General features: G+C 52.6%; 3 protein-coding genes across 6 annotated transcripts; all 3 read left to right on the top strand.

The window, feature by feature from the left end:
• The first annotated feature begins 4,786 nt into the window (after positions 1-4,786).
• Positions 4,787-18,835, top strand: RNF135 (ring finger protein 135). The gene is made up of 6 exons (XM_040330213.1): positions 4,787-5,349; positions 8,121-8,216; positions 8,381-8,611; positions 15,049-15,214; positions 16,305-16,400; positions 17,632-18,835. Exons 1-6 carry the CDS (start codon positions 4,813-4,815, stop codon positions 18,168-18,170), a joined length of 1,665 nt encoding a protein of 554 aa, XP_040186147.1. The 5' UTR covers positions 4,787-4,812; the 3' UTR covers positions 18,171-18,835.
• A 13,195-nt stretch (positions 18,836-32,030) lies between these two features.
• On the top strand, positions 32,031-94,322 carry RHOT1 (ras homolog family member T1). 3 transcript variants are annotated; one of them, XM_040331375.1, is made up of 21 exons: positions 32,031-32,235; positions 37,434-37,492; positions 38,815-38,896; positions 43,796-43,839; positions 43,922-43,975; positions 44,153-44,205; positions 44,910-45,018; positions 45,089-45,190; positions 45,294-45,392; positions 49,316-49,424; positions 55,120-55,240; positions 57,410-57,494; positions 60,595-60,740; positions 63,395-63,495; positions 63,580-63,710; positions 65,291-65,374; positions 65,538-65,657; positions 65,753-65,955; positions 76,542-76,664; positions 89,671-89,814; positions 93,081-94,322. In XM_040331375.1, the coding sequence occupies exons 1-21, from the start codon at positions 32,037-32,039 to the stop codon at positions 93,196-93,198; spliced, it is 2,286 nt and encodes a 761-aa protein (XP_040187309.1). In that variant the 5' UTR covers positions 32,031-32,036; the 3' UTR covers positions 93,199-94,322. The 3 variants fall into 3 exon arrangements, with proteins under 3 accessions (XP_040187309.1, XP_040187310.1, XP_040187311.1); XM_040331376.1 differs by lacking the exon at positions 89,671-89,814 and having other exon boundaries at positions 32,035-32,235; XM_040331377.1 differs by lacking the exons at positions 76,542-76,664; positions 89,671-89,814 and having other exon boundaries at positions 32,040-32,235.
• A 9,482-nt stretch (positions 94,323-103,804) lies between these two features.
• LOC120918436 (acidic repeat-containing protein-like) lies at positions 103,805-129,079 on the top strand. Of its 2 annotated transcripts, XM_040330002.1 has the most exons (10): positions 103,805-104,061; positions 110,795-110,872; positions 113,085-113,117; positions 116,201-116,284; positions 116,375-116,472; positions 118,713-119,013; positions 119,104-119,179; positions 121,109-121,183; positions 121,302-121,385; positions 127,202-129,079. In XM_040330002.1, the coding sequence occupies exons 1-10, from the start codon at positions 103,957-103,959 to the stop codon at positions 127,291-127,293; spliced, it is 1,026 nt and encodes a 341-aa protein (XP_040185936.1). In that variant the 5' UTR covers positions 103,805-103,956; the 3' UTR covers positions 127,294-129,079. The 2 variants fall into 2 exon arrangements, with proteins under 2 accessions (XP_040185936.1, XP_040185935.1); XM_040330001.1 differs by having other exon boundaries at positions 103,807-104,061; positions 118,713-119,179.
• Positions 129,080-142,856: the final 13,777 nt, after the last annotated feature.

Genomic DNA, 142,856 nt, shown 5'->3' with positions numbered 1-142,856 from the left:
GACACAAAATCTACACCATCCTCTGATGAAGACCCCCCAGTCACACCGGAGCGTTTTGTCGCTTGAAGCGCGACGCAAAAAAACGCTGGAGGGGAAAAAATCCATTATTCTCTATGGAGACGGGTCACATCTCCACGCCAAAACACCCGACGCCGAACGCCTGGAGCTCAAACAATTTCTGGGACTTTTTTTTAGCCAGATTTGGCCGTTTTTCTGTTTTTAACATTGATGACCCTAGACCTGTCCAAATTCGCGCCAAAACGTGGTAAAAAAACGCTGCAAATATTGTGACAAAATGCGGTAAAAAAAACGCCGCAAAACGCCTAAGGCTGCCTTCACACCTCAGCGTTTTGTCGCCTGAAGCGTGAAAAAATCCATTATTCTCTATGGAGGCGGTTCACGCCAAACACCTGACGCTAAACGCCCGACGCCAAACGCCTGACGGCGAACGCCTAAAGCTCGAACAAGTTCCGGACCCTTTTTTGTCGCGCGAATCGGCCGGTTTGGTCGTTTTTGAGCGTTTGTATTTCCCATAGAAAGTAATGGAAACGCTCGATTCAAGCGACTAGCGCGACAACGAGCGTTTGCTACGGCGTTTCGTCGCTTTAATCAATAGAACTTTTCACCCGGGCAGAAGATAAAAAAAATCTACCAACATACATGGGCATCCGCTGAAATGTTTTCAGGGGGGGGGGGGGCGCTTCTGCAGCGCTGATACACAGTCACATTTAACCCTTTCTTCAAACGCTAACGGGGGGTTAAATGCGCCCCTCTAACGGCCGAATTGCGCAACTAAAACGATGGTAAAAGCCCTGCTTTTTAGCGCCGCTTTACCGATAACTCTGCCACCTGGCAGTGTGAAAAAGCTCTTGAGATAATTGAGCTTCACTCCATGCCCATATAAATATAGCCTAGAGAATGTACAGACCCCCCCTTCAGCACAGACCCCCCCATTCTGCACAGACCCCCCCTTCAGCACAGACCCCCCCCCTTCAGCACAGACCCCCCCATTCTGCACAGACCCCCCTTCAGCACAGACCCCTCCATTCAGCACAGATGGACCCCCCCCTTCAGCACAGACCCCTCCATTCAGCACAGATGGACCCCCCCCTTCAGTACAGACCCCCCCATTCTGCACAGACCCCCCCTTCAGCACAGACCCCTCCATTCAGCACAGATGGACCCCCCCTTCAGCACAGACCCCTCCATTCAGCACAGATGGACCCCCCCCTTCAGCACAGACCCCTCCATTCAGCACAGATGGACCCCCCATTCAGCACAGATGGACCCCCCCCCTTCAGCACAGACCCCTCCATTCAGCACAGATGGACCCCCCCTTCATTCAGCACAGATGGACCCCCCCTTCAGCACAGACCCCTCCATTCAGCACAGATGGACCCCCCTTCAGTACAGACCCCCTTCAGCAGATGGACCCCCTATTCAGCACAAACCCCTTCTTCAGCACAGAAGGACCCCCCCCCCCCATTTCCATTCAGTACCTCAGATCCGACATCAGCGCGGCACAGGCAGAGCAGGTTCCCTCCCCCTGTGTACACATAAACACTGAAGGGGAGGCGGCTTCACTCTGCTCGCTGTGCCTGTGTGACATCCGGCCTGGGGGGGGTCAATTGCCCCCCTTTGCCCTGTGGAGCGGACGCCCATGCCAACATAGCAACAAGTGATGAAAAGATGATCATTTATCCTATATTGGCTAAAATAAAAAACGTCGGACGACGCTGTATGCAAACGCGCAAATACGCGCGACAAAACGACCGACGCTCAGGTGTGAATGCAGCCGAGTCCATGTGTGACGAAACGAGGAGCAGGTCCGCCGTCACTGCTCCCTTCCTTTATTATGATAGCCCCCCCTCATTAGTATGATAGCCCCCCCTCATTAGTATGATAGCCCCCCCTTTAGTATGATAGCCCCCCCTTTAGTATGATAGCCCCCCCTTTAGTATGATAGCCCCCCTCTTTATTATGATAGCCCCCCCCTCATTAGTATGATAGCCCCCTCATTAGTATGATAGCCCCCCTCTTTATTATGATAGCCCCCCCTCATTAGTATGATAGCCCCCCCTCATTAGTATGATAGCCCCCCCTCATTAGTATGATAGCCCCCCTCTTTATTATGATAGCCCCCCTCTTTATTATGATAGCCCCCCTCATTAGTATGATAGCCCCCCTCTTTATTATGATAGCCCCCCTCATTAGTATGATAGCCCCCCTCTTTAATATGATAGCCCCCCTCTTTAGTATGATAGCCCCCCCTCATTAGTATGATAGCCCCCCCTCATTAGTATGATAGCCCCCCCTCATTAGTATGATAGCCCCCCTCTTTAATATGATAGCCCCTCCTTTAGTATGATAGCCCCCCCTCATTAGTATGATAGCCCCCCTCATTAGTATGATAGCCCCCCCTCATTAGTATGATAGCCCCCCCTCATTAGTATGATAGCCCCCCCTCATTAGTATGATAGCCCCCCTCTTTAATATGATAGCCCCTCCTTTAGTATGATAGCCCCCCCTCATTAGTATGATAGCCCCCCCCTCATTAGTATGATAGCCCCCCTCATTAGTATGATAGCCCCCCCCTCATTAGTATGATAGCCTCTCCCTCATTAGTATGATAGCCCCCCCCTCATTAGTATGATAGCCTCTCCCTCATTAGTATGATAGCCCCTCCCTCTTTAGTATGATAGCCCCCCCTCATTAGTATGATAGCCCCCCCTCATTAGTATGATAGCCCCCCCTCATTAGTATGATAGCCCCTCCTTTAGTATGATAGCCCCCCCTCATTAGTATGATAGCCCCCCCCCCTCATTAGTATGATAGCCCCTCCCCTCATTAGTATGATAGCCCCCCCTCATTAGTATGATAGCCCCCCCTCATTAGTATGATAGCCCCCCCCTCATTAGTATGATAGCCCCCCCCCTCATTAGTATGATAGCCCCCCCTCATTAGTATGATAGCCCCCCCTCATTAGTATGATAGCCCCCCCCTCATTAGTATGATAGCCCCCCCCTCATTAGTATGATAGCCCCCCTCATTAGTATGATAGCCCCCCCCTCTTTAGTATGATAGCCCCTCCTCATTATTATGATAGCCCCCCCTCATTAGTATGATAGCCCCCCCTCATTAGTATGATAGCCCCCCCTCATTAGTATGATAGCCCCCCCTCATTAGTATGATAGCCCCCCCCTCATTAGTATGATAGCCCCCCCTCATTAGTATGATAGCCCCCCTCATTAGTATGATAGCCCCCCATCATTAGTATTATAGCCCCCCCTCATTAGTATGATAGTCCCCCCCTCATTAGTATGATAGCCCCCCTCTTTATTATGATAGCCCCCCTCATTAGTATGATAGTCCCCCCCTCATTAGTATGATAGCCCCCCCTTTAGTATGATAGCTCCCCCCCTCTTTATTATCATAGCCCCCCCTCATTAGTATGATAGCCCCCCCTCATTAGTATGATAGCCCCACTCATTAGTATGATAGCCCCCCTCATTAGTATGATAGCCCCCCATCATTAGTATTATAACCCCCCCTCATTAGTATGATAGCCCCCCATCATTAGTATGATAGCCCCCCCTCATTAGTATGATAGCCCCCCATCATTAGTATGATAGCCCCCCCCTCATTAGTATGATAGTCCCCCCCTCATTAGTATGATAGCCCCCTCATTAGTATGATAGTCCCCCCCTCATTAGTATGATAGCCCCTCCTTTAGTATGATAGCCCCCCCTCATTAGTATGATAGCCCCCCCCTCATTAGTATGATAGCCCCCCCTCATTAGTATGATAGCCCCCCCTCATTAGTATGATAGCCCCCCTCATTAGTATGATAGCCCCCCTCATTAGTATGATAGCCCCCCCTCATTAGTATGATAGCCCCCCTCATTAGTATGATAGCCCCCCCTCATTAGTATGATAGCCTCTCCCTCATTAGTATGATAGCCCCCCTCATTAGTATGATAGCCCCCCCTCATTAGTATGATAGCCCCCCCCTCATTAGTATGATAGCCCCCCCTTTAGTATGATAGCTCCCCCCCTCATTAGTATGATAGCCCCAGCCCCCCCTCTTTATTATGATAGCCCCTCCCCCTGTATGAAAGCTCCGCCTCCTCCCCGGGGTTGGAGTTTCGGTTTCGTTTCCCGGTGATAATGGAGGAGGGGTGGTGTCGGGGGAGGGGCTCTGGTCGGGGGAAGTTTCGGTTCCCGGTGGTGTTGGTCCGGGTGTCGGTGGGGGAGGACTCGGTGATCGGAGGGGAGGAGTTTCGGTTCCCGGTGGGTGAGGAGTCGGTGATCGGAGGGGGAGGAGTTTCGGTTCCCGGTGGGTGAGGAGTCGGTGTTTGGAGGGGGAGGAGTTTCGGTTCCCGGTGGTGTCGGGGGCGGGGCGGAGATCGGAGGGGGAGGAGTCGGTGGTAGTTTAGGTTCCCGGTGGGGGAGGACTCGGTTCCCGGAGGGGGAGGAGTCGGTGATCGGTGGGGGAGGAGTCGGTGTTTGGAGGGGGAGGAGTTTCGGTTCCCGGTGGGGGAGGAGTCGGTTCCCGGTGGGGGAGGAGTCGGTGTTTGGAGGGTGAGGAGTTTCTGTTCCCGGTGAGGGAGGAGTCGGTGGTAGTTTAGGTTCCCGGAGGGGGAGGAGTTTCTGTTCCCGGTGAGGGAGGAGTCGGTGGTAGTTTAGGTTCCCGGAGGGGGAGGAGTTTCTGTTCCCGGTGAGGGAGGAGTCGGTGGTAGTTTAGGTTCCCGGAGGGGGAGGAGTTTCGGTTCCCGGTGGTGTCGGTTCCCGGAGGGGGAGGAGTCGACGGCGATGGAGGAGTCGGCGGTGTCGGTGCGGGTGTCGGTGGGGGAGGTGCAGTGTACGGTGTGTATGGGCGTGTTCCGGGTCCCTTGTACCCTCCCCTGCGGACACACGTGCTGCCTCTCCTGTATAGAGCGCTGGTGGGGCACGAAGCCCAATAATTGCCCCCTCTGTCAGACGACCTTCCCCTCCCCCCCCCAACTCAGCAAGAACATCGTCCTGTCCGGCCTGCTGGAGGCGCTACAAGCCCAGGACCCCCGGGGGCCACACGACACCTGCCCCCAATGTACCGGCCCCGGGGCCACCGCCCTCTGCCTGCCCTGCATGGTGCCCCTGTGTGGGGAGCACCGAATATTACACCCCGCCTCCTCCTCACAGCGACACCTCCTGGTCACCCCGAGTACCGCCCCCTGGGCGTGCCGAGGACACCCGCGAGGACTGCAGTACTTCTGTGTGGAGCACGGCGCCGCCCTGTGTCCGGAGTGTGAACTACAACACCCAGCCTGCCGGAGGGAGAGCCTGCTGGAGCGCTACAGGAGGAACCGGGTGAGACACGCCCCCTAACACCATTCATATCCCCGCCCACATACTACCCCGCCCCCTGCTGGAGCGCTACAGGAGGAACCGGGTGAGACACGCCCCTAGCACAGCCCCGCCCACATACAGCCCTGCCCCCTGCTGGAGCGCTACAGGAGGAACCGGGTGAGACACGCCCCCTAATACCACCATAGCCCCGCCCCCAGACTATCACAGCCCCGCCCCCTGCTGGAGCGCTACAGGAGGAAACGGGTGAGACACGCCCCCTAACACAGCCCCGCCCACATACTACCCCGCCCCCTACTGGAGCGCTACAGGAGGAACCGGGTGAGACACGCCCCCTAATACTGCCACAGCCCCTACTGGAGCGCTACAGGAGGAACCGGGTGAGACACGCCCCCTCACACAGCCCCGCCCACATACTGCCCCGTCCCCTACTGGAGCGCTACAGGAGGAACCGGGTGAGACACGCCCCCTAACACAGCCACAGCCCCGCCCACATACAGCTCCACCCCCTGCTGGAGCGCTACAGGAGGAACCGGGTGAGACACGCCCCCTAACACAGCCCTGCCCACATACCATCACAGCCCCACCCACATACCACCACAGCCCCGCCCACATACTACCCCGCCCCCCTGCTGGAGCGCTACAGGAGGAACCGGGTGAGACACGCCCCCTAACACCACCACAGCCCCGCCCACATACCATCACAGCCCCACCCACATACCACCACAGCCCCGCCCACATACTACCCCGCCCCCCTGCTGGAGCGCTACAGGAGGAATCGGGTGAGACACGCCCCCTAACACCACCACAGTCCCGCCCACATACCATCACAGCCCTGCCCCCAGCTGGAGCGCTACAGGAGGAACCGGGTGAGACACGCCCCCTAACACCACCACAGCCCCGCCCACATACCATCACAGCCCTGCCCCCTGCTGGAGCGCTACAGGAGGAACCAGGTGAGACACGCCCCCTAACACAGCCCCGCCCACATACAGCCCCGCCCCCTGCTGGAGCGCTACAGGAGGAACCGGGTGAGACACGCCCCCTAATACCAACACAGCCCCGCCCACATACCATCACAGCCCCGCCCACATACTACCCCGCCCCCTACTGGAGCGCTACAGGAGGAACCGGGTGAGACACGCCCCCTAACACCACCACAGCCCCGCCCACATACCATCACAGCCCTGCCCCCAGCTGGAGCGCTACAGGAGGAACCGGGTGAGACACGCCCCCTCATACACCACAGCCCCGTCCACATACAGCCCCGCCCCCTGCTGGAGCGCTACAGGAGGAGCCAGGTGAGACACGCCCCCTAACACAGCCCCGCCCACATACAGCCCCGCCCCCTGCTGGAGCGCTACAGGAGGAACCGGGTGAGACACGCCCCCTAATACCAACACAGCCCCGCCCACATACCATCACAGCCCCGCCCACATACTACCCCGCCCCCTACTGGAGCGCTACAGGAGGAACCGGGTGAGACATGCCCCCTAACACCACCACAGCCCCGCCCCCATACTATCACATCCTCACTCTCATACTATCACAGCCCCGCCCTCATACTATCACAAAGAAAGAATTTTTTCGACCACTAGTGGTAGAGAAAAAAACACTGCGCTAACATATAAATTATTGTGAAACACGTGATTGTGAATAGCCGCCAGTACTAAATACCTAGAACCAAAGTAAAAAAACACAAAAAATACAAAAAAAGTACAGCGCTAAAAATATATGTGATCACCAAAAAAATATTAAAAAAATTAGTGAAAAAATAAATGAATAGTGAAAAGAGAAGAATAGTTCAATAAAAGTCCAAAAAAGATCATGTATTGAATATCCTATATATAGAAATCCTCCACCATACAGGACCCCCGGTATATAAAGATGTCGTCTCCTCACCAGATGATAAGACCGCTATTGCAGCGCTCTTTATAGGGCCCGGGGATATTTCAATGTCCTCCCAAAGGACTAATTCAGATGCTGGAATGAGTCTCATAAGAGCGTGCCTCCAAGCATAGTCCCTTCAAGCTCCCATGTAATGAAAGACAATAAAGAGCCACATAGTGTAAATCCGTAAACTATGCAGGGTTTAATGAAATGAAAAAGGCGCACTTACAGTGAGTAGAACACAAATACAGCGTGTAGACTGAATGGTTTTCAGAGTGGCGTCTCCTCTGTATTTTCCTCCGTCTGCTCACACTCTGTCACCGTGTGTCTCCGGGTAGTGCGTGATGACGTCACAAGCTAGGCCATGCCTACGCGTTTCGTCACATACAGGACGTCGTCGGGGATTGGCTGCTTATTCCTCATACTATCACAGCCCTGCCCCATACTATCACATCCCCACTCTCATACTATCACAGCCCCGCCCCCATACTATCACAGCCCCGCCCTCATACTATCACAGCCCCGCCCCCATACTATCACAGCCCCGCCCTCATACTATCACAGCCCCGCCTTCATACTATCACAGCCCCGCCCCCATACTATCACAGCCCCGCCCTCATACTATCACAGCCCCGCCCTCATACTATCACAGCCCCGCCCCCATACTATCACAGCCCCACCCCCATACTATCACAGCCCCGCCCTCATACTATCACAGCCCCGCCCCCATACTATCACAGCCCCACCCCCATACTATCACAGCCCCGCCCTAATACTATCACAGCCCCGCCCTCATACTATCACAGCCCCGCCCTCATACTATCACAGCCCTGCCCCCATACTATCACATGATGTTATAGATTGTATTTTGTTGATGATTGAAGGAACGGCTGGAGAAGCGGATTTCTGATCTGGAGGAGAAGATCGGCAGTAAGGAGGCGATGATCACCAATCAGAAGGACGGATACCGCGAGGCCCAGGTAATCCTCCAATCATATGTGGGCGTGTCCTGCGAGGGGCGGTGCTTCTAGGGGGTCAGATGGGACCTTTATTGTACAGGGTGGGGGAGGGGAATCAGGCTCTCTGGGGGGCGGGGCTCCCTCTTCTCCCCTCCCCTGAGCTGTGACACTCTCTTCCCCCGCAGATCCTGATCTGTGATATAAAGGACAGTCTGACGCGGGACTTCCGGGAGATGCGGGACTATCTGGAGAAGCAGGAGCGCGCCTCCTTCTGGAGGATGCAGGAGGAGAAGGACGCCGCGCAGAGGGCCACGTCCCAGGAGGTGCAAATCTTCATGGCGGAGATCGATCGGATGAGGAAGGAGAAGGCGGAGCTTCAGGAGTGTATAGAAAATGATTGGATGGGAGTTCTGAAGGTGAGTCTGCCGGACCCAGAGCACTGCGGAACGTTCATGTCCGTCTATCCGGAACGTTCCCGCCCCATCTATCCGGAACGTTCCCGCCCCATCCATCCGGAACGCTCCCGCCCCACCTATCCGGAACGTTCCCGCCCCATCTATCTGGAACGTTCCCGCCCCATCTATCCGGAACATTCCCGCCCCATCTATCCGGAACGTTCCCGCCCCATCTATCTGGAACGTTCCCTCCCCATCTATCTGGAACGTTCCCGCCCCATCCATCCGGAACGTTCCCGCCCCATCTATCCGGAACGTTCCCGCCCCATCTATCCGGAACGTTCCCGCCCCATCTATCTGGAACGTTCCCTCCCCATCTATCTGGAACGTTCCCGCCCCATCCATCCGGAACGTTCCCGCCCCATCTATCCGGAACGTTCCCGCCCCATCTATCCGGAACGTTCCCGCCCCATCTATCCGGAACGTTCCCGCCCCATCTATCTGGAACGTTCCCTCCCCATCTATCTGGAACGTTCCCGCCCCATCCATCCGGAACGTTCCCGCCCCATCTATCCGGAACGTTCCCGCCCCATCTATCCGGAACGTTCCCGCCCCATCTATCCTGAACATTCCCGCCCCTTCTGTAATGGTCAGGGGTTAACGCCGTTATGATATTTCATTCCACCAACCCACAACAGCTTCCGACACTCCACAATCCAGCAGACACGACCCATTGGATTTCACAGAATAACGAGACACAAGCTCTGTTCTCTGGTTCCAGACAGAATGACTTTAATGGTAAAACTCAGGCTTGTTATATACAGTTAGAAGCCCCAAGAAACAATGGCTTAACTCCACCCACAACATGACACAACGGGTGCTCAATACACATTCCTATAGATAATGACATTCAGATAATCTACATGAACTAATTACTAATCATTTACTCAGACGTTCTGACTCCGCGATAAGCTATTCTCACCTGATACACAATACACATTCCTTTAGATAATGACATTCAGATAATCTAAAATGTATCAGGAAGAACCGGGACGGCCGCACTCCAAAAATAAAAATCTGTTCCTTTTTAATAAAAACTGGTCACAACATGGATGTCACAGCAAAAAATCAGGAAAAATCCCAACGCGTTTCACACCCTCATACAGGGCTTATTCATAGCTATCCATGTTGTGACCAGTCTTTATTAAAAGGAACACATTTTTATTTTTGGAGTGCGGCCGTCCCGGTTCTTTCTGATACATTTTTGCATACTATTGCAGCGCCTGCACCCAAGTGTTTGGACTCCACCTTGCAGTTCTCTGGGACCTCTGAGCGGTAAACTTTCATTCAGATAATCTACATGAACTAATTACTAATCATTTACTCAGACGTTCTGACTCCGCGATGAGCTATTCTCACCCGATACACAATACACATTCCTATCGATAATGACATTCAGATAATCTACATGAACTAATTACTAATCATTACTCAGACGTTCTGACTCCGCGATGAGCTATTCTCACCTGATACACATTCCTATCGATAATGACATTCAGATAATCTACATGAACTAATTACTAATCATTTACTCAGACGTTCTGACTCCGCGATAAGCTATTCTCACCTGATACACAATACACATTACTATCGATAATGACATTCAGATAATCTACATGAACTAATTACTAATCATTTACCCAGACGTTCTGACTCCGCGATAAGCTATTCTCACCGGATACACAATACACATTCCTATCGATAATGACATTCAGATAATCTACATGAACGAATTACTAATCATTTACTCAGACGTTCTGACTCCGCGATGAGCTATTCTCACCTGATACACAATACACATTCCTATCGATAATGACATTCAGATAATCTACATGAACGAATTACTAATCATTTACTCAGACGTTCTGACTCCGCGATGAGCTATTCTCACCTGATACACAATACACATTCCTATCGATAATGACATTCAGATAATCTACATGAACTAGTTACTAGTCATTACTCAGACGTTCCGACTCCGCGATGATCTATTCTCACCTGATACACATTCCTTTGTAGACGTAATTGACATGCTAATTCACTACAGCTGAAAAGTCAGACATCTGACCTTTCCGACTGCCAACCCCCAACACATCTATCATCCATAGACTTTCACACCATGAAATCTCTTAGGAGCCAGACTCGATTAACACCTCAACAGTCTGTGTGTCCCCACATGAATGAGTCACTCTCCTATTGACCTGTTGGGGCCAGAATTAACCACCTGTAATATTCCAAGATATCCTGCAATACATGAATGAGTCAGGCCCCGTACACATGACCGGATCTGTCCGCTGGGATTTATCCGCGGATCAGTTCCAGCGGACAAATCCGGTCGTGTGTAGGCCCGAGCGGACATTTGTCCAGCCGACGGTTTTCCAGCGGATAAAAATTTCTTAGCATGCTACAAAATCTATCCGCTGGAATCCTGTCCTTCGGACTTATCCGGTCGTCTGTACAGACTCACCGGATAAGTCCGTCCGATCCCCATCCCTCGCGTGCGTCGAAATGATTCGACGCATGCGTGGAAGGGTTTACCTTCCAGGGTCGCGCACGTTGCTGCGTCATCGTCGCGGCGAAGGCGCGGCCACGTCACCGCGGATGTTTTCCGCGGGGATTTTGATCCGATGGTGTGTACAGCCATCAGATCAAAATCCGCCAGCGGACATATCCGATGGAAACGGTCTGGCGGACCGTTTTCATGGGATATCCGCCTGTGTGTACAAGGCCTTATTCTCCTATTGACCTGTTGGGGTCAGAATTATCCACCTGTAATATTCCAAGATCTCCTGCAATACATGAATTATCATTACTGTCCCATCTCATGTAATCCGAGATATCAGTTCTCAGTCACCCTATGCCCCTATCGGACATAGGACGACCCTAGACCCAAGAGTCATTGGTGAGGCTGGCACAGGAGTACCCCCCATCCTTCAAGGGCCTCTGGGTCCCACGGGCCATTCCGTTACACCATCTATCCGGAACGTTCCCGCCCATCTATCCTGAACGTTCCCGCCCCATCTATCCTGAACGTTCCCGCCCCATCTATCCTGAACGTTCCCGCCCCATCTATCGGGAACGTTCCCGCCCCATCTATCCGGAACGTTCCCACCCCATCTATCCGGAACGTTCCCGCCCCATCTATCCTGAACGTTCCCGCCCCATCTATCCTGAACGTTCCCGCCCCATCTATCCGGAACGTTCCCGCCCCATCTATCCGGAACGTTCCCACCCCATCTCTCCGGAACGTTCCCGCCCCATCTATCCGGAACGTTCTCTCCCCATCTATCCGGAACGTTCCCACCCCATCTCTCCGGAACGTTCCCGCCCCATCTATCCGGAACGTTCTCTCCCCATCTATCCGGAACGTTCCCACCCCATCTCTCCGGAACGTTCCCGCCCATCTATCCTGAACGTTCCCGCCCCATCTATCCTGAACGTTCCCGCCCATCTATCCTGAACGTTCCCGCCCCATCTATCCAGGAACGTTCCCGCCCCATCTATCCTGAACGTTCCCGCCCATCTATCCGGAACGTTCCCGCCCCATCTATCCGGAACGTTCCCTCCCCATCTATCCGGAACGTTCTCTCCCCATCTATCCGGAACGTTCCCGCCCCATCTATCCGGAACGTTCCCTCCTCATCTATCCGGAACGTTCCCGCCCTATCTATCCGGAACGTTCCCGCCCCATCTATCCGGAACGTTCCCTCCTCATCTATCCGGAACGTTCCCGCCCTATCTATCCGGAACGTTCCCGCCCCATCTATCCGGAACGTTCTCTCTCCATCTATCCGGAACGTTCTCTCCCCATCTATCCGGAACGTTCTCTCCCCATCTATCCGGAACGTTCCCGCCCATCTATCCTGAACGTTCCCGCCCCATCTATCCTGAACGTTCCCGCCCCATCTATCCGGAACGTTCCCGCCCCATCTACCGGAACGTTCCCGCCCCATCTATCCGGAACGTTCCCGCCCCATCTATCCAGGAACGTTCCCGCCCCATCTATCCGGAACGTTCTCTCTCCATCTATCCGGAACGTTCTCTCCCCATCTATCCGGAACGTTCCCGCCCCATCTATCCGGAACGTTCCCGCCCCATCTATCCGGAACGTTCCCGCCCCACCTATCCGGAACGTTCCCGCCCCATCTATCCGGAACGTTCTCTCTCCATCTATCCGGAACGTTCTCTCCCCATCTATCCGGAACGTTCCCGCCCCATCTATCCGGAACGTTCCCTCCTCATCTATCCGGAACGTTCCCGCCCTATCTATCCGGAACGTTCCCGCCCCATCTATCCGGAACGTTCCCTCCTCATCTATCCGGAACGTTCCCACCCCATCTATCCGGAACGTTCCCGCCCTATCTATCCGGAACGTTCCCGCCCCATCTATCCGGAACGTTCCCGCCCCATCTATCCAGGAACGTTACCGCCCCATCTATGCGGAACGTTCTCTCCCCATCTATCCAGGAACGTTCCCGCCCCATCTATCCAGGAACGTTCCCGCCCCAACTATCCGGAACGTTCCCGTCCCATCTATCCGGAACGTTCCCTCCCCATCTATCCGGAACGTTCCCGCCCATCTATCCAGGAACGTTCCCGCCCCATCTATCCAGAACGTTCCCGCCCCATCTATCCGCCCTATCTATCCGGAACGTTCCCGCCCCATCTATCCGGAACGTTCCCGCCCCATCTATCCAGGAACGTTACCGCCCCATCTATGCGGAACGTTCTCTCCTCATCTATCCGGAACGTTCCCGCCCCATCTATCCTGAACGTTCCCGCCCCATCTATCCGCCCCATCTATCCGGAACGTTCCCGCCCCATCTATCCGCCCCATCTATCCGGAACGTTCCCGCCCCATCTATCCGGAACGTTCCCTCCCCATCTATCTGGAACGTTCCCGCCCCATCTATCCGGAACGTTCTCTCCCCATCTATCCGGAACGTTCCCACCCCATCTCTCCGGAACGTTCCCGCCCATCTATCCGGAACGTTCCCGCCCCATCTATCCTGAACGTTCCCGCCCATCTATCCTGAACGTTCCCGCCCCATCTATCCGGAACGTTCCCTCCTCATCTATCCGGAACGTTCCCACCCCATCTATCCGGAACGTTCCCGCCCATCTATCCGGAACGTTCCCGCCCCATCTATCCGGAACGTTCCCGCCCCATCTACCGGAACGTTCCCGCCCCATCTATCCGGAACGTTCCCGCCCCATCTATCCAGGAACGTTCCCGCCCCATCTATCCGGAACGTTCCCTCCTCATCTATCCGGAACGTTCCCGCCCCATCTATCCGGAACGTTCCCTCCTCATCTATCCGGAACGTTCCCACCCCATCTATCCGGAACGTTCCCGCCCTATCTATCCGGAACGTTCCCACCCCATCTATCCGGAACGTTCCCGCCCTATCTATCCGGAACGTTCCCGCCCCATCTATCCGGAACGTTCCCGCCCCATCTATCCAGGAACGTTCCCGCCCCATCTATCCAGGAACGTTCCCGCCCCAACTATCCGGAACGTTCCCGTCCCATCTATCCGGAACGTTCCCTCCCCATCTATCCGGAACGTTCCCGCCCATCTATCCAGGAACGTTCCCGCCCCATCTATCCGGAACGTTCCCGCCCCATCTATCCGGAACGTTCCCGCCCCATCTATCCGCCCCATCTATCCGGAACGTTCCCGCCCCATCTATCCGGAACGTTCCCGCCCCATCTATCCGCCCCATCTATCCGGAACGTTCCCGCCCCATCTATCCGCCCCATCTATCCGGAACGTTCCCGCCCCATCTATCCGGAACGTTCCCGCCCCATCTATCCTGAACGTTCCCGCCCCATCTATCCGCCCCATCTATCCGGAACGTTCCCGCCCCATCTATCCGGAACATTCCCGCCCCATCTATCCGGAACGTTCCCGCCCCATCTATCCGGAACGTTCCCGCCCCATCTATCCGGAACGTTCCCTCCCCATCTATCTGGAACGTTCCCGCCCCATCTATCTGGAACGTTCCCTCCCCATCTATCCGGAACGTTCCCGCCCTATCTATCCGGAACGTTCCCTCCCCATCTATCCTGAACGTTCCAGCCCCATCTATCCTGAACGTTCTCTCCATCTATCCGGAACGTTCCCGCCCCATCTATCCGGATCGTTCTCTCCCCATCTATCCGGAACGTTCCCGCCCATCTATCCAGAACGTTCCCGCCCCATCTATCCGGAACATTCCCGCCCCATCTATCCGGAACGTTCCCGCCCCATCTATCCGGAACATTCCCGCCCCATCTATCCGGAATGTTCCCGCCCCATCTATCCGGAACGTTCCCGCCCCATCTATCCGGAACGTTCCCGCCCCATCTATCCGGAACGTTCTCTGCTGACTGGTTCCGGTTTCTTCCTCTTCCAGCATTCCGGATGGGAAGGGAGCGGCACGCCCTCCTCCTCCTCGCCCAAGAAGCGATACGCCTTCGATGAGAACCGCCTCGTAGACACAACAGACGCCATTTCCAGGATGAAGAAGTCCCTGATGTCTCACCCGCTTCTGGAGCAGGTTCCGTGTCCCCCCAAACAAGGTGAGCTAGCGATCTACCCCCCAGCTTCGTGATTGGTCGTGATTGGTCAGCTTCCAGATAATGCAATTCACAGCCCCAAGGATGTCAGAGGTCGCTGTTCCCGATCACTGGGGACATGACAGAGATCGCTGTTCCCGATCACTGGGGACATGACAGAGATCGCTGTTCCCGATCACTGGGGACATGACAGAGATCGCTGTTCCCGATCACTGGGGACATGACAGAGATCGCTGTTCCCGATCACTGGGGACATGACAGAGATCGCTGTTCCCGATCACTGGGGACATGACAGAGATCGCTGTTCCCGATCACTGGGGACATGACAGAGATCGCTGTTCCTGATCACCGGGGACATGACAGAGATCGCTGTTCCTGATCACTGGGGACATGACAGAGATCGCTGTTCCCGATCACTGGGGACATGACAGAGATCGCTGTTCCCGATCACCGGGGACATGACAGAGATCGCTGTTCCCGATCACTGGGGACATGACAGAGATCGCTGTTCCTGATCACCGGGGACATGACAGAGATCGCTGTTCCTGATCACTGGGGACATGACAGAGATCGCTGTTCCCGATCACTGGGGACATGACAGAGATCGCTGTTCCCGATCACCGGGGACATGACAGAGATCGCTGTTCCTGATCACTGGGGACATGACAGAGATCGCTGTTCCCGATCACCAGGGACATGACAGAGATCGCTGTTCCCGATCACCGGGGACATGACAGAGATCGCTGTTCCCGATCACCGGGGACATGACAGAGATCGCTGTTCCCGATCACCAGGGACATGACAGAGATCGCTGTTCCTGATCACTGGGGACATGACAGAGATCGCTGTTCCCGATCACCGGGGACATGACAGAGATCGCTGTTCCTGATCACTGGGGACATGACAGAGATCGCTGTTCCCGATCACTGGGCACATGACAGAGATCGCTGTTCCTGATCACTGGGGAGATGACAGAGATCGCTGTTCCTGTGGTTAATGAATTGGAGACGGGGAATGTCCCAGAATCCCTCCCTGCAGTGCTCTGGGTGACGCGTTTCGTGCCGTCACGTGACTTTTTTCCCGTATTTTCCAGTGTTTGAGGAGTCGCCGATCTCTCAGACTTCCCCCGGAGGAGTCCAGACGCCGATCACAGAACTTCCAGAGAAAAGTCCGAACAACCTCCTGCAGTGTAAGTACCTACCTCTGTGTCCGCCATTTCTAGGGGTAGGTGATCGGGGCAACTCCCTTCCCATGCAGAGGAATGAAAAGGAAGCGCTCTGTACATAGACTTCCTGTTCATCTATGAATGAACACAGCGAGCGATCGGTACTGATCACTCACTCTGTTCATTCAGAAATGAAAGGGGCCAGTAAATGCCACAACCCTACTCCCCACCCCGTGTACCCCACAGCAGCCACCAGAGGGCATTCCTACGGGGGGGGGGGGGGGCGGGGGAGAAAGATAGTGGGCGGGGGAGATTACTGGAACCACGCCCCCTTTGTGCCTCTCCCTGCAGCAGATAAAAGCTGGCATCTCCTCTTCTCCCTTTGCTGCAGGGAGAGGCACACGGCACGGTTGGATCCAGTAATTGCCCCCCGCCCCTTACCATACCGATCACCCCCTGCTTGTCAGCTGCCAAGGTCCCCCCATTAAACTGATTGGGCCCAGGCCCCCGCCATTGAACTGATTGAGCCCAGCCCCCCAATGAACTGATTGGGCCTATGCCCTCCTATTAAACTGATTGGACCCATGCCCCCGAATGAGCTGATTGGGCCCCCCCCCCCCCCCCATTAAACTGATTGGGCCCTGCCCCCCCTTCCCCATTGAACTGATTGGGCCCATGCCCCCCCACTGAAATTATTGGGCCCAGACCCCCCCCATTGGACTGTTTGAGCCCACGTCCCCCATTGAACTGAGCGGGCCCAGCCCCCCCCATTGAAATGATTGGGCTCATGCCCCCCCATTGAACTGATTGGGCCCAGCCCCCCCCCCATTGGACTGATTGGGCCCAGCCTCCCCCCTCTCCTTGAACTGATTGGGCCCAGCCCCCCCTCTCCTTGAACTGATTGGGCCCAGCCTCCCCCCTCCATTGAACTGATTGGGCCCAGCCCCCCCCCTTTGGACTGATTGGGCTAGGCCCTATAAAGGAGCGCGGTGGTCTCCCCTTATCTTTGGCTCCTCCTACATGTATCTGAAGGTAGGCAGCCTGTCAGGAGAGCGTACCTACCTTCCCTTCCCACAGGGGGCTACAATGTGCGGCACTGATAACATCCTAGGTTGTGGCGGAGTGCCCCTTTGGGGTGGGTGTGGGTACGGTTTGGGGACCGATCCCTATATAGAGGTAGAATAGGACCGGTGATTGCACCCCCCCCCCATATCTCCCTCCTCTGGTTCCTCATGGTTGCTCCGTGTCATTTCAGGGGCCACGCGCCTTTCATTCGATCCGCAGACAGTGAACAGTCGCCTCGCCCTCTCGGAGGACCTGAAAACGGTGAAGGTGACAACCAAGAACGTTGTGTATGAGAAGAGCGATCGGCGCTTTGTCACCAGCCAGGTGCTGTGCTCCCCGGGATTCTCCAGCGGCTGCCATTACTGGGAGCTCAGCATGAAGGACAGCGGGGGCTGGGGGGTGGGGGCCGCCGCCGCCGGGATGGGAAGAGACGGGAAGCTTGGACGGAACCATCTGTCCTGGTGTGTGGAGTGGAGCAAAGACCAGCTGAGCGTCTGGCACAACAACCAGGACCTCCCCGTCGCCCTCCCCCGGCCAATCAACGTCGGCGTTCTCCTCGACTGCCAAGAAAAGGAGCTGAAATTTTACTCCGTCTCCGAGGAGAAGCAGATCCTGATCCACTGCTACCGGATCCAGATCCAGAGCCGCATCTTCCCCGCCGTCTGGCTCTACGGCCTGAAGGCCGGGAACTCCCTGACAATACGAGACTTACAGAGCACCGGCATGTGAGACCAAGGGCCCCAAATACACATGTGAGACCGAGGGGCCCCCCCAAATCCACAGCGTGTGAGACCGAGGAGAAGCAGATCCTGATCCACTGCTACCGGATCCAAATCCAGAGCCGCATCTTCCCCGCCGTCTGGCTCTACGGACTGAAGGCCGGGAACTCCCTGACAATACGAGACTTACAGAGCACCGGCATGTGAGACCGAGGGGCCCCCAACAAATACACATGTGAGACCGAGGGGCCCCAAATCCACATGTGAGACCGAGGGGCCCCAAATCCACATGTGAGACCGAGGAGCCCCCCAAATCCACAGCGTGTGAGACCGAGGGCCCCAAATCCACATGTGAGACCGAGGGGCCCCCCAAATCCACAGCGTGTGAGACCGAGGGCCCCAAATACACATGTGAGACCGAGGGGTCCCCCAAATCCACAGCGTGTGAGACCGAGGAGAAGCAGATCCTGATCCACTGCTACCGGATCCAGATCCAGAGCCGCATCTTCCCCGCCGTCTGGCTCTACGGCCTGAAAGCCGGGAACTCCCTGACAATACGAGACTTACAGAGCACCGGCATGTGAGACCGAGGGGCCCCCCCCCCAAATACACAGAATGTGAGACCGAGGGGCCCCCCCCAAATACACAGAATGTGAGACCGAGGGGCCCCCCCCAAATACACAGAATGTGAGACCGAGGGGTCCCCCCCAAATACACAGAATGTGAGACCGAGGGGTCCCCCCCCCAAATACACAGAATGTGAGACCGAGGGGCCCCCCAAATCCACAGCATGTGAGACCGAGGGGCCACCCAAATCCACAGCATGTGAGACCGAGGGGCCCCCCAAATCCACAGAATGTGAGACCGAGGAGAAGCAGATCCTGATCCACTGCTACCGGATCCAGATCCAGAGCCGCATCTTCCCCGCCGCCTGGCTCTACGGTCTGAGGGCCGGGAACTCCCTGACAATACGAGACTTACAGAGCACCGGCATGTGAGACCGAGGGGCCCCAAATCCACATGTGGGATCAAAGGGCCCCCCAAATCCACATGTGGGATCAAAGGGCCCACCAAATACACATGTGGGATCAAAGGGCCCCCCAAATACACAGCGTGTGAGACCGAGGGCCCCCAAATCCACATGTGGGATCAAAGGGCCCCCCAAATACACAGAATGTGAGATAGAGGGGACCCCCCCAAATACACAGAATGTGAGACCGAGGGCCCCCAAATCCACATGTGACACCGAGGGCCCCCCCAAATACACATGTGGGATCAAAGGGCCCCCCAAATCCACAGCATGTGAGACCAAGGGGCCCCCCAAATACACAGAATGTGAGACCGAGGGCCCCCCCCAAATACACAGCATGTGAGACCGAGGGCCCCCCCCCCCCCAAATACACAGCATGTGAGACCGAGGGCCCCCCCCCCAAATACACAGCATGTGAGACCGAGGGCCCCCAAATCCACATGTGAGACCGAGGGCCCCCCCCAAATACACATGTGGGATCAAAGGGCCCCCCAAATCCACAGCATGTGAGACCAAGGGGCCCCCCAAATACACAGAATGTGAGACCGAGGGGCCCCCCAAATCCACAGCGTGTGAGACCGAGGGCCCCCCCCAAATACACAGCATGTGAGACCGAGGGGTCCCCCCCCCCAAATCCACAGAATGTGAGACCGAGGGGCCCCCCAAATCCACAGCATGTGAGACCGAGGGGCCCCCCAAATCCACAGCATGTGAGACCACGGGCCCCCCCCCCCAAATACACATGTGGGATCAAAGAGCCCCCCAAATCCACAGCATGTGAGACCGAAGGGCCCCCCAAATCCACAAATTGTGAGACCGAGGGGCCCCCAAATACACAGAATGTGGGATCAAGGGGTCCCCCAAATACACAAAATGTGAGATCGAGGGGCCCCCCCAAATCTACAGCATGTGGGACAGAGGGGTGCACTTTGCAGACACCCCCCAAATGCACTTCCTTTGATGTCATTCCCTTCCTTTCTGTTACGTCACTGCCTTCCTTCCTGTGATGTCACTCCCTTCCTTCCTGTGATGTCACTCCCTTCCTTCCTGTTACGTCACTCCCTTCCTTCCTGTTACGTCACTCCCTTCCTTCCTTCCTGTGATGTCTCTTCCTTCCTTCCTGTTACGTCACTCCCTTCCTTCCTGTTACGTCACTCCCTTCCTTCCTGTTACGTCACTCCCTTCCTTCCTTCCTTCCTGTGATGTCTCTTCCTTCCTTCCTGTGATGTCACTCCCTTCCTTCCTGTTACGTCACTCCCTTCCTTCCTTCCTGTGATGTCTCTTCCTTCCTTCCTGTGATGTCTCTTCCTTCCTTCCTGTGATGTCACTCCCTTCCTTCCTTCCTTCCTGTGATGTCTCTTCCTTCCTTCCTGTTACGTCACTCCCTTCCTTCCTTCCTTCCTGTGATGTCTCTTCCTTCCTTCCTGTTACGTCTCTCCCTTCCTTCCTTCCTTCCTGTGATGTCTCTTCCTTCCTTCCTGTTACGTCACTCCCTTCCTTCCTTCCTTCCTGTGATGTCTCTTCCTTCCTTCCTGTTACGTCACTCCCTTCCTTCCTTCCTTCCTGTGATGTCTCTTCCTTCCTTCCTGTTACGTCACTCCCTTCCTTCCTTCCTTCCTGTGATGTCTCTTCCTTCCTTCCTGTTACGTCACTCCCTTCCTTCCTTCCTTCCTTCCTGTGATGTCTCTTCCTTCCTTCCTGTTACGTCACTCCCTTCCTTCCTGTTACATCACTCCCTTCCTTCCTGTTACGTCACTCCCTTCCTTCCTGTGATGTCTCTTCCTTCCTTCCTGTGATGTCACTCCCTTCCTTCCTGTTACGTCACTCCCTTCCTTCCTTCCTTCCTGTGATGTCTCTTCCTTCCTTCCTGTTACGTCACTCCCTTCCTTCCTTCCTTCCTGTGATGTCTCTTCCTTCCTTCCTGTTACGTCACTCCCTTCCTTCCTTCCTTCCTGTGATGTCTCTTCCTTCCTTCCTGTTACGTCACTCCCTTCCTTCCTTCCTTCCTTCCTTCCTGTGATGTCTCTTCCTTCCTTCCTGTTACGTCACTCCCTTCCTTCCTTCCTTCCTGTGATGTCTCTTCCTTCCTTCCTGTTACGTCACTCCCTTCCTTCCTTCCTTCCTTCCTTCCTGTGATGTCTCTTCCTTCCTTCCTGTTACGTCACTCCCTTCCTTCCTGTTACATCACTCCCTTCCTTCCTGTTACGTCACTCCCTTCCTTCCTGTTACGTCACTCCCTTCCTTCCTGTGATGTCTCTTCCTTCCTTCCTGTGATGTCACTCCCTTCCTTCCTGTTACGTCACTCCCTTCCTTCCTGTTACGTCACTCCCTTCCTTCCTTCCTGTGATGTCTCTTCCTTCCTTCCTGTGATGTCTCTTCCTTCCTTCCTGTGACGTCACTCCCTTCCTTCCTGTTACGTCACTCCCTTCCTTCCTGTTACGTCACTCCCTTCCTTCCTGTTACGTCACTCCCTTCCTTCCTGTGACGTCACTCCCTTCCTTCCTGTTACGTCACTCCCTTCCTTCCTTCCTGTGATGTCTCTTCCTTCCTTCCTGTGATGTCACTCCCTTCTTCCTTCCTGTGATTTCTCTTACTTCCTTCCAGTGATGTCACTCCCTTCCTGTGATGTCACTCCCTTCCAGTGATGTCACTCCCTTCCAGTGATGTCACTCCCTTCCTTCCTTCCTTCCTTTGATGTCACTCTCTTCCAGTGATGTCACTCCCTTCCTTCCTTCCTGTTACGTCACTTCCTTCCTTCCTGTTACGTCACTCCCTTCCTTCCTGTGATGTCACTCCCTTCCTTCCTGTGATGTCACTCCCTTCTTTCCTGTGACGTCACTCCCTTCCTTCCTGTAATGTCACTCTCTTCTTTCCTGTGACGTCACTCCGTTCCTTCCTGTGACGTCACTCCCTTCCTTCCTGTGACGTCACTCCCTTCTTTCCTGTGACGTCACTCCCTTCTTTCCTGTGACGTCACTCCCTTCCTTCCTGTGACGTCACTCCGTTCCTTCCTGTGACGTCACTCCCTTCCTTCCTGTGACGTCACTCCCTTCCTTCCTGTGACGTCACTCCGTTCCTTCCGGTGACGTCACTCCCTTCCTTCCTTCCTTCCTGTGACGTCACTCCCTTCCTTCCTGTGACGTCACTCCCTTCCTTCCTGTGACGTCACTCCCTTCCTTCCTTCCTGTGACGTCACTCCCTTCCTTCCTGTGACGTCACTCCCTTCCTTCCTGTGACGTCACTCCCTTCCTTCCTGTGACGTCACTTCCTTTCCTTTTTTGTGAAATCATTGGAATGTACTTAATATCTTGGTGACGCGGTGTCACAAGTAAAGGAAGTTGTAGTATTTCTTTGTGGTGGGGACAGGGAACTTATTTCTATATACAGTATATATAGCAGAGTTGGGGGAGGGGAATCTGTTAGTTTTGGTGTCTTCCTGTTCTTGGGACACCGGCACCCTCTAATTTTTTTTGTCCTTGTGTCACCAGAACAGGAAATGAGGGGAAATCTATCCAATGGGGACACTTACAGTGCCAAGTTCTGTAAATGATTTCTGGAACCCGGCTGATTTGTTTCTGATTAATAAACTTTGGAATGTTTTTGTTCGTTTTAGAAAAATTCAATAAAATGATTGACTCCGCCTTTATTTCCTGTGTAATGACTCCGCCTTTATTTCCTGTGTAATGACTCCGCCTTTATTTCCTGTGTAATGACTCCGCCTTTAATTCCCGTGTAATGACTCCGCCTTTATTTCCTGTGTAACGACTCCGCCTTTATTTCCTGTGTAACGACTCCGCCTTTATTTCCTGTGTAACGACTCCGCCTTTATTTCCTGTGTAACGACTCCGCCTTTATTTCCTGTGTAACGACTCCGCCTTTATTTCCTGTGTAACGACTCCGCCTTTATTTCCTGTGTAAGGACTCCGCCTTTAATTCCTGTGTAATGACTCCGCCTTTATTTCCTGTGTAAGGACTCCGCCTTTATTTTCTGTGTAATGACTCCGCCTTTATTTCCTGTGTAATGACTCCGCCTTTATTTCCTGTGTAACGACTCCGTCTTTATTTCCTGTGTAACGACTCCGTCTTTATTTCCTGTGTAATGACTCCGCCTTTATTTCCTGTGTAACGACTCCGCCTTTATTTCCTGTGTAACGACTCCGCCTTTATTTCCCGTGTAATGACTCCGCCTTTATTTCCCGTGTAATGACTCCGCCTTTATTTCCCGTGTAATGACTCCGCCTTTATTTCCCGTGTAATGACTCCGCCTTTATTTCCTGTGTAATGACTCCGCCTTTATCTCCCGTGTAATGACTCCGCCTTTAATTCCTGTGTAATGACTCCGCCTTTAATTCCTGTGTAATGACTCCGCCTTTATTTCCAGTGTAATGACTCTGCCTTTAATTCCTGTGTAATGACTCCGCCTTTAATTCCCGTGTAATGACTCCGCCTTTATTTCCCGTGTAATGACTCCGCCTTTATTTCCCGTGTAACGACTCCGCCTTTATTTCCTGTGTAATGACTCCGCCTTTATCTCCCGTGTAATGACTCCGCCTTCATTTCCCGTGTAATGACTCCGCCTTTATTTCCCGTGTAATGACTCCGCCTTTATTTCCCGTGTAATGACTCCGCCTTTATTTCCTGTGTAATGACTCCGCCTTTATTTCCTGTGTAACGACTCCGCCTTTATTTCCTGTGTAACGACTCCGCCTTTATTTCCTGTGTAACGACTCCGCCTTTATTTCCTGTGTAACGACTCCGCCTTTATTTCCTGTGTAACGACTCCGCCTTTATTTCCTGTGTAACGACTCCGCCTTTATTTCCTGTGTAACGACTCCGCCTTTATTTCCTGTGTAACGACTCCGTCTTTATTTCCTGTGTAACGACTCCGCCTTTATTTCCTGTGTAACGACTCCGCCTTTATTTCCTGTGTAACGACTCCGCCTTTATTTCCTGTGTAACGACTCCGCCTTTATTTCCTGTGTAACGACTCCGCCTTTATTTCCTGTGTAATGACTCCGCCTTTATTTCCTGTGTAATGACTCTGCCTTTATTTCCTGTGTAATGACTCCGCCTTTATTTCCTGTGTAACGACTCCGTCTTTATTTCCTGTGTAATGACTCCGCCTTTATTTCCTGTGTAATGACTTTGTCCCGGATTCACAAAGCACTTAAGCCGACGTATCTCAAGATACGCCACGTAAGTGCAAATATGCGCCGTCGTATCTGTGCGCCGGACCCACAAACTAAGATACGCCTAAAAACAGGCTTCATCCCGCTGACGTAACTTGCCTACGCCGGCGTAGAGTGGGCGCACATTTACGCCGGACGCATGGTGGCGCTTCCATTGATTAGCCATTCAAATATGCAAATGAGGAAAATACGGCGATTCACGAACCTGCGTGCGACCGACACAGGCTACGACTGGTGCGCGTAAGTTGTACGTCCGGCGTAAAGTTAAGCCCCATAAAGGAGGTGTAACCCAGCAGGAGACATGCTCAGGTCTGCACCAGGGAACTCAAGCCGGTGTATTTTACGTAATTTACGTTGGACGAGTGTCTGGCTGGGCGTAGGTTACGTTCATGGCGCAGGCAGTGATCCGGCGTATCTTAGGCAGTTGTTCCGACGTGGTTGTGAGCATGCGCACGGGGATGCGCCAACGACACGACGCATGCGCACTTCGTTAAACGTACTTGTCTGGCTCTCCAACCATCATTTGCATGGGGCAAGCCCACTTCCACCTACGCCGGCCTGCGCCTTTGAAACCTACGCCACGCCGTGTGTGTACATCTAGGAGGGGGAAGGGCTGTGTGTAGATCTAGGAGGGGGAGGGGCTGTGTGTACATCTAGGAGGGGAGGGGCTGTGTGTACATCTAGGAGGGGAGGGGCTGTGTGTACATCTAGGAGGGGGAGGGGCTGTGTGTACATCTAGGAGGGGGAGGGGCTGTGTGTACATCTAGGAGGGGGAGGGGCTGTGTGTACATCTAGGAGGGGGGAAGGGCTGTGTGTACATCTAGGAGGGGGAGGGGCTGTGTTTACATCTAGGAGGGGGAGGGGCTGTGTGTACATCTAGGAGGGGAGGGGCTGTGTGTACATCTAGGAGGGGAGGGGCTGTGTGTACATCTAGGAGGGGGAGGGGCTGTGTGTACATCTAGGAGGGGGAAGGGCTGTGTGTAGATCTAGGAGGGGGAGGGGCTGTGTGTAGATCTAGGAGGGGGAGGGGCTGTGTGTACATCTAGGAGGGGAGGGGCTGTGTGTACATCTAGGAGGGGGAGGGGCTGTGTGTACATCTAGGAGGGGGAAGGGCTGTGTGTACATCTAGGAGGGGGAGGGGCTGTGTGTACATCTAGGAGGGGGGAAGGGCTGTGTGTACATCTAGGAGGGGGAGGGGCTGTGTTTACATCTAGGAGGGGGAGGGGCTGTGTGTACATCTAGGAGGGGGAGGGGGCTGTGTGTACATCTAGGAGGGGAGGGGCTGTGTGTACATCTAGGAGGGGGAGGGGGCTGTGTGTACATCTAGGAGGGGAGGGGCTGTGTGTACATCTAGGAGGGGGAGGGGCTGTGTGTACATCTAGGAGGGGGGGGGGGCTGTGTGTACATCTAGGAGGGGGAGGGGCTGTGTGTACATCTAGGAGGGGAGGGGCTGTGTGTACATCTAGGAGGGGAGGGGCTGTGTGTACATCTAGGAGGGGGAGGGGCTGTGTGTACATCTAGGAGGGGGAGGGGCTGTGTGTACTTCTAGGAGGGGGAGGGGCTGTGTGTACATCTAGGAGGGGAGGGGCTGTGTGTACTTCTAGGAGGGGGAGGGGCTGTGTGTACATCTAGGAGGGGGAGGGGCTGTGTGTACATCTAGGAGGGGGAGGGGCTGTGTGTACATCTAGGAGGGGAGGGGCTGTGTGTACTTCTAGGAGGGGGAGGGGCTGTGTGTACATCTAGGAGGGGGAGGGGCTGTGTGTACATCTAGGAGGGGAGGGGCTGTGTGTACATCTAGGAGGGGGAGGGGCTGTGTGTACATCTAGGAGGGGGAGGGGCTGTGTGTACATCTAGGAGGGGAGGGGCTGTGTGTACATCTATGAGGGGGAGGGGCTGTGTGTACTTCTAGGAGGGGGAGGGGCTGTGTGTACATCTAGGAGGGGAGGGGCTGTGTGTACATCTAGGAGGGGAGGGGCTGTGTGTACATCTAGGAGGGGGAGGGGCTGTGTGTACTTCTAGGAGGGGGAGGGGCTGTGTGTACATCTGAGGGGGAGGGGCTGTGTGTACATCTAGGAGGGGGAGGGGCTGTGTGTACATCTAGGAGGGGGAGGGGCTGTGTGTACATCTAGGAGGGGAGGGGCTGTGTGTACATCTAGGAGGGGGAGGGGGCTGTGTGTACATCTAGGAGGGGGAGGGGCTGTGTGTACATCTAGGAGGGGAGGGGCTGTGTGTACATCTAGGAGGGGGAGGGGCTCTGTTTACATCTGAGGGGGAGGGGCTGTGTGTACATCTGAGGGGGAGGGGCTGTGTGTACATCTAGGAGGGGAGGGGCTGTGTGTACATCTAGGAGGGGGAGGGGCTGTGTGTACATCTAGGAGGGGAGGGGCTGTGTGTACATCTAGGAGGGGAGGGGCTGTGTGTACATCTAGGAGGGGGAGGGGCTGTGTGTACATCTAGGAGGGGAGGGGCTGTGTGTACATCTAGGAGGGGGAGGGGCTGTGTGTACATCTAGGAGGGGAGGGGCTGTGTGTACATCTAGGAGGGGGAGGGGCTCTGTTTACATTTAGGAGGGGGAGGGGCTGTGTGTACATCTAGGAGGGGGAGGGGCTGTGTTGACATCTAGGAGGGGGAGGGGCTCTGTTTACATTTAGGAGGGGGAGGGGCTGTGTGTACATCTAGGAGGGGAGGGGCTGTGTGTAAATCTAGGAGGGGGAGGGGCTGTGTTGACATCTAGGAGGGGGAGGGGCTGTGTGTACATCTAGGAGGGGGAGGGGCTGTGTTCACATCTAGGAGGGGGAGGGGCTGTGTTTACATCTAGGAGGGGAGGGGCTGTGTGTACATCTAGGAGGGGGAGGGGCTGTGTGTAGATCTAGGAGGGGGAGGGGCTCTGTTTACATCTAGGAGGGGGAGGGGCTGTGTGTACATCTAGGAGGGGGAGGGGCTGTGTGTACATCTAGGAGGGGGAGGGGCTGTGTGTACATCTAGGAGGGGGAAGGGCTGTGTGTACATCTAGGAGGGGGAGGGGCTGTGTTTACATCTAGGAGGGGGAGGGGCTGTGTGTACATCTAGGAGGGGGAGGGGGCTGTGTGTACATCTAGGAGGGGAGGGGCTGTGTGTACATCTAGGAGGGGGAGGGGCTGTGTGTACATCTAGGAGGGGAGGGGCTGTGTGTACATCTAGGAGGGGGAGGGGCTGTGTGTACTTCTAGGAGGGGGAGGGGCTGTGTGTACATCTGAGGGGGAGGGGCTGTGTGTACTTCTAGGAGGGGGAGGGGCTGTGTGTACATCTAGGAGGGGGAGGGGCTGTGTGTACATCTAGGAGGGGAGGGGCTGTGTGTACTTCTAGGAGGGGGAGGGGCTGTGTGTACATCTAGGAGGGGAGGGGCTGTGTGTACATCTAGGAGGGGGAGGGGCTGTGTGTACATCTAGGAGGGGAGGGGCTGTGTGTACATCTAGGAGGGGAGGGGCTGTGTGTACATCTAGGAGGGGGAGGGGCTGTGTGTACTTCTAGGAGGGGGAGGGGCTGTGTGTACATCTAGGAGGGGAGGGGCTGTGTGTACTTCTAGGAGGGGGAGGGGCTGTGTGTACATCTAGGAGGGGAGGGGCTGTGTGTACATCTAGGAGGGGGAGGGGCTGTGTGTACATCTAGGAGGGGAGGGGCTGTGTGTACATCTAGGAGGGGAGGGGCTGTGTGTACATCTAGGAGGGGGAGGGGCTGTGTGTACTTCTAGGAGGGGGAGGGGCTGTGTGTACATCTGAGGGGGAGGGGCTGTGTGTACATCTAGGAGGGGGAGGGGCTGTGTGTACATCTAGGAGGGGAGGGGCTGTGTGTACATCTAGGAGGGGGAGGGGGCTGTGTGTACATCTAGGAGGGGGAGGGGCTGTGTGTACATCTAGGAGGGGGAGGGGCTGTGTGTACATCTAGGAGGGGAGGGGCTGTGTTTACATCTGAGGGGGAGGGGCTGTGTGTACATCTGAGGGGGAGGGGCTGTGTGTACATCTAGGAGGGGAGGGGCTGTGTGTACATCTAGGAGGGGGAGGGGCTGTGTGTACATCTAGGAGGGGGAGGGGGGCTGTGTGTACATCTAGGAGGGGGAGGGGCTGTGTGTACTTCTAGGAGGGGGAGGGGCTGTGTGTACATCTAGGAGGGGAGGGGCTGTGTGTACTTCTAGGAGGGGGAGGGGCTGTGTGTACATCTAGGAGGGGAGGGGCTGTGTGTACATCTAGGAGGGGGAGGGGCTGTGTGTACATCTAGGAGGGGAGGGGCTCTGTTTACATTTAGGAGGGGGAGGGGCTGTGTGTACATCTAGGAGGGGGAGGGGCTGTGTGTAAATCTAGGAGGGGGAGGGGCTGTGTTGACATCTAGGAGGGGGAGGGGGGCTGTGTGTAGATCTAGGAGGGGGAGGGGCTGTGTTTACATCTAGGAGGGGGAGGGGCTCTGTTTACATTTAGGAGGGGGAGGGGCTGTGTGTACATCTAGGAGGGGAGGGGCTGTGTGTACATCTAGGAGGGGGAGGGGCTGTGTTTACATCTAGGAGGGGGAGGGGCTCTGTTTACATTTAGGAGGGGGAGGGGCTGTGTGTACATCTAGGAGGGGGAGGGGCTGTGTGTAGATCTAGGAGGGGGAGGGGCTGTGTGTAAATCTAGGAGGGGGAGGGGCTGTGTTGACATCTAGGAGGGGGAGGGGCTGTGTGTACATCTAGGAGGGGGAGGGGCTGTGTGTACATCTAGGAGGGGGAGGGGCTGTGTGTAAATCTAGGAGGGGGAGGGGCTGTGTTGACATCTAGGAGGGGGAGGGGCTGTGTGTACATCTAGGAGGGGGAGGGGCTGTGTTTACATCTAGGAGGGGGAGGGGATGTGTGTACATCTAGGAGGGGAAGGGCTGTGTGTACATCTAGGAGGGGGAGGGGCTGTGTGTACATCTAGGAGGGGGAGGGGCTGTGTTCACATCTAGGAGGGGGAGGGGCTGTGTTTACATCTAGGAGGGGAGGGGCTGTGTGTACATCTAGGAGGGGGAGGGGCTGTGTGTAGATCTAGGAGGGGGAGGGGCTCTGTTTACATCTAGGAGGGGGAGGGGCTGTGTGTACATCTAGGAGGGGGAGGGGCTGTGTGTACATCTAGGAGGGGGAGGGGCTGTGTGTACATCTAGGAGGGGGAGGGGCTGTGTGTACATCTAGGAGGGGGAGGGGCTGTGTGTACATCTAGGAGGGGAGGGGCTGTGTGTAGATCTAGGAGGGGGAGGGGCTGTGTGTACATCTAGGAGGGGAGGGGCTGTGTGTACATCTAGGAGGGGAGGGGCTGTGTGTACATCTAGGAGGGGAGGGGCTGTGTGTACATCTAGGAGGGGGAGGGGCTGTGTGTAGATCTAGGAGGGGGAGGGGCTGTGTGTACATCTAGGAGGGGAGGGGCTGTGTGTACATCTAGGAGGGGAGGGGCTGTGTGTACATCTATGAGGGGGAGGGGCTGTGTGTACATCTAGGAGGGGGAGGGGCTGTGTGTACATCTAGGAGGGGGAGGGGCTGTGTTTACATCTAGGAGGGGAGGGGCTGTGTGTACTTCTAGGAGGGGGAGGGGCTGTGTGTACATCTAGGAGGGGGAGGGGCTGTGTTTACATCTAGGAGGGGGAGGGGCTCTGTTTACATTTAGGAGGGGGAGGGGCTGTGTGTACATCTAGGAGGGGCTCTGTTTACATTTAGGAGGGGGAGGGGCTGTGTGTACATCTAGGAGGGGGAGGGGCTGTGTGTACATCTAGGAGGGGGAGGGGCTGTGTGTAAATCTAGGAGGGGGAGGGGCTGTGTTGACATCTAGGAGGGGGAGGGGCTCTGTTTACATTTAGGAGGGGGAGGGGCTGTGTGTACATCTAGGAGGGGCTCTGTTTACATTTAGGAGGGGGAGGGGCTGTGTGTACATCTAGGAGGGGAGGGGCTGTGTGTACATCTAGGAGGGGGGCTGTGTTTACATCTAGGAGGGGGAGGGGCTCTGTTTACATTTAGGAGGGGCTGTGTGTACATCTAGGAGGGGGAGGGGCTGTGTGTAAATCTAGGAGGGGGAGGGGCTGTGTTGACATCTAGGAGGGGGAGGGGCTGTGTGTACATCTAGGAGGGGGAGGGGCTGTGTTTACATCTAGGAGGGGGAGGGGCTGTGTGTACATCTAGGAGGGGAGGGGCTGTGTTTACATCTAGGAGGGGGAGGGGCTCTGTTTACATTTAGGAGGGGGGGGGGGCTGTGTTTACATCTAGGAGGGGGAGGGGCTCTGTTTACATTTAGGAGGGGGAGGGGCTGTGTTTACATCTAGGAGGGGGAGGGGCTGTGTGTACATCTAGGAGGGGGAGGGGCTGTGTGTACATCTAGGAGGGGGAGGGGCTGTGTTTACATCTAGGATGGGGAGGGGCTGTGTGTACATCTAGGAGGGGGAGGGGCTGTGTGTACATCTAGGAGGGGGAAGGGCTGTGTGTACTTCTAGGAGGGGGAGGGGCTGTGTGTACATCTAGGAGGGGGAGGGGCTGTGTTTACATCTAGGAGGGGGAGGGGCTCTGTTTACATTTAGGAGGGGGAGGGGCTGTGTGTACATCTAGGAGGGGCTCTGTTTACATTTAGGAGGGGGAGGGGCTGTGTGTACATCTAGGAGGGGGAGGGGCTGTGTGTACATCTAGGAGGGGGAGGGGCTGTGTGTACATCTAGGAGGGGGAGGGGCTGTGTTTACATCTAGGAGGGGGAGGGGCTCTGTTTACATTTAGGAGGGGGAGGGGCTGTGTGTACATCTAGGAGGGGCTCTGTTTACATTTAGGAGGGGGAGGGGCTGTGTGTACATCTAGGAGGGGGAGGGGCTGTGTGTAAATCTAGGAGGGGGAGGGGCTGTGTTGACATCTAGGAGGGGGAGGGGCTCTGTTTACATTTAGGAGGGGGAGGGGCTGTGTGTACATCTAGGAGGGGCTCTGTTTACATTTAGGAGGGGGAGGGGCTGTGTGTACATCTAGGAGGGGAGGGGCTGTGTGTACATCTAGGAGGGGGAGGGGCTGTGTTTACATCTAGGAGGGGGAGGGGCTCTGTTTACATTTAGGAGGGGGAGGGGCTGTGTGAGGGGCTGTGTGTACATCTAGGAGGGGAGGGGCTGTGTGTAAATCTAGGAGGGGGAGGGGCTGTGTTGACATCTAGGAGGGGGAGGGGCTGTGTGTACATCTAGGAGGGGGAGGGGCTGTGTTTACATCTAGGAGGGGGAGGGGCTGTGTGTACATCTAGGAGGGGAGGGGCTGTGTTTACATCTAGGAGGGGGAGGGGCTCTGTTTACATTTAGGAGGGGGAGGGGCTGTGTTTACATCTAGGAGGGGGAGGGGCTCTGTTTACATTTAGGAGGGGGAGGGGCTGTGTTTACATCTAGGAGGGGGAGGGGCTGTGTGTACATCTAGGAGGGGGAGGGGCTGTGTGTACATCTAGGAGGGGGAGGGGCTGTGTGTACATCTAGGAGGGGGAGGGGCTGTGTGTACATCCGACAATTAGAATAAGTGGGGGGCGGGGCCTGTACAATTGGCGCGGAACATTATAGAAACAAACTGCCCCGTTGCCATGGGAACGTGTACACTTCCGGTAGGAGTGAGACACATGTATGAGTTTGCGCAGCTTTCTTTCCTGACGTCACTTCCGCCCTCAGGGATCCGCACATGCTCAGTTTTCAGGTATGGATTCCGCGCACGCGCAGTGGGAGCTGTCAGGTCAGGCCCCGCCCCCGGGGACGTCAGTGGTCGCGCTGTGCGGAGTGTGTCCCTCTACGGCTGCCGTACTGCAGAGCCGCTGAGAGAGAAGATCCGGGGACTGAGGAGACCATGAAGAAGGACGTCCGAATCCTGCTGGTGGGAGAACGTGAGTGTCCCCTGCATATCCTTCCCCCGGAGTGTCCCCCCTTCATATCATTCCCCCGGAGTGTCCCCCCTTCATATCCTTCCCCCCCGGAGTGTCACCTTCATATCCTTCCCCCGGAGTGTACCCTTAATATCCTTCCCCCGGAGTGTCCCCCCTGCATATCCTTCCCCCCGGAGTGTCCCCTGCATATCCTTCCCCCGGAGTCACAGGAGTGTCCCCTTCATATCCTTCCCCCGGAGTCACAGGAGTGTCCCCTTCATATCCTTCCCCCGGAGTCACAGGAGTGTCCCCCCTGCATATCCTTCCCCCCGGAGTGTCCCCTGCATATCATTCCCCCGGAGTCACAGGAGTGTCCCCTTCATATCCTTCCCCCGGAGTCACAGGAGTGTCACCTTCATATCCTTCCCCCGGAGTGTCCCCCTTCATATCCTTCCCCCGGAGTCACAGGAGTGTCCCCTGCATATCCTTCCCCCGGAGTGTCCCCCCTTCATATCCTTCCCCCCCGGAGTCAGAGGAGCGTCCCCCCTTCATATCCTTCCCCCCGGAGTCAGAGGAGCGTCCCTCCTTCATATCCTTCCCCCCGGAGTCAGAGGAGCGTCCCCCCTTCATATCCTTCCCCCCCAGAGTCAGAGGAGCGTCCCCCCTTCATATCCTTCCCCCCGGAGTCAGAGGAGCGTCCCCCCTTCATATCCTTCCCCCCGGAGTCAGAGGAGCGTCCCCCCTTCATATCCTTCCCCCCGGAGTCAAAGGAGCGTCCCTCCTTTATATCCTTCCCCCCGGAGTCAGAGGAGCGTCCCCCCTTCATATCCTTCCCCCCGGAGTCAGAGGAGCGTCCCCCCTTCATATCCTCCCCCCCGGAGTCAGAGGAGCGTCCCCCCTTCATATCCTTCCCCCCGGAGTCAGAGGAGCGTCCCCCCTTCATATCCTTCCCCCCGGAGTCAAAGGAGCGTCCCCCCTTCATATCCTTCCCCCCGGAGTCAGAGGAGCGTCCCCCCTTCATATCCTTCCCCCCGGAGTCAAAGGAGCGTCCCTCCTTCATATCCTTCCCCCGGAGTCACAGGAGTGTCCCCCCTGCATATCCTTCCCCCCGGAGTGTCCCCTGCATATCATTCCCCCGGAGTCACAGGAGTGTCCCCTTCATATCCTTCCCCCGGAGTCACAGGAGTGTCACCTTCATATCCTTCCCCCGGAGTGTCCCCCTTCATATCCTTCCCCCGGAGTCACAGGAGTGTCCCCTGCATATCCTTCCCCCGGAGTGTCCCCCCTTCATATCCTTCCCCCCGGAGCGTCCCCCCTTCATATCCTTCCCCCCGGAGTCAGAGGAGCGTCCCCCCTTCATATCCTTCCCCCCCAGAGTCAGAGGAGCGTCCCCCCTTCATATCCTTCCCCCCGGAGTCAGAGGAGCATCCCCCCTTCATATCCTTCCCCCCGGAGTCACAGGAGTGTCCCCCCTGCATATCCTTCCCCCCGGAGTGTCCCCCCTTCATATCCTTCCCCCCGGAGTCAGAGGAGCATCCCCCCTTCATATCCTTCCCCCCGGAGTCAGAGGAGCGTCCCCCCTTCATATCCTTCCCCCCCAGAGTCAGAGGAGCATCCCCCCTTCATATCCTTCCCCCCCAGAGTCAGAGGAGCGTCCCCCCTTAATATCCTTCCCCCCCAGAGTCAGAGGAGCGTCCCCCCTTCATATCCTTCCCCCCCAGAGTCAGAGGAGCGTCCCCCCTTCATATCCTTCCCCCCGGAGTCAGAGGAGCGTCCCCCCTTCATATCCTTCCCCCCCCCAGAGTCAGAGGAGCGTCCCCCCTTCATATCCTTCCCCCCCAGAGTCAGAGGACCGTCCCCCCTTCATATCCTTCCCCCCGGAGTCAGAGGAGCGTCCCCCCTTCATATCCTTCCCCCCCAGAGTCAGAGGAGCGTCCCCCCTTCATATCCTTCCCCCATAGTCAGAGGAGCGTCCCCCCTTCATATCCTTCCCCCCGGAGTCAGAGGAGCGTCCCCCCTTCATATCCTTCCCCCCGGAGTCAGAGGAGCGTCCCCCCTTCATATCCTTCCCCCCCAGAGTCAGAGGAGCGTCCCCCCTTCATATCCTTCCCCCCGGAGTCAGAGGAGTCCCCCCTTCATATCCTTCCCCCCGGAGTCAGAGGAGCGTCCCCCCTTCATATCCTTCCCCCATAGTCAGAGGAGCGTCCCCCCTTCATATCCTTCCCCCCGGAGTCAGAGGAGCGTCCCCCCTTCATATCCTTCCCCCCGGAGTCAGAGGAGCGTCCCCCCTTCATATCCTTCCCCCCCAGAGTCAGAGGAGCGTCCCCCCTTCACATCCTTCCCCCCGGAGTCAGAGGAGTCCCCCCTTCATATCCTTCCCCCCGGAGTCAGAGGAGCGTCCCCCCTTCATATCCTTCCCCCCCAGAGTCAGAGGAGCGTCCCCCCTTCATATCCTTCCCCCCGGAGTCAGAGGAGTCCCCCCTTCATATCCTTCCCCCCATAGTCAGAGGAGCGTCCCCCCTTCATATCCTTCCCCCCCGGAGTCAGAGGAGCGTCCCCCCTTCATATCCTTCCCCCCGGAGTCAGAGGAGCGTCCCCCCTTCATATCCTTCCCCCCCGGAGTCAGAGGAGCGTCCCCCCTTCATATCCTTCCCCCGGAGTCAGAGGAGCGTCCCCCCTTCATATCCTTCCCCCGGAGTCAGAGGAGCGTCCCCCCTTCATATCCTTCCCCCGGAGTCAGAGGAGCGTCCCCCCTTTATATCCTTCCCCCGGAGTCAGAGGAGCGTCCCCCCTTCATATCCTTCCCCCCGGAGTCAGAGGAGCGTCCCCCCTTCATATCCTTCCCCCCGGAGTCAGAGGAGCGTCCCCCCTTCATATCCTTCCCCCCCAGAGTCAGAGGAGCGTCCCCCCTTCATATCCTTCCCCCCCAGAGTCAGAGGAGCGTCCCCCCTTCATATCCTTCCCCCCGGAGTCAGAGGAGCGTCCCCCCTTCATATCCTTCCCCCCCGGAGTCAGAGGAGCGTCCCCCCTTCATATCCTTCCCCCCCAGAGTCAGAGGAGCGTCCCCCCTTCATATCCTTCCCCCCGGAGTCAGAGGAGTCCCCCCTTCATATCCTTCCCCCCATAGTCAGAGGAGCGTCCCCCCTTCATATCCTTCCCCCCCGGAGTCAGAGGAGCGTCCCCCCTTCATATCCTTCCCCCCGGAGTCAGAGGAGCGTCCCCCCTTCATATCCTTCCCCCCGGAGTCAGAGGAGCGTCCCCCCTTCATATCCTTCCCCCCCAGAGTCAGAGGAGCGTCCCCCCTTCATATCCTTCCCCCCGGAGTCAGAGGAGTCCCCCCTTCATATCCTCCCCCCCATAGTCAGAGGAGCGTCCCCCCTTCATATCCTCCCCCCCCGGAGTCAGAGGAGCGTCCCCCCTTCATATCCTTCCCCCCGGAGTCAGAGGAGCGTCCCCCCTTCATATCCTTCCCCCCCGGAGTCAGAGGAGCGTCCCCCCTTCATATCCTTCCCCCGGAGTCAGAGGAGCGTCCCCCCTTTATATCCTTCCCCCGGAGTCAGAGGAGTGTCCCCCCTTAATATCCTTCCCCCGGAATCAGAGGAGTGTCCCCCCTTTATATCCTTCCCCCGGAGTCAGAGGAGTGTCCCCCCTTTATATCCTTCCCCCGGAGTCAGAGGAGTGTCCCCCCTTTATATCCTTCCCCCGGAGTCAGAGGAATGTCCCCCCTTCATATTCTTCCCCCCGGAGTCAGAGGAGCGTCCCCCCTTCATATCCTTCCCCCGGAGTCAGAGGAGTCCCCCCTTCATATCCTTCCCCCCATAGTCAGAGGAGCGTCCCCCCTTCATATCCTTCCCCCCCGGAGTCAGAGGAGCGTCCCCCCTTCATATCCTTCCCCACCGGAGTCAGAGGAGCGTCCCCCCTTCATATCCTTCCCCCCCGGAGTCAGAGGAGCGTCCCCCCTTCATATCCTTCCCCCCCGGAGTCAGAGGAGCGTCCCCCCCTTCATATCCTTCCCCCCCGGAGTCAGAGGAGCGTCCCCCCTTCATATCCTTCCCCCCGGAGTCAGAGGAGCGTCCCCCCTTCATATCCTTCCCCCCCGGAGTCAGAGGAGCGTCCCCCCTTCATATCCTTCCCCCGGAGTCAGAGGAGCATCCCCCCTTCATATCCTTCCCCCGGAGTCAGAGGAGCGTCCCCCCTTCATATCCTTCCCCCTGGAGTCAGAGGAGTCCCCCCTTCATATCCTTCCCCCCGGAGTCAGAGGAGCGTCCCCCCTTCATATCCTTCCCCCTGGAGTCAGAGGAGCGTCCCCCCTTCATATCCTTCCCCCCGGAGTCAGAGGAGCGTCCCCCCTTCATATGCTTCCCCCGGAGTCAGAGGAGCGTCCCCCCTTCATATCCTTCCCCCGGAGTCAGAGGAGCGTCCCCCCTTCATATCCTTCCCCCCAGGGTCAGAGGAGCGTCCCCCCTTCATATCCTTTCCCCTCGGAGTCAGAGGAGCGTCCCCCCTTCATATCCTTCCCCCCGGAGTCAGAGGAGCGTCCCCCCTTCATATCCTTCCCCCCGGAGTCAGAGGAGCGTCCCCCCTTCATATCCTTCCCCCCCGGAGTCAGAGGAGCGTCCCCCCTTCATATCCTTCCCCCTCGGAGTCAGAGGAGCGTCCCCCCTTCATATCCTTCCCCCTCGGAGTCAGAGGAGCGTCCCCCCTTCATATCCTTCCCCCTCGGAGTCAGAGGAGCGTCCCCCCTTCATATCCTTCCCCCGGAGTCAGAGGAGTCCCCCCTTCATATCCTTCCCCCGGAGTCAGAGGAGCGTCCCCCCTTCATATCCTTCCCCCCGGAGTCAGAGGAGCGTCCCCCCTTCATATCCTTCCCCCCAGGGTCAGAGGAGCGTCCCCCCTTCATATCCTTCCCCCTCGGAGTCAGAGGAGCGTCCCCCCTTCATATCCTTCCCCCGGAGTCAGAGGAGCGTCCCCCCTTCATATCCTTCCCCCGGAGTCAGAGGAGTCCCCCCTTCATATCCTTCCCCCGGAGTCAGAGGAGCGTCCCCCCTTCATATCCTTCCCCCCGGAGTCAGAGGAGCGTCCCCCCTTCATATCCTTCCCCCCAGGGTCAGAGGAGCGTCCCCCCTTCATATCCTTCCCCCGGAGTCAGAGGAGTCCCCCCATCTATGATTAGTGATGGCCCCCAGTCCTCCCTCTAACATTCTTCTCTCTGTTTGCAGCCCGGGTGGGGAAGACGTCTCTCATCATGTCTCTGGTCAGTGAGGAGTTCCCAGAGGAGGTGAGACACCGAGGGCTGATCTCCTGAGGCTGCTGGGGAGGGGCGGAGTCGCGTGAGCAGAGTGTCTGGGGAGGGGCGGAGTCGCGTGAGCAGAGTGTCTGGGGAGGGGCGGAGTCGCGTGAGCAGAGTGTCTGGAGAGGGGCGGAGTCGCGTGAGCAGAGTGTCTGGAGAGGGGCGGAGTCGCGTGAGCAGAGTGTCTGGAGAGGGGCGGAGTCGCGTGAGCAGAGTGTCTGGGGAGGGGCGGAGTCGCGTGAGCAGAGTGTCTGGAGAGGGGCGGAGTCGCGTGTCTGGGGAGGGGCGGAGTCGCGTCATCAGAGTGTCTGGGGAGGGGCGGAGTCGGTTGTGTCTGGTGAGGGGCGGAGTCATCTGAGAAATGTGTCTGGGCAGGGGTGTAGTTGCCTGAGGGAGGGGTGGAGTCACCTGAGCAGCGTGTCTCGGGAGGGGCGGAGTCATCTGAGAAATGTGTCTGGGCAGGGGTGGAGTTGCCTAAGCAGCAAGTCTGGTGAGGGGCGGAGTTGCGTGTCTGGGCAGGGGCGGAGTTGCGTGAGCAGAGTGTCTGGGCAGGGGCGGAGTCACGTGAGCAGTGTGTCTGGTGAGGGGCGGAGTCGCGTGTCTGGGCAGGGGTGGAGTTGCCTGAGGGAGGGGTGGAGTCACCTGAGCAGCGTGTTTCGGGAGGGGCGGAGTCGTCTGAGAAATGTGTCTGGGCAGGGGTGGAGTTGTCTGAGCAGCAAGTCTGGGGAGGGGCGGAGTTGCGTGTCTGGGGAGGGGCGGAGTTGCGTGTCTGGGGAGGGGCGGAGTTGCGTGAGCAGAGTGTCTGGGCAGGGGCGGAGTCGTGTGAGCAGTGTGTCTGGGGAGGGGCGGAGTTGCGTGTCTGGGGAGGGGCGGAGTTGCGTGTCTGGGGAGGGGCGGAGTTGCGTGAGCAGAGTGTCTGGGCAGGGGCGGAGTCGTGTGAGCAGTGTGTCTGGGGAGGGGCGGAGTCGCGAGTCTGGGGAGGGGCGGAGTCGCGAGTCTGGGGAGGGGCGGAGTTGTGTGTCTGGGCAGGGGCGGAGTTGCGTGAGCAGTGTGTCTGGGGAGGGGCGGAGTCGCAAGTCTGGGGAGGGGCGGAGTCGCGAGTCTGGTGAGGGGCAGAGTCGCGTGTCTGGGCAGGGGTGGAGTTGCCTGACGGAGGGGTGGAGTCATCTGAGCAGCGAGTCTGGTGCGGGGCGGAGTCGCGTGTCTGTGCAGGGGTGGAGTTGCCTGAGGAAGGGGTGGAGTCATCTGAGCAGCGAGTCTGGTGAGGAAGGGGCGGAGTCTGACCTCTAGTAACCTGCGGTGTATTTCAGGTCCCGGCTCGGGCGGAGGAGATCACCATCCCAGGAGATGTCACCCCAGAGAGAGTCCCCACCCACATCGTGGATTATTCTGGTAAGATTTCCCCATAATGCACCTCATGTCTGTGTGTACCGGGGATGATGTCATGTCTGTGTGTACCGGGGACGATGTCGTGTCTGTGTGTACCGGGGACGATGTCGTGTCTGTGTGTACCGGGGACGATGTCATGTCTGTGTGTACCGGGGACGATGTCGTGTCTGTGTGTACCGGGGACGATGTCGTGTCTGTGTGTACCGGGGACGATGTCGTGTCTGTGTGTACCGGGGACGATGTCATGTCTGTGTGTACCGGGGACGGGGACGATGTCGTGTCTGTGTGTACCGGGGACGATGTCATGTCTGTGTGTACCGGGGACGATGTCGTGTCTGTGTGTACCGGGGACGATGTCGTGTCTGTGTGTACCGGGGACGATGTCGTGTCTGTGTGTACCGGGGATGATGTCATGTCTGTGTGTACTGGGGACGATGTCATGTCTGTGTGTACCGGGGACGATGTTGTGTCTGTGTGTACCGGGGACGGGGATGATGTCGTGTCTGTGTACCGGGGACGATGTCATGTCTGTGTGTACCGGGGACGATGACATGTCTGTGTGTACCGGGGACGATGTTGTGTCTGTGTGTACCGGGGACGGGGACGATGTCGTGTCTGTGTGTACCGGGGACGGGGACGATGTCGTGTCTGTGTGTACCGGGGACGATGTCATGTCTGTGTGTACCGGGGATGATGTCGTGTCTGTGTACCGGGGATGATGTCATGTCTGTGTGTACCGGGGATGATGTCATGTCTGTGTGTACCGGGGACGATGACGTGTCTGTGTGTACCGGGGACGATGTCGTGTCTGTGTGTACCGGGGACGATGTCGTGTCTGTGTGTACCGGGGACGATGTCATGTCTGTGTGTACCGGGGACGGGGACGATGTCGTGTCTGTGTGTACCGGGGACGATGTCATGTCTGTGTGTACCGGGGACGATGTCGTGTCTGTGTGTACCGGGGACGATGTCGTGTCTGTGTGTACCGGGGACGATGTCGTGTCTGTGTGTACCGGGGATGATGTCATGTCTGTGTGTACTGGGGACGATGTCATGTCTGTGTGTACCGGGGACGATGTTGTGTCTGTGTGTACCGGGGACGGGGATGATGTCGTGTCTGTGTACCGGGGACGATGTCATGTCTGTGTGTACCGGGGACGATGACATGTCTGTGTGTACCGGGGACGATGTTGTGTCTGTGTGTACCGGGGACGGGGACGATGTCGTGTCTGTGTGTACCGGGGACGGGGACGATGTCGTGTCTGTGTGTACCGGGGACGATGTCATGTCTGTGTGTACCGGGGATGATGTCGTGTCTGTGTACCGGGGATGATGTCATGTCTGTGTGTACCGGGGATGATGTCATGTCTGTGTGTACCGGGGACGATGACGTGTCTGTGTGTACCGGGGATGATGTCGTGTCTGTGTGTACCGGGGACGATGTCGTGTCTGTGTGTACCGGGGACGGGGACGATGTCATGTCTGTGTGTACCGGGGACGATGTCATGTCTGTGTGTACCGGGGACGGGGACGATGTCATGTCTGTGTGTACCGGGGACGATGTCATGTCTGTGTGTACCGGGGACGATGTCGTGTCTGTGTGTACCGGGGACGATGACGTGTCTGTGTGTACCGGGGATGATGTCGTGTCTGTGTGTACCGGGGACGATGTCGTGTCTGTGTGTCCCGGGGACGATGTCGTGTCTGTGTGTCCCGGGGACGATGTCATGTCTGTGTGTACCGGGGACGATGTCGTGTCTGTGTGTGTGTACCGGGGACGATGTCGTGTCTGTGTGTACCGGGGACGATGTCATGTCTGTGTGTACCGGGGACGATGACGTGTCTGTGTGTACCGGGGACGATGTCGTGTCTGTGTGTACCGGGGACGATGTCGTGTCTGTGTGTACCGGGGACGGGGACGATGTCATGTCTGTGTGTACCGGGGACGATGTCATGTCTGTGTGTACCGGGGACGGGGACGATGTCATGTCTGTGTGTACCGGGGACGATGTCATGTCTGTGTGTACCGGGGACGATGTCGTGTCTGTGTGTACCGGGGACGATGACGTGTCTGTGTGTACCGGGGATGATGTCGTGTCTGTGTGTACCGGGGACGATGTCGTGTCTGTGTGTCCCGGGGACGATGTCATGTCTGTGTGTACCGGGGACGATGTCGTGTCTGTGTGTGTGTACCGGGGACGATGTCGTGTCTGTGTGTACCGGGGACGATGTCATGTCTGTGTGTACCGGGGACGATGACGTGTCTGTGTGTACCGGGGACGATGTCGTGTCTGTGTGTACCGGGGACGATGTCGTGTCTGTGTGTACCGGGGACGATGTCATGTCTGTGTGTACCGGGGACGATGTCATGTCTGTGTGTACCGGGGACGGGGATGATGACGTGTCTGTGTGTACCGGGGACGGGGATGATGTCATGTCTGTGTGTACCGGGGACGATGTCATGTCTGTGTGTACCGGGGACGGGGACGATGTCATGTCTGTGTGTACCGGGGACGAAGTCATGTCTGTGTGTACCGGGGACGGGGATGGTGACGTGTCTGTGTGTACCGGGGACGATGTCGTGTCTGTGTGTACCGGGGACGATGTCATGTCTGTGTGTACCGGGGACGGGGATGGTGACGTGTCTGTGTGTACCGGGGACGATGTCGTGTCTGTGTGTACCGGGGACGATGTCGTGTCTGTGTGTACCGGGGACGGGGACGATGTCGTGTCTGTGTGTACCGGGGATGATGTCGTGTCTGTGTGTACCGGGGACGGGGACGATGTCGTGTCTGTGTGTACCGGGGACGGGGACGATGTCGTGTCTGTGTGTACCGGGGACGATGTCGTGTCTGTGTGTACCGGGGACGGGGATGATGACATGTCTGTGTGTACCGGGGACGATGTTGTGTCTGTGTGTACCGGGGACGAGGATGATGACATGTCTGTGTGTACCGGGGACGGGGATGATGTCGTGTCTGTGTGTACCGGGGACGGGGACGATGTCGTGTCTGTGTGTACCGGGGACGATGTCGTGTCTGTGTGTACCGGGGACGGGGATGATGTCATGTCTGTGTGTACCGGGGACGATGACGTGTCTGTGTGTACCGGGGACGATGTCATGTCTGTGTGTACCGGGGACGATGTCATGTCTGTGTACCGGGGACGATGTCGTGTCTGTGTGTACCGGGGAAGATGTCATGTCTGTGTGTACCGGGGACGATGTCATGTCTGTGTGTACCGGGGACGATGTCGTGTCTGTGTGTACCGGGGACGATGTCATGTCTGTGTGTACCGGGGACGGGGATGATGACATGTCTGTGTGTACCGGGGACGATGTCATGTCTGTGTGTACCGGGGACGGGGACGATGTCATGTCTGTGTGTACCGGGGACGATGTCGTGTCTGTGTGTACCGGGGACGATGTCATGTCTGTGTGTACCGGGGACGATGTCGTGTCTGTGTGTACCGGGGACGATGTCATGTCTGTGTGTACCGGGGACGATGTCATGTCTGTGTGTACCGGGGACGATGTCATGTCTGTGTGTACCGGGGACGATGTCATGTCTGTGTGTACCGGGGACGGGGATGATGACATGTCTGTGTGTACCGGGGACGGGGACGATGTCATGTCTGTGTGTACCGGGGACGATGTCGTGTCTGTGTGTACCGGGGACGATGTCATGTCTGTGTGTACCGGGGACGATGTCGTGTCTGTGTGTACCGGGGACGATGTCATGTCTGTGTGTACCGGGGACGGGGATGATGACATGTCTGTGTGTACCGGGGACGATGTCATGTCTGTGTGTACCGGGGACGATGTCATGTCTGTGTGTACCGGGGACGGGGACGATGTCATGTCTGTGTGTACCGGGGACGATGTCATGTCTGTGTGTACCGGGGACGATGTCATGTCTGTGTGTACCGGGGACGGGGACGATGTCATGTCTGTGTGTACCGGGGACGGGGACGATGTCATGTCTGTGTGTACCGGGGACGGGGATGATGTCGTGTCTGTGTGTACCGGGGATGATGTCGTGTCTGTGTGTACCGGGGACGATGTCGTGTCTGTGTGTACCGGGGACGATGTCGTGTCTGTGTGTACCGGGGACGGGGAAGATGATGTGTCTGTGTGTACCGGGGACGGGGAAGATGATGTGTCTGTGTGTACCGGGGACGGGGATGATGATGTGTCTGTGTATACCGGGGACGGGGAAGATGATGTGTCTGTGTGTACCGGGGATGATGTCGTGTCTGTGTGTACCGGGGACGATGTCGTGTCTGTGTGTACCGGGGACGATGTCATGTCTGTGTGTACCGGGGACGATGTCATGTCTGTGTGTACCAGGGACGATGTCATGTCTGTGTGTACCAGGGACGATGTCATGTCTGTGTGTACCGGGGACGATGTCGTGTCGGTGTGTACCGGGGATGATGACGTGTCTGTGTGTACCGGGGACGATGTCGTGTCTGTGTGTACCGGGGACGATGTCATGTCTGTGTGTACCGGGGACGATGTCATGTCTGTGTGTACCGGGGACGATGTCATGTCTGTGTGTACCGGGGACGATGTCGTGTCTGTGTGTACCGGGGACGATGACGTGTCTGTGTGTACCGGGGACGATGTCATGTCTGTGTGTACCGGTGACGGGGACGATGTCATGTCTGTGTGTACCAGGGACGATGTCGTGTCTGTGTGTACCGGTGACGATGTCATGTCTGTGTGTACCGGGGACGATGTCATGTCTGTGTGTACCGGGGACGATGACGTGTCTGTGTGTACCGGGGACGATGTAGTGTCTGTGTGTACCTGGGATGATGACGTGTCTGTGTGTACCGGGGACGATGTCATGTCTGTGTGTACCGGGGACGGGGATGACGCTGTAATCTCTTTTCTCGCAGAGGCGGAACAGACGGATGAGCAGCTGTACAATGAGATCTCCCGGGTAAGGAATGGCGGGATGGGGGAGGGGTCACTATTGGTGACGGACTCACTTCCTGTGTACTCATCTCTCCCTCTTCTTCCAGGCCAATGTCATCTGTATAGTCTACGCCGTCAACAACAAGAACTCTATAGACAAGGTATTGATTCCCCGAGAGATCATCTCCATCCTTCCTTTTCCCAGCATGTTCACTAAAACCGTGCGGCACCCATACGGGCCAATCAGAATCCATCTTCAGTCGTCCAATATAAATGCTGATTGGTTGCTATGGGATACTGCAGTGATTGGTCCGTGACTGACACTCTATCCTCTTCAGGTCACCCACCATTGGATCCCCCTAATTAACGAGCGGACGGACAAAGATAACAGGTACCGAGGAAGTGCTGATCCCTATATCCCCTCCCCCACTCCCTCTCCCACCTTCTATCCCTCTGTACCCCCGTACTCCTTTCCTCTTCTTCACCCTCTCTTCCCTGTCTGCATTTTTTTTCTTCGCGCTCTCTCTCTCTCTCTCTCTCTCTCTCTCTCTCTCTCTCTCTCTCTCTCTCTCTCTCTCTCTCTCTCTCTCTCTCTCTCTCTCTCTCTCTCTCTCTCTTCCCCCCCCCCCCTCTCTCTCTCTCTCTCTCTCTCTCTCTCTCTCTCTCTCTCTCTCTCTCTCTCTCTCTCTCTCTCTCTCTCTCTCTCTCTCTCTCTCTCTCTCTCTCTCTCTCTCTCTTCCCCCCCCCCTCTCTCTCTCTCTCTCTCTCTCTCTCTCTCTCTCTCTCTCTCTCTCTCTCTCTCTCTCTTCCCCCCCTCTCTCTCTCCCCCCTCTCTCACTCTCTCGCTCTCTCTCGCTCTCTCTCTCTCGCGCTCTCTCTCTCGCGCTCTCTCTCTCGCGCTCTCTCGCTCTCTCTCGCTCTCTCTCGCTCTCTCTCGCTCTCTCTCGCTCTCTCGCGCTCTCTCTCGCTCTCTCGCGCTCTCTCTCTCTCTCGCGCTCTCGCGCTCTCGCTCTCTCTCTCTCTCTCTCTCTCTCTCTCTCTCTCTCTCTCTCTCTCTCTCTGTCTCCCCTTGATAATTTGCTGTCTTTGTGTCAGGGTTCCTGTGATCTTGGTGGGAAATAAGTCAGACCTGTTAGATTACAGCAGCATGGACACGGTCCTGCCGATCATGAACCAGTATTCGGAGATAGAGACCTGTGTAGAGGTGAGTTTGGGGGTCCCGGTGATCAGGAGGAAATAAATGGGGGGCGCTGATTCTTCTCTGTTTTCCGCAGTGTTCAGCCAAAAACTTGAAGAACATCTCTGAATTATTCTATTATGCCCAGAAAGCCGTTTTGCACCCGACAGGTCCTCTTTACTGCCCCGAGGAGAAGGAGGTGAGGGACAGATTGCTTCACTTTTGGGGGAGATTTGGGGTGTGTGTTCTGATCTTCCGTCTCCAGGACATCGTTCTTCACAATTGTTCTCATTGTCTTCCAGCTGAAGCCGTCCTGTATACGAGCGCTCACCCGCATCTTCAAGATTTCTGATTTGGACAACGATGGGACATTAAATGATGGCGAGCTCAACTTCTTCCAGGTAAAATTAACCTTTGTTCCTTGGCTGGTCCTTCCATAAGTCACCTTTGTCCCTGGGCCGGTCCTCCGAGGAAAGGGTCGCCTTTCTCCTTGGGTCGGTCCTTCCAGGAAAGGGTCGCCTTTCTCCTTGGGTCGGTCCTTCCAGGAAAGGGTCACCTTTCTCCTTTGGTCGGTCCTTCCAGGAAAGGGTCGCCTTTCTCCTTGGGTCGGTCCTTCCAGGAAAGGGTCGCCTTTCTCCTTGGGTCGGTCCTTCCAGGAAAGGGTCGCCTTTCTCCTTGGGTCGGTCCTTCCAGGAAAGGGTCGCCTTTCTCCTTGGGTCGGTCCTTCCAGGAAAGGGTCGCCTTTCACCTTGGGTCGGTCCTTCCAGGAAAGGGTCGCCTTTCTCCTTGGGTCGGTCCTTCCAGGAAAGGGTCGCCTTTCTCCTTTGGTAGGTCCTTCCAGGAAAGGGTCACTTTTCTCTTTGGGTCGGTCCTTCCAGGAAAGGGTCACCTTTCTCCTTGGGTCGGTCCTTCCAGGAAATGGTCACCTTTCTTCTTGGGTCGGTCCTTCCAGGAAAGGGTCACCTTTGTCGCTGGGCCGGTCCTTCCAGGAAAGGGTTGTCTTTCTCCTTGGGTCGGTCCTTCCAGGAAAGGGTCGCCTTTCTCCTTGGGTCGGTCCTTCCAGGAAAGGGTCACCTTTCTCCTTTGGTCGGTCCTTCCAGGAAAGGGTCGCCTTTCTCCTTGGGTCGGTCCTTCCAGGAAAGGGTCGCCTTTCTCCTTTGGTCGGTCCTTCCAGGAAAGGGTCGCCTTTCTCCTTGGGTCGGTCCTTCCAGGAAAGGGTCGCCTTTCTCCTTGGGTCGGTCCTTCCAGGAAAGGGTCGCCTTTCTCCTTGGGTCGGTCCTTCCAGGAAAGGGTCGTCTTTCTCCTTTGGTCGGTCCTTCCAGGAAAGGGTCGCCTTTCTCCTTGGGTCGGTCCTTCCAGGAAAGGGTCGCCTTTCTCCTTGGGTCGGTCCTTCCAGGAAAGGGTCGCCTTTCTCCTTGGGTCGGTCCTTCCAGGAAAGGGTCGCCTTTCTCCTTGGGTCGGTCCTTCCAGGAAAGGGTCGCCTTTCTCCTTGGGTCGGTCCTTCCAGGAAAGGGTCGCCTTTCTCCTTGGGTCGGTCCTTCCAGGAAAGGGTCGCCTTTCTCCTTGGGTCGGTCCTTCCAGGAAAGGGTCGCCTTTCTCCTTGGGTCGGTCCTTCCAGGAAAGGGTCGCCTTTCTCCTTGGGTCGGTCCTTCCAGGAAAGGGTCGCCTTTCACCTTGGGTCGGTCCTTCCAGGAAAGGGTCGCCTTTCACCTTGGGTCGGTCCTTCCAGGAAAGGGTCGCCTTTCTCCTTGGGTCGGTCCTTCCAGGAAAGGGTCGCCTTTCTCCTTTGGTAGGTCCTTCCAGGAAAGGGTCGCCTTTCTCCTTGGGTCGGTCCTTCCAGGAAAGGGTCACTTTTCTCCTTGGGTCGGTCCTTCGAGGAAAGGGTCACCTTTGTCGCTGGGCCGGTCCTTCCAGGAAAGGGTTGTCTTTCTCCTTGGGTCGGTCCTTCCAGGAAAGGGTCGCCTTTCTCCTTGGGTCGGTCCTTCCAGGAAAGGGTCACCTTTCTCCTTTGGTCGGTCCTTCCAGGAAAGGGTCGCCTTTCTCCTTGGGTCGGTCCTTCCAGGAAAGGGTCGCCTTTCTCCTTGGGTCGGTCCTTCCAGGAAAGGGTCGCCTTTCTCCTTGGGTCGGTCCTTCCAGGAAAGGGTCGCCTTTCACCTTGGGTCGGTCCTTCCAGGAAAGGGTCGCCTTTCTCCTTGGGTCGGTCCTTCCAGGAAAGGGTCGCCTTTCTCCTTTGGTAGGTCCTTCCAGGAAAGGGTCACCTTTGTCGCTGGGCCGGTCCTTCCAGGAAAGGGTTGTCTTTCTCCTTGGGTCGGTCCTTCCAGGAAAGGGTCGCCTTTCTCCTTGGGTCGGTCCTTCCAGGAAAGGGTCGCCTTTCTCCTTGGGTCGGTCCTTCCAGGAAAGGGTCACCTTTCTCCTTTGGTCGGTCCTTCCAGGAAAGGGTCGCCTTTCTCCTTGGGTCGGTCCTTCCAGGAAAGGGTCGCCTTTCTCCTTGGGTCGGTCCTTCCAGGAAAGGGTCGCCTTTCTCCTTGGGTCGGTCCTTCCAGGAAAGGGTCACCTTTCTCCTTTGGTCGGTCCTTCCAGGAAAGGGTCGCCTTTCTCCTTGGGTCGGTCCTTCCAGGAAAGGGTCGCCTTTCTCCTTGGGTCGGTCCTTCCAGGAAAGGGTCGCCTTTCTCCTTGGGTCGGTCCTTCCAGGAAAGGGTCGCCTTTCACCTTGGGTCGGTCCTTCCAGGAAAGGGTCGCCTTTCTCCTTGGGTCGGTCCTTCCAGGAAAGGGTCGCCTTTCTCCTTTGGTAGGTCCTTCCAGGAAAGGGTCACCTTTGTCGCTGGGCCGGTCCTTCCAGGAAAGGGTTGTCTTTCTCCTTGGGTCGGTCCTTCCAGGAAAGGGTCGCCTTTCTCCTTGGGTCGGTCCTTCCAGGAAAGGGTCGCCTTTCTCCTTGGGTCGGTCCTTCCAGGAAAGGGTCGCCTTTCTCCTTTGGTCGGTCCTTCCAGGAAAGGGTCGCCTTTCTCCTTGGGTCGGTCCTTCCAGGAAAGGGTCGCCTTTCTCCTTGGGTCGGTCCTTCCAGGAAAGGGTCGCCTTTCTCCTTGGGTCGGTCCTTCCAGGAAAGGGTCGCCTTTCTCCTTGGGTCGGTCCTTCCAGGAAAGGGTCGTCTTTCTCCTTTGGTCGGTCCTTCCAGGAAAGGGTCGCCTTTCTCCTTGGGTCGGTCCTTCCAGGAAAGGGTCGCCTTTCTCCTTGGGTCGGTCCTTCCAGGAAAGGGTCGCCTTTCTCCTTGGGTCGGTCCTTCCAGGAAAGGGTCGCCTTTCTCCTTGGGTCGGTCCTTCCAGGAAAGGGTCGCCTTTCTCCTTGGGTCGGTCCTTCCAGGAAAGGGTCGCCTTTCTCCTTGGGTCGGTCCTTCCAGGAAAGGGTCGCCTTTCTCCTTGGGTCGGTCCTTCCAGGAAAGGGTCGCCTTTCTCCTTGGGTCGGTCCTTCCAGGAAAGGGTCGCCTTTCTCCTTGGGTCGGTCCTTCCAGGAAAGGGTCGCCTTTCTCCTTGGGTCGGTCCTTCCAGGAAAGGGTCGCCTTTCTCCTTGGGTCGGTCCTTCCAGGAAAGGGTCGCCTTTCTCCTTGGGTCGGTCCTTCCAGGAAAGGGTCGCCTTTCTCCTTGGGTCGGTCCTTCCAGGAAAGGGTCGCCTTTCTCCTTGGGTCGGTCCTTCCAGGAAAGGGTCGCCTTTCTCCTTGGGTCGGTCCTTCCAGGAAAGGGTCGCCTTTCTCCTTGGGTCGGTCCTTCCAGGAAAGGGTCGCCTTTCTCCTTGGGTCGGTCCTTCCAGGAAAGGGTCGCCTTTCTCCTTGGGTCGGTCCTTCCAGGAAAGGGTCGCCTTTCTCCTTGGGTCGGTCCTTCCAGGAAAGGGTCGCCTTTCTCTTTGGGTCGGTCCTTCCAGGAAAGGGTCGCCTTTCTCTTTGGGTCGGTCCTTCCAGGAAAGGGTCGCCTTTCTCCTTGGGTCGGTCCTTCCAGGAAAGGGTCGCCTTTCTCCTTGGGTCGGTCCTTCCAGGAAAGGGTCGCCTTTCTCCTTGGGTCGGTCCTTCCAGGAAAGGGTCGCCTTTCTCTTTGGGTCGGTCCTTCCAGGAAAGGGTCGCCTTTCTCTTTGGGTCGGTCCTTCCAGGAAAGGGTCGCCTTTCTCCTTGGGTCGGTCCTTCCAGGAAAGGGTCGCCTTTCTCCTTGGGTCGGTCCTTCCAGGAAAGGGTCGCCTTTCTCTTTGGGTCGGTCCTTCCAGGAAATGGTCGCCTTTCTCCTTGGGTCGGTTTTTCTGGTTTCCCCTCCACACTGTATTGACACAATCTGATCTCTTCCAGAGAACTTGTTTCCATATTCCGCTCGCCCCTCAAGCCTTGGAAGATGTGAAGAATGTCGTTCGTAAGAATGTCCACGATGGAGTGTTCAACAATGGGCTGACCCTGAAAGGTGAGACTGGAGGGAGCTTGGTTCAGTAAATAGAATGTTCTCTAGTGGGGGATCAGATGATGTTGGAGTCCCCCTTTACTGCCAGTTCCTGTATGACATCATATTGTACTCCCTGTAACGGAGCTCCCTTCCCTACGGGGTTCCTGTTCCTGTATGACATCATATTGTACCCCCTGTAACGGAGCTCCCTTCCCTACGGGGTTCCTGTTCCTGTATGACATCATATTAGATAAATAGGGTAGGGGGCGCTAGTGCAAAATTAAATAAATGTTAACCCTAAATAACAATAATATATAATAACCTTAGCAGATTAGATGTTACATCCGTGCATATCGTGTGATCCATGCAAAAAACACAAAGTGAAAAATAAAATGAAACAGTCCCAAACAACAAGTGGATTTGATGTTTGCCGATTTTCACACTTGCAAATGTGCAAAAAATATATATAAAAGTCTATTTGATTGCTGAAAGTAGAGATCCGTGTTTACATAGCCTTCACCATAGCATTAAGTGTGACACCCAACGTGATTGAATGAAGGTGGCTCCTTACCAACTCCCGTTGACTCTTTAACTAAAAAGAAGTCAAATGAGCTTTTAGGGAACCCTGTCCCATGCGGTCAGATGTCGATCTCACAGTCAGTTTGTTAGGAGATATATAAACCAAGAGAGAGACCACAATAGTGTGATACCTTTTAATTGATTAAAATGTCATATTCCATAAAAAAATATAATATAATAAGCCAGATGGCCTCTTACTAGAAACAGTGCCACAATCCCGGCACTGAGGCTGTGGGCATGGATAGGTGGAATGAGAGGATCTCCGTTGCGGGCAATCGGTGCAGTCAAGAAATGACGATCCGGCCAGCAAGAAAGCGTGCGTGTCAGCGCGTGAATTCCGACAACCAGCGAGACCCGGAAGCGCGTTGTAGCGTAATAGCGTGAGTGGTGTACGCCTCGACGTACGTTTCGTATGTCTTACGTCATCAGGAAGCGTACCCACTCGCATCGTTGGGTGCTTTATATACCCGATAACCATATAGGAGTGACGGATGGGGCACCGAATCACGAACAGCCTCGGTCCCGTATTCAGCAACAAAGATAATATGCCTAACAACATCATTGTTACACTCCAATACCATTAAGCTCATTTTTACAATACTGCAAATATTGATAAAACTTTGCATTGCGACTAAAGAGGTCAACCTACTTCTAACACAATGCTAATACTAAAATTCTATATTTGGATTAGTAATAATAATATTGTTCCGGGATCGTATAAGCTCATGTCACAGCCCTGATACGATAGACTCCATAATGGTCAATACTGATTCCAAAACAATACTTAATTTGCCAGATACTATTTAAAAACATATTAAAAATTATCTAAAAAATATTAATGCCCCATCCGTCACTCCTATATGGTTACCGGGTATATAAAGCACCCAACGATGCGAGTGGGTACGCTTCCTGATGACGTAAGACATACGAAACGTACGTCGAGGCGTACACCACTCACGCTATTACGCTACAACGCGCTTCCGGGTCTCGCTGGTTTTCGGAATTCACGCGCTGACACGCACGCTTTCTTGACTGCACCGATTGCCCGCAACGGAGATCCTCTCATTCCACCTACCCATGCCCACAGCCTCAGTGCCTGGATTGTGGCACTGTTTCTAGTAAGAGGCCATCTGGCTTATTATATTATATTTTTTTATGGAATATGAAATTTTAATCAATTAAAAGGTATCACACTATTGTGGTCTCTCTCTTGGTTTATATATCTCCTAACAAACTGACTGTGAGATCGACATCTGACCGCATGGGACAGGGTTCCCTAAAAGCTCATTTGACTTCTTTTTAGTTAAAGAGTCAACGGGAGTTGGTAAGGAGCCACCTTCATTCAATCACGTTGGGTGTCACACTTAATGCTATGGTGAAGGCTATGTAAACACGGATCTCTACTTTCAGCAATCAAATAGACTTTTATATATATTTTTTGCACATTTGCAAGTGTGAAAATCGGCAAACATCAAATCCACTTGTTGTTTGGGACTGTTTCATTTTATTTTTCACTTTGTGTTTTTTGCATGGATCACACACGATATGCACGGATGTAACATCTAATCTGCTAAGGTTATTATATATTATTGTTATTTAGGGTTAACATTTATTTAATTTTGCACTAGCGCCCCCTACCCTATTTATCTATTAATCACTGTTCAGCTACTGTTTTTAGGGAGGCTGCTTCTAGTTTGTGTTTTTTTCACTAAATTCATATTTTAGTTTGTGTAATCACAATTTTTCTTGTTTGTGGCGCGATTCTATACCAATTTCTACTATGACATCATATTGTACCCCCTGTAACTGAGCTCCCTTCCCTGCGGGGTTCCTGTATGACATCATATTGTACCCCCTGTAACTGAGCTCCCTTCCCTGCGGGGTTCCTGTATGACATCATATTGTACCCCCTGTAACTGAGCTCCCTTCCCTGCGGGGTTCATGTATGACATCATATTGTACCCCCTGTAACTGAGCTCCCTTCCCTGCGGGGTTCATGTATGACATCATATTGTACCCCCTGTAACTGAGCTCCCTTCCCTGTGGGGTTCCTGTATGACATCATATTGTACCCCCTGTAACTGAGCTCCCTTCCCTGCGGGGTTCATGTATGACATCATATTGTACCCCCTGTAACTGAGCTCCCTTCCCTGTGGGGTTCCTGTATGACATCATATTGTACCCCCTGTAACTGAGCTCCCTTCCCTGCGGGGTTCCTGTATGACATCATATTGTACCCCCTGTAACTGAGCTCCCTTCCCTGTGGGGTTCCTGTATGACATCATATTGTACCCAGTGTAACTGAGCTCCCTTCCCTGCAGGGTTCCTGTTCCTGTATGACATCACATTGTACCCCGTGTAACTGAGCTCCCTTCCCTGCAGGGTTCCTGTTCCTGTATGACATCATATTGTACCCCCTGTAACTGAGCTCCCTTCCCTGCGGGGTTCCTGTATGACATCATATTGTACCCCCTGTAACTGAGCTCCCTTCCCTGCGGGGTTCATGTATGACATCATATTGTACCCCCTGTAACTGAGCTCCCTTCCCTGTGGGGTTCCTGTATGACATCATATTGTACCCCCTGTAACTGAGCTCCCTTCCCTGCGGGGTTCATGTATGACATCATATTGTACCCCCTGTAACTGAGCTCCCTTCCCTGCGGGGTTCCTGTATGACATCATATTGTACCCCCTGTAACTGAGCTCCCTTCCCTGCGGGGTTCCTGTATGACATCATATTGTACCCCCTGTAACTGAGCTCCCTTCCCTGCGGGGTTCCTGTATGACATCATATTGTACCCCCTGTAACTGAGCTCCCTTCCCTGCAGGGTTCCTGTTCCTGTATGACATCACATTGTACCCCCTGTAACTGAGCTCCCTTCCCTGCAGGGTTCCTGTTCCTGTATGACATCATATTGTACCCCCTGTAACTGAGCTCCCTTCCCTGTGGGGTTCCTGTATGACATCATATTGTACCCCCTGTAACTGAGCTCCCTTCCCTGCGGGGTTCCTGTTCCTGTATGACATCATATTGTACCCCCTGTAACTGAGCTCCCTTCCCTGTGGGGTTCCTTTATGACATCATATTGTACCCCCTGTAACTGAGCTCCCTTCCCTGCGGGGTTCCTGTATGACATCATATTGTACCCCCTGTAACTGAGCTCCCTTCCCTGTGGGGTTCCTGTATGACATCATATTGTACCCAGTGTAACTGAGCTCCCTTCCCTGCAGGGTTCCTGTTCCTGTATGACATCACATTGTACCCCGTGTAACTGAGCTCCCTTCCCTGCAGGGTTCCTGTTCCTGTATGACATCATATTGTACCCCCTGTAACTGAGCTCCCTTCCCTGCGGGGTTCCTGTATGACATCATATTGTACCCCCTGTAACTGAGCTCCCTTCCCTGCGGGGTTCATGTATGACATCATATTGTACCCCCTGTAACTGAGCTCCCTTCCCTGCGGGGTTCCTGTTCCTGTATGACATCATATTGTACCCCCTGTAACTGAGCTCCCTTCCCTGTGGGGTTCCTGTATGACATCATATTGTACCCCCTGTAACTGAGCTCCCTTCCCTGCGGGGTTCATGTATGACATCATATTGTACCCCCTGTAACTGAGCTCCCTTCCCTGTGGGGTTCCTGTATGACATCATATTGTACCCCCTGTAACTGAGCTCCCTTCCCTGCGGGGTTCCTGTATGACATCATATTGTACCCCCTGTAACTGAGCTCCCTTCCCTGCGGGGTTCCTGTTCCTGTATGACATCATATTGTACCCCCTGCAACTGAGCTCCCTTCCCTGCGGGGTTCCTGTATGACATCATATTGTACCCCCTGTAACTGAGCTCCCTTCCCTGTGGGGTTCCTGTATGACATCATATTGTACCCCCTGTAACTGAGCTCCCTTCCCTGCGGGGCTCTTGTATGACATCACATTGTACCCCCTGTAACTGAGCTCCCTTCCCTGCGGGGTTCCTGTTCCTGTATGACATCATATTGTACCCCCTGTAACTGAGCTCCCTTCCCTGCAGGGTTCCTGTTCCTGTATGACATCACATTGTACCCCGTGTAACTGAGCTCCCTTCCCTGCAGGGTTCCTGTTCCTGTATGACATCATATTGTACCCCCTGTAACTGAGCTCCCTTCCCTGTGGGGTTCCTGTATGACATCATATTGTACCCCCTGTAACTGAGCTCCCTTCCCTGCGGGGTTCATGTATGACATCATATTGTACCCCCTGTAACTGAGCTCCCTTCCCTGTGGGGTTCCTGTATGACATCATATTGTACCCCCTGTAACTGAGCTCCCTTCCCTGCGGGGTTCCTGTATGACATCATATTGTACCCCCTGTAACTGAGCTCCCTTCCCTGCGGGGTTCCTGTTCCTGTATGACATCATATTGTACCCCCTGCAACTGAGCTCCCTTCCCTGCGGGGTTCCTGTATGACATCATATTGTACCCCCTGCAACTGAGCTCCCTTCCCTGCGGGGTTCCTGTATGACATCATATTGTACCCCCTGTAACTGAGCTCCCTTCCCTGCGGGGTTCCTGTTCCTGTATGACATCATATTGTACCCCCTGTAACTGGACTCCCTTCCCTGCAGGGTTCCTGTTCCTGTCTGACATTATATTGTACCCCCTGCAACTGAGCTCCCTTCCCTGTAGGGTTCCTGTTCCTGTATGACATCATATTGTACCCAGTGTAACTGAGCTCCCTTACCTGCGGGGTTACTGTATGACATCATATTGTACCCCCTGCAACTGAGCTCCCTTCCCTGTAGGGTTCCTGTTCCTGTATGACATCATATTGTACCCAGTGTAACTGAGCTCCCTTCCCTGCAGGGTTCCTGTATGACATCACATTGTACCCCGTGTAACTGAGCTCCCTTCCCTGTGGGGTTCCTGTTCCTGTATGACATCATATTGTACCCCATGTAACAGCTCCCTTCCCTGCGGGGTTCCTGTTCCTGTATGACATCATATTGTACCCCCTGTAACTGAGCTCCCTTCCCTGCAGGGTTCCTGTTCCTGTATGACATCATATTGTACCCCCTGTAACTGAGCTCCCTTACCTGCGGGGTTCCTGTTCCTGTATGACATATTGTACCCCCTGTAACTGAGCTCCCTTCCCTGCAGGGTTCCTGTTCCTGCACACACTCTTCATCCAGAGGGGAAGACACGAGACCACATGGACTGTCCTGCGGAGATTCGGATACGATGATGACCTGGAGCTGACGCCCGAATATTTATTCCCTCAGTAATTCCTCTTTAACTTTCCTGCTTCAGTATTGGGCACCGTGTACTTATGAAGTGGGTGTGGCTGCTGTAGAATGGGGAGGGGTTTACTATCTCCCAAGTGCTGAAGGCATGCATTGTCCGGGAAGTGGAATTTTAGTGGGATGGGATATGAGGACAGTGTATGATGGAGATCGTTCATCTTTGACCTCTGGTGGGGGGTGTGGTGTATGGAGAGGAGGGGGGATATGAGGACAGTGTGTGATGGAGATCGTTCATCTTTGTCCTCTGGTGGGGGGGGTGTATGGAGAGGGGGATGGGATATGAGGACAGTGTGTGATGGAGATCGTTCATCTTTGTCCTCTGGTGGGGGGGGTGTATGGAGAGGGGGATGGGATATGAGGACAGTGTATGATGGAGATCGTTCATCTTTGACCTCTGGTGGGGGGTGTGGTGTATGGAGAGGAGGGGGGATATGAGGACAGTGTGTGATGGAGATCGTTCATCTTTGACCTCTGGTGGGGGGGGTGTATGGAGAGGGGGATGGGATATGAGGACAGTGTGTGATGGAGATCGTTCATCTTTGTCCTCTGGTGGGGGGGGTGTGGTGTATGGAGAGAGGGGGATGGGATATGAGGACAGTGTGTGATGGAGATCGTTCCGCCCTACAGTCATCTTTGTCCTCTGGTGGGGGGGTGTGGTGTATGGAGAGGAGGGGGGATATGAGGACAGTGTGTGATGGAGATCGTTCATCTTTGTCCTCTGGTGGGGGGGGTGTGGTGTATGGAGAGAGGGGGATGGGATATGAGGACAGTGTGTGATGGAGATCGTTCCGCCCTACAGTCATCTTTGACCTCTGGTGGGGGGTGTGGTGTATGGAGAGGAGGGGGGATATGAGGACAGTGTGTGATGGAGATCGTTCATCTTTGTCCTCTGGTGGGGGGGGTGTGGTGTATGGAGAGGGGGATGGTGTAACGGTCAGGGGTTAACGCCGTTACGATATTCCATTCCACCAACCAAGACAGCTTATCGACACTCCGCAATCCAGCAGACACGATCCATATGGATTTCCCCCAGAATAACAAGACACGGCTCTGTTCTCTGGTTCCAGACAGATAGGAACTTTTAATGGTAAAACTCAGGCTTGTTATATACAGTTAGAAGCCCCAAGAAACAATGGCTTAACTCCACCCACAACATGACACAATGGGTGCTCAATACACATTCCTATAGATAATGACTTTCAGATAATCTATATGAACTCATTACTAGTCATTTACTCAGACGTTCTGACTCCGCGATAAGCTATTCTCACCTGATACACAATACACATTCCTTTGTAGACATCTGACCTTTAGAGTGTGTTAACTCACAACACATATTATCATCTATAGAACTTTCACACAATACAGGGTTAGTTAGCATAGCACCATGAAATATCTTAATTAACACAATCGACAATAGAATGCAATCACAGCAAGCTTTCATCACTACAGCCAGGTAGCTGGAGGTGATTAACATCAATTAACATCTCAACAGTCTATGTACCACATTGAAGGAGACACTCTATTGACCTGTTGGGTTCAGAATGAACAACTTGTAATATTTTAAGATATCCTGCAATACATGAATTATCATTACTGTCCCATCTCATGTAATTCATGATATCAGTTCTCAGTCATCCTATGCCCCTAGTGGACATAGGATGACCCTAGACCCAAGAGTCATTAGTGACGCTGGCACAGGAGTACCCCGCATCCTTCAAAAGTCTCTGGGTGTCACGGGCCATTCCGTTACAGATGGGATATGAGGAGAGTGTATGATGGAGATCATTCATCTTTGTCCTCTGGTGGGGGGGGGGTGGTGTATGGAGAGGAGGGGGGATGGGATATGAGGACAGTGTATGATGGAGATCGTTCATCTTTGTCCTCTGGTGGGGGGTGTGGTGTATGGAGAGGGGGGGGGATGGGATATGAGGACAGTGTGTGATGGAGATCGTTCATCTTTGTCCTCTGGTGGGGGGGGGGTGTATGGAGAGGGGGATGGGATATGAGGACAGTGTGTGATGGAGATCGTTCATCTTTGTCCTCTGGTGGGGGCGGGGGTGTATGGAGAGGGGGATGGGATATGAGGACAGTGTATGATGGAGATCGTTCCTCACTATAGTCACCTTTGTTCTCCGGTGTTCCAGGTTAAAGGTTCCTGTGGATTGTACAACGGAGCTGAACCATCACGCCTACCTATTCTTACAGAGCATCTTCGACAAGCACGACCAGGTAGGTACTGTGCCCGAGGAAAAGCAGGTGTGTAGGCGCTACAACTTTCCCACATAACGGCTCCGCCCGCTGCTCAGACCTCCAGGCTACCAGAATAAGTAAAGGGATGGTCGGCACTCAGGATGGTCGGCACTCAGGATGACATCCAAACAATAGTATTCCTGTAATGAAAAGACATGTACAATGCTACGCCCTACGCGTTTCGGAACGTTAGTCAGTCATAGTTGATAAAGAAAACCAGGAATACTATTGTGACAAACCCTCGTCCTCAACAGGACTATGTCCGCTGTAAATGCTTCCTCTGTCCAGTACCAGCACCATCTAAGACACGTTAGCCCCCCCAGTCACCAGACGAGACACACTGAGGGGTAAAAACCAGCGGACTAATTTTATTCAAGCACATGTTACACAAATATCCAACTCTGAGACACTTCCCCCCACCCTTGGACTCAGGGCGGGTTAAACTGTCCAATGACAATGGACACACAGGTCAGATGTATTCAAACTTCTCAAACAGTCTTATCAGCAGGAGGGCTGCTGGAGCAATCCCCCCTCCCTCTTTCTTCACAGCAAACACTGAGGCCTCGTACAGACGACCGAACATGTCTGCTGAAACTGGTCCGCTGACCAGTTTCAGTAGACATGTTTGGTCGTCTGTACGGCCGACCGGACAAATGTCCGGCGGATCGGACAGGTTTCCAGCGGACAAATGTTTCTTGGCATGCTAAGAAACATGTCCGCTGGAACCATGTCCGTCGGACATGTTCGGTCGTCTGTACAGACTCACCGGACATGTCCGATCGGCCGCCATCCCTCGCATGCGTCAAAGTGATTTGACGCATGCGTGGAAGCATTGACCTTCCAGGGTCGCACATGTCTCTGCGGCGACGGCGCGGCCACGTCACCGCGCTGTCTGTCCGCGCGGATTTCTGTCTGATGGTGTGTACAACCATCAGACAGAAATCTCCGGGCGGACATGTCCGCTGAAAACGGTCCGGCGGACCGATTTCAGCGGACAGTCCGCTCGTCTGTACGGGGACTTACACATCCCATAATATTTGAGGCAGACACCACAATAGAATACAGTCACACCCCAAACCATCACAGCAAAGAGTCCACAACACCATGAGACAACACACAATATATACAGCATTGAGTGTGACTAGTACAGGTCATAGTGGGGTTCTCAGTCCCCCTGTACCCCTATTAGAGACACGGGGGGATCTACACATAAGAGGGTCGGGGGAAGCTGGACATGGAGCCTCCAGAGCTCTCTAAGGAAAGCCGAGCAGCACAAACCCCCCCACCCAAAGTGACCCCCGTCACAGGTATTTTTTACATGTCGCCCTGAGTGCCAACCATCCCTTTCCTTATTTAGGGACTGTGGCCAGACACCCCCCCCCCCCCCTGTTCTTCACTTTATACTGGACGAAAGAAGCCTCAATTCCATGTAATTATGGTAATTTGAATGGGGTGTGGAGGGGGGGGGTTATTTATTTTTTTGCTGTCTGTGTCCCCTCGTGGCAAGATTGTCCCATTCATCATTGACTGAAAGTGAGGGACATTCCTAAAGTCACAGTTGTCCCTGTCGTAGGCATAGAGGGACACATGTTCACTGACCACTGTACTGCAGGGAGATTTCCCCTCGTGTCTTTAGGACAGGAAGTGAAGGGAAATCTCCCTAAAGGGGGAGACACAACAAAAAATACACTGATCTCTACTCCATCCATACACCATAATGGGCAGGACATGGTATACATATACAGGGTATCATATAACTTACACATAGACAAAACAATAAAAACCACCCCCATCTCAGTGTAGGATATAAAAGCATTTATTGCACTCGATTAACCACTTGCTGACCGCGCTATAGGTGAATGGCGGCTTCAGTGCAGCCGGCTAGTTCTAGGACGCCATCCCGTGATCACGCCCACTGTGCGGCACGCTCTGTGACACTTCTGATCATAGATTTAGGTAAAGAGCCAATCGGTAGCTCTGGACCACGGATCATGGATGTAAACAGAAGCCGTTATCTGCACTCCTTTCCTTTGACTGAGAAGAGAGACGATAACTGGCACTGATTATTAGTGTCCTGATTATCGGTGCAGTTCCATCAGTGCGGCCTCATCGTTGCCCATTGGCGCGGCCTCATCGTTGCCCATTGGCGCGGCCTCATCGTTGCCCATTGGCGCGGCCTCATCGTTGCCCATTGGCGCGGCCTCATCGTTGCCCATTGGCGCGGCCTCATCGTTGCCCATTGGCGCGGCCTCATCGTTGCCCATTGGCGCGGCCTCATCGTTGCCCATTGGCGCGGCCTCATCGTTGCCCATTGGCGCGGCCTCATCGTTGCCCATTGGCGCGGCCTCATCGGTGCCCATTGGCGCGGCCTCATCGGTGCCCATTGGCGCGGCCTCATCGTTGCCCATTGGCGCGGCCTCATCGTTGCCCATTGGCGCGGCCTCATCGGTGCCCATTGGCGCGGCCTCATCGGTGCCCATTGGCGCGGCCTCATCGGTGCCCATCGGCGCGGCCTCATCGGTGCCCATCGGCGCGGCCTCATCGGTGCCCATCAGTGAAGTAGAAAAATTACTTGTTTGCAAAACCTGTTTTGTTTTTTTGTCTTCAAAAAATGTCAGTTTTTATTTGTTTACCAAAAAACAAGACGCAGTGGGGATTAAATACCACCAAATGATAAAAATGTTGTTTGGGTACAGCGTTGCATGATTGCGCAATTATCATTCAAAGTATGGCAGCGCCGAAAGCTGAAAATTGGCCTGGGCAGGAAGGGGGGGGGGTAAAGGTGCCGGGTAGGCAAGTGGTTAAGGGTAACTTACAGAAAGGACAATGTGAAGAAGCTGATTGAGGACCACTGCTGAGGCATCAGGGACCCCAGAATCCCTGCCAAAGACTCTCCTGGGTGCGAAGGAGGAGCAAGTGTGACGTCACTCGTTACGTAGTGATGCGTTTTGCGGAAAATGCGTGCTCCTTCCTCAGGGCAAGCAGCGTCCATCTTAAACGAGGGCCTTTTTTTAGAACCGGGGGGCTGGTGGACAGTAAGTTCCATATAATCTATAATATGTCTGATCTCCCCGTACAGGACAGAGACTGCGCCTTGTCCCCGGAGGAGCTGAAAGATTTATTTAAAGTCTTCCCTTACATGCCATGGGGCCCCGATGTGAATAACACCGTCTGCACCAATGACAAGGGCTGCATCACCTACCAGGGCTTCCTCTCCCAGTGGACGTGAGTGTGACGTGTCGTATTATTATTTCTCTCCAGTGACTTCAGTCGGTTGGGGTTGGGGTTGAGGTAAGGGTTAGGGTTGGGGTTAGGGTAAGGGTAAGGGTTGGGGTAAGGGTAAGGGTTGGGGTAAGGGTTAGGGTTGGGGTAAGGGTTGGGGTAAGGGTTAGGGTTGGGGTAAGGGTTGGGGTTAGGGTTAGGGTTGGGGTAAGGGTTGGGGTAAGGGTTGGGGTAAGGGTAAGGGTTGGGGTAAGGGTTGGGGTTAGGGTAAGGGTTGGGGTTAGGGTTAGGGTTGGGGTTAGGGTTGGGGTAAGGGTTAGGGTAAGGGTTGGGGTAAGGGTAGGGGTTAGGGTAAGGGTTGGGGTTAGGGTTGGGGTAAGGGTTGGGGTAAGGGTTGGGGTAAGGGTTGGGGTAAGGGTTGGGGTTGGGGTTAGGGTTGGGGTAAGGGTTGGGGTAAGGGTAAGGGTTGGGGTTGGGGTTAGGGTTAGGGTAAGGGTTGGGGTAAGGGTTGGGGTTGGGGTAAGGGTTGGGGTTAGGGTTATGTCACTGCTTCAGGAGATCTTCATGGCAGCTGACGTGATTGGGTTTTCTATACTCTCCCCTTCTGGGGTGTGTCTGTCTAGTGTTCCCGCAAGGAACCAACATGTGCCGTCTAGAATCTGAGACCCCCCACTATTGTAGGGTCTTCATCATCTTCTGCAGCTCTGTCTGGTGGAGCCAAGGTCTCTTCATGTCCACACGGACCTCCTTGTTCACTCCGGACTGAAACCAACTGCTACAGCAGCCTTCCTGCAGGGGCTCTACGTGCTCCTCGGGGGCCGTCCCTGGCAGAGTCTGTCCCTCACCACCCTGTGTCCCTAATTCATACCCAGGCTTTTATCATCTCTAATCCAGAGTGCTGTCAGTGTGCCTCTGGTGAGGTTGGTTTTCAGCCATCAATGAGCTGCCAAGACCGTCCTTGCCAAGTTCATCTTTGATGAAGACTGGAAACCGCCTGAGGAAACTGGGACCCTACCTGTGAGGGTCTCGCAACGGCTTCCCTTTAAATGTCAATTTTTTTTTTGTTTTTTTAATAAAGAAATGTCCTCTGATCCCTGTCCTCCAATCCTCCAGCGGTGATCCCTGTCCTCCGATCCTCCGGCGGTGATCCCTGTCCTCCAGCTGTGATCCCTATCCTCCGGCGGTGATCCCTGTCCTCCGATCCTCCAGCGGTGATCCCTGTCCTCCAATCCTCCAGCGGTGATCCCTGTCCTCCGATCCTCCGGCGGTGATCCCTGTCCTCCAGCTGTGATCCCTGTCCTCCGATCCTCCGGCGGTGATCCCTGTCCTCCGATCCTCCAGCGGTGATCCCTGTCCTCCGATCCTCCAGCGGTGATCCCTGTCCTCCGATCCTCCAGCGGTGATCCCTGTCCTCCGATCCTCCAGCGGTGATCCCTGTCCTCCGATCCTCCAGCGGTGATCCCTGTCCTCCGATCCTCCAGCGGTGATCCCTGTCCTCCGATCCTCCAGCGGTGATCCCTGTCCTCCGATCCTCCAGCGGTGATCCCTGTCCTCCAATCTTCCAGCGGTGATCCCTGTCCTCCAATCCTCCAGCGGTGATCCCTGTCCTCCAATCCTCCGGCGGTGATCCCTGTCCTCCGGCGGTGATCCCTGTCCTCCGGCGGTGATCCCTGTCCTCCGGCGGTGATCCCTGTCCTCCGGCGGTGATCCCTGTCCTCCGATCCTCCCGGCGGTGATCCCTGTCCTCCAATCTTCCAGCGGTGATCCCTGTCCTCTGATCCTCCGGCGGTGATCCCTGTCCTCTGATTGTCCCACGGTGATCCCTGTCCTCTGACTCTTCCACGGTGATCCCTGTCCTCTGACTCTCCCGCGGTGATCCCTGTCCTCTGACTCTCCCGCAGTGATCCCTGTCCTCTGATTGTCCCGCGGTGATCCCTGTCCTCTGATTGTCCCGCGGTGATCCCTGTCCTCTGATTGTCCCACGGTGATCCCTGTCCGCTGATTGTCCCACGGTGATCCCTGTCCGCTGATTGTCCCGCGGTGATCCCTGTCCTCTGATTGTCCCGCGGTGATCCCTGTCCTCTGATTGTCCCGCGGTGATCCCTGTCCTCTGATTGTCCCGCGGTGATCCCTGTCCTCTGATTCTCCCGCGGTGATCCCTGTCCTCTGATTGTCCCGCGGTGAGATTATTGTAACATTTTTGGCTTGGAGTTCATTGGGGGACACAGGTCCCCACCCCTCTGTGTTTTTTATTGGTCCTGTGTACAAAACGGAGGCATTCTGGGTAGAGGAGGGGCTGGCTCACGGCTTTTCTGTCTCCCAACCTCCATAGGCGGCGGTATAACCCAACTGTTTTTGTAGAAATTGATTCTCAGGAAGTACAAAAGTTTTATTGCAGATTCCCATTCTCACCAAGGTACATCCCAGTCCAAGGAGAAGTTTAAAGGAAGCCATAGGAAGGTGGCCATTGCTGACCTACCTCAGAAAATGCTGCTCTTCTGGCTATGCTTGTAATTCTAATACAGATCTAGGACACACATGCAATGCGTTTTAATCAGAGCTTGTGATCGGCATGCTTGGTTTGGCTCAGTGACTCCTTTGAACTTCTGGATCAGCATGACTTGCCCCTCACCTTGTTCATCCTTCTCACCCTGCAGACTGACGACTTACCTGGATGTCCAGAGGTGTCTGGAGTATTTGGGATATTTGGGGTACTCCATACTAACGGAGCAGGAGTCCCAGGCCACTGCAATCACAGGTAACCAGAAGTGCAGCACCCCACAATCTCGGCTCATCCTCATCCTTCACATGTTTCATAGTGTTCCCTTATCTGACATTCCAGTGACCAGAGACAAGAAGATCGACCTACACAAGAGGCAGACGCAGCGCAGCGTCTTCCGCTGTAATGTCATTGGCTCCAAGGGGTGCGGGAAGAGCGGCATTCTGCAGGCGCATCTAGGGAGGAACATGATGGTACGTTTATATTATAGTGACCCCCCCCCCCCCCAAGCTGTCCGTATCTTTGTGACCCCCGTCCTGTTCTGTCCCTCTGACAAGAAATTCTGTATGTCTGTCTGTGTACCAAGTACTGCAAGTGACTGATAATGGGGCAGAAAAGAGAGAGAACCCCTAGAGGGGGACAAAAATAATGAAATATAGAAATAACAAAATATATTCAATCCTACAGGAATCCATAATCTCTATTTTTATGTATCCACGCTCATGTGTAATATTTCTATATGTTCTTTCAATAAATATATTTTGTTATTTCTTTCTTCTATTATTTTTGTGGTAGTTCTTCCAAAGTCCCACTCTAGGGGTTTTCTCTCTTTTATTATATATCTTTGGGATGTGGTACACCTATCTTAGTTCTATTTATCAGATCCCTCTCTTTGGTAATGGGGCAATGTCATCATAGTGCGTCTCTATGGTGCGCCATTGTAGTGCGTCTCTATGGTGCGCCAATGTAGTGCGTCTCTATGGTGCGCCAATGTAGTGTGTCTCTATGGTGCGCCATTGTAGTGTGTCTCTATGGTGCGCCATTGTAGCGTGTCTCTATGGTGCGCCATTGTAGTGTGTCTCTATGGTGCGCCATTGTAGTGTGTCTCTATGGTGCGCCATTGTAGTGCGTCTCTATGGTGCGCCATTGTAGTGCGTCTCTATGGTGCGCCATTGTAGTGCTCCATTCTGTTGCTCTATTAGAGTCTGCAACTATGGAGCTCCATTATGGTGTGTCATTGTAGTGCGTCTCTATGGTGCGCCATTGTAGTGTGTCTCTATGGTGCGCCATTGTAGTGTGTCTCTATGGTGCGCCATTGTAGTGCGTCTCTATGGTGCGCCATTGTAGTGCGTCTCTATGGTGCGCCATTGTAGTGCGTCTCTATGGTGCGCCATTGTAGTGCGTCTCTATGGTGCGCCATTGTAGTGCGTCTCTATGGTGCTCCATTGTAGTGCGTCTCTCTCTATGGTGCTCCATTGTAGTGCGTCTCTCTCTATGGTGCTCCATTGTAGTGCGTCTCTATGGTGCGCCATTGTAGTGCGTCTCTATGGTGCGCCATTGTAGTGCTCCATTCTGTTTCTCTATTAGAGTCTGCAATTATGGTGCGCCATTGTAGTGTGCCACTATGGTGCGCCATTGTAGTGTGCCACTATGGTGCGCCATTGTAGTGTGCCACTATGGTGCGCCATTGTAGTGCGTCTCTATGGTGCGCCATTGTAGTGCGTCTATGGTGTGCCATTATAGTGCTCCATTCTGTTTCTCTATTACAGTCTGCAACTATGGAGCTCCATTATGGTGCGCCATTGTAGTGTGCCATTATGGTGCGCCATTGTAGTGTGCCACTATGGTGCGCCAATGTAGTGTGCCACTATGGTGCGCCAATGTAGTGTGCCACTATGGTGCGCCACTGTAGTGTGCCACTATGGTGCGCCACTGTAGTGTGCCACTATGGTGCGCCAATGTAGTTTGCCCCTGTGGTGCTTCATTGTAGTGCATCGATATAGTCTGACATCATGGTGCGTCCCTGACATCTGTCGCTGTTCTCCTCACACAGAAACAGAAGACGATCCGGCCGGAACACAAGTCCTATTATGCAATGAACACGGTCTATGTGTACGGACAGGAGAAGTATCTGCTGGTAGGTCCCGTCATCATACAGACCTCCCACCTGTAGGTATACATTCCCTTCATGTAGGATGGCGCAGCATTGTCACCGTTCCCTGCAGGACATACAATCTGGGAGAGTGGATTGGGGGGTGTATGGTGTGTCCTCTCACATTTCCTTCCTTGTCATCTTTCAGCTGCACCATCTGACGGAGTGCGAAGGTTTATCTCCTGCCGATACCGTGTGTGACGTCGCCTGTCTGGTCTATGACATCACCGACCCCAAGTCCTTTGAATACTGTGCCAGGATATTTAAGGTTAGACAATTGCGTTGAGCTAATCCTAACCGGGATCATAAAGAAGTCTATAGAGAGGCAGTGTAACTAACGGGCTCCCCACCTTCTTCCCGCAGCAACATTTCATGGACAGCCGGACGCCCTGCCTCATCGTTGCGGCCAAATCTGACCTGCCGGAAGTGAAGCAGGAGAGCAGCATCTCCCCCGCTGATTTCTGTAAAAAGCACAAGATGCCTCCACCTCAAGCCTTCACCTGTAACACAGCGGACAGCCCCAGCCGAGACATCTTCATCAAGATGACCACCATGTCCATGTATCCGTGAGTAGCCTCTCGTCTCCTGCCCACCATGGTGGCCTTGTATCTATATACTGATGACTTATCTGTCATGTGACAACAGTGCTGCCTTTTTTCATACTGTCATGTGACCATGGTTGCCCCTCCCTCTGTCAGGGTTGCATTGTCTGCATGTCTGCGTGACCCCATCCTGTCTTGTCTCCCTTTTCATCGTGTGACCTAAGCGTGGCTGTCCTCCTCGCTGTCATGTGACGTGAGCATGGCTGTCCTCCTCGCTGTCATGTGACCTGAGCACAGCTGTCCTCGCTGTGATGTGACCTGATCATGGCTGTCCTCGCTGTCATGTGACGTGAGCATGGCTGTCCTCGCTGTCATGTGACGTGAGCATGGCTGTCCTCTTTGCTGTCATGTGACCTGAGCATGGCTGTCCCCCTCGCTGTCATGTGACCTGAGCATGGCTGTCCTCCTCGCTGTCATGTGACCTGAGCATGGCTGTCCTCTTTGCTGTCATGTGACCTGAGCATGGCTGTCCTCTTTGCTGTCATGTGACCTGATCATGGCTGTCCTCCTCGCTGTCATGTGACCTGATCATGGCTGTCCTCTTTGCTGTCATGTGACCTGATCATGGCTGTCCTCTTTGCTGTCATGTGACCTGATCATGGCTGTCCTCTTTGCTGTCATGTGACCTGATCATGGCTGTCCTCTTTGCTGTCATGTGACCTGATCATGGCTGTCCTCCTCGCTGTCATGTGACCTGATCATGGCTGTCCTCTTTGCTGTCATGTGACCTGATCATGGCTGTCCTCTTTGCTGTCATGTGACCTGAGCATGGCTGTCCTCTTTGCTGTCATGTGACCTGAGCATGGCTGTCCTCTTTGCTGTCATGTGACGTGAGCATGGCTGTCCTCTTTGCTGTCATGTGACCTGAGCATGGCTGTCCTCCTCGCTGTCATGTGACCTGAGCATGGCTGTCCTCGCTGTCATGTGACGTGAGCATGGCTGTCCTCTTTGCTGTCATGTGACCTGATCATGGCTGTCCTCCTCGCTGTCATGTGACCTGATCATGGCTGTCCTCTTTGCTGTCATGTGACCTGATCATGGCTGTCCTCTTTGCTGTCATGTGACCTGATCATGGCTGTCCTCTTTGCTGTCATGTGACCTGATCATGGCTGTCCTCTTTGCTGTCATGTGACCTGATCATGGCTGTCCTCCTCGCTGTCATGTGACCTGATCATGGCTGTCCTCTTTGCTGTCATGTGACCTGATCATGGCTGTCCTCTTTGCTGTCATGTGACCTGATCATGGCTGTCCTCTTTGCTGTCATGTGACCTGAGCATGGCTGTCGTCCTCGCTGTCATGTGACCTGATCATGGCTGTCGTCCTCGCTGTCATGTGACCTGAGCATGGCTGTCCTCTTTGCTGTCATGTGACCTGAGCATGGCTGTCCTCTTTGCTGTCATGTGACCTGAGCATGGCTGTCCCCCTCGCTGTCATGTGACCTGAGCATGGCTGTCCTCCTCGCTGTCATGTGACCTGAGCATGGCTGTCCTCTTTGCTGTCATGTGACCTGAGCATGGCTGTCCTCTTTGCTGTCATGTGACCTGATCATGGCTGTCCTCCTCGCTGTCATGTGACCTGATCATGGCTGTCCTCTTTGCTGTCATGTGACCTGATCATGGCTGTCCTCTTTGCTGTCATGTGACCTGATCATGGCTGTCCTCTTTGCTGTCATGTGACCTGATCATGGCTGTCCTCTTTGCTGTCATGTGACCTGATCATGGCTGTCCTCTTTGCTGTCATGTGACCTGATCATGGCTGTCCTCCTCGCTGTCATGTGACCTGATCATGGCTGTCCTCTTTGCTGTCATGTGACCTGATCATGGCTGTCCTCTTTGCTGTCATGTGACCTGATCATGGCTGTCCTCTTTGCTGTCATGTGACCTGATCATGGCTGTCGTCCTCGCTGTCATGTGACCTGAGCATGGCTGTCCTCTTTGCTGTCATGTGACCTGAGCATGGCTGTCCTCTTTGCTGTCATGTGACCTGAGCATGGCTGTCGTCTTCGCTGTCACGTGACCACAGCATGTTCATGTACCCCATGTGCGCCTTTCCTTTACACCAGGGGTCTCCAAACTTTTCATTTAAAGGGCCACTTTATTGTCTTTTAGACTTTAGGAGGGCCGGATTGTGGCCAGCAGGGGCAGAAAATGTCACGGGCCCAAAATCAGTGAGAATAAATATGGCCTCAGGGTATGTGGTCAATAGGAGGAGTATTCCCGCTATTAGTAGGAGGGATAGTATTCCATCATTGGTATCCGTGGAAGAGACAGTGCCCCATTGTTGGTGTTAATGGGAAATAGAACCTCAGATCAGTGGCGTCTCCAGCTTTCATATTTAGGGGGGGCACATGGGGGGACAGGGACAAAAGTAGGGGGGCCAACTATAAAATGCAATTATATATATATATATATATATATATATATCCTGGGGCCCTTTACTACGATCCCACTATGGGCCCTTTCATATGTTCTGCAGTGAGCTCCCTTCCTACTATACTGGGGCCCCCCAGGGTGGCAGAAAACAAGAGATATATGTCACCAGCACACCAAGAAAATATAAGGGTACAAAGCAGTGGGAGAACTAGCATTGTTGCATAGGTTGTCATGCCACCGGGCCCTGGTGTTCTGCCACAGTGGGGATCCCCAGCTGTCCTGTCCCTGCTATTTACAGCGCTGGTCTGGCATCTGTCTCCTTGGCATCGGCGGCAGTCTATTAGGACCTAGTGCTGGTGATATTATGGGTGCATGCAGGGGAAGGCTGGCACTATTGGTTATAGAGAGCCGAGCCCCCAGCTGGTCACCTAGCAGCAGTAATGCTGTATAACCTTCTCTGTTGACATGCTGATCAGCATGTGATCCAGGTGATGCTCCCAGTCAGATCTAATAAACACAGTATTTATTAGCATCAAGAGTACAACCACATGAATATAATCAACCGTATGATCAGCAGCCATGTAAGCTCTATGCCTGTAAAGTGTGGGCTCTATGCCTGTAAAGTGTGGGCTCTATGCCTGTAAAGTGTGGGCTCTATGCCTGTAAAGTGTGGGCTCTATGCCTGTAAAGTGTGGGCTCTATGCCTGTAAAGTGTGGGCTCTAGGCCTGTAAAGTGTGGGCTCTATGCCTGTAAAGTGTGGGCTCTATGCCTGTAAAGTGTGGGCTCTATGCCTGTAAAGTGTGGGCTCTATGCCTGTAAAGTGTGGGCTCTAGGCCTGTAAAGTGTGGGCTCTAGGCCTGTAAAGTGCGGGCTCTATGCCTGTAAAGTGTGGGCTCTATGCCTGTAAAGTGTGGGCTCTAGGCCTGTAAAGTGTGGGCTCTAGGCCTGTAAAGTGTGGGCTCTAGGCCTGTAAAGTGTGGGCTCTAGGCCTGTAAAGTGTGGGCTCTATGCCTGTAAAGTGTTGGCTTTGATCAATAAAATCACTGATATTTATGACTAGGATTTGACTAAGAGCATCACCTGGATTGCATCCCGATCAGCATGTCAGAGAAGGGTCCACTACTGCTAAGCAATGTGCAGGGAGCTCAACTGTCTACAACCAATAGAGATGGGCTCGGGTGTGTTTGAAATGCCACATGCCCGATCACGCCAGGAAGCCGACACTCCACAGTGCTAATCAATGTATGGGCTGCCTAAGAGCTAAGACCAGCCATATACAGTTTAAATCTCAGCTGGTTCAGCAGAAACTGGCTGAGATTTGAACCATTAATGAGCAGATTCTCTTATAATGATCACTAGTGGTTGCTGTATAGTCACTAGTGATAATCACTGTTTGTCGGGAGAATATAATTGCTGGGCAGGAGGGATATTCCCGTCACCACTGTCTGTTGATGGGGAATCATGCAAGTTTCTTTCCTGCAATCTGTGGATGCAGGAAAGAAATTTGCACCATATATTATCTGCCTAACTGAAAGTGAAAGTAAATTGTGAATGTTTTGAAAGAACAGGAGAGGGGGAGGGAGACAGATGGGGGAGAGAAGGGATGGAGATAATGTAGTTCAGTGATTACAGTGTACTGCAGTCTGCAGTGCACACACTTAAACACGGTCCAGGCTAGAATATCTGGTTGTGTGAGCGCTCGCATTATGCAGTGATGGCGAGCAGAGGGAGGGGGAGGAATCCCCCGCAGAGCTGACTGGGGACGCTCTCCCTCTCGGGGAGCAAAATACAAAAATTGCAAAAAAAAAATAATTTTTTTTTTTTTTTTGGGGGGGCACATGGTGGGGCACAGCATGATGTTGGGGGGGTCAGGGCCCCCTCTGGCCCCCCCTAGGGACGCCCCTGCCTCAGATCATTGGAAGGAATTGTGCCCCAAGGGCCACATAGAGGCTAGCAAGGGGCCACATCTGGCCCTCTGGCCGCAGTTTGGAGACCCATGCTTTACACGATTTGCCCATGTGTACCCTGCAGAAAATGTACAGGTCTCCTCCCTGTATGTGATCACCTGACAAAGCGGAGAGTCTTACAGCCGCCATGATCACTAGGATTGCGGATGTTCCTGCACTGGTCTCTGTATGTCACTAATATGTGATATGATGGTGGCCACTTCTGTCCCTGAGCAGTGCACCCGCTGACACTGGTCCAGAGAAGAGGGGATTGTGCTGGAGAATGGCAGAGCTCATGTCTGGTGATTGTGAATCAGAAGCTGCCTGTGTGCTCCTCCTAGGATTCAGCCCTCTGATTGGTTGCTGAGAGTACAACAGACCGTACATGGGCCATGCTGTCTTCTGTGCAGGGTTATGAGATGGAATGAAACGTTCTGCCTATTTCAAGGATGGAATCATATAATATTAGTCAGTGCAGAGAGATGTTCAGGGGTAAAGGGGTGAATGTTCCCCCTCCTTCCTGTCCCATCAGGTGGATGTTCCCTCCTTCCTGTCCCATCAGGTGGATGTTCCCCCTCCTTCCTGTCCCATCAGGTGGATGTTCCCCCTCCTTCCTGTCCCATCAGGTGGATGTTCCCCCTCCTTCCTGTCCCATCAGGTGGATGTTCCCCCTCCTTCCTGTCCCATCAGGTGGATGTTCCCCCTCCTTCCTGTCCCATCAGGTGGATGTTCCCTCCTTCCTGTCCCATCAGGTGGATGTTCCCTCCTTCCTGTCCCATCAGGTGGATGTTCCCCCTCCTTCCTGTCCCATCAGGTGGATGTTCCCCCTCCTTCCTGTCCCATCGGGTGGATGTTCCCCCTCCTTCCTGTCCCATCGGGTGGATGTTCCCCCTCCTTCCTGTCCCATCGGGTGGATGTTCCCCTTCGTTCCTGTCCCATCAGGTGGATGTTCCCCCTCCTTCCTGTCCCATCAGGTGGATGTTCCCCCTCCTTCCTGTCCCATCAGGTGGATGTTCCCCTTCGTTCCTGTCCCATCAGGTGGATGTTCCCCCTCTTTCCTGTTCCATCAGGTGGATGCTCCCTCCTTCCCGTCCCGTCGGGTCGATGCTCCCTCCTTCCTGTCCCGTCGGGTGGACGCCCCCTCCTTCCCGTCCTGTCAGGTGGATGCTCCCTCCTTCCCGTCCCATCAGGTGGATGCTCCCTCCTTCCCGTCCCGTCGGGTGGACGCCCCCTCCTTCCGGTCCCGTCGGGTGGACGCCCCCTCCTTCCCGTCCCGTCGGGTGGACGCCCCCTCCTTCCGGTCCCGTCGGGTGGACGCTCCCTCCTTCCGGTCCCGTCGGGTGGACGCTCCCTCCTTCCCGTCCCGTCGGGTGGACGCTCCCTCCTTCCCGTCCCGTCAGGTGGACGCTCCCTCCTTCCCGTCCCGTCAGGTGGACGCTCCCTCCTTCCCGTCCCGTCAGGTGGATGCTCCCTCCTTCCCGTCCCGTCAGGTGGACGCTCCCTCCTTCCCGTCCCGTCAGGTGGACGCTCCCTCCTTCCCGTCCCGTCAGGTGGACGCTCCCTCCTTCCCGTCCCGTCAGGTGGACGCTCCCTCCTTCCCGTCCCGTCAGGTGGATGCTCCCTCCTTCCCGTCCCATCAGGTGGATGCTCCCTCCTTCCCGTCCCATCAGGTGGACGCTCCCTCCTTCCCGTCCCGTCAGGTGGACGCTCCCTCCTTCCCGTCCCGTCAGGTGGACGCTCCCTCCTTCCCATCCCGTCAGGTGGATGCTCCCTCTTTCCCGTCCCATCAGGTGGATGCTCCCTCTTTCCCGTCCCATCAGGTGGATGCTCCCTCCTTCCTGTCCCATCAGGTGGATGCTCCCTCCTTCCTGTCCCATTATGACGCTCCCTCCTTCCTGTCAGGTTAATGCTTCCTGTCCTGTGACTCTGTGCCTTGTGTTGTGTGACTATCCCCGTGTACACTGAGGTCTTATGGAGGAGGTGGTGGTTCCTTCCTCCATGAGGTCCCAGCAGTGGCTGAATTCTGAGTGAATCCCCATACTGGTGACATGCGCTTGCAGCTTTTCCCACATCTCTGGCTATGGAGCGGCTAATGGCAAATCTTTTCCCAGCAACCTTTGCAGTGAGCATGATAGAGCAAGATTGTGCAAAAGCTTCTTCTACCCAGCTGTGCTGTATACTGTGTGCTGTATACTGTGTGCTGTATACTGTGTGCCTTACCTTGTGTGTTATGTATATCTGAGGCCCTTCTACCACAGGGGCCCGACACAGGTCTATGGTCTGTAGTTCTCTTTTATGATGGAAGACGCTCCTTATATCTTATAATCAGGGGGTCCTCCTAGGTCTTGTAATAAGGGGGGCCCCTAGACAGGTCTATAGGCTGTAGTGCTTTTATATGTCAGGGGGGTCCTCCTAGGTCTTATGAGGGGACCCTATTCAGGTCTATATTCTGTAGTGATGTTAAATGACAGGGCATCCTCCTAGGTCTTGTAATGAGGGGGGCCCTATACAGGTCTATAGGCTTTAGTTCTGTTATATGACAGGGGGTCCCCCTAGGTCTTGTAATGAGGGGGGCCCTATACAGGTCTATATTCTGTAGTGATGTTAAATGACAGGAGGGTTCTCCCAGGTCTTGTAATGAGGGGGCCCCTATACAGGTCTATAGGCTTTAGTTCTGTTATATGACAGGGGTTCTCCTAGGTCTTGTAATGAGGGGGCCCCTATACAGGTCTATAGGCTGTAGTTCTGTTATATGACAGGAGGGTCCCCCTAGGTCTTGTAATGAAGGGACCCCTATACAGGTCTATAGGATTTAGTTCTGTTATATGACAGGGGGGGTCCCCCTAGGTCGTGTAATGAAGGGGCCCCTATACAGGTCTATAGGCTGTAGTTCTGTTATATGACAGAATGGAGAATGGCAGAGCTCATGTCTGGTGATTGTGAATCAGAAGCTGCCTGTGTGCTCCTCCTAGGATTCAGCCCTCTGATTGGTTGCTGAGAGTACAACAGACCGTACATGGGCCATGCTGTCTTCTGTGCAGGGTTATGAGATGGAATGAAACGTTCTGCCTATTTCAAGGATGGAATCATATAATATTAGTCAGTGCAGAGAGATGTTCAGGGGTAAAGGGGTGAATGTTCCCCCTCCTTCCTGTCCCATCAGGTGGATGTTCCCTCCTTCCTGTCCCATCAGGTGGATGTTCCCCCTCCTTCCTGTCCCATCAGGTGGATGTTCCCCCTCCTTCCTGTCCCATCAGGTGGATGTTCCCCCTCCTTCCTGTCCCATCAGGTGGATGTTCCCCCTCCTTCCTGTCCCATCAGGTGGATGTTCCCCCTCCTTCCTGTCCCATCAGGTGGATGTTCCCTCCTTCCTGTCCCATCAGGTGGATGTTCCCTCCTTCCTGTCCCATCAGGTGGATGTTCCCCCTCCTTCCTGTCCCATCAGGTGGATGTTCCCCCTCCTTCCTGTCCCATCGGGTGGATGTTCCCCCTCCTTCCTGTCCCATCGGGTGGATGTTCCCCCTCCTTCCTGTCCCATCGGGTGGATGTTCCCCTTCGTTCCTGTCCCATCAGGTGGATGTTCCCCCTCCTTCCTGTCCCATCAGGTGGATGTTCCCCCTCCTTCCTGTCCCATCAGGTGGATGTTCCCCTTCGTTCCTGTCCCATCAGGTGGATGTTCCCCCTCTTTCCTGTTCCATCAGGTGGATGCTCCCTCCTTCCCGTCCCGTCGGGTCGATGCTCCCTCCTTCCTGTCCCGTCGGGTGGACGCCCCCTCCTTCCCGTCCTGTCAGGTGGATGCTCCCTCCTTCCCGTCCCATCAGGTGGATGCTCCCTCCTTCCCGTCCCGTCGGGTGGACGCCCCCTCCTTCCGGTCCCGTCGGGTGGACGCCCCCTCCTTCCGGTCCCGTCGGGTGGACGCCCCCTCCTTCCGGTCCCGTCGGGTGGACGCTCCCTCCTTCCGGTCCCGTCGGGTGGACGCTCCCTCCTTCCCGTCCCGTCGGGTGGACGCTCCCTCCTTCCCGTCCCGTCAGGTGGACGCTCCCTCCTTCCCGTCCCGTCAGGTGGACGCTCCCTCCTTCCCGTCCCGTCAGGTGGATGCTCCCTCCTTCCCGTCCCGTCAGGTGGACGCTCCCTCCTTCCCGTCCCGTCAGGTGGACGCTCCCTCCTTCCCGTCCCGTCAGGTGGACGCTCCCTCCTTCCCGTCCCGTCAGGTGGACGCTCCCTCCTTCCCATCCCGTCAGGTGGATGCTCCCTCCTTCCCGTCCCATCAGGTGGATGCTCCCTCCTTCCCGTCCCATCAGGTGGACGCTCCCTCCTTCCCATCCCGTCAGGTGGATGCTCCCTCCTTCCCGTCCCATCAGGTGGATGCTCCCTCCTTCCCGTCCCATCAGGTGGACGCTCCCTCCTTCCCGTCCCGTCAGGTGGACGCTCCCTCCTTCCCGTCCCGTCAGGTGGACGCTCCCTCCTTCCCATCCCGTCAGGTGGATGCTCCCTCTTTCCCGTCCCATCAGGTGGATGCTCCCTCTTTCCCGTCCCATCAGGTGGATGCTCCCTCCTTCCTGTCCCATCAGGTGGATGCTCCCTCCTTCCTGTCCCATTATGACGCTCCCTCCTTCCTGTCAGGTTAATGCTTCCTGTCCTGTGACTCTGTGCCTTGTGTTGTGTGACTATCCCCGTGTACACTGAGGTCTTATGGAGGAGGTGGTGGTTCCTTCCTCCATGAGGTCCCAGCAGTGGCTGAATTCTGAGTGAATCCCCATACTGGTGACATGCGCTTGCAGCTTTTCCCACATCTCTGGCTATGGAGCGGCTAATGGCAAATCTTTTCCCAGCAACCTTTGCAGTGAGCATGATAGAGCAAGATTGTGCAAAAGCTTCTTCTACCCAGCTGTGCTGTATACTGTGTGCTGTATACTGTGTGCTGTATACTGTGTGCCTTACCTTGTGTGTTATGTATATCTGAGGCCCTTCTACCACAGGGGCCCGACACAGGTCTATGGTCTGTAGTTCTCTTTTATGATGGAAGACGCTCCTTATATCTTATAATCAGGGGGTCCTCCTAGGTCTTGTAATAAGGGGGCCCCTAGACAGGTCTATAGGCTGTAGTGCTTTTATATGTCAGGGGGGTCCTCCTAGGTCTTATGAGGGCACCCTATTCAGGTCTATATTCTGTAGTGATGTTAAATGACAGGGCATCCTCCTAGGTCTTGTAATGAGGGGGGCCCTATACAGGTCTATAGGCTTTAGTTCTGTTATATGACAGGGGGTCCCCCTAGGTCTTGTAATGAGGGGGGCCCTATACAGGTCTATATTCTGTAGTGATGTTAAATGACAGGAGGGTTCTCCCAGGTCTTGTAATGAGGGGGCCCCTATACAGGTCTATAGGCTTTAGTTCTGTTATATGACAGGGGTTCTCCTAGGTCTTGTAATGAGGGGGCCCCTATACAGGTCTATAGGCTGTAGTTCTGTTATATGACAGGAGGGTCCCCCTAGGTCTTGTAATGAAGGGACCCCTATACAGGTCTATAGGCTGTAGTTCTGTTATATGACAGGGGGTCCCCCTAGGTCTTGTAATGAAGGGGCCCTAGACAGGTCTATAGGCTGAAGTTCTGTTATATGACAGGGGGTCCCCCTAGGTCTTGTAATGAGGGGGGCCCTATACAGGTCTATAGGCTGGAGTTCTGTTATATGACAGGAGGGTCCCCCTAGGTCTTGTAATGAAGGGACCCCTATACAGGTCTATAGGCTGTAGTTCTGTTATATGACAGGAGGGTCCCCCTAGGTCTTGTAATGAGGGGGCCCCTATACAGGTCTATAGGCTGTAGTTCTGTTATATGACAGGGGGGTCCTCCTAGGTCTTGTAATGAGGGGGCCCCTATACAGGTCTATAGGCTGTAGTTCTGTTATATGACAGGGGGTCCCCCTAGGTCTTGTAATGAGGGGGGGGGGCCCCTATACAGGTCTATAGGCTGTAGTTCTGTTATATGACAGGGGGGTCCTCCTAGGTCTTGTAATGAGGGGGCCCCTATACAGGTCTATAGGCTGTAGTTCTGTTATATGACAGGGGGGTCCCCCTAGGTCTTGTAATGAGGGGGCCCCTATACAGGTCTATAGGTTAGCGTGTAGCTGGGATGGCGGGGGTGTGTCCTGTGACAGCGCAGTGCTCATGTACTCATGTATGTGGTAGGTATACACGGATCTGACCCTTTTATCTTCTGTGTGTCTCCGCAGTCACGCCCGGTTACGCTGCCTCTGTACCTGCAATAGGTGTACGTTCTGCCTGTGTCAGAATCTGCTCCACTCTGACCTCGTCCAGGCCGTAAAGAACAAACTCTTCACCGCCGTTGTTAACAGGTCTTTCATTTTATTCTCTGCCTGCACACGGCGCTCTAACACTAAAGCATGTGATGTATACACACAAGTCACATTGCCCTAACACACTAATGTCAGCTCAGGTGTGTGTGCTTCCGAGTGCTGACACTCTAATACACTAATATACTTCATCTATAATACTTATTACAGAGAGCCGTGTATATGTCATTGTCCAGCCTGGGGTATACTTCATCTATAGTACTTATTACAGAGAGCCGTGTATATGTCATTGTCCAGCCTGGGGTGAGAGGACAGGAATGCATGTCTATATACGCTCTGTACAGGTGTATATGATATGGATGGTTGTATACGGGTCTGTACAGGTGTATATGATATGGATGGTTGTATACTCTCTGTACAGGTGTATATGATATGGATGGTTGTATACTCTCTGTACAGGTGTATATGATACGGATGGTTGTATACTCTCTGTACAGGTGTATATGATATATGGATGGTTGTATACGGGTCTGTACAGGTGTATATGATATGGATGGTTGTATACTCTCTGTACAGGTGTATATGATACGGATGGTTGTATACGCTCTGTACAGGTGTATATGATATGGATGGTTGTATACGCTCTGTACAGGTGTATATGATATGGATGGTTGTATACACTCTGTACAGGTGTATATGATACGGATGGTTGTATACGCTCTGTACAGGTGTATATGATACGGATGGTTGTATACGCTCTGTACAGGTGTATATGATACGGATGGTTGTATACGGGTCTGTACAGGTGTATATGATACGGATGGTTGGATATGGGTCTGTACAGGTGTATATGATACGGATGGTTGTATACACTCTGTACAGGTGTATTTGATATGGATGGTTGTATACGCTCTGTACAGGTGTATATGATACGGATGGTTGTATACGCTCTGTACAGGTGTATATGATATGGATGGTTGTATACGGGTCTGTACAGGTGTATATGATATGGATGGTTGTATACGGGTCTGTACAGGTGTATATGATATGGATGGTTGTATACTCTCTGTACAGGTGTATATGATATACGGATGGTTGTATACTCTCTGTACAGGTGTATATGATACGGATGGTTGTATACTCTCTTTACAGGTGTATATGATATACGGATGGTTGTATACTCTCTGTACAGGTGTATATGATATATGGATGGTTGTATACTCCCTGTACAGGTGTATATGATATGGATGGTTGTATACGCTCTGTACAGGTGTATATGATACGGATGGTTGTATACTCTCTGTACAGGTGTATATGATATGGATGGTTGTATACGCTCTGTACAGGTGTATATGATATGGATGGTTGTATACGGGTCTGTACAGGTGTATATGATATGGATGGTTGTATACGGGTCTGTACAGGTGTATATGATACGGATGGTTGTATACGGGTCTGTACAGGTGTATATGATACGGATGGCTGTATACGGGTCTGTACAGGTGTATATGATATGGATGGTTGTATACGCTCTGTACAGGTGTATATGATATGGATGGTTGTATACGCTCTGTACAGGTGTATATGATATGGATGGTTGTATACGCTCTGTACAGGTGTATATGATACGGATGGTTGTATACTCTCTGTACAGGTGTATATGATACGGATGGTTGGATACTCTCTGTACAGGTGTATATGATATGGATGGTTGTATACTCTCTGTACAGGTGTATATGATATGGATGGTTGTATACTCTCTGTACAGGTGTATATGATATGGATGGTTGTATACGGGTCTGTACAGGTGTATATGATATGGATGGTTGTATACGGGTCTGTACAGGTGTATGTGATATGGATGGTTGTATACGGGTCTGTACAGGTGTATATGATATGGATGGTTGTATACGCTCTGTACAGGTGTATATGATACGGATGGTTGTATATGCTCTGTACAGGTGTATATCATATGGATGGTTGTATACTCTCTGTACAGGTGTATATGATACGGATGGTTGTATACTCTCTGTACAGGTGTATATGATACGGATGGTTGTATACTCTCTGTACAGGTGTATATGATACGGATGGTTGTATACTCTCTGTACAGGTGTATATGATACGGATGGTTGTATACTCTCTGTACAGGTGTATATGATACGGATGGTTGTATACTCTCTGTACAGGTGTATATGATATGGATATAAAGTTGCTCTCTGTACAGGTGTATATGATATGGATGGTTGTATACGGGTCTGTACAGGTGTATATGATGTGGATGGTTGGATACTCTCTGTACAGGTGTATATGATATGGATGGTTGTATACTCTCTGTACAGGTGTATATGATATACGGATGGTTGTATACGGGTCTGTACAGGTGTATATGATATACGGATGGTTGTATACGCTCTGTACAGGTGTATATGATATGGATGGTTGTATACGCTCTGTACAGGTGTATATGATATAGATGGTTGTATACTCTCTGTACAGGTGTATATGATACGGATGGTTGTATACGGGTCTGTACAGGTGTATATGATGTGGATGGTTGTATACGGGTCTGTACAGGTGTATATGATATATGGATGGTTGTATACTCTCTGTACAGGTGTATATGATACGGATGGTTGTATACGGGTCTGTACAGGTGTATATGATGTGGATGGTTGTATACTCTCTGTACCGGTGTATATGATACGGATGGTTGTATACTCTCTGTACAGGTGTATATGATATGGATGGTTGTATACTCTCTGTACAGGTGTATATGATACGGATGGTTGTATACTCTCTGTACAGGTGTATATGATACGGATGGTTGTATACTCTCTGTACAGGTGTATATGATATGGATGGTTGTATACGGGTCTGTACAGGTGTATATGATACGGATGGTTGTATACGGGTCTGTACAGGTGTATATGATGTGGATGGTTGTATACTCTCTGTACAGGTGTATATGATATGGATGGTTGTATACTCTCTGTACAGGTGTATATGATACGGATGGTTGTATACGGGTCTGTACAGGTGTATATGATATGGATGGTTGTATACGGGTCTGTACAGGTGTATATGATATATGGATGGTTGTATACTGGTCTGTACAGGTGTATATGATATGGATATAAAGTTGCTCTCTGTACAGGTGTATATGATGTGGATGGTTGTATACGGGTCTGTACAGGTGTATATGATACGGATGGTTGTATACTGGTCTGTACAGGTGTATATGATATGGATGGTTGTATACGGGTCTGTACAGGTGTATATGATATATGGATGGTTGTATACGGGTCTGTACAGGTGTATATGATATGGATGGTTGTATACAGGTCTGTACAGGTGTATATGATATGGATGGTTGTATACGCTCTGTACAGGTGTATATGATATGGATGGTTGTATACTCTCTGTACAGGTGTATATGATATGGATGGTTGTATACGGGTCTGTACAGGTGTATATGATGTGGATGGTTGTATACTCTCTGTACAGGTGTATATGATACGGATGGTTGTATACGGGTCTGTACAGGTGTATATGATATGGATGGTTGTATACGGGTCTGTACAGGTGTATATGATATGGATGGTTGTATACGGGTCTGTACAGGTGTATATGATACGGATGGTTGTATACGCTCTGTACAGGTGTATATGATATGGATGGTTGTATACTCTCTGTACAGGTGTATATGATGTGGATGGTTGTATACTCTCTGTACAGGTGTATATGATATGGATGGTTGGATACTCTCTGTACAGGTGTATATGATATGGATGGCTGTATACTCTCTGTACAGGTGTATATGATATGGATGGTTGTATACTCTCTGTACAGGTGTATATGATACGGATGGTTGTATACGGGTCTGTACAGGTGTATATGATATGGATGGCTGTATACTCTCTGTACAGATGTATATGATATGGATGGTTGTATACGGGTCTGTACAGGTGTATATGATATGGATGGTTGTATACGGCTCTGTACAGGTGTATATGATACGGATGGTTGTATACTCTCTGTACAGGTGTATATGATACGGATGGTTGTATACTCTCTGTACAGGTGTATATGATATGGATGGTTGTATACGCTCTGTACAGGTGTATATGATACGGATGGTTGTATACGGGTCTGTACAGGTGTATATGATACGGATGGTTGTATACGGGTCTGTACAGGTGTATATGATATGGATGGTTGTATACGGGTCTGTACAGGTGTATATGATACGGATGGTTGTATACGGGTCTGTACAGGTGTATATGATATGGATGGTTGTATACAGGTCTGTACAGGTGTATATGATATGGATGGTTGTATACGCTCTGTACAGGTGTATATGATATGGATGGTTGTATACTCTCTGTACAGGTGTATATGATATGGATGGTTGTATACGGGTCTGTACAGGTGTATATGATGTGGATGGTTGTATACTCTCTGTACAGGTGTATATGATACGGATGGTTGTATACGGGTCTGTACAGGTGTATATGATATGGATGGCTGTATACTCTCTGTACAGGTGTATATGATATGGATGGCTGTATACTCTCTGTACAGGTGTATATGATATGGATGGTTGTATACTCTCTGTACAGGTGTATATGATACGGATGGTTGTATACGGGTCTGTACAGGTGTATATGATATGGATGGTTGTATACGGGTCTGTACAGGTGTATATGATATGGATGGTTGTATACTCTCTGTACAGGTGTATATGATATGGATGGTTGTATACTCTCTGTACAGGTGTATATGATATGGATGGCTGTATACTCTCTGTACAGATGTATATGATATGGATGGTTGTATACGGGTCTGTACAGGTGTATATGATATGGATGGTTGTATACGGCTCTGTACAGGTGTATATGATACGGATGGTTGTATACTCTCTGTACAGGTGTATATGATACGGATGGTTGTATACTCTCTGTACAGGTGTATATGATATGGATGGTTGTATACGCTCTGTACAGGTGTATATGATATGGATGGTTGTATACGGGTCTGTACAGGTGTATATGATATGGATGGTTGTATACTCTCTGTACAGGTGTATATGATATGGATGGTTGTATACTCTCTCTACAGGTGTATATGATATGGATGGTTGTATACGCTCTGTACAGGTGTATATGATATGGATGGTTTGTATACTCTCTGTACAGGTGTATATGATATGGATGGTTGTATACTCTCTGTACAGGTGTATATGATATGGATGGTTGTATACTCTCTGTACAGGTGTATATGATATGGATGGTTGTATACGCTCTGTACAGGTGTATATGATACGGATGGTTGTATACTCTCTGTACAGGTGTATATGATATGGATGGTTGTATACACTCTGTACAGGTGTATATGATATGGATGGTTGTATACTCTCTGTACAGGTGTATATGATATGGATGGTTGTATACGCTCTGTACAGGTGTATATGATATGGATGGTTTGTATACTCTCTGTACAGGTGTATATGATACGGATGGTTGTATACGCTCTGTACAGGTGTATATGATATGGATGGTTGTATACGCTCTGTACAGGTGTATATGATACGGATGGTTGTATACTCTCTGTACAGGTGTATATGATATGGATGGTTGTATACACTCTGTACAGGTGTATATGATATGGATGGTTGTATACGGGTCTGTACAGGTGTATATGATATGGATGGTTGTATACTCTCTGTACAGGTGTATATGATATGGATGGTTGTATACTCTCTGTACAGGTGTATATGATATGGATGGTTGTATACTCTCTGTACAGGTGTATATGATATGGATGGTTGTATACGGGTCTGTACAGGTGTATATGATATGGATGGTTGTATACTCTCTGTACAGGTGTATATGATATGGATGGTTGTATACTCTCTGTACAGGTGTATATGATATGGATGGTTGTATACTCTCTGTACAGGTGTATATGATATGGATGGTTGTATACGCTCTGTACAGGTGTATATGATACGGATGGTTGTATACGCTCTGTACAGGTGTATATGATGTGGATGGTTGTATACTCTCTGTACAGGTGTATATGATACGGATGGTTGTATACTCTCTGTACAGGTGTATATGATATGGATGGTTGTATACGGGTCTGTACAGGTGTATATGATATGGATGGTTGTATACGGGTCTGTACAGGTGTATATGATATGGATGGTTGTATACTCTCTGTACAGGTGTATATGATATGGATATAAAGTTGCTCTCTGTACACGACTTGTCTGATGATCATCAATGTATACATGAAGGGCTCGGGGGAAGGAATTTCCCGGCACACAGCTGTCTTCCTGGCAGGGATCCTATAGAAGGGGGCGGTTCTCTATCGTGTAATGTATGGAAATGTAAATCTCATGTGTCTGGTGAATAGAATCCTATAGAACTTGTGTGTTTCCTGTTCATTGAAAGTCCCAGGAATTCATTGACTGTTGGGTTATTATGTCACCTACAGGAGGACACTGGGAAAAAACAGGGACTAGGCTGCTATAACCCCTCCCACTCCCAGCATGCCTTCTGTTTTATTACTAGTGTCCTGGGAGGATGGATCCCCTTTGATCTGCTATGAAAGTCCTATCCCCAGCAGGCTCTGAATGTCTTTGTTCCTCAGGGATTCTTGTAGTTCATTGGGGGACACGGGCCCCTCTACTCTGTGTCTTGGTCATGCTTTTCCACCAAACTGAAGCATGCTGGGAGTAGGGATTGTCCCAAGCTGACCATTGTATTGTTGGTTTGCTAGTGTCCAAATCCTCATGTAGGCGACAGTATAACCCGACCGTTATTGGATTCATTGGATTTTATGGTAAGATCCCGTTATTGAGGTTGTCCTGCTGTTTAGAAGAGCTCCACCCCTAATGAAGTCCTCCTGCTTGTCTGGGATACTCCAACCACCAGACCCGAGGAGGTCGCCCTCACACCGCTCTGCTCTGTGGTCCGCCTGTGATTGCAGCAGCAGGAGGGTAAATAAAACACAGGAGCAGCAAGTGGGGGGGGGGGCGGGGTGTAGACATCTGTTCAGAAAGTTTATACAGTGGAACCTCGGATTGCGAGTAACGCGATTCGCAAATATTCTAATTTGGTTTGTGAATGTTCAGGCCAAAGCCGTGTGCAGTACCACGTTTGGCCTGAGGTGGGGGGGGGCATCGGAGCCGAGCATCGTTGTTCGGAAATGCCCGAGGACAGCTCAGCTGACCTCGAAAAGCCTCAGGAGCGGAGTCTTTCCAAGGTTTGCTGAGGTCAGCCGAACTGTCCTCAGGCCTTTCCAGCTGTTTCCGAGGCTCTCCGGCGCCCCCCCACCTCTGGCCACATGCGGTATTGCATGCCATTGAAGTCAATGCGGAACAAATTATTTTCGTCTCAATTTACTTAGATGTGGAATCTCGCTTTGATATGCGAGTGCTTTGGATTACGAGCGTTCTCCTGGAACGGATTATTCTCGTAATCTGAGGTTCCACTGTTCTTGCAGACCAGCTCCAGCCTAAACAGTTTTTGTGTTGGATGGGAGTGTGCATGGGTTAGCACCGCCGATTCCCTGGATTCCCCCCTCCATTCCTGTTATGATGTCCCATCAGACCCAGAAAGAGGCATGAAGTGAGCGGGTTCCCTCCACCCATGTTGGTTCCCTTTAGTATTGCACACATAGACGACCCCAATCCCCACCCCCACTCCCTATACTGCTCACATCCCCTTGCCCACAATCCTCTGCTTTACCACCTGTGTTCAGTTCCTGTGTCTCTCTTCTCTCCCGGCAGGTGTTCCCTTCAGTTTGTCTGGGCAACCGTCACTGTCCTACTGCTGCACCACGTCTCCCCTCTAACCTTCAACTAACCGGCCCTTTCCCCTTTCCCAGTCCTTGTCTGCCTGATCAATGCTGATGTCACAGCTGCTCCTGCTTTGTAATTGGTAGGGTTGTCCCGATACCACTTTTTTAGGACCGAGTACCGATACTTTTTTTTAAATGTGTCCCCAAATGCAGCCATGTCCCCCACATATTGCAGCCATGTCCCCCACATATTGCAGCCATGTCCCCCACATATTGCAGCCATGTCCCCCACATATTCCAGCCATGTCCCCCACACATTCCAGCCATGTCCCCCACATATTCCAGCCATGTCCCCCACATAATGCAGCCATGTCCCCCACATAATGCAGCCATGTCCCCCACATAATGCAGCCATGTCCCCCACATATTCCAGCCATGTCCCCCACATAATGCAGCCATGTCCCCCACATAATGCAGCCATGTCCCCCACATATTCCAGCCATGTCCCCCACATATTCCAGCCATGTCCCCCACATATTCCAGCCATGTCCCCCACATATTCCAGCCATGTCCCCCACATATTCCAGCCATGTCCCCCACATAATGCAGCCATGTCCCCCCACATATGCAGCCATGTCCCCCACATATTGCAGCCATGTCCCCCACATATTGCAGCCATGTCCCCCACATATTGCAGCCATGTCCCCCACATATTGCAGCCATGTCCCCCCCATATGCAGCCATGTCCCCCACATATTGCAGCCATGTCCCCCCCATATGCAGCCATGTCCCCCCCATATGCAGCCATGTCCCCCACATATTGCAGCCATGTCCCCCACATATTGCAGCCATGTCCCCCACATAATGCAGCCATGTCCCCCACATAATGCAGCCATGTCCCCCACATAATGCAGCCATGTCCCCCACATAATGCAGCCATGTCCCCCACATAATGCAGCCATGTCCCCCACATAATGCAGCCATGTCCCCCACATAATGCAGCCATGTCCCCCACATATTCCGGCCATGTCCCCCACATATTCCAGCCATGTCCCCCACATAATGCAGCCATGTCCCCCACATATTGCAGCCATGTCCCCCACATATTGCAGCCATGTCCCCCACATAATGCAGCCATGTCCCCCACATAATGCAGCCATGTCCCCCACATAATGCAGCCATGTCCCCCACATATTCCAGCCATGTCCCCCACATATTCCAGCCATGTCCCCCACATATTCCAGCCATGTCCCCCACATATTGCAGCCATGTCCCCCACATAATGCAGCCATGTCCCCCACATAATGCAGCCATGTCCCCCACATAATGCAGCCATGTCCCCCACATAATGCAGCCATGTCCCCCACATAATGCAGCCATGTCCCCCACATAATGCAGCCATGTCCCCCACATATTCCAGCCATGTCCCCCACATATTCCAGCCATGTCCCCCACATATTCCAGCCATGTCCCCCACATATTGCAGCCATGTCCCCCACATAATGCAGCCATGTCCCCCACATAATGCAGCCATGTCCCCCACATAATGCAGCCATGTCCCCCACATAATGCAGCCATGTCCCCCACATAATGCAGCCATGTCCCCCACATAATGCAGCCATGTCCCCCACATAATGCAGCCATGTCCCCCACATATTCCAGCCATGTCTCCCCACATAATGCAGCCATGTCCCCCACATAATGCAGCCATGTCCTACATACCATGATGGTGCCGCCGTTAATCAGCGTGCGGGGAACATTACAGCTTTCGTTTGAATAGCTGTATCCCCGCCGCGTATAGACACTCCCCCATGCGCGGGATTGGACAGATCATCCGTCCAATCCCGCGCAAGGGGGAGTGTCTATACACGGCGGGGATACAGCTATTCAAACGAAAGCTGTAATGTTCCCCGCACGCTGATTAACGGCGGCGGGGGGAGGAACAAGTATTCTATTTCAGTATCGGGGGTATTTGCGGGAGTACGAGTACTCCCGCAAATACTCGGTATCGGTCCCGATACTGGTATCGGTATCGGGACAACCCTAGTAATTGGTTACCCTCTGTCCCTGTCAGGGAGCCGCTGGTTGTGACTTGTATTGAAGGTGCATATTCCAGGTCATCCTACTTGCTGCCTCTAGCAGGCTTGTGTATGTGTGTCCTGTGTGATTAGCAATTATTTAAGGAAGGATGGGGATGACAGCCCTGGAACCTGCACCTTTTAAAACAAGTCAGGGATGACAGTCCCCATCTCTGTCCTGACAGATGACCTCCTATGGTCTGATCAGGATTGGAGGCACAGGGTCAGCCTGGTGTTTGTGTGACCCCCTCACGCCGTACTGCATAATAATCACTGTACTAGCTGACACAGGGGGCCCCTGGGGGCCAGTCATTCTGTATTATTCACCGTGCTCCAGGAGGTGGAGGCACTGCCCCCTTCCTGATCATGTCCTATTGAGTTTATTGTTTTCTGGGATCCCCAGAGGTCACCAGTATCACAATACTGTACACAGTGTCACCCCTTAGATCTGTGCCTATATTCTGCAGGGCTCAGGGTTTCCACCATCCCTCAATTCCCTACAGAAATCTCCTTTTATTTATTATATTTTATGATTGATATGTGAATAGATACTGTCATGTCCCTTCAGGTCACTGCTGAGTATTACCCCGGTGTTAGGACTTTAGCTGTGTGGTAGGACTTTAGCTGTGTGTTTGGTCTTTAGCTTTGTGTTTGGTCTTTAGCTTCGTGTTTGGTCTGTAGCCTCGTGTGTTGGGTCTCTAGCCTCGTGTGTTGGGTCTCTAGCCTTGTGTGTTGGGTCTCTAGCCTCGTGTGTTGGGTCTCTAGCCTCGTGTGTTGGGTCTGTAGCCTCGTGTGTTGGGTCTGTAGCCTCGTGTGTTGGGTCTGTAGCCTCGTGTGTTGGGTCTCTAGCCTCGTGTGTTGGGTCTCTAGCCTCGTGTGTTGGGTCTCTAGCCTCGTGTGTTGGGTCTCTAGCCTCGTGTGTTGGGTCTCTAGCCTCGTGTGTTGGGTCTCTAGCCTCGTGTGTTGGGTCTCTAGCCTCGTGTGTTGGGTCTCTAGCCTCGTGTGTTGGGTCTCTAGCCTCGTGTGTTGGTTCTCTATCCTCGTGTGTTGGTTCTTTAGCCTTGTGTGTTGGTTCTTTAGCCTCGTGTGTTGGGTCTCTATCCTCGTGTGTTGGGTCTCTATCCTCGTGTGTTGGGTCTCTATCCTCGTGTGTTGGGTCTCTATCCTCGTGTGTTGGGTCTCTATCCTCGTGTGTTGGGTCTCTATCCTCGTGTGTTGGTTCTTTAGCCTCGTGTGTTGGTTCTTTAGCCTCGTGTGTGTTGGGTCGCTATCCTCGTGTGTTGGGTCGCTATCCTCGTGTGTTGGGTCGCTATCCTCGTGTGTTGGGTCTCTATCCTCGTGTGTTGGGTCTCTAGCCTCGTGTGTTGGGTCTCTAGCCTCGTGTGTTGGTTCTTTAGCCTCGTGTGTTGGGTCTCTATCCTCGTGTGTTGGGTCTCTATCCTCGTGTGTTGGGTCTCTATCCTCGTGTGTTGGGTCTCTATCCTCGTGTGTTGGGTCTCTATCCTCGTGTGTTGGGTCTCTATCCTCGTGTGTTGGGTCTATATCCTCGTGTGTTGGTTCTTTAGCCTCGTGTGTTGGTTCTTTAGCCTTGTGTGTGTTGGGTCTCTATCCTCGTGTGTTGGGTCGCTATCCTCGTGTGTTGGGTCGCAATCCACGTGTGTTGGGTCGCTATCCTCGTGTGTTGGGTCGCTATCCTCGTGTGTTGGGTCTCTAGCCTTGTGTGTTGGGTCTCTAGCCTCGTGTGTTGGGTCTCTAGCCTCGTGTGTTGGGTCTCTAGCCTCGTGTGTTGGGTCTCTAGCCTCGTGTGTTGGTTCTTTATCCTCGTGTGTTGGGTCTCTATCCTCTTGTGTTGGGTCTCTATCCTCGTGTGTTGGGTCTCTATCCTCGTGTGTTGGGTCTCTATCCTCGTGTGTTGGGTCTCTATCCTCGTGTGCTGGGTCTCTATCCTCGTGTGTTGGGTCTCTATCCTCGTGTGTTGGGTCTCTATCCTCGTGTGTTGGGTCTCTATCCTCGTGTGTTGGGTCGCTATCCTCGTGTGTTGGGTCGCTATCCTCGTGTGTTGGGTCGCTATCCTCGTGTGTTGGGTCGCTATCCTCGTGTGTTGGGTCTCTATCCTCGTGTGTTGGGTCTCTATCCTCTCTATCCTCGTGTGTTGGGTCTCTATCCTCGTGTGTTGTGTCTCTATCCTCGTGTGTTGTGTCTCTATCCTCGTGTGTTGTGTCTCTATCCTCGTGTGTTGTGTCTCTATCCTCGTGTGTTGTGTCTCTATCCTCGTGTGTTGGGTCTCTATCCTCGTGTGTTGGGTCGCTATCCTCGTGTGTTGGGTCGCTATCCTCGTGTGTTGGGTCTCTATCCTCGTGTGTTGGGTCTTTATCCTTTGGTTGGGTCTATATCCTCGTGTTAGGACTGTGGCTGTTCTGTAATTGTAAAATAATTTAGCTGTGCATGCAAGAATTAATTGACCCTACTGACCGCACACCTGCCCCTCCCTGTTTTTGAAGTGTAATTTGGAGGTTTGCTGACGTTGTGAAGCACAGATTGGTAGCTCTTCTATAGGGTTGGCTGTGTTGTGAGGTTTGGTTTCTCTGGGTCTGCGTTATAAGTGGTATTGGGTGGGGGCACAGTGTGTCCCAGAGTCTCCAAACCTGTCATGGCAATAACTTCTGGGTGCCTTCAACGTGCTGGGGCAGCCTGCTGGGGATTAATAGACTGTGACTCCTGGTGTAGGCCCAACTTCAACCACTTGGCTGATAAGGGCTGTAAGGCAAAGTGCCTTCATTATTTATTATCTGTCTGGCTGTGTGCACAGGCTCTTCAGGTATCAGTTGTGCCCAGTGGAGAATGTAGAGTGGTATGTCCAGTACCAGTCTCTGTATATGGGGTAGATGATGGTAGATACTGCTGTGCCCTTCCACAGATCCTTAGACTTCCATGTGTGGGCTCACTGCTGACCTTTTAATGGGGGGGACTTGGTTTATCTCAAAGTCTAAAGAGTAACGCCACAAATTCCCAGCCCAGGCAATGCTGGGTATGGGTAACATTCAGGAAAATGATGCCCCTGGCAGGCCACAATCCAGCATGTTGAACGCAAGATGTATTGTCACGCTGGGGGTGCTTCTGAGCTGTCCCTGATCCTGTTTCGCCCTCCCCGTGTGTACAAGGTTGAGAGTCTGGCTAGATGTGTTGGGGGAGTCTCTGATTGCAGACGCAGACAGCAGCCTGGGACACCAAGTCCACCCCGTCTCCCACATGGAATATTCCATCTTCATGGACACCTCTGCTGACCCAGCGCTAGACCCTGCCAGGTACCTGCCACGTGTGCCCTCTAAGGGGTGTATTCTGCTGTGTACTAAACCTAGAAATACGGCTTCTGCTGAAACCCATACTAAACCACGCATGCTCTGATTTCCTGAGGATTGGCTCCCCAATCTCCAAATATTGCTGGTATCGGGCAACTGTGCTACTATGTCTGGAGGAGTGATAGATCTGCTTACGGTGGTCACCAGTCCTTCCACCTCTGTCCTGATTCCTTGGAACAATCGGAGTATTTAGGCCGATTTCCACTATGAACCAGTCTGGGTGGATGGCCTTTCCCCGGAGATCCACCCCAGTCATTGGCCCTCTTGTGTCCAAAGTCGTCAGACACTGATGAGACGTCGACACCATTTACACCAAGCGTGATGGCCTCCCCGTCCTCACTAAGGTTGTACTAAAACACAAAAGTGTTTACTTTGGACTCCCTATTATCAGAATGTGACCTGTTCAGAACGAAGGGTGAGCTCAGGCGTGTTCACAAACCGCACGTGTGGAGCTCGCCAGGAAGTCGGGACTGCACACCGCTAATCACAGGCAGTGAGACATTTCCTGATCTCTGCAGCCGCACATCGGGGGAATGTCTCGCGGGCTCTGCACGTGCGGTTTGCGAACACGCCTGAGCTCACCCTTAGTCAGAAGAAGAGTGAAGAGGCGTCCCAGATTTCCTCCTCCATCTCTTTCTATCTAACCCTCAATATAGAAGCATGGCCAGACGTATTTGCTATGGATAGAGTTGTGCTGGTTTGTTGTGTCTTACACTCAGTAACTCTCACAGTCAGCTCTTGCATGGAATGACACTAGATTGCCATGTTCCTGTCTGAGACGAGACTGGTGGAGAATGTTGTGCATCTCCCCTATGTTGTCCATATTATTGTCCCTGGCCTGCCGACATACACCACATTGGTGTTCCTGTCCTTGTAGATGGTCGCTCAGTATTTCCCAGCTAGGAGGCATGGTGTGTGTGTGTCACAGCCGGGGTAATGTGTACAGAGGACAGCTGTGGGTAGGATGAGTCCCGTCCCCCTTCTTTAGCGTAAGGAACTCCCAATACAGAACATTGGGACAAACTCACAAAACACGACCGGGGGGGGAGAGTCTGATGATGGAACCTCCTTCTCCTCCCCATCTTCTATTTCTTTACCAGTAATTACTTTCTGCTCTTATCCCCTACAGATGTTCTGTTCTTCAGGGACTAAAAGTCTAAAAATGTAATTATTGACAAAACTTTGTCCGCCGTCAATGCTTCCTTTGTCCGGAACCAGCCCCATCCAAGACTCTTTAGCCCCCCCAGTCACCAGACAACACCAGTCTTGGAGTACATCAGGAATTGCCTTTTTTATTTGAGATCTCACACAAATATATACACAAGGAGGACAATACAAACTGTAACCCGAAACCTAATTAACATGAGCTAATTACCAATCGTTTAGACAGCCTAGGTGACTCAGAGACATGACCTTTAGGACAGACTTGCCATCTTTTAGCTCAGAAGACAACATTTATCATAACTAGAAACACAGAAAACCCTTCTCACAATAGCAGAAGATCTAATTACAACTAATGTAACAAACTGTAACTAGAAACCCAATTAACATGAGCCAATTATCCAATCCTAGGTGACTCAGAGACATGACCTTTAGGACAGACTTGCCGTCTTGTAGCTCAGAAGACAACATTTTCATAAATAGAAACACAGAAAACCCTTCTCACAATAGCAGAAGATCTAATTACAACTAATACAAACTGTAACTAGAAACCCAATTAACATGAGCCAATTATCCAATCATAGGTGACTCAGAGACATGACCTTTAGGCCAGACTTGTCGTCTTGTAGCTCAGAAGACAACATTATCATAAATAGAAACACAGAAAACCCTTCTCACAATAGCAGAAGATCTAATTACAACTAATACAAACTGTAACTAGAAACCCAATTAACATGAGCCAATTATCCAATCATAGGTGACTCAGAGACATGACCTTTAGGCCAGACTTGTCGTCTTGTAGCTCAGAAGACAACATTATCATAAATAGAAACACAGAAAACCCTTCTCACAATAGCAGAAGATCTAATTACAACTAATACAAACTGTAACTAGATCAGTACCTTTTGCCTTGCGGAAGAAAGTGGAAGCAGAGCTGGACCACCTATTGGCTGAAAAGATCATAACGAAAGTGGATAGAAGTGAATGGGCATCACCAATTGTGCCTGTCAAGAAAAAGGGTAAAGGTCACAGTGATCTATCACAAACATCACAGAAACCCAATTAACATGAGCCAATTATCCAATCATAGGTGACTCAGAGACATGACCTTTAGGACAGACTTGCCGTCTTGTAGCTCAGAAGACAACCTTTATCATAAATAGAAACACAGAAAACCTTCTCACAATAGCAGAGTTCATTATCACAAAGACCAATGGGTGAGAGACTCTCAGATCCCACAATAGACTTATTTACAATAATCACATTCTAGCCGACAGACGAGTGGGTGGAGTTGATGACATCAGCATCTTCTATGAGCCCCGACATTATGAATCGGTCACTATTTATAATATGATGTATACAGGGTCCCCAGAGTCTGTGTGTTTTGGGGGGACATGGACCTGAATCCAAAGTAACATTACTCCAAGGGCCCCAGGCATACACCTCACATGGAGTATTGTTCCCTTACAATCCAGAGCCCATAATCAGAAGGCAAGAGGCCGGCATTCAGTCCTCTCCAGAAGCCTCCGTCCCGGCTGGTCTGTCGCAGTACTCCATACATTTTCTATAAACGTCCTCCCACCAGAATGACGCACCTTCTATAATGTATGGGGGGATTGTGTGAGGTTGGTTCTGTCACACAGTCAGGAATCGGGTCATAGTGAGTTTGTCCCTTGCTCCTGTTGGCGGGGGGGGGGGGGATTACAAACCTCCCCGGTAATGTGGGATGATGACTATCTCTGTCCCGGCTGGTCTGTCACAGTACTCCATACATTTTCTATAAACGTCCTCCCACCAGAATGACGTACCTTCTACAATGTATGGGGGGATTGTGTGAGGTTGGTTCTGTCGCACAGTCAGGAATCGGGTCATTGTGAGTTTGTCCCTTGCTCCTGTTGGCGGGGGGATTACAAACCTCACCGGTAATGTGGGATGATGACTATCTCTGTCCCGGAGCTTTAGGCATTGTTACCAATGTTGTTGTTCTCCTTTTTTTTCCCTGTTCACAGAGTAACGACGCCTTTGTTTTGTGTTTTCTCTCCCTGTCACAGGCACATGTCGCAGGCCGAACTTAAAGGTTCCACGTTTTGGTTACGAGCAAGTTTTGGTGCCACAGTGTTTGCCGTCCTGGGATTTGCCATGTACAGAGCTTTGCTAAAGCAGCGATAATCCAACACAGACTGCCTTTCTCCTTCTTTGCTTTTTCCTGTCGTCCAAACAAGCCCCGCCCTCTTTCCGTGTACATTATACGCCATATAACCCCCCCCGCTAAGCTATTTATATTATTATTCTTCATAATGATCACTACATGTGGTTCAGCAGTATTAAAATACCACCCTGATGTGGATGGGGACACCTCTGATGTCGGTGTTAGTATTTCTGTGGTTGAGAAGAGGGAACGGTACGTGGCCATCTGGAGTGGCCCCCACCACCTGTGTTATAACGCAAAGGATTATCGACCGGATCATCAAATGCAGACTGAAATCTGTTGACTTCATTTGGCGTTTTCTCATGGGACGCTGGCAAGTGCCAAAGAGAGAGAAATCCAATGAGTGGGCTTACCTGAAAATGACCTACCATGAGAAGGTTTCTCTCCCGTTTTCTTCCTTGCTGCGTGGTCACGCGGTATTTGTGCAGCAGAACCATCAACCTGTATATAATGTATATATCGTCCCAGCTGCCTTCCTGCTCGCCTTGAATCCCGGACGAGCCCCCATTACCTTGTTGTGCGAATGAAACCGACTTACACCTCGGAGCTGGGAACCCCCCCCCCCCCCCAAGTAACCTTTCTCCAACAACTGCAGTGGAGTAAAGTTGCGTCCATCTGAATGTCAAGAGAAAAAAAATATCCCCGCTATTTTTTTAAGAGTGCATGTAGTCCGCTAGATCTTTCCCTTAGCCAAACGTTAAGAAATGGAGTATTTTTTGAAAGGCCACAATGACCTCGGATACTGCCATGTATTATCTGACTGATTATGTATGTTGTGGGGTTCTTATTTATTTTAATTTCATTTTGTTTTACAACGAGACACATTTTTAGTTTCAGAATAAAACTCCTCCACGTTCATTTCCCATGGTTATTTACACACTTCTTTTCGGGGCACATCGTATTTTATTTCCTTTTTTATTCTGTGACGTCACAGCAATCCGCCAGAACTAGAGGTGAAACCGCCTCACGCCCCCCCCGCCGGGGCAACACGTGTCACCACAACAATTACACAATATTAATCCTAGATTTTTTTTTTATCACCAATCTTTGTGTGGATTTCATTAAAAAAAAGAGACCCCGTGTAGCCGGACTGTGCCGCGTCTGTTATTTAAGTGCTGGAAAATGCCCTGTGTCCCGTCATATGTCCGGGAAGTGGGGCGTGTTCTCTGAGTCCGTGAAGTGGGGCGTGTTTTCTGAGTCTGTGAAGTGGGGCGTGTTCTCTGAGACGGTGAAGTGGGGCGTGTTTTCTGAGTCTGTGAAGTGGGGCGTGTTGTTTGAGTCTGTGAAGTGGGGCGTGTTGTTTGAGTCGGTGAAGTGGGGCGTGTTGTTTGAGTCGGTGGAGTGGGGCGTGTTTTCTGAGACGGTGGAGTGGGGCGTGTTCTCTGAGTCTGTGAAGTGGGGCGTGTTCTCTGAGTCTGTGAAGTGGGGCGTGTTCTCTGAGTCTGTGAAGTGGGGCGTGTTCTCTGAGTCTGTGAAGTGGGGCGTGTTTTCTGAGTCTGTGAAGTGGGGCGTGTTCTCTGAGTCTGTGAAGTGGGGCGTGTTCTCTGAGTCTGTGAAGTGGGGCGTGTCTTCTGAGTCGGTGAAGTGGGGCGTGTTCTGTGAGTCGGTGAAGTGGGGCGTGTCTTCTGAGTCGGTGAAGTGGAGTGTGAACAGCGGTGGTGGGAGATGTTTCAGTACTCACCTCAAATGACCGTTCTGTAAATGTTTGCTGCTTCCCCCACCGCCCCCCTAAATACTCACCTGAGTTCCCTTTCAATCCAGCGATGTGCACGAGAGCCTCAGCTGTCTTGGGATTGCTTTGCCTTATTGGCTGAGACAGCAGCGGGAGCCATTGGCTCCTACTCCTGTCAATTACAGCCAGTGAGCCAATGAGAAAGCAGGTGGCGGGTCTGATCCACAGCTTTGTGTCTTATAAACACATAGAGCAGGGCTCAAGAGCAAGCACTCACCAGTGCCCCCATAGCAAGCAGCTTGCTATTGGGGGCACTGGTCAAGGGGGAGGAGCCAGGAGCGCCAGCCAGGGACCCGAGAAGAGGAGGATCGGGGCTGCACTGTGAAAAACCATTACAGAGCCAGTAAGTATTTAAAAAAAATAAAAGCTGAACCTTGTAATGGAAAAAAAAGCATGACAGGACCTCTTTAATGTCATATCTGGGGGTGAAAAAGACGTCACATCTCACATTTACACTTAAATGCAATAAAAAATAATAATAAAACGTCCCCTTTTTAGGAGCGTTGGGTGGAAGAGACGTCATCCAATGGTATGGAGCCGAGTGGGGGCATCTTCCCTCACAGGGGAGAGGACCCGATCATCCACCGACGGAGACTGCAGGGGGCGGGGCACCTCTCCCGCTGCCGATAAAGGGGATCGTGTGGCAAATCCGCCGCTGAGACCACCTTTTCTACCTGAAAGCCAGCCGCCCGCCGTTTAAGGTATCTGCTGCCATGACAACGGTATTCCACGTCAAAGTACCGACGTATAACGACGGCGTCTGGTCCATAAGTGGTTAATACCGCTTTAAAGTGTAATTAAAGGCAATTTTGTTGTTGTTTTGGATCGAGTAAAGGAGGGTTATAACCCCTGTCAGGTGTCCCATTGGGGAGATTTCCAAATAGCCAAAACAGGAAGTGAGGGGAAATCCCTGTCTGTCACCAGAACTAGAGTCCCCTTCGGAAGATCTCCTCTCTATTGGATTTCTGATGTCAACCCCAAATTTGGGATTTTCTTTCACTTGCGATGATGACGGCAAACAGGACAAATGGAGAGAGGGTGAATCTCCCTAATGGGGACGCAGACTGCAATAAAAACCTGATAGGGGTTCTAATCCATCTCCACTCCATCCAACACTAACAACGTTTTTCCCTTAGTTGCACTTATATAGGTAGATTCAGTAACATTGTCGCAACTTTGCGGCGGCGTAGCTTAAGGAATTTAAGCTACGCCGCCGTAAGTTAGCGAGGCAAGTACATGATTCACAATGTACTTGCCTTCTAAGTTACGGCGGCGTAGCCTTAAGCGGTGGGCATAAGGGCGCCTAATTCAAATGTGTGTAAGGGGGCGTGTTTTATGTTAATAGTGCTTGACCTTAAGTTTTTTTACGTTTTTTTTTAACTGCACATGCGCCCGGCGCCTACATTTCCCAGTGTGCATTGCGGCTAAGTACGCCGCACGGGCCTATTGATTTTGACGTGGACGTAAACTACGTAAATCCCGATTCACGGACGTCTTACGCAAACGACGTAAAAATTTCGAATTTCGACGTGGGAACGGCGGCCATACTTAACATTACTATTCCATGTAGGGCCAAGCTCTAACTTTAGGCGGCCTATCTCGAAAGTAAACGGTGTAAAAGTACTCCGTCGGCCGGGCGTACGTTCGTGAATCGGCGTATCTACTAATTTACATATTCTACGCCACCTAGCGGCCATCCGAAATATTGCAATCTAAGATAGGATGGCGCAAGCCGTCGTATCTTAGATATGTTTAAGCGTATCTCTGTTTGAGAATACACTTAAACATAAGTCGGCGTAGATTCTGAGTTAGGTCGGCTTATCTACTGATATCTACTGATAAGCCGGCCTAACTCTTACTGAATCTACCTATAAATGTCTTGTGTTGCTGTACTAACTACGCGGAATGTTTCTCAGTTGTGTTCAGCAATTGGATGTCCTTCCTCATGTTTATTTTCTAGTTTGTAGATCTGGTGAGTCGTCATACTGGAGGGGATTGGAGAAATGTCCTACCACTGTGTGTCTGCCATGATTCTCTCCTCAGATATCAGACCTTGGACTGGGCTGTAGATCTGGTGAGTTGTCATACTGGAGGGCATTGGAGAAATGTCCTACCACTGTGTGTCTGCCATGATTCTCTCCTCAGATATCAGACCTTGGACTGGGCTGTAGATCTGGTGAGTCGTCATACTGGAGGGCATTGGCGAAATGTCCTTCCTCTGTGTGTGTCTGCCATGATTCTCTCCTCAAATATCAGACCTTGGTCTGGGCTGTAGATCTGGTAAATCGTCATACTGGAGGGCATTGGAGAAATGTCCTTCCTCTGTGTGTGTCTGCCTTGATTCTCTCCTCAGATATCAGACCTTGGACTGGGCTGTAGATCTGGTGAGTCGTCATACTGGAGGGCATTGGAGAAATGTCCTTCCTCTGTGTGTGTCTGCCTTGATTCTCTCCTCAGATATTAGATCTTGGTCTGGGCTGTAGATCTGGTGAGTCGTCATACTGGAGGGCATTGGAGAAATGTCCTTCCTCTGTGTGTGTCTGCCATGATTCTCTCCTCAAATATCAGACCTTGGTCTGGGCTGTAGATCTGGTAAATCGTCATACTGGAGGGCATTGGAGAAATGTCCTTCCTCTGTGTGTGTCTGCCTTGATTCTCTCCTCAGATATCAGACCTTGGACTGGGCTGTAGATCTGGTGAGTCGTCATACTGGAGGGCATTGGAGAAATGTCCTTCCTCTGTGTGTGTCTGCCTTGATTCTCTCCTCAGATATTAGATCTTGGTCTGGGCTGTAGATCTGGTGAGTCGTCATACTGGAGGGCATTGGAGAAATGTCCTTCCTCTGTGTGTGTCTGCCATGATTCTCTCCTCAGATATTAGATCTTGGTCTGGGCTGTAGATCTGGTGAGTCGTCATACTGGAGGGCATTGGAGAAATGTCCTTCCTCTGTGTGTGTCTGCCATGATTCTCTCCTCTGATTTCAGACCTTGGACTGGTCTGTAGTCCTGGATAATGACCATTGTGTTTGTAGATCTGGTGAGTCGTCATACATGAGGGAATTGGAGTAATGACCTCCCACTGTGAGTGAGTGAATAACTAGTATAGCGCTACAAATGCGAACTGAATCGCCTAAAGACGCCTATTTCCATCCAGTGTCGTCCTGATCCTTCAGAAGAGATGAGTTTTAAGTTTTTTCCGGAAGGCCGATGGTTTTCTTCCATGCGGATGTTTGTTGGTAGAGCGTTCCAGAGCCGTGGTTCTTGGACTGCAAATCTTCGTTCTCCCTTTGATTTGTTGCGGGACTTGGGGTTGTGGAGAAGGTTTTGGTTGGTTGATCAGAGCACGCGATTGGTGACGTAGGGTTTTATTTTCTCACACAAGTATTGAGGAGACTTTCCTTGTGTACATTTGTGGGTGAGGGGGAGGGTCTTGAATGTGATCCGATCCTTTACGGTTAGCCAATGAAGAGTCCTCAGGGACGGGGTGATGGATTCCCAGTTTTTTTTTGTTCCCCGTGTTCTGGACGACTTGTAGACGAGAAATCTGGTATTTCGGTAGTCCTGTGTAGAGGGAGTTTGCGTAGTCGAGTCGGGAATTGAGGATTGTTCCAACTACTACTGCCGTATCTTTTTCTGGGATGAAGGGGAGGAGTCTACACAGCAGCCGGAGGAGATGGTGAGAACCGCTGACTACTGATCCTATTTGTGCGTCCATCGACATCTCGGAGTCAAAGACGACTCAGAGACTTTTGAGTTTGGTGCTCGAGGTGACCATCTGTCCGAGGATGGTGGGAGGAGTCCATGAAGTCTCAGCTTTTGTCTTTCAGTTTAAGGGGAGAAGAAGTTCTGTCTTGGATCCATTGAGTTTGAGGGAGCTCTCCGTCATCCAATCATCGATCAATGTCAGGCATTTTTCTAGACCGTTATATTGGTCTTTTTTTCCCGATGATGCAAAAGAAGAGTTAAGTGTCGTCAGCATATGATTGGTAGCACAGGTCCCGTTTACTGATGGTTTTGAGGAGTGGGCGGAGGTAGATGTTGAAAAGCACCGGTGACAGGCGTGATCCTTGAGGGACGCTGCAAGAAATTGCGCGAGTTTCAGAGGTGAAGGCTCCTAGTTTTACTGTCTGGAAACAATTTCCTAGGAAGGATGCAAAGCAAAGTAGATCTGTGTGTCTGCCATGATTCTCTCCTCAGATATCAGACCTTGGTCTGGGCTGTAGATCTGGTGAGTCGTCATACTGGAGGGGATTGGAGTAATGTCCTTCCTCTGTGTGTCTGCCATGATTCTCTCCTCAGATATCAGACCTTGGTCTGGGCTGTAGATCTGGTGAGTCGTCATACTGGAGGGGATTGGAGTAATGTCCTTCCTCTGTGTGTCTGCCATGATTCTCTCCTCTGATATCAGACCTTGGTCTGGGCTGTAGTCCCCGGATAATGACCATTGTGTTTGTAGATCTGGTGAGTTGTCATACTGGAGGGGATTGGAGTAATGTCCTTCCTCTGTGTGTCTGCCATGCTTCTCTCCTCTGATATCAGACCTTGGTCTGGGCTGTAGATCTGGTGAGTCGTCATACTGGAGGGGATTGGAGTAATGTCCTTCCTCTGTGTGTCTGCCATGCTTCTCTCCTCAGATATCAGACCTTGGTCTGGGCTGTAGATCTGGTGAGTCGTCATACTGGAGGGGATTGGAGTAATGTCCTTCCTCTGTGTGTCTGCCATGATTCTCTCCTCTGATATCAGACCTTGGTCTGGGCTGTAGTCCCCGGATAATGACCATTGTGTTTCCTTCATTCTGTAGTGTGTGGGTGTTTGTGTTCCGGTACGCAGGATGTGATTGGTGGCCGTCTCCAGCATAGGCCTCGGTGTGAGGAACAGGTCTTTCCTGCATAGCCTGCCCGGTATGTGGAGCATGGACTGTGACATTGCGCTTAGACACAACATACCCCCATAGCCGTCCCCCCGTAAACCGGCACAGTGCCGGGAAGTTCTCTGACCCCAGCAGTAGAATGCCGATCTGCCACGTACAGCAACCAATCACATTCCACCGCAGAGGACTACAGAGGAACGAAGCTCTTATCTCACTCCTCATTAACTCTTCATTCGAATCGAGAACATTTCCTGCTTTATGTCTATTTCCAATCATGTCATTGTTCTACAGTGAGGGGGAGGGGGAAAAAGTATTAGACCCCCTGCTGATTTTGTACGTTTCCCCCCCACTGACAAAGAAACGATCGGACTCTATAATTTTATTGGTCGGTTTATTATACCAGTGAGAGACGCATTTCATAAAAGTTATAAATTGATTTGCATTTTAATAAGTATTTGATCACCCGACCAATCGGTGAGATTTCTGGCTCCCGGGTGTATTCTATATAGGTAACGCTCCTAATCCCAGCTTGAGACCTGTCCAGAGAATCGATCAATCCGATTCCAATCTCACCATCATGGGGAAGACCAAAGATTTGTCAGAGGACGTCGGTGAGAAGATTGTAGATCGACACAAGGCTCCAGCCCCGCCCACTATTAACCTCTTATTACCTCTGGACATCTGTAGCCCCGTCCATGGGACTGTGTGTATGCCGGCGTCACATGACTCTCCTGGGCACCGATCCGTCATCATCGGGAACTTTATCTTCTCCCAAATATTTCTGTTAATGAATGTGAGAGAAATGGAATTCACACCCCTGACCTTTATCCCCCATTCCGAGGGGCCGATCCCCCACACCTGACCCATTCCGAGGGGCCGATCCCCCACACCTGACCCATTCCGAGGGACCCGATCTCCCCCCCACACCTGACCCATTCCGAGGGGCCGATCCCCCACACCTGACCCATTCCGAGGGACCGATCCCCCCACACCTGACCCATTCCGAGGGACAGATCCCCCACACCTGACCCATTCCGAGGGGCCGATCCCCCACACTTGACCCATTCCGAGGGGCCGATCCCCCACACCTGACCCATTCCGAGGGGCCGATCCCCCACACCTGACCCATTCCGAGGGACCGATCCCCCCCCCACACCTGACCCATTCCGAGGGGCCGATCCCCCACACCTGACCCATTCCGAGGGACAGATCCCCCCCCCCCCCCCCACACCTGACCCATTCCGAGGGACCGATCCCCCCCCACACCTGACCCATTCCGAGGGGCCGATCCCCCACACCTGACCCATTCCGAGGGACCGACCCCCCCACACCTGACCCATTCCGAGGGGCCGATCCCCCACACCTGACCCATTCCGAGGGACCGATCCCCCACACCTGACCCATTCCGAGGGGCCGATCCCCCACACCTGACCCATTCCGAGGGGCCGATCCCCCACACCTGACCCATTCCGAGGGGCCGATCCCCCACACCTGACCCATTCCGAGGGGCCGATCCCCCACACCTGACCCATTCCGAGGGGCCGATCCCCCACACCTGACCCATTCCGAGGGGCCGATCCCCCACACCTGACCCATTCCGAGGGGCCAATCCCCACACCTGACCCATTCCGAGGGACCCGATCCCCCACACCTGACTCATTCCGAGGGACGATCCCCCACACCTGACCCATTCCGAGGGGCGATCCCCCACACCTGACCCATTCCGAGGGGCCGATCCCCCACGCCTGACCCATTCCGAGGGGCCGATCCCCCACGCCTGACCCATTCCGAGGGGCCGATCCCCCACGCCTGACCCATTCCGAGGGGCCGATCCCCCACGCCTGACCCATTCCGAGGGGCCGATCCCCCACACCTGACCCATTCCGAGGGACCGACCCCCCCACACCTGACCCATTCCGAGGGCCGATCCCCCACACCTGACCCATTCCGAGGGGCCGATCCCCCCACACCTGACCCATTCCGAGGGGACGATCACCCACACATGACCCATTCCGAGGGGCCGATCCCCCACACCTGACCCATTCCGAGGGACCCGATCTCCCCCCACCTTACCCATTCCGAGGGACGATCACCCACACCTGACCCATTCCGAGGGACGATCACCCACACCTGACCCATTCCGAGGGACCGATCCCCCACACCTGACCCATTCCGAGGGGCGGATCACCCCCCACCTGACCCATTCCGAGGGACCGATCCCCCCCACCTGACCCATTCCGCGGGACAGACCCCCCCCCTACCTGACCCATTCCGAGGGGCTGATCCCCCACGCCTGACCCATTCCGAGGGGCCGATCCCCCACACCTGACCCATTCCGAGGGGCCGATCCCCCCCCCCCACACCTGACCCATTCCGAGGGACGATCACCCACACCTGACCCATTCCGAGGGACGATCACCCACACCTGACCCATTCCGAGGGACCGATCCCCCACACCTGACCCATTCCGAGGGGCGGATCACCCCCCACCTTACCCATTCCGAGGGGCCGATCCCCCACGCCTGACCCATTCCGAGGGGCCGACCCCCCCCCCCCCACACCTGACCCATTGCGAGGGACGATCACCCACACCTGACCCATTCCGAGGGACCGATCCCCCACACCTGACCCATTCCGAGGGGCCGATCCCCCCACACCTGACCCATTCCGAGGGGCCGATCCCCCACACCTGACCCATTCCGAGGGGCCGATCCCCCACACCTGACCCATTCCGAGGGGCCGATCCCCCCCCCCCCCCACACCTGACCCATTCCGAGGGACAGATCCCCCCCCCCCACACCTGACCCATTCCGAGGGGCCGATCCCCCCCACCTGACCCATTCCGAGGGCCCGATCCCCCCCACCTGACCCATTCCGAGGGCCGATCACCCACACCTGACCCATTCCGAGGGACCGACCCCCCCACACCTGACCCATTCCGAGGGCCGATCACCCACACCTGACCCATTCCGAGGGGCCGATCCCCCACACCTGACCCATTCCGAGGGACAGATCCCCCCCCCCCCCCCCCCCACACCTGACCCATTCCGAGGGACCGACCCCCCACACCTGACCCATTCCGAGGGGCCGATCCCCCACACCTGACCCATTCCGAGGGACCGACCCCCCCACACCTGACCCATTCCGAGGGCCGATCCCCCACACCTGACCCATTCCGAGGGGCTGATCCCCCACACCTGACCCATTCCGAGGGACCCGATCCCCCCCCCACACCTGACCCATTCCGAGGGGCGATCACCCCACACCTGACCCATTCCGAGGGGCCGATCCCCCACACCTGACCCATTCCGAGGGGCCGATCCCCCACACCTGACCCATTCCGAGGGGCCGATCCCCCACACCTGACCCATTCCGTGGGGCCGATCCCCCACACCTGACCCATTCCGAGGGGCCGATCACCCCCCACCTTACCCATTCCGAGGGGCTGATCCCCCACGCCTGACCCATTCCGAGGGGCCGATCCCCCACACCTGACCCATTCCGAGGGGCCGATCCCCCCCCCCCCACACCTGACCCATTCCGAGGAACGATCACCCACACCTGACCCATTCCGAGGGACGATCACCCACACCTGACCCATTCCGAGGGACCGATCCCCCACACCTGACCCATTCCGAGGGGCCGATCCCCCACACCTGACCCATTCCGAGGGCCGATCCCCCACACCTGACCCATTCCGAGGGGCCGATCCCCCACACCTGACCCATTCCGAGGGGCCGATCCCCCACACCTGACCCATTCCGAGGGACCGATCCCCCACACCTGACCCATTCCGAGGGACCGATCCCCCACACCTGACCCATTCCGAGGGGCCGATCTCGGTGGGTATAAAGGTCAGCTGTGTGAATTCTATTTCTCTCACATTCATTAACAGAAATATTTGGGAGAAGATAAAGATCCCGATGATGACGGATCGGCGCCCAGGAGAGTCATGTGACTCCGGAATACACACAGTCCCATGGACGGGGCTACAGGTGTCCAGAGGTAAGAAGAGGTTAATAGTGGGCGGGGCTGGAGGTGTCAGGTGTGTTGAGGAATGTGGACAGGGAGATGGGGAAGTTAAAATTCACAAGGAAGTTCAGAGACTTTTCTAATAATGGCTTCAGAGGATCCACCGGTAGAAACCTCCACCGATACGCTGATCCCCGTCCAAGAGAACCTGTCCTTCCAGAGCTTCCTCCGCAAGAGGAAGGACACCATGGTGAGACCACCTCTACAGTACGGAGCGATGCTCTGCACATCTCTGGGGGGAGGAGCGATGCTCTGCACATCTCTGGGGGGAGGGAGCGAAGCTCTGCACATCTCTGGGGGGAGGAGCGATGCTCTGCACATCTCTGGGGGGAGGGAGCGATGCTCTGCACATCTCTGGGGGGAGGAGCGATGCTCTGCACATCTCTGGGGGGAGGGAGCGATGCTCTGCACATTTCTGGGGGAGGGAGCGATGCTCTGCACATCTCTGGGGAGAGGGAGCGATGCTCTGCACATCTCTAGGGGGAGGAGCGATGCTCTGCACATCTCTGGGGGGAGGGAGCGAAGCTCTGCACATCTCTGGGGGGAGGAGCGATGCTCTGCACATCTCTGGGGGGAGGGAGGGATGCTCTGCACATCTCTGGGGGGAGGAGCGATGCTCTGCACATCTCTGGGGGGAGGGAGCGATGCTCTGCACATTTCTGGGGGAGGGAGCGATGCTCTGCACATCTCTGGGGAGAGGGAGCGATGCTCTGCACATCTCTGGGGAGAGGGAGCGATGCTCTGCACATCTCTGGGGGGAGGAGCGATGCTCTGCACATCTCTGGGGGGAGGGAGCGATGCTCTGCACATCTCTGGGGGAGGGAGCGATGCTCTGCACATCTCTGGGGAGAGGGAGCGATGCTCTGCACATCTCTGGGGAGAGGGAGCGATGCTCTGCACATCTCTGGGGAGAGGGAGCGATGCTCTGCACATCTCTGGGGAGAGGGAGCGATGCTCTGCACATCTCTGGGGGGAGGAGCGATGCTCTGCACATTTCTGGGGGAGGGAGCGATGCTCTGCACATCTCTGGGGGGAGGGAGCGATGCTCTGCACATCTCTGGGGGGAGGGATGCTCTGTACATCTCTGGGGGGAGGGAGGGATGCTCTGCACATCTCTGGGGGGAGGGAGCGATGCTCTGCACATCTCTGGGGGGAGGGAGGGATGCTCTGCACATCTCTGGGGGGAGGGAGGGATGCTCTGCACATCTCTGGGGGGAGGGAGCGATGCTCTGCACATCTCGGGGGGGGAGGAGCGATGCTCTGCACATCTCGGGGGGGAGGAGCGATGCTCTGCACATCTCTGGGGGGAGGGAGCGAAGCTCTGCACATCTCTGGGGGGAGGAGCGATGCTCTGCACATCTCTGGGGGGAGGGAGCGATGCTCTGCACATCTCTGGGGGGGAGGAGCGATGCTCTGCACATCTCTGGGGGGAGGGAGCGATGCTCTGCACATTTCTGGGGGAGGGAGCGATGCTCTGCACATCTCTGGGGAGAGGGAGCGATGCTCTGCACATCTCTGGGGAGAGGGAGCGATGCTCTGCACATCTCTGGGGAGAGGGAGCGATGCTCTGCACATCTCTGGGGGGAGGAGCGATGCTCTGCACATTTCTGGGGGAGGGAGCGATGCTCTGCACATCTCTGGGGGGGGGGAGCGATGCTCTGCACATCTCTGGGGGGAGGGATGCTCTGTACATCTCTGGAGGGAGGGATGCTCTGCACATCTCTGGGGGGAGGGAGCGATGCTCTGCACATCTCTGGGGGGAGGGAGGGATGCTCTGCACATCTCTGGGGGGAGGGAGCGATGCTCTGCACATCTCGGGGGGGGAGGAGCGATGCTCTGCACATCTCGGGGGGGAGGAGCGATGCTCTGCACATCTCTGGGGGGAGGGAGGGATGCTCTGCACATCTCTGGGGGGAGGGAGCGATGCTCTGCACATCTCTGGGGGGAGGAGCGATGCTCTGCACATCTCTGGGGGGAGGAGCGATGCTCTGCACATCTTGGGGGGGGAGGAGCGATGCTCTGCACATCTCTGGGGGGAGGGAGCGATGCTCTGCACATCTCGGGGGGGGGGGAGGAGCGATGCTCTGCACATCTCTGGGGGGGAGGAGCGATGCTCTGCACATCTCTGGGGGGGAGGAGCGATGCTCTGCACATCTCTGGGGGGAGGGAGCGATGCTCTGCACATCTCGGGGGGGGGAGGAGCGATGCTCTGCACATCTCTGGGGGGGAGGAGCGATGCTCTGCACATCTCTGGGGGGGAGGAGCGATGCTCTGCACATCTCTGGGGGGAGGAGCGATGCTCTGCACATCTTTGGGGGGGAGGAGCGATGCTCTGCACATCTCTGGGGGGAGGAGCGATGCTCTGCACATCTCTGGGGGGAGGAGCGATGCTCTGCACATCTCTGGGGGGAGGGAGCGATGCTCTGCACATCTCGGGGGGGGGGAGCGATGCTCTGCACATCTCTGGGGGGGAGGAGCGATGCTCTGCACATCTCTGGGGGGGAGGAGCGATGCTCTGCACATCTCTGGGGGGAGGGAGCGATGCTCTGCACATCTCGGGGGGGGGGGAGGAGCGATGCTCTGCACATCTCTGGGGGGGAGGAGCGATGCTCTGCACATCTCTGGGGGGAGGAGCGATGCTCTGCACATCTTTGGGGGGGTCAGTGATGAGATAATCTGCAGAATATATCACTATGGATCTGTCAGGAGGGGAAGGGAGCGATGTTCTGTTTTTCCATGTTGCGTGTCCCGTGTTGTATGTTGCGTGTACTCTCCCATGTTGTGTGTTCCGTGTTGTGTGTTCCGTGTCCTCTCCCATGTTGTGTGTTCCGTGTTGTGTGTTCCGTGTCCTCTCCCATGTTGTGTGTTCCGTGTTGTGTGTTCCGTGTCCTCTCCCATGTTGTGTGTTCCGTGTCCTCTCCCGTGTTGTGTGTTCCGTGTTGTGTGTTCCGTGTACTCTCCCGTGTTGTGTGTCCCGTGTTGTGTGTTCCGTGTTGTGTGTTCCGTGTCCTCTCCCATGTTGTGTGTTCCGTGTTGTGTGTTCCGTGTACTCTCCCGTGTTGTGTGTCCCGTGTTGTGTGTTCCGTGTCCTCTCCCATGTTGTGTGTTCCGTGTTGTGTGTTCCGTGTTGTGTGTTCCGTGTCCTCTCCCATGTTGTGTGTTCCGTGTTGTGTGTTCCGTGTTGTGTGTTCCGTGTATTCTCCCGTGTTGTGTGTTCCGTGTACTCTCCTGTGTTGTGTGTCCCGTGTTGTGTGTTCCGTGTTGTGTGTTCCGTGTCCTCTCCCATGTTGTGTGTTCCGTGTTGTGTGTTCCGTGTACTCTCCCGTGTTGTGTGTCCCGTGTTGTGTGTTCCGTGTCCTCTCCCATGTTGTGTGTTCCGTGTTGTGTGTTCCGTGTTGTGTGTTCCGTGTATTCTCCCGTGTTGTGTGTTCCGTGTATTCTCCCGTGTTGTGTGTTCCGTGTACTCTCCCGTGTTGTGTGTCCCGTGTTGTGTGTTCCGTGTCCTCTCCCATGTTGTGTGTTCCGTGTTGTGTGTTCCGTGTTGTGTGTTCCGTGTCCTCTCCCGTGTTGTGTGTTCCGTGTTGTGTGTTCCGTGTATTCTCCCGTGTTGTGTGTTCCGTGTCCTCTCCCGTGTTGTGTGTTCCGTGTATTCTCCCGTGTTGTGTGTTCTGTGTCCTCTCCCGTGTTGTGTGTTGTGTGTTCCGTGTTGTGTGTTCCGTGTCCTCTCCCGTGTTGTGTGTTCCGTGTTGTGTGTTCCGTGTATTCTCCCATGTTGTGTGTTCCGTGTCCTCTCCCGTGTTGTGTGTTCCGTGTCCTCTCCCGTGTTGTGTGTTCCGTGTTGTGTGTTCCGTGTATTCTCCCGTGTTGTGTGTTCCGTGTCCTCTCCCGTGTTGTGTGTTCCGTGTATTCTCCCATGTTGTGTGTTCCGTGTCCTCTCCCGTGTTGTGTGTTCCGTGTCCTCTCCCGTGTTGTGTGTTCCGTGTTGTATGTTCTGTGTACTCTCCCTTGTTGTGTGTCCCGTGTTGTGTGTTCCGTGTACTCTCCCGTGTTGTGTGTCCCGTGTTGTGTGTTCCGTGTCCTCTCCCATGTTGTGTGTTCCGTGTTGTGTGTTCCGTGTACTCTCCCGTGTTGTGTGTCCCGTGTTGTGTGTTCCGTGTACTCCCGTGTTGTGTGTCCCATGTTGTGTGTTCCGTGTACTCTCCCGTGTTGTGTGTCCCGTGTTGTGTGTTCCGTGTACTCCCGTGTTGTGTGTCCCATGTTGTGTGTTCCGTGTATTCTCCCGTGTTGTGTGTTCCGTGTATTCTCCCGTGTTGTGTGTTCCGTGTCCTCTCCCGTGTTGTGTGTTGTGTGTTCCGTGTTGTGTGTTCTGTGTCCTCTCCCGTGTTGTGTGTTGTGTGTTCCGTGTTGTGTGTTCCGTGTCCTCTCCCGTGTTGTGTGTTCCGTGTTGTGTGTTCCGTGTATTCTCCCGTGTTGTGTGTTCCGTGTATTCTCCCGTGTTGTGTGTTCCGTGTCCTCTCCCGTGTTGTGTGTTCCGTGTATTCTCCCATGTTGTGTGTTCCGTGTCCTCTCCCGTGTTGTGTGTTCCGTGTCCTCTCCCGTGTTGTGTGTTCCGTGTTGTGTGTTCCGTGTATTCTCCCGTGTTGTGTGTTCCGTGTCCTCTCCCGTGTTGTGTGTTCCGTGTTGTGTGTTCCGTGTCCTCTCCCGTGTTGTGTGTTCCGTGTCCTCTCCCGTGTTGTGTGTTCCGTGTTGTATGTTCTGTGTACTCTCCCTTGTTGTGTGTCCCGTGTTGTGTGTTCCGTGTACTCTCCCGTGTTGTGTGTCCCGTGTTGTGTGTTCCGTGTCCTCTCCCATGTTGTGTGTTCCGTGTTGTGTGTTCCGTGTACTCTCCCGTGTTGTGTGTCCCGTGTTGTGTGTTCCGTGTCCTCTCCCATGTTGTGTGTTCCGTGTTGTGTGTTCCGTGTACTCCCGTGTTGTGTGTCCCGTGTTGTGTGTTCCGTGTCCTCTCCCATGTTGTGTGTTGTGTGTTCCGTGTTGTGTGTTCCGTGTCCTCTCCCGTGTTGTGTGTTCCGTGTATTCTCCCGTGTTGTGTGTTCCGTGTCCTCTCCCGTGTTGTGTGTTGTGTGTTCCGTGTTGTGTGTTCCGTGTCCTCTCCTGTGTTGTGTGTTCCGTGTTGTGTGTTCCGTGTTGTGTGTTCCGTGTATTCTCCCGTGTTGTGTGTTCCGTGTCCTCTCCCGTGTTGTGTGTTCCGTGTATTCTCCCATGTTGTGTGTTCCGTGTCCTCTCCCGTGTTGTGTGTTCCGTGTCCTCTCCCGTGTTGTGTGTTCCGTGTTGTGTGTTCCGTGTATTCTCCCGTGTTGTGTGTTCCGTGTTGTGTGTTCCGTGTCCTCTCCCGTGTTGTGTGTTCCGTGTTGTGTGTTCCGTGTTGTGTGTTCCGTGTATTCTCCCGTGTTGTGTGTTCCGTGTCCTCTCCTGTGTTGTGTGTTCCGTGTTGTGTGTTTCGTGTATTCTCCCGTGTTGTGTGTTCCGTGTTGTGTGTTCCGTGTTGTATGTTCTGTGTACTCTCCCTTGTTGTGTGTCCCGTGTTGTGTGTTCCGTGTACTCTCCCGTGTTGTGTGTCCCGTGTTGTGTGTTCCGTGTCCTCTCCCATGTTGTGTGTTCCGTGTTGTGTGTTCCGTGTACTCTCCCGTGTTGTGTGTCCCGTGTTGTGTGTTCCGTGTCCTCTCCCATGTTGTGTGTTCCGTGTTGTGTGTTCCGTGTACTCCCGTGTTGTGTGTCCCGTGTTGTGTGTTCCGTGTCCTCTCCCATGTTGTGTGTTGTGTGTTCCGTGTTGTGTGTTCCGTGTCCTCTCCCGTGTTGTGTGTTCCGTGTATTCTCCCGTGTTGTGTGTTCCGTGTCCTCTCCCGTGTTGTGTGTTGTGTGTTCCGTGTTGTGTGTTCCGTGTCCTCTCCTGTGTTGTGTGTTCCGTGTTGTGTGTTCCGTGTATTCTCCCGTGTTGTGTGTTCCGTGTCCTCTCCCGTGTTGTGTGTTCCGTGTATTCTCCCATGTTGTGTGTTCCGTGTCCTCTCCCGTGTTGTGTGTTCCGTGTCCTCTCCCGTGTTGTGTGTTCCGTGTTGTGTGTTCCGTGTATTCTCCCGTGTTGTGTGTTCCGTGTTGTGTGTTCCGTGTCCTCTCCCGTGTTGTGTGTTCCGTGTTGTGTGTTCCGTGTTGTGTGTTCCGTGTATTCTCCCGTGTTGTGTGTTCCGTGTCCTCTCCTGTGTTGTGTGTTCCGTGTTGTGTGTTTCGTGTATTCTCCCGTGTTGTGTGTTCCGTGTTGTGTGTTCCGTGTCCTCTCCCGTGTTGTGTGTTCCGTGTCCTCTCCCGTGTTGTGTATTCTCCCGTGTTGTGTGTTCTGTGTCCTCTCCCGTGTTGTGTGTTCCGTGTCCTCTCCCGTGTTGTGTATTCTCCCGTGTTGTGTGTTCTGTGTCCTCTCCCGTGTTGTGTGTTCCGTGTCCTCTCCCGTGTTGTGTATTCTCCCGTGTTGTGTGTTCTGTGTCCTCTCCCGTGTTGTGTGTTCCGTGTATTCTCCCATGTTGTGTGTTCCGTGTCCTCTCCCGTGTTGTGTCCTCCCCCGTGTTGTGTGTTCCGTGTCCTCTCCCGTGTTGTGTGTTCCGTGTCCTCTCCCGTGTTGTGTGTTCCGTGTATTCTCCCGTGTTGTGTGTCCCGTGTTGTGTGTCCCGTGTTGTGTGTCCCGTGTTGTGTCCCGTGTTGCGTGTTCCGTGTTGCGTGTTCCGTGTATTCTCCTGTAGGCTCATATCTGTGAAATCTCTTGCAGCCTCCTGGGTATCGGAAGCTCTGATTGGATGAAGCTGTAGAGGAGGAATAATCCATTTCCCTCCCCTCCCCCTCACTATTTTTTCTTCATTTCCTAATTTTCTCTTTTACAGAAATTTAATTGGGCGACATATTGGTTCAAACTTCAGAACACGACGCTTTACTTTTACACCAACAAGGACCAGCAGGAGGTGAGAAAAGGGCGGCGTCACGCCTGGAACATACCTTCGTCTTATCAGGAGCACCGCTCAGTGCCGTCCTCCTTCACTTACCTCAGTGCCGTCCTCCTTCACTTACCTCAGTGCCGTCCTCCTTCACTTACCTCAGTGCATTCCTCCTTCACTTACCTCAGTGCCGTCCTCCTTCACTTACCTCAGTGCCGTCCTCCTTCACTTACCTCAGTGCCGTCCTCCTTCACTTACCTCAGTGCCGTCCTCCTTCACTTACCTCAGTGCCGTCCTCCTTCACTTACCTCAGTGCCGTCCTCCTTCACTTACCTCAGTGCCGTCCTCCTTCACTTACCTCAGTGCCGTCCTCCTTCACTTACCTCAGTGCCGTCCTCCTTCACTTACCTCAGTGCCGTCCTCCTTCACTTACCTCAGTGCCATCCTCCTTCACTTACCTCAGTGCCGTCCTCCTTCACTTACCTCAGTGCCGTCCTCCTTCACTTACCTCAGTGCAGTCCTCCTTCACTTACCTCAGTGCCGTCCTCCTTCACTTACCTCAGTGCCGTCCTCCTTCACTTACCTCAGTGCAGTCCTCCTTCACTCACCTCAGTGCCGTCCTCCTTCACTCACCTCAGTGCCGTCCTCCTTCACTCACCTCAGTGCCGTCCTCCTTCACTTACCTCAGTGCCGTCCTCCTTCACTTACCTCAGTGCCGTCCTCCTTCACTTACCTCAGTGCCGTCCTAAGTAATACAAGGCTTTCTCCCTGGTGTGGAGTGTGGTGCTCGCCCCCTCCCTTGGACTACAGGAGAGTCAGGACGCCCACTAACACACAGCTCCTTTCTCTATCTGTAACATAGAGAGCGTCCTGACTCTCCTGCTCGCCCCCTCCCCCCTCAAGAGGCTTTCTCCACACCAGAGAGAGAGCCTCGCATTACTGTGTGGAGTTACAGACAGAAGAGTGTTTGAAGGACCCGGGTCCTGCCCCAGGGGAGTATTTGACGGACCCGGGTCCTGACCCAGGGGGGTGTTTGAGGGACCCGGTCCTGCCCCAGGGGAGTGTTTGAGGGACCCCGGTCCTGCCCCAGGGGACATGTATCAATGCAAAAAAAAGTTTTAAAAGTTTTTTCGGGAGCCGTGATATTAATAATGCTTAAAGTGAAACAATAAAAATAAAATATTCCTTTAAATTTCGTACCTGGGGGTGTCTATAATATGCCTGTGAAGTGGCGCATGTTTCCCGTGTTTAGAACTGTCCCTGCACAAAATGACATTTCTAAAGGAAAAAAAGTCCTTTAAAATCACTCGCGGCTCTTCATGACCCCTGTGGGGTCCCGGCAATACAGAGAAAGGTCATTGAAAAAAAACGGAATGGGTTGCCCCCCCCCCCCCTCAGTCCATTAACAGGCCTTTCAGGTCTGGTATGGATATTAAGGGAAACCCCTCACCAATATTTTTTTTTAAAATGGCATGGGGTCCCCCTCAAAAATCCACACCAGACCCTTATCCGAGCACGCAACCTGGCCGGCCGCAGGAAAAGAGGGGGGACGAGAGAGCGCCCCCCCTCCAGAACCGTACCAGGCCACATGCCCTCAACATGGGAAGGACAAGGGCCTCATCCCCATTTTCCTTGCCCGATGGTTGTGGGGGTCTGCGGGCGGTGGGCTTATCGGAATCTGGAAGCACCCTTTAACAAAGGGGACCCCCCAGATCCCGGCCCCCCCCATGTGAATTGGTAACGGGGTACATTGTACCTCTACCATTACACAAAGAAAGTGTCAAAAGACACAGCTGGACAATAAATTCCAGTGATGTAATTCTGTCTCTCGATGATCCATTCTCCAGCGAGGAACGAATCCCCCATGACCCATAAGAGGGGGCGGGGTCACCCGATGACGTGGACGCAAATGGTAGAGGTACAATGTACCCCGTTACCAATTCACATGGGGGGGGGGCCCGGGATCTGGGGGTCCCCTTTTTTAAAGGGGGCTTCCACGTTTCCATAAGCCACCTGCAGGGGTCAGGAGTAATCGATGAACAGAGCGCAGGGGTCAGGAGTAAGTACTGAACAGAGCGCAGGGGTCAGGAGTAAGTACTGAACAGAGCGCAGGGGTCAGGAGTACCCAGCACAGTGATTTAGTGGCCAGGCCGCTAGCATGTCTATAATGTATGGTGAAATGGCTGACCTGTCGTTGGGTTGCTTTTCCTGACTCACAATCTTTGTCTTTCTGTTTTAGACGTCTCTGCGCGGTCAGTACTACATGTTCTCTGTAAGTAACTCAGCCGAATGGCGTGTAGATTACATGATTGTGTAACGCAGCAATGTCTGTAATAAAAGTTGAAGTCTTATGGAAAGGGAATTGGGCCTGGTGAGGAGTCATAGGGGGGCGCCTAGGGTCAAGTGGGGGGTCACAGGGAGGTGACTAGACCCAGGTAAGGAGTAACGGGGAGGTGACTAGACACAGGTAAGGAGTAACGGGGAGGTGGCTAGACCCAGGTAAGGAGAAACGGGGAGGTGACTAGACCCAGGTAAGGAGAAACGGGGAGGTGACTAGATCCAGGTAAGGAGAAACGGGGAGGTGACTAGATCCAGGTAAGGAGTAACGGGAAGGTGACTAGACCCAGGTAAGGAGTAACGAGGAGGTGACTAGACCCAGGTAAGGAGAAACGGGGAGGTGACTAGACACAGGTAAGGAGTAACGGGGAGGTGACTAGACCCAGGTAAGGAGAAACGGGGAGGTGGCTAGACCCAGGTAAGGAGAAACGGGGAGGTGACTAGACCCAGGTAAGGAGTAACGGGGAGGTGGCTAGACCCAGGTAAGGAGAAACGGGGAGGTGACTAGACCCAGGTAAGGAGTAACGGGGAGGTGGCTAGACCCAGGTAAGGAGTAACGGGGAGGTGACTAGACCCAGGTAAGGAGAAACGGGGAGGTGACTAGATCCAGGTAAGGAGAAACGGGGAGGTGACTAGATCCAGGTAAGGAGTAACGGGAAGGTGACTAGACCCAGGTAAGGAGTAACGAGGAGGTGACTAGACCCAGGTAAGGAGAAACGGGGAGGTGACTAGACACAGGTAAGGAGTAACGGGGAGGTGACTAGACCCAGGTAAGGAGAAACGGGGAGGTGGCTAGACCCAGGTAAGGAGAAACGGGGAGGTGACTAGACCCAGGTAAGGAGTAACGGGGAGGTGGCTAGACCCAGGTAAGGAGAAACGGGGAGGTGACTAGACCCAGGTAAGGAGTAACGGGGAGGTGGCTAGACCCAGGTAAGGAGTAACGGGGAGGTGACTAGACCCAGGTAAGGAGAAACGGGGAGGTGACTAGACCCAGGTAAGGAGAAACTGGGAGGTGACTAGACCCAGGTAAGGAGAAACGGGGAGGTGACTAGACCCAGGTAAGGAGTAACGGGGAGGTGACTAGACCCAGGTAAGGAGTAACAGGGAGGTGGCTAGACCCGGGTAAGGAGAAACTGGGAGGTGACTAGACCCAGGTAAGGAGAAACGGGGAGGTGACTAGACCCAGGTAAGGAGAAACGGGGAGGTGACTAGACCCAGGTAAGGAGAAACGGGGAGGTGACTAGACCCAGGTAAGGAGAAACTGGGAGGTGACTAGACCCAGGTAAGGAGAAACGGGGAGGTGACTAGACCCAGGTAAGGAGAAACAGGGAGGTGACTAGACACAGGTAAGGAGAAACGGGGAGGTGACTAGACCCAGGTAAGGAGTAACAGGGAGGTGACTAGACCCAGGTAAGGAGAAACGGGGAGGTGACTAGACACAGGTAAGGAGTAACGGGGAGGTGGCTAGACCCAGGTAAGGAGAAACGGGGAGGTGACTAGACCCAGGTAAGGAGTAACAGGGAGGTGACTAGACCCAGGTAAGGAGTAACGGGGAGGTGACTAGACCCAGGTAAGGAGAAACGGGGAGGTGACTAGACACAGGTAAGGAGTAACGGGGAGGTGGCTAGACCCAGGTAAGGAGAAACGGGGAGGTGACTAGACCCAGGTAAGGAGTAACAGGGAGGTGACTAGACCCAGGTAAGGAGAAACGGGGAGGTGACTAGACCCAGGTAAGGAGAAACGGGGAGGTGACTAGACACAGGTAAGGAGTAACGGGGAGGTGACTAGACCCAGGTAAGGAGAAACGGGGAGGTGACTAGACCCAGGTAAGGAGAAACGGGGAGGTGACTAGACACAGGTAAGGAGAAACGGGGAGGTGACTAGACACAGGTAAGGAGTAACGGGGAGGTGACTAGACCCAGGTAAGGAGAAACGGGGAGGTGACTAGACCCAGGTAAGGAGTAACGGGGAGGTGACTAGACCCAGGTAAGGAGTAACGGGGAGGTGACTAGACCCAGGTAAGGAGTAACGGGGAGGTGACAAGACCCAGGTAAGGAGTAACGGGGAGGTGACTAGACCCAGGTAAGGAGAAACGGGGAGGTGACTAGACCCAGGTAAGGAGAAACGGGGAGGTGACCAGACCCAGGTAAGGAGAAACGGGGAGGTGACTAGACACAGGTAAGGAGTAACGGGGAGGTGACTAGACCCAGGTAAGGAGAAACGGGGAGGTGACTAGACCCAGGTAAGGAGAAACGGGGAGGTGACTAGACCCAGGTAAGGAGAAACGGGGAGGTGACTAGACCCAGGTAAGGAGTAACTGGGAGGTGACTAGACCCAGGTAAGGAGTAACGGGAAGGTGACTAGACACAGGTAAGGAGTAACGGGGAGGTGGCTAGACACAGGTAAGGAGAAACGGGGAGGTGACTAGACCCAGGTAAGGAGAAACGGGGAGGTGACTAGACCCAGGTAAGGAGAAACGGGGAGGTGACTAGACCCAGGTAAGGAGAAACGGGGAGGTGACTAGACCCAGGTAAGGAGAAACGGGGAGGTGGCTAGACCCAGGTAAGGAGAAACGGGGAGGTGACTAGACCCAGGTAAGGAGTAACGTGGAGGTGACTATACCCAGGTAAGGAGAAAAGGGGAGGTGACTAGACCCAGGTAAGGAGTAACAGGGAGGTGGCTAGACCCAGGTAAGGAGTAACAGGGAGGTGGCTACACCTGGGGGGAAGGTGACTAGACCCATGTGAGAGTTGAAGGGAAGGCTGGATGAGCCGAGGTGATGAGGTCTGAGTGACGGATGATGGGGAGGGGACTAGGCCCCAGTATGGAGTGACCAGGTGAGGTATCCAGGTGTGAGGGGTGATGGGAAGTGTTGTCATATGCAGGGTGGCAGGGAGTTGCCCCGGAGAAGTTGTTAGGGGTTGATATCCATTTCCTGCCCTGTACAATCCCAGCACCTCTGTATGTTCTCCAGTATTGCGCCCCCTGCTGGTAAAGCTCTTCTCCTCTCCCCTACAGGTGCAGTCAGTGAGAAGTCTGAGTGATGCAGATGGAGATTTCACCTTTGAGATTGTCATGAAGAACGGCAAACGGAAATTACTGGTAAGACTTCCCGGGGTCCCGGGACTCGCCTCTGTTGTCTGTCATGGGTGGAGTGATCTGAATATATACAGCTGTGTGTCTCTCTCTCAGAGCGCGGAGTCTGCAGAACTGCGAGATGTGTGGGTGAGACTCCTGTGGAAATCCATGCAGCTGCCCGGACCCGGCCGATACAAGTCCTCCTGTACCTGGTACCCCATTCCTCGTCCCTTATATCACCTCATTGTATGGCTCTGACATAGTCCTGTGCGCAGTACAAGATGTCTTCATTCATTTCGGGCAATCTGCTACATGAAAAATCCCTATAGGCAAATATTGATTGGTTTGCGTCTACAAACTACGGGATCATTTTATGGAATTATTTATTCTTTTCACTAGTAATGGTGGCGATCAGCAATTTTTAGCGGGACTGCGACATTGTGGCAGGAAAAATCCGACACGGTCACTTTTTGGGCACCAGTGACACTAATACAGTGATCAGAGGTAAGAAAAGATGCACTGTCACTGTACTAATGACACTGGCTGGGAAGGGGTTAACATCAGGTGCTCCTAGGGGGTGGTTGCTAACACTGGGGGGGAGGGGCTTTAACTATGGGAAGACGGAGATCCGTGTTCCTGCTTAGCAGAAACACAAGATCTCCAGTTTCCTCTCTGGCGGGCCGCCGTTCCGCCTCTCCTGAGAACGATCACAGGGTGTCGGTGAACATCGGGTCTGCCGGACCCTCTGATTGGCTCCTGATGTATCCAATCACAGCTGGAGTGGGCCGCCGGCGGCACACGGACACGCCCCCGACCCAGTGCAGGAAATCGTGTACAGGTACGTGAGTTCGCGCAGGAGGGCCGCCCTGACGCAGTATATGAGCGTAGCGTGGATAACTAGATAAAGTAGAACCTCGGATTGCGAGTAACACGGTTAACGAGCGTTTTGCCAGTGGCGGCTGGTGCTCAAAATTTTTGGGGGGGGGGGGGCGCAAACGGAAAAAAAAATTGCCGCCTCTCTGTGCCCATCAAATGCAGCCACTGTGCCATCAATTCGCACCACTGTGCCATGCCATCAATTCGCACCACTGTGCCATGCCATCAAACGCAGCCACTGTGCCATCAATTGTCACCACTGTGCCATGCCATCAAACACAGCCACTGTGCCATCAATTCGCACCACTGTGCCATGCCATCAAACACAGCCACTGTGCCATCAATTGTCACCACTGTGCTATGCCATCAAACACAGCCACTGTGCCATCAATTGTCACCACTCTGCCCTTTAATTGTCGCCACTGTGCCCATTCATGCCGATGTGCCAATTGTCCCCACTGTGCCTATTGTCGTCAGACTCGTCACTGTGCCCTTTAATTGTCGCCACTGTGCCAATTGTCCCCATTGTTGTCACTGTGCCCTTCGTCGCCGCTGTGCCCCTTTGCCCCCCGCGCCCGGCACTTACCTTTACTGGAGTCAGCCATCCACGTCCTCGACCCTCACCTCGATGTCTCCTCCCGCCCTCGATGACACTTCAGCCAATCAGGTTACCGGTAGCTGGAACCGGCCAACCTGATTGGCTAAGATGCCTGTCAGTCTTATCCAAGGAGCGCACATACCGTGCGTTCCGAGGATAAGCTTCTGGGGACCCGAGGGCTGTACTCGGAAAGCCGCTGGCTCTGATAGGCACTTCCATACAGCCAACCAGCTGCCGTTATTCAGATGGTCGGCGCTCAACATCCGGCCAGCTGAATAGTGGGCGGCAGCGGGACAATAACATAGATTCGTGCAATGCATGAATCTATGTTATTAGACTCAGTGGCGGTGAGAGCCAGAGGGGGCGGCGCTCCAGCGCCCTCTATGGACGAACCGCCACTGCGTTTCGCAATACGAGAACCGAATTTTAAAAAATCGTAACTCGGTTTGCGAGTCTTGTCTCGATTCAGGCCAAAGCGGTGTGCAGTATCACATTTGGCCCGAGGTGGGGAGGGGGGGGGGTCTCCGAGGCCGAGCAGAGCCGAACGTCGCTGTTCGCAGCCGATTGGCGCCCTTCGGAAATGCACAGAAAGGCCCGAGGACGGCACGGCTGACTTCAGCAAATCTCGGGTAGGAAGTCGTTATGAGGTCAGCCGAAGTGTCCTCGGGCCTTTTCGGTCGTTTCCGAGGCTCTCTGGCCGCATGCGGTATTGCATCCCATTGAAGTCAATGCGGAACTAATTATTTTCATTTCTATTGACTTCAATGGGGAAACTCGCTTTGATATGAGAGTGCTTTGGATTACGAGCTTCTCCTGGAACGTAATCCGAGGTCCCAATGTACTTATTTTCCCCCGCTGTATATTTACAATGGAGGGCTGCTGAAATCACAGACACACCATTATAAATGTATATCAATTCTGATTCTAACGTTCACATTCCCGATAGACTCGGCACTGACCAGTGAGGCCTCATTGTAGGTACGACATCCCACAACTCATCAAGAAGTTCAGCTTCTCCGCAGATAAGCCTGTGGTGGTCGCCGATGACGACAAGGTGACGGACGATGGTCGGCCTGTGGTGGTCGCCGATGACGACAAGGTGAAGGACGATGGTCGGCCTGTGGTGGTCGCCGATGACAACAAGGTGAAGGACGATGGTCGGCCTGTGGTGGTCGCCGATGACGACAAGGTGAAGGACGATGGTCGGCCTGTGGTGGTCGCCGATGACGACAAGGTGAAGGACGATGGTCGGCCTGTGGTGGTCGCCGATGACAATAAGGTGAAGGACGATGGTCGGCCTGTGGTGGTCGCCGATGACGACAAGGTGAAGGACGATGGTCGGCCTGTGGTGGTCTCCGATGACAACAAGGTGAAGGACGATGGTCGGCCAGTGGTGGTCGCCGATGACGTCTCTGAAAAGCCCCCAGGAGCAGTGCAGACTGATGGTAAGCCTATAACATCGTCTCTATTCCAAGTTATTGTAATATTTACGTTTTTCTTTGACATTTTGCTTCCTTCTGTTCCATAGACTTGTGGCCCTCACCCCCTGACGGGGCCCCGCTGTTTTGGCCCCGAGGTTCTTTCCCACTTTGTATAGCAGCAGCCAGACTGTCATTCATAGTCACCCTTCCGGCTCAATGATCAGTCTGGGGGGTCGTCTCTTTTTGATGCTTTATTTTATTATGTGCCTCACCTGTGAAGACTTCAGAGCAGATCCCAAAAAGAAAGTGCCTGTGATGGTCCCTCGTCCTCAACAGGACTCTGTCCGCCGTAAATGCTTCCTCTGTCCTCAACAGGACTCTGTCCGCCGTCCATGCTTCTTCTGTCCCCAACAGGACTCTGTCCGCCATCCATGCTTCCTCTGTCCGCCATCCATGCTTCCTCTGTCCCCAACAGGACTCTGTCCCCAACAGGACTCTGTCCGCCGTCCATGCTTCCTCTGTCCGCCATCCATGCTTCCTCTGTCCCCAACAGGACTCTGTCCGCCATCCATGCTTCCTCTGTCCTCAACAGGACTCTGTCCGCCATCCATGCTTCCTCTGTCCCCAACAGGACTCTGTCCGCCGTCCATGCTTCCTCTGTCCCCAACAGGACTCTGTCCGCCGTCCATGCTTCCTCTGTCCCCAACAGGACTCTGTCCGCCATCCATGCTTCCTCTGTCCCCAACAGGACTCTGTCCGCTGTCCATGCTTCCTCTGTCCCCAACAGGACTCTGTCCGCCATCCATGCTTCCTCTGTCCCCAACAGGACTCTGTCCGCCGTCCATGCTTCCTCTGTCCGCCATCCATGCTTCCTCTGTCCCCAACAGGACTCTGTCCGCCATCCATGCTTCCTCTGTCCCCAACAGGACTCTGTCCGCCGTCCATGCTTCCTCTGTCCAGAACCAGCACCATCCAAGACTCTTTAGCCCCCCCCAGTCACCAGCCGTACTTCAGTGTTCGGTAAAAACCAGCAGACTAACTTTTATATCCAACTCCGAGACACCGAGTGCTTTGGATTACGAGCATTCTCCTGGAACGGATTATACTCGTAATCCGAGGTTCAACTGTAACTAGTCTTTACAACAAATAAAGTGCAAGCGAAACCATGTCCCCTTTAAATATATCGAATGAGTGGACTTCAAAAAAAGTGTCCAAGTATCACCAGCGTCACCCGTCACCAGGAGTAGTAGATAGGATGTCGGATTACCAGATAAAGATGACCCCCTTATTCAGAGTGGTCTACAAGCCCAGATCAATGATATCTCCCCACATGCGTCTCGGACCCGTCCATTTGTGCCGTTCCTCAAACAATTTGTTATTTTCCCCAAGCAATTCGGATCATGCAAAAAGTAAACAAATCTACGCTCCTCTTAGTTTAGAAATCGCTCAACATTTAATTATACATAAAACCGCACTGTGCATATCGGTATAATCACCAGCGGGCAAAACGGCGTGCACTTCCGGTTTACTTCCTGTGTGTGATGACGTCACAGGGATGCTCCGCCCGACACGTTTCTTTGGAAGACGTTTGTTTATGACGAAACGCGTTGGTATATGAGTTGAATGATTGGACTTCTTCCTGAGTCAAAAAAAAGTGCACTTATTATTTATAACACTTATCATTGTGTTCTGCAGAAAGGGAAGGATGCCTGCGGCAGAACACAATATCAATGCAGGAAGGATTCCTCTAACTGTTGATGGGGGAACTGAGCAGATTTCTGTCCTTTTCATCCATGGAGGAAAAAAAGAGAATTGCCTAATCTATGGGCTGCCTAACTGAGCTGCCGATAAGACAATGGGTCCAAGTACAGACCCCATAAACACAGGGACCCTTCCTCAGGAAGACCCCCATTCAGTGTGTGATCTGTGGACTGATGTCTCCTCTTTCTGTAGGGATTGACGATGGCCGTCCTGATGCTGCAAATGTCCTTCAACAATTCCTCTGCTCTGTGCAGCCGCTCTACTCTGGTAAGAGGAATCATATGTATGGGTTTTACCAGACATCTGTATATGTCCTGACTGGGGGGGGAGGGGTGCAATATGGGATCTGAAGACCCCTCTGAATCTTCCATCTTCTCTGTTTTAGGTGAGAACAGCGATCAGAGTTCCGATGATGACGACATCTATGACGTTCCTCGCCCTCAGGCCATGAACTTAACTGTTTATTCCGGTAATACAGAAGTCCTCCACCCCCCTCCTGTACTCTGATTAGCTGCCCGGTGCACAGACTCCCCCCCCCCCCCCCCCGGGCTTTGTATGGAGATATTCAGACCAGGGCTGAGCAGAGGTGTAGGCAGGACAGGCAGCTGCCTTGGGCACTTCATCTGAAGTGGACACAAAAACCGAGTTATGGGTGAGTGAGGTACACTTTGACCCAGCTCTGATCCAGGAGCAATAAAGGGCACCCAAAGAAGGTGTATATAGTGCAGCAGACGACCTGCTCGAGTCTGGTGATCAGTCCTGACTTTACTATCCCCAACAAAACAATGCCTATAAAGTATTATATAGGTGGTACTACACTAGATAGGCCCGGTTTATCCCGTCCTACTCTCCTCTCTGCTTTCGGGGACAATGGCACATATTCGGTGGTCTTGCCCAAGGGCATGCAGGCTGAGGGTCAGAACCTACCTTATGAAGCCTCACTAGGCAAGCCAATTGTCGGAAAGGCGACCGGCCCAACATCTGTTTGCTGCGACTAAATTGACGATTGCTGGAGCATGGAGACTCCTTCGCTTTCAGGTTGTTAAAAATCGCATGAATAACATAATGGTGAATGAGAAACTAACGGCTATTCTCTTGGATACGCATTATAAATTTCTCCGTGTCTGGCGACCGTGGATCACATATTCTCATCCTTCCCGTTTCCACAGTGCGCTCCTCTCAATGTAGAGCTCCCCCGACACACTCCCCGTCAGTGGCGGTGCGTCCATAGAGGGCGCAAGAGCGCCGCCTCTTCTCTCTTCTGCACCGCCACTGAAGTCAACAATACATAGATTCATGCATTGTCGCTGGCGCCGTTGCCGCCCACTATTAAGATGGCCGGCCCCCTGGTGAGCGCCGGCCATCTGAATAACATCAGCTGGTTGGTTTTGGAAGTGTCTATCAGGGCCAGCCGCTCTGATAGGCTTCCCGATTACAGCCTGTTGGCTCTAATCGGCTTCCAAATAGTTCACCAGGGGAAGCAGGGGGTGTGCGTTCCCTGGTTAACACTGACATGCGTCTCAGCCAATCAGGTTCACTGGGTCTGGTTACCGGTAACCTGATTGGCTGAAGCGACATCAAGGGGCGGGAGAAGACATCGAGGAATCGTGGAGGAGGATGGCTCCCCCGAGAAAGGTAAGTGCTGGGCGGGGGGGAAATCTGGTGGTAATTCAGGGGGCACAGTGGCAACAATTGATGGACACAGTGGCTGCGTTTGATGGAATGGCACAGTGGCGACAATTGATGGCACAGTGGCGACAATTGATGGGAACAGTGGCGACAATTGATGGGAACAGTGGCGACAATTGATGGGAACAGTGGCGACAATTGATGGGAACAGTGGCTGTGTTTGATGGGCACAGTGAGGCTGCAATTGTTTTTTTGTTTTTTTTGCCCCCCCCCCCCCAAAAAATTTTGAGCACCAGCCGCCACTGTTTCCCGTGGACTTTTCTCTTTCCCCTTTTCTTTTTCCCTCTCTTTCCCCTTTCTTTTTTTCCCTCTCTTTTTTTCCCTCTCTTTCCCCTTTCTTTTTTTCCCTCTCTTTCCCCTTTTTTTTTTTCCCCTCTTTTCCCTCTTTCTTCTTCCTCCTCTCTTTCCCTTTCTTTTTTTCCCTCTCTTTTCCCCTTCTTTTTTTTCCCCTCTCTTCCCCCTTTCTTTTTTTCCCTCTCTTTCCCTTTCTTTTTTCCCCTCTCTTTCCCCTTTCTTTTTTTCCCCTCTCTTTCCCCTTTCTTTTTTTCCCCTCTCTTTCCCCTTTCTTTTTTTCCCCTCTCTTTCCCCTTTCTTTTTTTCCCCTCTCTTTCCCCTTTCTTTTTTTCCCCTCTCTTTCCCCTTTCTTTTTTTCCCCTCTCTTTCCCCTTTCTTTTTTTCCCCTCTCTTTCCCCTTTCTTTTTTTCCCCTCTCTTTCCCCTTTCTTTTTTTTCCCCTCTCTTTCCCCTTTCTTTTTTTTCCCCTCTCTTTCCCCTTTCTTTTTTTTCCCCTCTCTTTCCCTTTCTTTTTTCCCTCTCTTTCCCCTTTCTTTTTTCCCCTCTCTTTCCCCTTTCTTTTTTCCCCTCTCTTTCCCCTTTCTTTTTTCCCCTCTCTTTCCCCTTTCTTTTTTTCCCCTCTCTTTCCCCTTTCTTTTTTTCCCCTCTCTTTCCCCTTTCTTTTTTCCCCTCTCTTTCCCCTTTCCTTTTTTCCCCTCTCTTTCCCCTTTCTTTTTTTCCCCTCTCTTTCCCCTTTCTTTTTTTCCCCTCTTTTTCCCCTCTCTTTCCCCTTTCTTTTTTTCCCTCTCTTTCCCCTTTCTTTTTTCCCCTCTCTTTCCCTTTCTTTTTTTCCATCTCTTTCCCCTTTCTTTTTTTCCCCTCTCTTTCCCTTTCTTTTTTCCCCTCTCTTTCCCCTTTCTTTTTTCCCCTCTCTTTCCCCTTTCTTTTTTCCCCTCTCTTTCCCCTTTCTTTTTTTCCCTCTCTTTCCCCTTTCTTTTTTTCCCCTCTCTTTCCCTTTCTTTTTTCCCCTCTCTTTCCCCTTCGCAATGAGAAAAAGAACGACGTGAAAAACGACGAGAAAAAAAAGAGCAGGTTCTGATTTTTTTGCGGGCAGTTTTCTCATCAAGAAAAATGCTCTGGAGCCCACACACGACTGGTTTTCATGACCAATCTAAAAAATGGCAGTTTTATCGCCATTAAAAACGGTTGTGTGTACGCGGCATCAGAATTGGGGAAATGATAAGAGAACAATGGTTGTGTATTCAGAATGATGAGGGACCTCACTAACGTTCTTCTGTCTGGTGTCTGCAGAGCGCCCCGCGGGGGAGGAGGAGCAGCAGCAACACCCCGCAGGGGAGGAGCAGCAGCAACACCCCGCGGGGAAGGAGGAGCAGCAGCAACGCTCCGCAGGGGAGGAGCAGCAACGCTCCACGGGGGAGGAGCAGCAATGCACCACCGGAAAGGAGGAGCAGCAACGCAACATGGAGGTTGAGGAGCAGCAACTCCCCATGGGGAAGGAGGAGCAGCAATGCACCGCAGGAAAGGAGGAGCAACAGCGCAGTGAGGTGGAGGAGGAGAAGCAACGCACAGCAGGGGAGGAGGAGCAGCAACGCACAGCCCTGAGTCGCCTTCAATTGTGCGACCCCCCGACCTCAGATGCTGCCGACACGGACGTCTCAGGTCAGTTTGTTACAGAACATAGAGAACCTTTTATTTTCAGGTTGCCTGGTGACATCACTGAACTGTACGCCATGACGTGCTACACGGACAGCACTACACAGAACGTTTCATTATCATTCTGGGTGTCAAATTCACTTTTTGTTTTCATTCTTCTGTCACGTTGAGAGACTTCTAAATACTACATGACAGGTTCTCTTCTCTGCGTACTACAGACAGTGCGCCCCTTCCTGTGTCTAACAATATGGGGTGACAACGCTCAAACAACAAATTAAAGAGTGGTGAAAACATTACACGCTAATACATGAGGGAGCCCCTCTACCCCCCCCCCAGATAAATATGAAGATACACTGTATCGGCTCTACTCTGTATCCAATCTACACTGTATCTGCTCATCCGCTCTACACTGTATCCGCTCCACACTGTATCCACTCTAGGCTCTAGATTGTATCCGCTCTACACTGTATCCGCTCTACACTGTATCCGCTCTACACTGTATCCGCTCTACACTGTATCCACTCTAGGCTCTAGATTGTATCCGCTCTACACTGTATCCGCTCTACACTGTATCCACTCTAGGCTCTAGATTGTATCCGCTCTACACTGTATCCGCTCTACACTGTATCCACTCTAGGCTCTAGATTGTATCCGCTCTACACTGTATCCGCTCTACACTGTATCCGCTCTAGATTGTATCCGCTCTACACTGTATCCGCTCTACACTGTATCCGCTCTACACTGTATCCGCTCTACACTGTATCCGCTCTAGATTGTATCCGCTCCACACTGTATCCACTCTAGGCTCTAGATTGTATCCGCTCTACACTGTATCCGCTCTACACTGTATCCACTCTAGATTGTATCCGCTCTACACTGTATCCGCTCTACACTGTATCCGCTCTACACTGTATCCGCTCTACACTGTATCCACTCTACACTGTATCCGCTCTACACTGTATCCGCTCTACACTGTATCCACTCTAGATTGTATCCGCTCTACACTGTATCCGCTCTACATTGTATCCGCTCTACACTGTATCCACTCTAGATTGTATCCGCTCTACACTGTATCCGCTCTACACTGTATCCGCTCTAGATTGTATCCGCTCTACACTGTATCCACTCTACACTGTATCCACTCTACACTGTATCCGCTCTACACTGTATCCGCTCTACACTGTATCCACTCTAGATTGTATCCGCTCTACACTGTATCCGCTCTAGATTGTATCCGCTCTACACTGTATCCACTCTAGGCTCTAGATTGTATCCGCTCTACACTGTATCCACTCTACACTGTATCCGCTCTACACTGTATCCGCTCTACACTGTATCCACTCTAGATTGTATCCGCTCTACACTGTATCCACTCTACACTGTATCCGCTCTACACTGTATCCACTCTACACTGTATCCACTCTAGATTGTATCCGCTCCACACTGTATCCACTCTAGGCTCTAGATTGTATCCGCTCTAGATTGTATCTGCTCTACACTGTATCCGCTCTACACTGTATCCACTCTAGATTGTATCCGCTCCACACTGTATCCACTCTAGGCTCTAGATTGTATCCACTCTAGATTGTATCCACTCTACACTGTATCCACTCTAGGCTCTAGATTGTATCCACTCTAGATTGTATCCGCTCTACACTGTATCCACTCTACACTGTATCCGCTCTAGATTGTATCCGCTCTATTCTCTACATTTTATCCGCTCTACACTGTATCTGGTCTAGATTGTATCCACTCTACACTGTATCCGCTCTAGATTGTATCCGCTCTATTCTCTACACTGTATCCGCTCTACATTGATTCCGCTCTATTCTCTACACTGTATCCGCTCTACATTGATTCCGCTCTATTCTCTACACTGTATCCGCTCTACACTGTATCCGCTCTACACTGTATCCACTCTAGATTGTATCCGCTCTACACTGTATCCGCTCTACATTGTATCCGCTTGTACTTCAGTAGGCATCTCCACCCAAGACAGGAATCAATCTCTGAAATTACAAAAAGGAACACAAGGGGGCACCCGCCAAGTGCAGCATCAATGGGTGGGATGTGGTAGCAATCGGCCCACCCCAGGTGTGATGTCACATCCTGCCACTGGCTGTGAGTGATCATGTGACAGCACTGTCACCATAACAGGGAACATAAGGGGGCACCCGCCAAGTGCAGCATCCATGGGCTTATTATGATTAAACAGCCAAATGAAAACTCACAGAAATATAAAATCTAAGCGCTTATCTGCAGCCAGGCCCCATTGGATGGAAGCCGAGCACCGGAAGAGCAAACCGCGTGTTGTCTGTCGGTGAGGAATGAGGAGAGCCCCGGGGGACACAGAGCAGGAAGTGATAGCAATCAGCCCACCCCTGGTGTGACGTCACATCCTGCTCTGTCCTCATTCCTGGAACATCGGCTTCCATCCAATGTGGCCTGGCTGCAGATAAGCGTTATAATCATAATAAGCCCATGGATGCTGCACTTAGCTGGCGCCCCCTTGTGTTGTCACATGATCATTCACAGCCAGTGTAGTGAAAACTGTCACTTTACAACATCACGGGGTCCCTCACATCCAGCGGTGGGTAATGGTGGAGTTTGAGGTGTTGTGTGGTGGTGATTGGTGCTCTTGATCTTTCAGGAGTGGTGCTGAAGGAGTCTACAGAAGTTCCGGACGTTTCCTCGCCCGCCTGCGTTCCGGAGAGTCCTGCAGAGGAGAGCTCCCCTGATTGAGACTGACTTCTGGAGTCGCACAGCGAGCGACAACCCGATGACCGATAAACCGTCTTCTGTTTGGCTGAGAGAAGATGAATGAGGATGACAATGGGTGTCAATGGTCCAAGAACTGTCCCGGACGAGCCCCCACCTGATCACTTCCAGGTGCAGCTTTCTTTACACTCCCAATCACCCCGCCCCCGACATGGAAAAACAGACGATCATTCTTATATGAAGAACGTCCAGAAATGTTCTCTTCTAGATCATCATATCGATCCCCCCGGGTGCTGCAAGAAAGGTCCTCTCCCCTGTGACTGCACCTTCTCCACCATACAATCCCGCCATTGTCCGAGCTCAGGGGTCCTCATGTCATATAATGCCCCCCATTGTCCGAGCTCAGGGGTCCTCATGTCGTATAATGCCCCCCATTGTCCGAGCTCAGGGGTCCTCATGTCGTATAATGCCCCCCATTGTCCGAGCTCAGGGGTCCTCATGTCGTATAATGCCCCCCATTGTCCGAGCTTGGGGGTCCTCATGTCATATAATGCCCCCATTGTCTGAGGAACTCGGGGGTCCTCATGTCATATAATGCCCCCCATTGTCTGAGGAGTTTGGGGGTCCTCATGTCATATAATGCCCCCCATTGTCTGAGGAGCTCGGGGGTCCTCATGTCATAAAATGCCCCCTATTGTCCAAGCTCAGGGGTCCTCATGTCATATAATGCCCCCCATTGTCCAAGCTCGGGGGTCCTCATGTCATATAATGCCCCCCATTGTCCGAGCTCAGGGGTCCTCATGTCGTATAATGCCCCCCATTGTCCGAGCTCAGGGGTCCTCATGTCGTATAATGCCCCCCATTGTCCGAGCTCAGGGGTCCTCATGTCGTATAATGCCCCCCATTGTCCGAGCTTGGGGGTCCTCATGTCATATAATGCCCCCATTGTCTGAGGAACTCGGGGGTCCTCATGTCATATAATGCCCCCCATTGTCTGAGGAGTTTGGGGGTCCTCATGTCATATAATGCCCCCCATTGTCTGAGGAGCTCGGGGGTCCTCATGTCATAAAATGCCCCCTATTGTCCAAGCTCAGGGGTCCTCATGTCATATAATGCCCCCCATTGTCCAAGCTCGGGGGTCCTCATGTCATATAATGCCCCCCATTGTCCAAGCTCAGGGGTCCTCATGTCATATAATGCCCCCCATTGTCTGAGCTCATGGGTCCTTATGTCATATAATGCCCCCCATTGTCCAAGCTCAGGGGTCCTCATGTCATATAATGCCCCCCATTGTCCAAGCTCAGGGGTCCTCATGTCATATAATGCCCCCCATTGTCCAAGCTCGGGGGTCCTCATGTCATATAATGCCCCCCATTGTCCAAGCTCGGGGGTCCTCATGTCATATAATGCCCCCCATTGTCCAAGCTCGGGGGTCCTCATGTCATATAATGCCCCCCATTGTCCAAGCTCGGGGGTCCTCATGTCATATAATGCCCCCCATTGTCCAAGCTCAGGGGTCCTCATGTCATATAATGCCCCCCATTGTCCAAGCTCGGGGGTCCTCATGTCATATAATGCCCCCCATTGTCCAAGCTCGGGGGTCCTCATGTCATATAATGCCCCCCATTGTCCAAGCTCAGGGGTCCTCATGTCATATAATGCCCCCCATTGTCCAAGCTCAGGGGTCCTCATGTCATATAATGCCCCCCATTGTCCAAGCTCAGGGGTCCTCATCTCATATAATGCCCCCCATTGTCCAAGCTTAGGGGTCCTCATGTCATATAATCCCCCCCCCCCCATTGTCCGAGCTCAGGGGTCCTCATGTGATATAAAACCCCCCCCCCCCCCCCCATTGCCCAAATTCAGGGGTCCTAATGTCATATAATTCCCCCCCCCCAATATCTGAGCTCAGGGGTCCCCATGTGATATCTCCACCTCCTGACCACCAGATACCCCATCTGAGGATCTACTGTACATGTCATATACAGGGCCTAGGAATCCAGAGGAGGGGTATGAGGGAGGCACAGGGGAGGGATGAGACCTATCAGGGGATAGAGAGGGCAGCCAGGCAGATCGGTATTTCATTGTATTCCAATTTGTATTACAGCAACTTTCACTTCACATGTATTCTATTCTATTCTATTCTATTCTATTCTACTTCTCATCATTCAATAAACGATAACATTGTATCTTCATAACTTCCAGGTCTTCTTTATTTGGATACCCCCCCCCCTCCCCTCTCTCTGTCCCTCTATTATACCCCCCCTCCCTCTATTATACCCCCCCCTCCCCTCTCTCTGTCCCTCTATTCTACCCCAATCCCCCCTCTGTCCCTATATTATACCCCAATCCCCCCTCTGTCCCTCTATTATACCCCAATCCCCCCTCTGTCCCTCTATTATACCCCAATCCTCCCTCTGTCCTTCTATTATACCCCAATCCCCCCTCTGTCCTTCTGTTATACCCCAATCCCCCCTCTGTCCTTCTATTATACCCCAATCCCCCCCTCTGTCCTTCTATTATACCCCAATCCTCCCTCTGTCCCTCTATTATACCCCAATCCCCCTCTGTCCTTCTATTATACCCCAATCCCCCCTCTGTCCTTCTATTATACCCCAATCCCCCCTCTGTCCTTCTATTATACCCCAATCCCCCTCTGTCCTTCTATTATACCCCAATCCCCCCTCTGTCCTTCTATTATACCCCAATCCTCCCTCTGTCCTTCTATTATACCCCAATCCCCCTCTGTCCTTCTATTATACCCCAATCCCCCCTCTGTCCCTCTATTATACCCCAACCCCCCTCTGTCCTTCTATTATACCCCAATCCCCCCTCTGTCCCTCTATTATACCCCAATCCTCCCCTCCCTCTGTCCTTCTATTATACCCCAACCCCCCCTCTGTCCCTCTATTATACCCCAATCCCCCCTCTGTCCTTCTATTATACCCCAATCCCCCCTCTGTCCCTCTATTATACCCCAATCCTCCCCTCTGTCCTTCTATTATACCCCAATCCCCCCTCTGTCCCTCTATTATACCCCAATCCCCCCTCTGTCCCTCTATTATACCCCAATCCTCCCCTCCCTCTGTCCTTCTATTATACCCCAATCCCCCCTCTGTCCCTCTATTATACCCCAATCCCCCCTCTGTCCTTCTATTATACCCCAATCCCCCCTCTGTCCTTCTATTATACCCCAATCCCCCCTCTGTCCTTCTATTATACCCCAATCCCCCCTCTGTCCTTCTATTATACCCCAATCCCCCCTCTGTCCTTCTATTATACCCCAATCCCCCCTCTGTCCCTCTATTATACCCCAATCCTCCCCTCCCTCTGTCCTTCTATTATACCCCAATCCCCCCTCTGTCCCTCTATTATACCCCAATCCCCCCTCTGTCCTTCTATTATACCCCAATCCCCCCTCTGTCCTTCTGTTATACCCCAATCCCCCCTCTGTCCTTCTATTATACCCCAATCCCCCCTCTGTCCTTCTATTATACCCCAATCCCCCCTCTGTCCTTCTATTATACCCCAATCCCCCCTCTGTCCCTCTATTATACCCCAATCCTCCCCTCCCTCTGTCCTTCTATTATACCCCAATCCCCCCTCTGTCCTTCTATTATACCCCAATCCCCCTCTGTCCCTCTATTACACCCCAATCCTCCCTCTGTCCTTCTATTATACCCCAATCCCCCCTCTGTCCTTCTATTATACCCCAATCCCCCCTCTGTCCTTCTATTATACCCCAATCCCCTCTCTGTCCTTCTATTATACCCCAATCCCCCCTCTGTCCTTCTATTATACCCCAATCCCCCCTCTGTCCTTCTATTATACCCCAATCCCCCCTCTGTCCTTCTATTATACCCCAATCCTCCCTCTGTCCTTCTATTATACCCCAATCCCCCCTCTGTCCTTCTATTATACCCCAATCTCCCCTCTGTCCTTCTATTATACCCCAATCCCCCCCTATTATACCCCAATCCCCCCTCTGTCCTTCTATTATACCCCAATCCTCCCTCTGTCCCTCTATTATACCCCAATCCCCCCTCTGTCCTTCTATTATACCCCAATCCCCCCTCTGTCCTTCTATTATACCCCACCCCCCTCTGTCCTTCTATTATACCCCAATCCCCCCTCTGTCCCTCTATTATACCCCAATCCCCCCTCTGTCCTTCTATTATACCCCAATCCCCCTCTGTCCTTCTATTATACCCCAATCCCCCCTCTGTCCTTCTATTATACCCCAATCCTCCCCTCTGTCCTTCTATTATACCCCAATCCCCCCTCTGTCCTTCTATTATACCCCAATCCCCCCTCTGTCCTTCTATTATACCCCAATCCCCCCTCTGTCCTTCTATTATACCCCAATCCCCCCTCTGTCCTTCTATTATACCCCAATCCCCCCTCTGTCCTTCTACTATACCCCAATCCCCCCTCTGTCCTTCTATTATACCCCAATCCCCCCTCTGTCCTTCTATTATACCCCAATCCCCCCTCTGTCCTTCTATTATACCCCAATCCCCCCCTCCCTCTGTCCCTCTATTATACCCCAATCCCCCCTCTGTCCTTCTATTATACCCCAATCCCCCCCTCTGTCCTTCTATTATACCCCAATCCCCCCTCTGTCCTTCTATTATACCCCAATCCTCCCCTCTGTCCTTCTATTATACCCCAATCTTTCCTCTGTCCTTCTATTATACCCCAATCCCCCCTCTGTCCTTCTATTATACCCCAATCCTCCCTCTGTCCTTCTATTATACCCCAATCCCCCCTCTGTCCTTCTATTATACCCCAATCCTCCCTCTGTCCTTCTATTATACCCCAATCCCCCCTCTGTCCTTCTATTATACCCCAATCTTTCCTCTGTCCTTCTATTATACCCCAATCCCTCCTCTGTCCTTCTATTATACCCCAATCCCCCCTCTGTCCTTCTATTATACCCCAATCCCACCTCTGTCCTTCTATTATACCCCAATCCCACCTCTGTCCTTCTATTATACCCCAATCCCCCCTCTGTCCTTCTATTATACCCCAATCCCACCTCTGTCCTTCTATTATACCCCAATCCCCCCTCTGTCCTTCTATTATACCCCAATCCCCCCTCTGTCCTTCTATTATACCCCAATACCCCCTCTGTCCTTCTATTATACCCCAATACCCCCTCTGTCCTTCTATTATACCCCAATCCCCCCTCTGTCCTTCTATTATACCCCAATCCCCCTCTGTCCTTCTATTATACCCCAATCCCCCCTCTGTCCTTCTATTCTACCCCAATCCCCCTCTGTCCTTCTATTATACCCCAATCACCCCTCTGTCCCTCTATTATACCCCAATCCCCCCTCTGTCCTTCTATTATACCCCAATCCTCCCTCTGTCCTTCTATTATACCCCAATCCTCCCTCTGTCCTTCTATTATACCCCAATCCCCCCTCTGTCCTTCTATTATACCCAAATCTCCCCTCTGTCCTTCTATTATACCCCAATCCCCCCTCTGTCCTTCTATTATACCCCAATCCCCCCTCTGTCCTTCTATTATACCCCAATCCCCCCTCTGTCCTTCTATTATACCCCAATCCCCCCTCTGTCCTTCTATTATACCCCAATCCCCCCTCTGTCCTTCTATTATACCCCAATCCTCCCTCTGTCCCTCTATTATACCCCAATCCCCCCTCTGTCCCTCTATTATACCCCAATCCCCCCTCTGTCCTTCTATTATACCCCAATCCCCCCTCTGTCCCTCTATTATACCCCAATCCCCCCTCTGTCCTTCTATTATACCCCAATCCCCCCTCTGTCCCTCTATTATACCCCAATCCTCCCTCTGTCCCTCTATTATACCCCAATCCCCCCCTCTGTCCCTCTATTATACCCCAATCCCCCCTCTGTCCTTCTATTATACCCCAATCCCCCCTCTGTCCTTCTATTATACCCCAATCCCCCCTCTGTCCTTCTATTATACCCCAATCCCCCCTCTGTCCTTCTATTATATCCCAATCCCCCCTCTGTCCTTCTATTATACCCCAACCCTCCCCTCTGTCCCTCTATTATACCCCAATCCCCCCCTCTGTCCTTCTATTATACCCCAATCCTCCCCTCTGTCCTTCTATTATACCCCAATCCTCCCTCTGTCCTTCTATTATACCCCAATCCCCCCTCTGTCCTTCTATTATACCCCAATCCCCCCTCTGTCCCTCTATTATACCCCAATCCTCCCTCTGTCCTTCTATTATACCCCAATCCCCCCTCTGTCCTTCTATTATACCCCAATCCCCCTCTGTCCTTCTATTATACCTCAACCCTCCCCTCTGTCCCTCTATTATACCCCAATCCCCCCTCTGTCCTTCTATTATACCCCAATCCTCCCTCTGTCCTTCTATTATACCCCAATCCCCCCTCTGTCCTTCTATTATACCCCAACCCCCCCTCTGTCCTTCTATTATACCCCAATCCCCCCTCTGTCCTTCTATTATACCCCAATCCTCCCTCTGTCCTTCTATTATACCCCAATCCTCCCTCTGTCCTTCTATTATACCCCAATCCCCCCTCTGTCCTTCTATTATACCCCAATCCCCCCTCTGTCCTTCTATTATACCTCAACCCTCCCCTCTGTCCCTCTATTATACCCCAATCCCCCCCTCTGTCCTTCTATTATACCCCAATCCTCCCTCTGTCCTTCTATTATACCCCAATCCCCCCTCTGTCCTTCTATTATACCCCAACCCCCCCTCTGTCCTTCTATTATACCCCAATCCCCCCTCTGTCCTTCTATTATACCCCAATCCTCCCTCTGTCCTTCTATTATACCCCAATCCCCCCTCTGTCCTTCTATTATACCCCAATCCCCCCTCTGTCCTTCTATTATACCCCAATCCTCCCTCTGTCCCTCTATTATACCCCAATCCCCCCTCTGTCCTGCTATTATACCCCAATCCTCCCTCTGTCCTTCTATTATACCCCAATCCTCCCCTCCCTCTGTCCTTCTATTATACCCCAATCCTCCCTCTGTCCTTCTATTATACCCCAATCCCCCTCTGTCCTTCTATTATACCCCAACCCCCCCTCTGTCCTTCTATTATACCCCAATCCTCCCTCTGTCCTTCTATTATACCCCAATCCCCCCTCTGTCCTTCTATTATACCCCAACCCCCCCTCTGTCCTTCTATTATACCCCAATCCCCCCTCTGTCCTTCTATTATACCCCAATCCTCCCTCTGTCCTTCTATTATACCCCAATCCCCCCTCTGTCCTTCTATTATACCCCAATCCCCCCTCTGTCCTTCTATTATACCCCAATCCTTCCTCTGTCCTTCTATTATACCCCAATCCTCCCTCTGTCCCTCTATTATACCCCAATCCCCCCTCTGTCCTGCTATTATACCCCAATCCTCCCTCTGTCCCTCTATTATACCCCAATCCCCCCTCTGTCCCTCTATTATACCCCAATCCCCCCTCTGTCCTTCTATTATACCCCAATCCCACCTCTGTCCTTCTATTATACCCCAATCCCCCCTCTGTCCTTCTATTATACCCCAATCCCCCCTCTGTCCTTCTATTATACCCCAATCCCCCCTCTGTCCTTCTATTATACCCCAATCCCCCCTCTGTCCTTCTATTATACCCCAATCCTTCCTCTGTCCTTCTATTATACCCCAATCCCCCTCTGTCCCTCTATTATACCCCAATCCCCCCTCTGTCCTTCTATTATACCCCAATCCTCCCTCTGTCCTTCTATTATACCCCAATCCCCCTCTGTCCTTCTATTATACCCCAATCCCCCTCTGTCCTTCTATTATACCCCAATCCCCCCTCTGTCCTTCTATTATACCCCAATCCTCCCTCTGTCCTTCTATTATATCCCAATCCCCCTCTGTCCCTCTATTATACCCCAATCCCCCCTCTGTCCTTCTATTATACCCCAATCCTCCCCCTATCCTTCTATTATACCCCAATCCTCCCTCTGTCCTTCTATTATACCCCAATCCCCCCTCTGTCCCTCTATTATACCCCAATCCCCCCTCTGTCCTTCTATTATACCCCAATCCCCCCTCTGTCCCTCTATTATACTCCAATCCTCCCTCTGTCCCTCTATTATACCCCAATCCCCCCTCTGTCCTTCTATTATACCCCAATCCCCCCTCTGTCCTTCTATTATACCCCAATCCCCCCTCTGTCCCTCTATTATACTCCAATCCTCCCTCTGTCCCTCTATTATACCCCAATCCTCCCCTCTGTCCTTCTATTATACCCCAATCCTCCCTCTGTCCTTCTATTATACCCCAATCCCCCCTCTGTCCTTCTATTATACCCCAATCCCCCCTCTGTCCTTCTATTATACCCCAATCCCCCCTCTGTCCTTCTATTATACCCCAATCCTCCCTCTATACTTCTATTATACCCCAATCCCCCCTCTGTCCCTCTATCATACCCCAATCCTCCCTCTGTCCTTCTATTATACCCCAATCCTCCCTCTGTCCTTCTATTATACCCCAATCCCCCCTCTGTCCCTCTATTATACCCCAATCCTCCCTCTGTCCTTCTATTATACCCCAATCCCCCCTCTGTCCCTCTATGATACCCCAATCCCCCCTCTGTCCCTCTATTATACCCCAATCCTCCCTCTGTCCTTCTATTATACCCCAATCCCCCCTCTGTCCTTCTATTATACCCCAATCCCCCCTCTGTCCTTCTATTATACCCCAATCACCCCTCTGTCCTTCTATTACACCCCAATCACCCCTCTGTCCTTCTATTATACCCCAATCTCCCCTCTGTCCTTCTATTATACCCCAATCCCCCCTCTGTCCTTCTATTATACCCCAATCCCCCCTCTGTCCTTCTATTATACCCCAATCCCCCCTCTGTCCTTCTATTATACCCCAATCCCCCCTCTGTCCTTCTATTATACCCCAATCCTCCCTCTGTCCTTCTATTATACCCCAATCCCCCCTCTGTCCTTCTATTATACCCCAATCCCCCCTCTGTCCTTCTATTACACCCCAATCCCCCCCTCTGTCCTTCTATTATACCCCAATCCCCCCTCTGTCCTTCTATTATACCCCAATCCCCCCTCTGTCCTTCTATTATACCCCAATCCCCCCTCTGTCCCTCTATTATACCCCAATCCTCCCCCTGTCCTTCTATTATACCCCAATCCCCCCTCTGTCCTTCTATTATACCCCAATCCCCCCTCTGTCCTTCTATTATACCCCAATCCTCCCTCTGTCCTTCTATTATACCCCAATCCTCCCCCCCCCCCGCCCCCCCCCCCCCCCCCAGAAAAAAATCACGCCAACCAAAATGCCCCCACATTCATTATTTTATATCATGATAACTAAAGAGGACCTGTCATGGCTCTATACATGTATAGGAGTATAAAGAGGACCTGTCATGGCTCTATACATGTATAGTAGTATAAAGAGGACCTGTCATGTCTCTATACATGTATATAGCAGTATAAAGAGGACCTGTCATGGCTCTATACATGTATATAGGAGTATAAAGAGGACCTGTCATGTCTCTATACATGTATATAGGAGTATAAAGAGGACCTGTCATGGCTCTATACATGTATATAGGAGTATAAAGAGGACCTGTCATGTCTCTATACATGTATATAGCAGTATAAAGAGGACCTGTCATGGCTCTATACATGTATATAGGAGTATAAAGAGGACCTGTCATGGCTCTATACATGTATATAGAAGTATAAAGAGGACCTGTCATGGCTCTATACATGTATATAGGAGTATAAAGAGGACCTGTCATGGCTCTATACATGTATATAGGAGTATAAAGGGGACCCGTCATGGCTCTATACATGTATATAGGAGTATAAAGAGGACCTGTCATGGCTCTATACATGTATATAGGAGTATATAGAGGACCTGTCATGGCTCTATACATGTATATAGGAGTATAAAGAGGACCTGTCATGGCTCTATACATGTATATAGGAGTATAAAGAGGACCTGTCATGGCTCTATACATGTATATAGATGTATAAAGAGGACCTGTCATGGCTCTATACATGTATATAGGAGTATAAAGAGGACCTGTCATGGCTCTATACATGTATATAGGAGTATAAAGAGGACCTGTCATGGCTCTATACATGTATATAGGAGTATAAAGAGGACCTGTCATGTCTCTATACATGTATATAGCAGTATAAAGAGGACCTGTCATGGCTCTATGGATGTATATAGGAGTATAAAGAGGGCCTGTCATGGCTCTATACATGTATATAGGAGTATAAAGAGGACCTGTCATGGCTCTATACATGTATATAGGAGTATAAAGAGGACCTGTCATGGCTCTATACATGTATAGGAGTATAAAGAGGACCTGTCATGGCTCTATACATGTATATAGGAGTATAAAGAGGGCCTGTCATGGCTCTATACATGTATAGGAGTATAAAGAGGACCTGTCATGGCTCTATACATGTATATAGAAGTATAAAGAGGACCTGTCATGGCTCTATACATGTATATAGGAGTATAAAGAGGACCTGTCATGGCTCTATACATGTATATAGGAGTATAAAGAGGACCTGTCATGGCTCTATACATGTATATAAGAGTATAAAGAGGACCTGTCATGGCTCTATACATGTATATAGGAGTATAAAGAGGATCTGTCATGGCTCTATACATGTATATAGGAGTATAAAGAGGACCTGTCATGGCTCTATACATGTATATAGGAGTATAAAGAGGACCTGTCATGGCTCTATACATGTATATAGGAGTATAAAGAGGACCTGTCATGTCTCTATACATGTATATAGGAGTATAAAGAGGACCTGTCATGGCTCTATACATGTATATAAGAGTATAAAGAGGACCTGTCATGGCTCTATACATGTATATAGAAGTATAAAGAGGACCTGTCATGTCTCTATACATGTATATAGGAGTATATAGAGGACCTGTCATGGCTCTATACATGTATATAGGAGTATATAGAGGACCTGTCATGGCTCTATACATGTATATAGGAGTATAAAGAGGACCTGTCATGGCTCTATACATGTATATAGGAGTATAAAGAGGACCTGTCATGGCTCTATACATGTATATAAGAGTATAAAGAGGACCTGTCATGGCTCTATACATGTATATAGGAGTATAAAGAGGACCTGTCATGGCTCTATACATGTATAGGAGTATAAAGAGGACCTGTCATGGCTCTATACATGTATAGGAGTATAAAGAGGACCTGTCATGGCTCTATACATGTATATAGAAGTATAAAGAGGACCTGTCATGGCTCTATACATGTATATAGGAGTATAAAGAGGACCTGTCATGGCTCTATACATGTATAGGAGTATAAAGAGGACCTGTCATGTCTCTATACATGTATATAGGAGTATAAAGAGGACCTGTCATGGCTCTATACATGTATATAGGAGTATAAAGAGGACCTGTCATGGCTCTATACATGTATATAGGAGTATAAAGAGGACCTGTCATGGCTCTATACATGTATATAGGAGTATAAAGAGGACCTGTCATGGCTCTATACATGTATATAGAAGTATAAAGAGGACCTGTCATGGCTCTATACATGTATATAGGAGTATAAAGAGGACCTGTCATGGCTCTATACATGTATATAGGAGTATAAAGGGGACCCGTCATGGCTCTATACATGTATATAGGAGTATAAAGAGGACCTGTCATGGCTCTATACATGTATATAGGAGTATATAGAGGACCTGTCATGGCTCTATACATGTATATAGGAGTATAAAGGGGACCTGTCATGGCTCTATACATGTATATAGGAGTATAAAGAGGACCTGTCATGGCTCTATACATGTATATAGATGTATAAAGAGGACCTGTCATGGCTCTATACATGTATATAGGAGTATAAAGAGGACCTGTCATGGCTCTATACATGTATATAGGAGTATAAAGAGGACCTGTCATGGCTCTATACATGTATATAGGAGTATAAAGAGGACCTGTCATGTCTCTATATATGTATATAGGAGTATACAGAGGACCTGTCATGGCTCTATACATGTATAGGAGTATAAAGAGGACCTGTCATGGCTCTATGGATGTATATAGGAGTATAAAGAGGGCCTGTCATGGCTCTATACATGTATATAGGAGTATAAAGAGGACCTGTCATGGCTCTATACATGTATATAGGAGTATAAAGAGGACCTGTCATGGCTCTATACATGTATAGGAGTATAAAGAGGACCTGTCATGGCTCTATACATGTATATAGGAGTATAAAGAGGGCCTGTCATGGCTCTATACATGTATAGGAGTATAAAGAGGACCTGTCATGGCTCTATACATGTATATAGAAGTATAAAGAGGACCTGTCATGGCTCTATACATGTATATAGGAGTATAAAGAGGACCTGTCATGGCTCTATACATGTATATAGGAGTATAAAGAGGACCTGTCATGGCTCTATACATGTATATAAGAGTATAAAGAGGACCTGTCATGGCTCTATACATGTATATAGGAGTATAAAGAGGATCTGTCATGGCTCTATACATGTATATAGGAGTATAAAGAGGACCTGTCATGGCTCTATACATGTATATAGGAGTATAAAGAGGACCTGTCATGGCTCTATACATGTATATAGGAGTATAAAGAGGACCTGTCATGTCTCTATACATGTATATAGGAGTATAAAGAGGACCTGTCATGGCTCTATACATGTATATAAGAGTATAAAGAGGACCTGTCATGGCTCTATACATGTATATAGAAGTATAAAGAGGACCTGTCATGTCTCTATACATGTATATAGGAGTATATAGAGGACCTGTCATGGCTCTATACATGTATATAGGAGTATATAGAGGACCTGTCATGGCTCTATACATGTATATAGGAGTATAAAGAGGACCTGTCATGGCTCTATACATGTATATAAGAGTATAAAGAGGACCTGTCATGGCTCTATACATGTATATAGGAGTATAAAGAGGACCTGTCATGGCTCTATACATGTATAGGAGTATAAAGAGGACCTGTCATGGCTCTATACATGTATATAGGAGTATAAAGAGGACCTGTCATGGCTCTATACATGTATAGGAGTATAAAGAGGACCTGTCATGGCTCTATACATGTATATAGAAGTATAAAGAGGACCTGTCATGGCTCTATACATGTATATAGGAGTATAAAGAGGACCTGTCATGGCTCTATACATGTATAGGAGTATAAAGAGGACCTGTCATGTCTCTATACATGTATATAGGAGTATAAAGAGGACCTGTCATGGCTCTATACATGTATATAGGAGTATAAAGAGGACCTGTCATGGCTCTATACATGTATATAGGAGTATAAAGAGGACCTGTCATGGCTCTATACATGTATATAGGAGTATAAAGAGGACCTGTCATGGCTCTATACATGTATATAGGAGTATAAAGAGGACCTGTCATGGCTCTATACATGTATAGGAGTATAAAGAGGACCTGTCATGGCTCTATACATGTATATAGGAGTATAAAGAGGACCTGTCATGGCTCTATACATGTATATAGAAGTATAAAGAGGACCTGTCATGGCTCTATACATGTATATAGAAGTATAAAGAGGACCTGTCATGGCTCTATACATGTATATAGGAGTATAAAGAGGACCTGTCATGGCTCTATACATGTATATAGAAGTATAAAGAGGACCTGTCATGGCTCTATACATGTATATAGGAGTATAAAGAGGACCTGTCATGGCTCTATACATGTATATAGGAGTATAAAGAGGACCTGTCATGGCTCTATACATGTATATAGAAGTATAAAGAGGACCTGTCATGGCTCTATACATGTATCCAGGAGGGACCTGTGAATTGCCGGCGGCCACAATGTCTTTTGCGCAAACTAATCAATGTACGCTAATTGTGTTTTTTTTTTTTGGTACCAAAAATATGTAGAAGAATATATATTGACCTAAACTGAAGAAAATAGTTTATTTTTCTACATTTTGGGGATATTTTTTATAGCAAAAAGTTAAAAAATATATATATTTATAGCACAAAAAATAAAAACCGCAGAGGTGATCAAATACCACCAAAAGAAATCTCTATTTGTGATTTGGGTGACGGAACGGGCTGGCGGGCATCAGTATGCTGCCCCCCTAAAAGTGCTGCCTGGTACCCATGGTACCACCCGGTCCCATCATAGGGCCGGCCCTGATTGGGGTACAATGGGGGGATAGAGGGGGGTCCAGGTGCTGAATGAATGAATTTCTCAGTAAGATAGTGCTGCCCTCCCCTTGGTAATGTCCCTCTTTATGGGGAATTCATAAAATGCCCACTAGATGGCAGCAGAGACTGGCACTGGCTGCAGCAGATGATCCTGGGTCTGGAGCATGCGCAGCGCAGGCGTTGCTCCTCCAATACTCACAGTGGGCAGAATATTGGCTGAATGCGAAGATCTTTCAGTCCCTGGGGGGTCCTGGAGTCCGACACAGCATACGTCCCCCCCTGCACAGTTCTTATACATTTTACTGAGAGGAGGGGGGTGGTAATGGTCTGTGTCATATAATGGTACAGGTGGGGGGGGGGCTCTTTATTAGTCTGATCTTGTAGGGGAAATGGTATTGATCTGTGTGCAGTATAATGATACAGGCGGTGGGGGGGGGGGGTATATGGGGGGGTGTATATGGTAATGATCTGTGTGCAGTATAATGATACAGGCGGTGGGGGGGGGTGTATATGGGGGGTGTATATGGTAATGATCTGTGTGCAGTATAATGATACAGGCGGTGGGGGGGGGTGTAGATGGGGGGGGTGTATATGGTAATGATCTGTGTGCAGTATAATGATACAGGCGGTGGGGGGGGGTGTAGATGGGGGGGTATATGGTAATGATCTGTGTGCAGTATAATGATACAGGCGGTGGGGGGGGGGGTATATGGGGGGTATATGGTAATGATCTGTGTGCAGTATAATAATACAGGCGGTGGGGGGGGGGTGTAGATGGGGGGGTATATGGTAATGATCTGTGTGCAGTATAATGATACAGGCGGTGGGGGGGGGGTATATGGTAATGATCTGTGTGCAGTATAATGATGCAGGCGGTGGGGGGGGGGGGTGTAGATGGGGGGGGTAGATGGTAATGATCTGTGTGCAGTATAATGATACAGGCGGTGGGGGGGGGTGTAGATGGGGGGGTATATGGTAATGATCTGTGTGCAGTATAATGATACAGGCGGTGGGGGGGGGTATATGGTAATGATCTGTGTGCAGTATAATGATACAGGCGGTGGGGGGGTGGTGTAGATGGGGGGGTAGATGGTAATGATCTGTGTGCAGTATAATGATACAGGCGGTGGGGGGGGGTATATGGTAATGATCTGTGTGCAGTATAATGATGCAGGCGGTGGGGGGGGGGGGGTAGATGGGGGGGTAGATGGTAATGATCTGTGTGCAGTATAATGATACAGGAGGTGGGGGGGTGTAGATGGGGTGTATATGGTAATGATCTGTGTGCAGTATAATGATACAGGCGATGGGGGGGGGTGTAGAGGGGGGGGTATATGGTAATGATCTGTGTGCAGTATAATGATACAGGCGGTGGGGGGGGGGG

Source organism: Rana temporaria, chromosome 12, assembly GCF_905171775.1.
Source record: "Rana temporaria chromosome 12, aRanTem1.1, whole genome shotgun sequence".
Classification (NCBI taxonomy): domain Eukaryota; kingdom Metazoa; phylum Chordata; class Amphibia; order Anura; family Ranidae; genus Rana; species Rana temporaria.
The sequence above is the reverse complement of the archived record's forward strand: the minus strand, read 5'-3'. Positions and strand labels throughout refer to the sequence as shown.

Excerpts from the sequence above, each read along its gene's own strand:
- RNF135 (XM_040330213.1), top strand. The coding sequence starts at position 4,813 with ATGGAGGAGTCGGCGGTGTCGGTGCGGGTGTCGGTGGGGGAGGTGCAG. Across the intron at positions 5,350-8,120 it reads AGCGCTACAGGAGGAACCGG|GAACGGCTGGAGAAGCGGAT; the intron begins GTGAGACACGCC and ends TGATGATTGAAG. Across the intron at positions 8,217-8,380 it reads ACGGATACCGCGAGGCCCAG|ATCCTGATCTGTGATATAAA; the intron begins GTAATCCTCCAA and ends CTTCCCCCGCAG.
- LOC120918436 (XM_040330001.1), top strand. The coding sequence starts at position 103,957 with ATGGCTTCAGAGGATCCACCGGTAGAAACCTCCACCGATACGCTGATC. Across the intron at positions 104,062-110,794 it reads GCAAGAGGAAGGACACCATG|AAATTTAATTGGGCGACATA; the intron begins GTGAGACCACCT and ends TCTCTTTTACAG. Across the intron at positions 116,473-118,712 it reads TACAAGTCCTCCTGTACCTG|GTACGACATCCCACAACTCA; the intron begins GTACCCCATTCC and ends GCCTCATTGTAG.
- RHOT1 (XM_040331375.1), top strand. The coding sequence starts at position 32,037 with ATGCTCAGTTTTCAGGTATGGATTCCGCGCACGCGCAGTGGGAGCTGT. Across the intron at positions 60,741-63,394 it reads GGCTTCCTCTCCCAGTGGAC|ACTGACGACTTACCTGGATG; the intron begins GTGAGTGTGACG and ends CTCACCCTGCAG. Across the intron at positions 89,815-93,080 it reads CCAGCGCTAGACCCTGCCAG|GCACATGTCGCAGGCCGAAC; the intron begins GTACCTGCCACG and ends TCCCTGTCACAG.